The sequence below is a fragment of the Hydractinia symbiolongicarpus genome, chromosome 15, assembly GCF_029227915.1.
Source record: "Hydractinia symbiolongicarpus strain clone_291-10 chromosome 15, HSymV2.1, whole genome shotgun sequence".
In the NCBI taxonomy this organism is placed as follows: Eukaryota; Metazoa; Cnidaria; class Hydrozoa; order Anthoathecata; family Hydractiniidae; genus Hydractinia; species Hydractinia symbiolongicarpus.
This window is the reverse complement of record NC_079889.1, coordinates 4364308-4471334: the sequence shown is the minus strand read 5'-3', so window position 1 is coordinate 4471334 and position 107027 is coordinate 4364308. Positions and strand designations below refer to the sequence as shown.

Here is a 107027-nt window from a genome sequence, read left to right as displayed (position 1 = left end):
TTTATATCATTATCATGATTCTCCTGCTTCTCGGCCCTCTGCTTCTTGAGATCTTCTAAATTGACTTCCATCCTTGTAACCTCACTGTTGTATCAGGATATATTGGCCTTATGTAGCTCCCTCATCGTTTGAATTCTTTTGTCAAGACCTTTTCCTTTACGATCCGAAAGCCATCTTAGGTCGGACCCTCCCCCCCCTCCGGCAAACGATTCTGAATGATTTCCGCCGTCTCATCTATAATTGTTTCGGACTTACCTAGCGATTCCATCTGGATATACTCTGCCTCATCCTCCATACGATCCATTCCTAATTTCATTGTATAATTTGTCGACCTTCTGATTTACCAACTCCTTGGCCGTAGCCGTGGTATCTGCATGTTGTTGCTGCCCCGATGTTGATGGAAGTGCCTACCAATATCCTCTTCAGGTGTAAATACCGGATTATACATTTATTTACTACATTTTCCCCATATAATAAACAATGAATACATATGGAAGTCTGATGGACCCCTACCAGGAGACCAAGCAGCTCCTAGGCATGAAAGGACGCCGTCAGCGGGTACAAATATCACATACCCCATCAACCATTAACCAGAACGAGGACCTGTACATTGACATACCCAACATGCCACAAAATGATGTCATCTTTCCGGGTAGTCTGAAGCTCTTATTTGACCTGACGCTGACGGGAACCAATGCAACAAGAACCATCGTGTTGAACATTGGGAAAAGTCTGGTGAAAAGCCTACGTATTACTCTAAATGGCAAGGAGGTGCAGAACATAAGCGACTACGGCATCCTGCCGGTCTATAGGGACCTATGACTGCTAAAATTTGATAGGGACAACAACATCATTCTGCAAGGCATTAATCCAAACGACGGACCATTAGGGCCCTACAGGTAAGTGCTAGTGGCCATTTGGGGACGGATGAAAAAAGGCCATTGTTGCGGCCTTTGTGAACACCTTTTTACACACCCTTGGGAAAAATGTTCGAACTAACTCGTGATCTGCCATTCTACCCGGAAGGCCTCTATGACCGCCTCTAATTCGTTGTAAATTTCGCGCCTTACGGTGACGTCATCAAAGATGCAGGGACGGCAGCCTCAGGGTCTACGGCAGCCAAGCCGGCTGATAGCATATATAAAATTAGCAATATCAGGCTCGAATTCGCTAAGAAGATCACCCATGAAGGCTTGGCAAGTGGTATTATGTCACGATATGCAAGACTCGTTTTGCCCTTTGAACGAATTTTGAGGATGAATGTTGTCACCATGAAGAAAGCAGATACCAGTTACAACCTCCAGATTGATGCCCCCGCTAAGTCCTTCCAAAGTGTATTACTAATCTTTATAGACCCTGGGACAGTGAAGGCTTACGCCGGCGTTAACGAGGTGTTCTATAACCCTGAGATTGAAAAGATCAGCGTCACTGTTGACGGGAACCTAATGAGTTGTACTCACACGCCATGCTCCCAAAGGATCATCTGGAGCAGATCGTAAACATATTTGGTTTCCATGACTGCAGCGTGACCATAGGGCAGTTCTTCAATGAACGGTACGCGCTCTTCATCGATATCAGAGCATCCCCTGATAATGCATTGCATGGTAGTGGAAGACCCCTACAACATCTAAGCGATGGCATCACCCTGCACATTACAAAGAAAGCTGACGGAACCGGTGAGTTCAAATGTTATGTATACCTGTTACGGGACGCGCAAATGAATATCCTGGATGGTAGGCTCGATCGTGTGGAGTACTGAAATAAAGAAAGACATGGCGAAAATAGATGTGATAGTGGCTGGGGCGGCCATAAACGCCCTTGCATTCAGCGGAACCAACTTCCTATTTAGCAAACTCTCACGACACGGAGAAGCCGAGAGAAAACGGCACGATGAGGCCGTTGAAAAGCTTAATGCGGCTCAGACAGAGTCGATCAGAAAGAGGCAGGCCAAGCTCGATTGGTTCGGTGAACAGCGGGAGATGCAGATCAAGGCGGGCAAAAGTCTTAGAGAACTGGACAACGACATGTATCAATTTTATATTGCCTCGGATAAAAAGGTCCGGCAATTGAAGGACTTTTATACCCCTCAAAAACCCAATAAGAAGGGGAACTCACGTTCGTACTTGGCTCCTTATGCCTCCCATTTACTATATCCCGGAACATCTGTGGGTCGGACGCAGAGCCGTCAAATTACTAGCGAAAGAGAGTGGCCTCTCCAAAAAGAAGGCTACTCATTGGCTGAATAGGTAACCGCTCTGGCAACGACACATCAGGGGCCCAAAACATATCGACTATCCGCATTTTACCATTACGACACCGAATGACATGTACCAATTCAACCTGCTCTATATGCCTCATAACAAGGTATATGGGAACACCTACAAATACATCCTGACAGGTATTGATGTAGCCTCACGTTACAAAGTAGCGAGACCCCTAAGAACGAAGAGAGCTGGCGAAGTCGCGGATATGTTGAAGGACATCTACAAAGCAGGACCTTTACACCACCCTAAGATTTTTCAATGTGATAACGGTAGTGACTTTAAATCGGATGTGACAAAGCTACTAGAAGGCAAAGGGGTTGAAATTATACGGGCTACCACTAAATATCACCACACGTTCACGGCCTTCGTCGAATCGTACAAAACGGTCCTTGCAGAAAGACTCTTTAAGCCTCAAGATGCACAGGAGCTGGCTTCTGATGAGACAAGTACCATTTGGGTGAAGCATCTGTATACTATAGGAAAGGGTCCCAACAATAACAAGACTGCTATGATAAACAAAAAACCTAACAAGGCCATTAAGATGGATGAGGTACCACTCGCAAAAGGCGAGGAATACCCCGAAGAGAAACCTCTACCCGAGGATGGTTTATACTTGTATCTGCTACAACCAGGGGAGGAACATGGAGATTAAAAAAAACGCGTTACTAACGCCTTTTGGAGCAAGAAGACCTATAGGTTGGACCATATTGTAGCAGGCAGCCGTGCTTTATACTATTTTAAGGATGGTCCTAAAAGGAGCTTCGTCTCGGAAGAACTCATGCTAATCCCTTCCAATGTCGAAGTGCCCCCAGAACATGTGAAGGATTGGTAATATTTTATGTGGTTTATCAAGGTGGATGGGATGGCACCCCACCCACTTTTGCATACAATTTTCATTACCCTCTGGTAGTAATAATCGTGCCTATTCCGCGAGTTCTAGTAGGCGTTCATGTGTATAGTGCTTACCGAGCCTAAAACGTCTGACCCTCTCAGGATTGACTTCAATACATCCACGTTCTCTAACCCAATTGTAATGGACGATAGCATTAGGGGTCTCTGTCATTACCACGATCTCACCCTTGTGGTAATCAACGAGTTTATTCCGAATCTTCTGTGCCATATACCCCTTTTGGCCACAGATGGCAAGGTATTGGAAAGGATCGCTATTATTCTTTTGGATGATGACTATGATATTATCCTTTCTGTGATCTTCAAGGTGTGGCACAGCATGTTACTGTAGCTCCTCAATTTCATTCCCCAACATCATGATCTGACTATCCCTGTCCTCAATTTCATCATTGAGTAAGGCAAGGGCCCCATCCCTATCTTCCAGGGCTTGACGCTGCTCCTTACTTACATCTTGTAGTTTATGGACGCCTTCCCTGGCCAACCATTTAATGACCCCAACAGCTTGTGGGTTTTTTTTATCTACGCACAATTTCCAAGGCGCCCTCGAGTGTGACAAAGACGTCATGCCCATTTATCCCTCCTCCTCGCATACATGATCGGGGGCCCATGGGAGATGCGCCCTTGGACCCCACTATTTCTGACCTGGTGGAAAGGAACGCTAAAGGTAGTGTCATATTTTTAACCTTTTCAATACCCAGAAACCGTCCCAGGTCGGCGCGTTTAAACATAGGTTGATCTTGGTTGTTGGATAGTATCTCAATGGCTCCTGCGTTGAACATAGCTTGCGTTGACATCTTTTTAATTTATCAACGTAAGCCAGAGGTTTTCAATGTGCTCACTCGAGAACCTTTCAAGTCCTATGGTGCTCGAGCCTTACGAAAAGATATGTATACTTAGATTTTTTTATTTCGGCCTTAATATCATCTCAGTCCGTAATCAAATTCGTTTCCTCGTCAATTAGCAAATGTCTGACCGTTCATGTGGATACCATAAAAACAGGGCCTTCTTCTGCCCCCTCAGATTCTTGAGCAAAGCCGTATATGACTGCGTTAATAGCCACAACCTCTGCCTTCTGTTCCTTCCCGAAATAGCAAGCTTAAGCAAGGACTGCCTTTTTTATCGAGGTCCTTGTTAGCAATACAGTCGTCGACAACGAAAAGACTGTCCTCAGCCGCGAATAGCGACGACAATTTCTGAATCCATTCAAACAGCTCATTTCCTGAGTCTATCAGGAACACGTAGTCGTCGCGCCATGGCAATACCCTTTCCAATTAAGAAGCATTCCACCGTATACTCGGGCACAGGATCACGATATTGTTGAAGTGCTTCTTATACTCCTGCTCGAGGAGGTCTAGAACACGTTGTGTCTCGCCACAGCTTGTCGGGCCTGTGTAATAGTTCGACCACTTTCGATTGTGAACTTTGCAGTTTACTGCGGCACAGTCCAAGCATATTAAAACACCTCCATGCTTGTTTTCCAGGGATCCCCGACAGGCATGGCAGAGCTTAGTCCCCCGAGCCTTGTATTCCATGGGTAGCGGGGCGTATATTAATTTACCTTGTAGACACTGCAATGCCCTACGGTACATCTCGATGAACCTTGCCTTCTCTAGACTATCCCCGATAAGTTCGATGTACTGGCGACAACAACCAATATCCATTTTATTGTTTGTGGTGGCTATTCAGAAACATTTCGGTTACCCTTGGCTATATTTTCCCTTCACCATACCAATACGCAACCCATGTGGGCATAGGTTGCGTATTGGTATGGTGCAGCCTACTGACAACATCGCCAAGCGATGGGGCATCTCCATTTTCCTTATATTTAAGCGGGATTTTATGATCAATGTGCCACTCCCCATGGTTGTCCCAGGTCATCCCATCAGAGAACCGGGCTTCGATATGGCCCGCAGCGTAGCGATATCGCAATCTAAGTACTCCTGAGAGCTGAGTTCCTTGTTTCCCTTTAGAGCGTAGCGGGTTTGGTTTCTTACGACACCAGCCAGATGCCCGGAAAGGTCACAAATGGCACAATATCGCCTTAGCTTTTCATGGTGGCAAAACTGACTTCCCTTACAGTCTTTGTAATAGGCCCTCTGTCTCTCATGTTTACAAATCTCACTCCCTTTACAGTCCTTACATTCGGCCCTCACCATTTCATGCCAGCATATTTGACTGCCCTTGCGCTCCTTGCAATATGCCCTCTGTCTTTCATGACGGCAAATCTGACTCCCCTTACAGTCTTTGCACTGTGATCTTCGCCTTTGATATTTGCACCTATTGCGTTCCTGCGACGCCTTGAGCGCATTCAAGCATTTGATGCACATTTTTGTCAGTTGACCATTACGCTTGATCCTAAAATTGTCCAAAGAAAGATAGTGCTTACAACTCGAGCAGATCTTGGCCTCCATATTGACTCGTTTTTGTCCTTGGGACAAACACGAGTTTTTACCGGACACTTATTTTGGTTTAGGCACAAAACTTGCCGGCAACCACCCTTTTTTCACCGCGACTTCCTCTCCCTGCTGCAAAATAGGCCACCATCTTGAGAACGTCATTTGTATCCATTTTTGTAGATGGCCTTGATATATCAAAAAACTTCTTACCTGTTATTGCATTGGCAAAGGTGAAACCAAGGTCTACCACTGTCTTGTACAACATATCCAATATCTCCTTTTCCTTCGGTGTTAGGTTGCTTGCACTCATTTATTATTACTACTGCATTTTAAAAATATCGATATTTGGCAGGACTTTGCCTTGTTTGCCCTGCTGGGGCTCTGGATGGACCGCTGGCTTGTTGGGCTCATTCCCACTCCCGACAAATTTATACCAGATGCCTACCCTTATGGCAAGCACGGCTAAAGCTCCGACCCCATAGATGTGACACTGTCCATCGACTTGCTAGGGGTTGCGACAGGTTCCTTATCATCCTGTGAAGAACCTTTGCCCACGTTCTTCTTTAAGTCTACCTTGTTCTTTCTATTCCATTTGGCAAGTCTCTTGCCAGCTGCTACACGACCCTTATTCTTCGGTGGTTTTGTTATAACCCTCTCCTCTTGTTGTTTCGGAACTTCTTCACTCGTTTTATTCTTATAGAACAGTCTCCGCCTCCTCCACCTCATTCTCCGCATCCTGTTTCTTTTTACCCATATGCCTTGCAGTATGACCCGCTACAAGTATTGGGGCTAAACACCTCCCAATAGTGCAGTACACGAGGATGCCTAGATCCGTCATACTGTCCCTGATAATAGAGTCTTCCTCGATATCTCGACGTAGCTCGTTGACAGAGTCAGTATTGACAAAATTCCCAATCATACTAGCATAGAGGCTAATAACATTGGTAGAAAGTGCCCTAGCTGTTTTCTCCCCCTTCTCTTGCAATTCACGTTGTACATACTCGGTATGGACCTTGTCGATTGCCTCGTCAGGAGCCTTATCGACAAACCCCTCATTACACTTCCTTGGTAAAAGGTGCCCTTACCTTTACGGAGGGTTTCCTTTAAAATTTGGCGCTTATTAGTGGGTTTCTCTATATTTTCAAATTCCACAGAGGTGGCTTCATCGAATACTCGTGAGATATCAGACATCTTTATTAGTAGTCCTTTTTAACGAAAAAGTACATAGGCAATCAGAGCATAGGGCAGGAGTATAGCAATACACAAACACACCTCCTTTTTATTCCCGGGTAGACGTTAGGCGGTAATGGCCTCTGGCAAGCGTCGTAATTTGATCGGGCTGCACTATCCGTTTGTCATCTGCCCTATTGAGTGCCAACTTCGATACTTCTTGGGTATATACCTTATGGCCCTTATTTTGAATCAAGACCTGGCTCTTGTAAACATCAACGCCCTCCTCCACACACCGTTGATAGTCATCGAAGGTTTTCGACTTGTTCGTAACGCACCTCTTTACGCCCTTGGCTTTGCGATCACCGCCTTCTTTGGTAATGCTCTTGTAAGCATATAGCTTGGCCCTGAGGGTGATGAATTCGGTCATGATTTTACCGCCTAATTCGTCCTTCATCAAGCCTACCACCTTTTTGTTCTTGCGTATGGGGAGGGGCCTATTATCATCCGGATTATAGGCACTTGTATCAAAGCGTGCTTCAACATCCTGCGCGATATCCTTGTAAAAGTCCTCTGTTCGTATATGGTACACGAAGCAGTCTGTATCCATGTAGCAGAGTTGTATTTTAGAACCATATTTGTCCTGCATATAGTCAATGTGGAATTTGTACTTGATTAGCTTTGACATATCCAATATAGCCTGGCCAATGTATACGGGCTTATTCATCTTGACCTCGGTCTTGCCCATCTCTACACCTACCAGGTTTTTGCTAAACCTGCTTCCACCCTTGAATTTTGGTTTTATGACGAGCCTCGTATACTTGTCTTCGTTTGTGACCAGCTGGATGTTGCGATAGTTCCTAATGTTCTCAATCGTTTTGCCGACGCTCAAATTCATCAGCTTATAAAAATCTTTTTCGAACTCGTACTTCGCGTTTGTTCTCAACTCTGCCTCCCCTGATACCCTTCTCAAACATCAGGAGCATGTCGGGGTCCGTGAGAAGCTCTAGCTTAATTCCAGTAAATTTTAGTGATGCCTTCCATGCCAAGCTAGGTGTGCTGTAAAAGTGTGCCGGATCAATACTGTAATTGTTCAAGCAGACGCCTTGAAACGTCTCGAAGACGTCGGCTAATAGCAGGACGCCTATGGTCAGGTAGATATCATGGTAGTCACCCATAGTAACGTTAACACCCTCTGGGGTAATGACATTCCATACCTCTTTTGCGTATGCATAGTCCCTGTCGCTGATGCCCTTCATATTCGGCTTGCTATAGAACGCCTTCTTGGGAGGTAGCTCCAACTCCTCGAATCGCTGCCATCCATGTACTCATAGGGGTACACACCTTTTCGAAGCATCACCCTGAAGGTATCATCTTTGTCGATAAACTTTGCCATGGATGGTACGTTTGCCTTTACCTGATCCCGATTAAGCTGCTTTGTGGTACTCGAGTCGCAATTTTTGCACCAAAAACTTGCCACGTCTGTGCCTTGGAATTCAAGGCAGGTATCTACACACTGCTTACATTTCATACCTGCGGCGTTTGTACCAATGAGGTTGCTTGCCAATTTGTCCAGACTTGATGCCATGAATCGACAGGAGTCGATAAACCTGATTTCGATTGTCTTATACGTCTCGTCATCACCGTATCCCATACCTACAAGTGGTACCTTGTATTTTGACATTGAAACCGATATAATTCTCCGTATTTTGCCATGGATGGTACGTTTGCCTTTACCTGATCCCGATTAAGCTGCTTTGTCCTGGGTATCAAATTTTTCACCCAATTTCCGGAGAAACAGGTGGGCATCATACCTTGAAAGGTTATGGAATATGACAGGGATGTGGCCAGGTATCCTATACTTCAAATTACAGCTGTTATGCGCCGCACCCCTACACTGCCCGGTATAGTGACAATGGTCCCTGACTTTACGGTTATTCTTGCTGTCATCGAAGGGTTTCAAGCATATATGACATTTCGATGCCTCGTCATGACGCCTTCGTTCCGCCTCTGTTAGGGGCAGCATGTCCTTCTGCGGGTAGGTATTATATAACCTCTTTGCTTTATCCTTTAGGTGGTTGACAAAGCGGGTTACACAGGCCTCTCCCCTGTATACTTTAAGAGGATCTGGTACGTCTCAGTAGGCAAAGGTACTATACCACCAGCCGGACGGTATGTGCTTACTCAGCTTCTTGGTCTTTTTATCTCTTGCATCCTCTACCGGGACTAGTAGACTCTCAAAGTCTGCATAGATGGCAAAGGGTACCTTGAATTGCTGTTGTCCATCCCTATAGTATAGCCATTTTTTGGCCTCTGTTGACATTGTGATATTGACCGCCTCGTGGTCCTTGCAATAGCCATGGTGCTTATCTCTCGATTCAAATGTGGGGAAGGCCTGCAAACAATTCAGGCAAAAGTGCACTTTTGCCGTATTTTTTGAGGTCTCAATACCCAGGAGTCGCGATATAGTGATTTGATGGCTGTGTAGTGGTTCTTCTTGCCATCAGTGATGTACAGTATTTTTACCTGCTTGCCACGCCTGGTATGATGTGATCGCCTCAGGATATTGATCTTCCTTCCCGTCACATACAGGACGTTTACCGCAATGTCCTTGTTATTATCCTCGAACTTGTATATACTCTTGATACTTGTAGGGAACTCTATACCCTGCCAATTATAGTGGTCTACGTAAGGTCTCAGCTTGGTGATTATTTGTGGATCTCTTTCAATCTCCGTATGATGTAGACCAGCGATAATGCCCCATTTGAAACACTTCTCATCATCATTTTTTGGGTTAGTATTGGCCTTCTTGGAGGCTATCCACTTAGGTGCTTGTATATATGATGAACCCCTTGTTAGCCTCAATTTGTGAAAATATACATCGAGGTGTAGGATTTGAGATATCGTAAAGCCACTCTGGGGAAGTGCTGGTTTTTCAACATGAGTTTTAACCAGAGTAAACATCCTATCCAGCACGTCATCCACGTCGTTGCCCTGGAAGATTGACGTCATGTTGCTGGTAAAAACCTTCTCTACCTCAATATACTCATCGTTGGCCTCCTCCAGGTTCGTCTTCTTCTTCTTCCACATAATCCGTAGGAATATCCGTACCTTCGCCGACCCCATATCTTCTACCTGCCCCTTTGGGTCTTACCATCCCTATATACCTGCCAACGTCAGCCCCACCGATGCCAGGAATTCGGAAACTTCGATACGTCCTATTATGAGCATGCTTATGTTCCTGTGGTGTAAAATCTTTCCCCAGGCGTTCATATAGATAGTCTTCCCTGGCCTCCTAATAGCATCTGACAGCACAACGATATTTTTAATTTTTCATCATCCATTTGATGAATTCTTGTTCACTTTTTTTCTACGACAATTCCGTATAAATCTGAAAACAATGGCAAGAATTTTTACCACTACTTTCCAGCGATGTTTGTTGGGATCGATAATTTACCACTACAGGTTACAAGCATCAACAGTGTAAGCAAAACTTTTTTTTGGTTGAGCCTACAATGTTTTCGTACGTAAGCTTATCGTTTCACAGTAATCCGCTTCTCATAGTAAATAATTTGAGGAGAACACAGTCAAAGCAGCTTTTTGACTGTTTATGTAACACCACATTCATGACTGTAACATATTGTCTCGAGAGACCCAAAGTATCATCTAGCAATCGTACATCGCTAAACACCGACCAAGGCAGGAAAGTTCTCTAAATGAGTTGGCAATTATCCGTAAAAATTGAACCGTTAAATCCATACTTCACTTTATGTTGTGTTGTTGAAGCAATGTCATCTTTCAATGTTTTTTTATCTTTCCAGGTATAACGCCTACGTCCATTTAGAGTTTTGCAAAAAATTATTTAGCTATACCTTTATTGTTACATTGCAAAAAGTTCCCTAAATATAAAGAAAATGATTGTTGCTTGTTGCTCATTCTTGCAACGCAACATAAAAGGGACTGGCACTAAATGCCTCGCCTTAACAATTAATAAAAAGTAATAAAAAGGCTCAAGTAAGAACAACCAGTATTACATTTAAAGCTGATATAAAAACAGACAGTCTAAATTAGGCTCAAAATGAAAAGGATAAGTTCCATATAAAAACAGCCGAAGATGAATTGAATTGACGTAAAAACCGCCAGCACTAAATTGAATTCAACGTGAAAACAGCCGGTGTTATATTAGGGTCGACGTTAAAGCGGCCCGAAGATGATATTATATGTGTTATACGTTTTCTACTTCGGTCTTTACTGATCTATCATTGGTAGCCATTATGAATAATTAGAGATGCCAGGTAGTCGAGGGATGGAAAAAAACCTTATATCACCATGCCCTGCTAGTAATCCTTTTCTATTTGATACAATCTAGATAAAAAACTTTGCCCACGGAACACTCTTGTGTGAGACTTTTAAAGGCGTTTATAAAAGTTCAGTTGTATGCCTTCTTTAAAGCATCAGGAGAAAATTATTCAGTTAAATTAAATAAAGGCCTCGGAATAGGACCCTGATGAGGGCAAACAGGTTCCGAATTGTTTCGGAAGAGACAAAATGGCTTGGAAACAAGCCAGTTCGATGGGAACCAGATGCGTATTTGATATATTATCTATTTTTTGTTTATCATTTTTACATTTAATTATTTATTCTACCTCCATCATTAAGACAGAATAAAAAATAAGCAAATATACAACCAAATATTCCATATAAAAAAGAGACAAAATGGCTTGGAAACAAGCCAGTTCGATGGGAACCAGATGCGTCTTTGATATATTATCTATTTTTTGTTTATCATTTTTACATTTAATTATTTATTCTACCTCCATCATTAAGACAGAATAAAAAATAAGCAAATATACAATCAAATATTCCATATAAAAAAAGTTCAAACCAGTCGCGACATAAATAAATAAAACTGTTTGAAGATCCTCCGATCTTCAAACAGTTTTTTTTATTAATTTATTTATTTATTCATTTCACTATCATCTATGTTATAATACCCGTATACGTCTGTCCGTCCGTCCATCCGTCTCGCAAAATGGTAGCTTATCTGCGCAGGTAGCGAGACGCACGTAATGCGGTATAAAAAGGACGGGCGAACCCGTGGATTTTTCCATGGGCTAACGACTAGTTGTGCAAGAACGCAAATAGAAATCGTACTGGGGGGCCTACGAAACGTTCATATTATTATATTGATATATTTGAAGTTTTAACTACAACATTAGATAGAATAAATATATTATATGAATAAATCACAAATATGAAATAATATTGAAATATGATATTGACGAGTATAAAATACGATATATAACGAGCATAAACGAGTTATCTTAAATTGGAAGTGAATTGTACAACGTAATATGACCAACATGGTTCGAATGTGTTTACACATGGCCTTTTTATTCCTAATACTGGCTTTTTATATTGATTCTTCCAAGGTACGTACTACGATTTTTTGCATAAAAGCGTACACTACAGTGTCATAAATGAAATAAGGTTAGTGTCGTATATTCGTTCAAAGCACAGACGTAGAAAGACTGAAAGCTGCTGCCTCTTTACTGATAACCGTGGGTATATATTAGGCCAATAAGTCTTCAACATACTGTTAATACATACATACTGTTAATTCTGTTAATTCTGTTCTGTTAATACTGTTAATTCAATAGCTACAAAAAAATTAACCAGGGAAAATATCGATCAAATAGCAAGATTTTTGTAGCAATATTGAATGATAAAATTGATATCCATAATGCTTCAAATAGAAACCCCCTTTTGCTGGACAACCCTCGCAACCTCGTATACAGGACTCTTTCTTTTCTGACAATCTGGTCCAAAAATAAAGTTTTTAACAGTTTTAATTCTAGTTTGTTCCAATTGTTTATTTTCATGTTTCCGCCATTTTTATTTAGTAATATTTAGTAATATTACGGCTGGCGGACTAAAGTAGTAAATTTGATACTCAATCAAATTGCGATGATGACCGTTCGGTGTTAGGGCTGTTTCTTCTTGCCGTCTGAGATTATCAAGGAGAAAAAGAGCCCTGGGTACGAGGTTGACCCCTTCGTTTAACCAACCCCGCCTTTTGTAAATCAACGTTAATGGACGACCTCGCTAATAGATAGCCCATTTAAAGGGCCGTTTATTCAAAGAACAATGCACATATCGATCTTCACCAATCAGAATCTTTGTAAAAACCCATGAAATATCGAAAGTAGATTTGCAACATTTTTAACGTGTAAAGAACGACCCGTTTTTGGAAAGACTCCTTTTTCAGTCAAAAAATACTCAGCTTCCAACAACATGAACCGCAATTGGTAGACGAGGACAGAAATTAGATAATGCTTTTTGGGTACCGTTGGGTAGCCTAATTCAGTCTATTCCTAAAAATACTTTTCACGATAACCTACTTCTTGGGCATTATGGGGGCGATATTAATGATGTGAAAAATATAAATTCCATTGACAAGAATAAAGAGAAAACACAAAAGTATAGCAATCAACTCCTCCCATTCAACCACACATTAACTTTACTGTTTAGTGTTGTCCTGATTGTGAAGGATTCACGTGCGCAGGAAACTCTGACTGTGGCGGTAACTCCGGCTGGTGTTTCTCAAGTACAATCAATGGGTGCGGCGTGGCTCATTGTGAAATAGGGACTTGTGTTGTTGATGAAATTATGAGTGATCCATTTGGAGCAGGAGGACCGTCTGTTCCTATTGGTTGAACTGCGAGGATAAACTTTGTAACTTATAAATAAATAAATAAATTGACTGTTTTTTCTCTGTCTGTTGTACATATAATTTGTAAGTCCCTTATTTTAACCTTCATCGCGCCTAAGAAGCGTCACGGACAAAATGTGTTAAAATATTTTTTCTAAGAAAATTTTGATACAATCAAGGCGTATTTTGTTAAACGTCTTCCAAAACATCACCTTTTACTGTCATATACAATGCACATTTTTTATGCGCAACATGAAAATCCAAATATTTAAGCAACAGCTTATCCTTAAGTAAATAAAAAAAGTAGGGAAAAAAACCGGGTCTAGAAAAACGGCAATTGTTCTCGTGGCCTTCCTTGTTCTAAAATAATATACATCAACGTAATTAAAAAACAAAGTATATTCTTCGATAGTACCGGTGCATCAGAGAGAAAACAAACGCAAGAATATGGTTTTCCCAGATAGATATGTCAATGGTTTTCCCAGATAGATATGTCAATGGTTTTGCCAGGTAGATATGTCAATGGTTTTCCCAGGTAGATATGTCAATACGCAACTAATAAGCAACAGTTGCAAACTTAAGCAACTTTAAATCTCAGCTAAAATTTTGTTTTTACTGCTTATAAAGAAAAAAACTGTAAAGCAGATAAAATTCTTATAACTCCTCATATAATCCTTATAGTAAAAGATCTACCGTACATCTTCACATATGATATTCTCGTGAATACTTATCATCGCTTGTCTTTTCAGTAACCTTTTCAAATATCATTCGAAACGTTTTATTTTATAAAAATACATAAAAGTTTTCAAACCACTATATAGTGGACACCTCTACGTAACGAAGCGTTTTTGTCATGAAATTTTCGCAGCATTATTAAATTGAAAATAAAATTGAAAAATCAAGAAAAAAATCTTAACAACCGATTTAAAATGCCAATTTTAAATCGGTTTTATTTGTTAAGATTAACCATATAGCATAACAGAGTTATAATCGATGTGATACATATAAGTGTTCATGGAAAGTTAAAACTTTGGTTAATTCTTGGTTTTTCTATGGGCTACGTGATTGTTAGCCCAGTAAGACTCAAATGTCTTGTTTATTTCGTTATGGCTGGATTAATATGGTTAAACGAGGCATCATGATTTCTATATCTTATTTTACATTACAATTGGAGGTGGGAAAAAAGAAACATTGTAACCAAATTGTCGCTTTTAAAATTGAAATAGTTCGAACTGCTTTCATTGGTAATGGGTCGTAAAGCATAATTATTAAGATTTCCGTAAATGTGTAAGAAAACATATTAGGAAACAAAAGGCTTGAGAGAAGTGTTGCGGAGCAGGGCTTCCTTCCTCCTCCATTGCTATGTTTTTGTCGTGGAAGGGTTAATGTCGAAAATATAAAAAAGGCAAATTTTAAAAAAGAAATAATAGAAAATCATTTTTTATGCATGGTAATGTATTACTGTTTATTATCCACATCAAACAAAACCACAATTTCGGATATATTGATCTCTTTTTTATCTCCCTTTTTTTGAGCTATGTACCCGAATATATCATGCATACTAACCAATAGAAAATCAGTTTTTGTTACGTCTAACTCGGTTGTCTTGTTTATTACACTTTTTGTGTTTTAGTATGATGAGAATGTTATCAACTATTGAGCAGGTCGACCATTTTAAAAATTCTGATATTTGTTTTTTTTTAAATGGGAAACAGCCGCCATCATTAATAGTGTCTAACTCCAACCCACACAACACCAAATACAAACCTCCTCCCCATCTTCACGCCTTTGATATCCCTAGAAGGGTTGAGCAAATATGCCAACAGAAATAAATCACAAAAAAATCTGTAGGCTATATTCCTAAGGACTAGTTTGTCATAAAATGCGTCTTCTATTTTTGAAAAAGAGTATAAATAGGCTACCCAACGGTACGAAACATGAACCGTGTTCTTGTCATTAGTCACCAATCGCAGCCGACGTATTGTGAAGCTAATTATTTTTTAACTGAAATAAGTTCTTCTTTTTTGTTTGATTAAAAGGCCAAATATTCAACTCGGTCGAATTGGTTATCAACCTCGTGTCGTCAAATATCATAAGCTTGACCAAATGTATTGCTTTATTATTTTAGTAAAAGGGCAGCATCGATATTTTCAAAAATCGCGGAATGTGATTGGTTAGAACTTACGTCATAGCGGGCAATTGACCGCTACCATAGCAACCGTGTTTAAAGTTTAAATAAGGTGGCCTTCAATGGAAATAAACACGGAAAAGATAAAATAAAACGCGAAACAAAAATGAAACTTACTTTTATCTTTTAAAGAATTCTATGTTGTAGCTACAATAAAAACCTGTTATGTTTACACGATGTTCGATTTTTCAAAAAAAAAAAAAAAAAAAAATTTTGTTCGAATGTGTACGTTCCATATGGCAATAGTTTCTATAAAGACATGGTTTCTACATTCTGCTTATAATGTTATATTTTTCTTCTCGTAAAATTCAGTACCCGGATAATAATCCATATAATAACTGTTTATTTCGGGCAATACCTTCGAATAGTGACCTCTGTCGCGTGATCAATAATAATAGAATAATAACCGATTACCCCGGGCTGTACCGCAAAATATCGCCAAGTGCCGACTGAGCTTGCGAGGTCGGTGAAATGACTGAGGGCCTTAGATACTGGCTCTTACTCAAAACGGAAAATCAATCAATTTTTTTCTATTTCACACGAAAATCAGGAAGTTTCGGATTTGTGCGTCATTTGTCATGTACTGCCCTCACAAGCTCGGGCAATACTTTGACGTCGGTCAATATTCTCCGGTATTGACCTCATAAACAGTTATTAAAAGATTAATATCCGACTTTACTCACCGAATATCGCTTTATATTTTTATACATATCTAACGACATCAACGGCGGCAAATAAATATTGGACCTTACTCAAATACTTATAAAACACAAACTTCAAACAAGTTTTTTCAAGTTTACCTTCCAGTTTCAAACAGAGTAAACATATCAACATGACTCGAGGGTATTTTTACATGGTTGTACTCTTAATGGCAGCTTATTCTCATTTCTCCAAGGTATGATGAGGAGTGTATATGACGTGATGTGTCGACCTTTGGTTAAGGTGGTGGGTAAAGGGGCTGGGAGGACATTTTAGTCTATTTTGAACAAAATTGTGAATATCTATGAAAAGCGATAAACGAAATGTTATTAAGAAACAAAAATACGACGTAGTTAAAATAGTACCATTTTTGTGTTTTGTTTAAATATTGCATGGAAGTTTAAGATTCAATCCATGATTTCAACGGTACAGTTAACACCAACGAGTTTACTTATATCACGTTGTGTGGTTGATTAACCCTAAACGGAAATGTAGCGTAGATGTAAGGTATATAATGAGTCATTCCGGTAGACATTCTCCAATGAGAATGCTTATTTAAGAGTACTCACATATTGTTTGTTTTATTGTTTGTTTGTTTGTTTGTTTACATGTTGATTAATTTTTAGGCTTGCCTAAATTGTGAAATGCATCCTTGTGTCGTGGCATCTGATTGTGGGGATGGCTCTGGCACATGCCAATACCCATTTTCAACAATATGTGGTATAGTTAAGTGTCGAATGGGAACGTGTATAGTCGAAGAGGATCCAGGTGCCCCAGTTGGTCAAAGAGAAGTTCCTTTTTTCAATACAGATGAAAAAAATAAAAAACTTTTACAATGAATGTATATTTCATGTATTGTTTTTTTGTTTATGTAAATTTAAAGATGACATTTCATGTTAGCCTTAAAATATTTTTAATGCTTGTTAGCCTGGGGATGTTTTTAGCATCATCATTCGAGAAAGTATAAATTAGTGTTGATATGCAAGCTTCACATTAATGGTGATACAACTGTACATAATTACCATTTTACGAAGTTAAAGCATCAAGCCGCAAATTTTCCGCAGTCAATACTTTTGCAGACGCATAGGTTAGGTAAAATTTGTAAATCGTACATTCTAACACATCTGACTGACGTACCAGAAAATTCTTTTCAGAGCCCACAGACAAGACCAAGAATTCTTTTCAGAGCCCACAGACAGGACCAGAAAATTTTTATAGCCCACAGACTGGGCCAAAAATTCTTTTCAAAGCCCACAGACAAGACCCGAAATTGATTAAAAAAAAAGTCATGCTGACATCAGCAAGAATTAGTGCACTTTGGAGTTTTGATCTAAACCTAATATTCTACGTGTTAAATTCGTCAACATAATATAGAATTATCCTATATAATTACTTGTGGCATCGAACTTCACCTTGTCTCACTATTTTAGTTTTAGCTTGTGTAGTCCGGGCATGTCGTAGTCCGGGCATGTCATATAGCAAACACTTTACCATAGTGAGCATTTTTTTAGATTTTGTGTAATACTATGGACTTACCAAAACCTCTGAGTGAGACTCGCTATATATATGTAATTGTTTTCCTTGTAGGTTCTGATAATGTCAAAAAATTAAAAATATAATAAGACCTAAAAATGCAATCATATACTTCAGTTCTCCTAAATTTTTATTTTATCTTTTGTCAACCCTTGTTGGTCTAATTTCTGGGTTTTTTTAAATACCAGCAAATTTAATCTCGTTTAAGAGTGAGGTCAGTCTGTAGTGTTCGATCCCAGACTTCGCAAACATAGGAACAACGGACGTCACATGATAAAAGCGCTGATCTTGTAAGCCAATTGTAAATAACAAAAGAAGACTTTTTCACGCGATATATAAACGAACATAAGAATTCTGTCTTTGTAGAGTTGTAAGCTTATGGTTTCCACTAACGTCCGTAACACTTTTTATGTTAAGCTCAAATACTGCACCGCTTTGAAGTTTTTTTATACACGTTTCAAGTAAACTGGTGTTCAGGCGAGATTAATTTAGGCGCATATTTAAATTCCCTCACAATAATAAGAAAAAAATTTGGCTAAAAGGTTGTTATAGATAAAATGTAGATAAATAAAATATGATAAATAAGTGCATTAATTCTCGCACAACAAATTTTAAGCGTTATTTTTGTACTAAATATAGCGCAATAACGAATTTTTCTGAACGAACTCGCGAAAATTAGTACGTGCAAAATTGGTGCGAGTAGGATATAATGCAACCTCGTCCCCAGGGTATTGTGGCCCCTGCGCCGTTACTGTCCACTTCAGCAACAAGGCAAATGCCCTGGGAACGAGGTTGAGTGAATGCTGTCTGAACTTTTGCCACAGTCCAACTAAAAATGTAGAGAGCCAGTATGTTAGCAAGCAAGCTTTATAACTTTCGGTTTAATTCTGGGTCTACATTTTTAAGCAGCTGGGTTCTAGACTTGTTAATCGAAAGTATTAGACATTTAATCGGAAATATTTTTTTTGTCATGATATTGTCTGATCTTTGATAAATGGAAGGACTATGGACATGGCGCCCAAAAGAGTTTTAAAAAGCTACACGTTTGTTTTATCAGAACACTCAACTTAAAGGAAACCTTCAAATGTTTTTAACTTTTTACTCTTTACCTATTTTTTGAAGCTAAGAACATTTCAGAACTTTTTATAATTGACATAACCTTAAAATATTTATATTTTAAGCTTTTGAAGCGGTATGTTCTTGCATAATTTTTTTTGATAAAAAAAACATGCAATCATATTTTGGCCAAAAAGGGTCGTTACAAAATATGGCTGAGGCTCCAAGGGCTGCATTTTATCTTATAATAGCCAATATTTTTTTCTCATCTAGTTTAAGTTTTGTTATTCTCCATGTTTTATTAACCAAAAACATATTTTCAAACCCTTTGATTATTTTCACGAAAATTTCTTCCCTTAAGGTCGGTGAGAAGAGAAACGATCACCAGCAATAATCGAAGAGGGAGAAAATTCACATTCTGAACGGCTCTTAATGTTTGGTAAACTTCAAGACTGCTCTTATTTTTTGCTTTAGGCCTTTGTGTTGGTAATAAAAATATTGAGATATTTCCCATAATCAAAAGTCTGCATCCATTACTGTTTCAAGAAATTGGGACTGAGAAATCACTGACTGAGAAAAGAAGAAGACATCAAATTGCTTGCTAATTTAAAATTTTCCAAAGGCATAAACATTTGCGAAAATGACCAAAGAACGCGAAAAACCTGAAAGTTTCCGCTTGCGCAAGTTTCTACTCTTAAATTACGTAGGTGTTTGTAGACGTCACGTCACGTCAATGAATATCCAGTCGTCAAATGATGTGTCGACCTTGCGGTTTACGTCAAAAAGATTTATTCCAGTTTTTCTATTTGGCAAAAACTTCTGCCTGACATAACTATTGATCTTTTGGTAATGTGTTGAAAGACAGAATGAAAGGAAAACGTGTCACTTGTCAAATTAAAATCAAATTCAATTAAAAGTTGGTATGTACAAAACAATATATTGTCTAACAAGAAAAATATCTGATAAATATTGAACTAATAAACAAAAAAAAAAGAAAAATTATAAAATTATAATTATAATAAGATATAAAGTATCAAGTATATTGCATGATTATACAACTTCATTCCCAGGACTTGTAGATTTTTTTAATATCAAAAAACACTACAGGCCTTGTTATTTGATACTCAAAATAACAATTGAGAAATTTGAGAGTATTAGTAACAATTTTGAAAAAATAAGTCAAGGGGTGAATTGGATCTTTTTTGACAATCAAAAAAAATACATTTTATATTGTCTGCACTTATTTTTGCGAATTTCGCGTGTTTCCAAATTCGCTATCCTACTGACGAAATGTGTAAGCTAGAGTAAATGAAATAATAATAAAATAAGAAGAAAAAGAAAACTTGTAAAGAACTGGTAAATATACCAGAAAACAATTCCTTGAAAATTCTCATTTGATTTTTATGTTGTTGTTTTTATGCTGTTGACAAAAAAATATGCTTGCAAATATCTCATTAACCAATCACATTTCCTTATCACCTTTGTCAACCAATCAAATTCCATTTATTTCAATTCCACCCAATCATCTTCTACAATAATTCCAGTGATTTTATTATTTGCACCATCTTTTGCAATCTTTAGATAACAGTGACTAATAGATTTTAAAGGATCACGTTTAGCTGCATGCAGATCGGCTTGCAAGAGGTTACCATCGTCTGTACTTAGGTAATACATCAGAATATCGCCTTTTGTTTCTGGATGGTCTCGAAGTAAGTTGTAGAATACGTAACCTGTAATAAAAAAAGAAGAAATTGTGACCACAATTTTTTATTTATTTTAGGGTCACCGTGGGATAAAATTTTGTAGTTACGTGGGTTTTACGTAAAACCGCAAAATTAAATTCCCACAAATCAGGGTTTGGCTCATAATTTAATTCTGAAGATATCCACATTTTAACGAAATGGTATTTTTTGTCTTTATTGGTTCTGTTGAGGTTTTTATTAACAGAAACCATTTACTTTCACATGTATATTTTACATAAACAATTTTTGTGAATTTTAGTTTATTTTTTTTTTATTAACAACAAAACTTAGATGCGCGAAATCGCAAAGATTTAAACATCGTGAAATGATGCAGTTCTTTTCATTTCAAAAACTGAAAACTGGAATTTTTAATTTTTTTTTAACGGGTTGATAAACTTATTGTAAAAACATGCTGCGAATTACTTTTTTTTTGGCGAAATAAACCGATTTTCGAATTCTTTTAAACCTTAAAGCAACAATCAACAAAAATTCGTACAACACAAATAGAGAAATCTAAATCTATACCTTTATCAGATTTAATTTTAGGTGCCACACCCTTTTTCTCCCATTTATTCAAGTCTAAATCACCACCAATGCTAAGATCTAAATAAAAGAGAAGTAAGTAAGTAACAGGAGTTCCTTGTTCACATCTTTCAATTAAAACTTGGTTACATCTTTAACTTGTTTGCCTCGCACTAGCTAGTTGGCGGTATTTAACTAGAGAGGAGATTTAAACCTAAAACCTAATGATTATAATCCCAACACTGTATCACCACACTATATCCAGGACGTGTTTCTTGCTAACACCGAATGTACGATATAAGACTGTAAAACGTTGGTAGTTCTTGGATTTAGATCGTTAACTGCATTACAGGATTTATAAGACAATAAAAACATATAATTTTATAGCTTTGATAATAAAATACACAAAAAAACATGGTCACTCGAATTTTAAGATCTCAAAGGCTGATATAGTCCTAAACCTTTCATTTCCAGCGTCTACCTAACTGTGTAAGGGGGTGATGGCTTGCACCGCGATTCTACGTATGTTGAGACACTGCTTGAAGTGAAAGAGCGAAAGAATATTTTTTTTAACGGTCATTGAAACAACAGTGTAAAGTTTAGGAATTTTCTCGCAAATTTTGAAAATCCTCAGATATGGAAGGAGTTAAATTGGGAACTATTTGGTTCCAGTATCCCGTTTTCTTGTTTACTTACTGTTTTGGTAATCATAATCAACCTTTTGAAAGGGAGACAGAGTAATGATCTTTTACTCACCGACTTCGTTAACTTCTTTTTTAACTGGCTCTGGTACGTGTATAGTGTCCAAAAAACTTTGTTTCATTTCTACCCAGTCATCTTCTACTATGATTCCAATAATAACATGCGAATCTTTTATTTCCTTTACTTTCATATAACAATGACCTATCGATTTCAATGGGTCTCTAGAAGCTCCGTATAAAACGCCCTGGCATGGTACACCGGCATCCGACGAGAGGTAATATTTCATACAATCGTCTTTTTCGTCTGATGGTGCGCGACGGAAGATGTTGTACGACGCATATCCGGCTAAAAAAGATAACGTTTGCAAATTGACAACAAGACGTATGATATACGCAAACAACCTCGCGAATAAAGTTTACAAAAAGCTGTCTATCAAATTGGGATTTTTGTTACGAAGTTAGACACGACATATTTTACTATTCAGATACGCAATAATATTTGTTACACACTTATTTTTCAAAATTGATTTGTGAGATGGGTCCGTCTTGGGTGAACCGACTGACAGGAAGAAGAAAGACCACAAACCCACAAACCCCAAAATTTGCGAAATTCATTAATTCAGTTAATTCTGCCTACATTCACTTTTAAAAGGTTTGGTGGAAACACCTTTCTTTACTAGTTAGTTAAACAAGTGTTTTGAACACTTGTCTTATCTTTTTAAAAAAGAAAAAAGAAAAAAAAAGTAAAAATAGTTACCAAGATGAGATTCGAACACACGACGACTCCCGTGTCGGTGCTCAGAGAGGCAAAAATTTCCATTCTTGTAGGACACATTTGCGTTTTAATACAAGCTCACGAGCTTGTAATAATTATTCCTACTGGATGACAAGGCGTGTCATGGGAGGATATCTTTTCTTACTTTCTATTGAAGTTCAATTGCAAAAGCTTATGTTTACGGAATGCAGAAATATCGCAATATTCTCCTTCGTAAAAGTTTCTGTTTGGAACAGTTTCTCCCTCTAAAATATACACTTTTTTGGCGGGTAAAAACATTCGACTTACTACTAGTTAAGGTTTTTCTATCTTCAGATGGTATTCCTTTGTTTTCCCAACTGTTTTTACATAGATCGCTCATCAAATCCATTCTATAAAAATAAACGTTTTATTTTATACCATAATTCAGTGTATGATATGTTTTCCACAATATGAAATATTGTAGTATTGCGAATAAAATTTCATAGATAAAATTAAGTAAAGTTTTATTTAAAAACAATGGAAAATAACAAAGTTAAATTCTGCAGCTAAGAGATTCTAAACTAAATTTTACATATAAGAACTACATTGCCTTTTCTTAATTCCGGAAGTTGCTTCTCTCTTTTATAAAACTAAGGCACCTTCCTTCCTCCAAGCACTTCCTGCAATTTTTCCACATTTTCTCATATAAATTATACTTAAAATAAGCACTTCTCATTTGTTTGGTAAATTTAATAAAGGGCCTACGAAATGACTGTTGGTTTTCGACTTTAGTGACTTCCACGAAAGTCGAGCAAATGGCGGTGGAAAGTTAATCATTTAGAACAAAAACACCAACTTAAACTTCTTAAATAACATATTGGGCATCTTAATGTAACTGAAAATGACAGAAAACTTCCGTACATATTTGGATATCCATGATTTATTCGATATAAGTACTTGCCTTCCTTTTAACTCAAGCATTCTAATAACATAACGGAGATTGAGCTTTTTAAATCGTTTCGTAACCCTTTCAAGTATCGCATTGACGCATGAGGAAGCCACTAACTCAACAGTCAGCAAAAATTTTAGGCAGCACATTGACTGTGATATTTGTCATGGAAAGCAATACAAGTTTTTTGTAGTGTGATTGTAATAAGATTAGGTGATATGACGATTAGAACATGTCTGTGGACAGCTTATCAATTCTTAGACACGCCTACATCTTTCAACAGCGTCGATACAACTCCGCCTTCGGATTTTGTGAAAATGTTGTATATAAAGTGTCTGTCGTACAAAATTAGAAGATGCTACACTGTAAGAATATTTAACGGGATTAAATTTGGTTCTCATGGTTTTTATTGTTATTTTGTCACTGGGTCTTATAAGTAAGGATTTTATTTTACGAAAATGGATGCATGAAAAGAATGTAAAGGGATGAAACTGGATGCATAAAAAGAGTGTGAAAGGATGGACGTGGAATGTGAAGGGTTAGAAGTGAAAGCATAGAAGAAATGTGAATGGATGAGAGTGGGTGTATAAAAAGAATGTGAAGGGATGAAAGTGGAGACACGAAAAAGATATAAAGGGATGAAGGGGTAAGTGTAAGAAAAGAATGTGAAGGGATGAAAGTGGTTACATGAAAAGCATTCAAAGGTGTAGAGGAGGATGCATGAAAAGAATGTGAAGGGATGGAACTGAATATATGAAAAGTATTCAAAGAGATCGAAGTGGATGTGTAAAAGAATGTGATGGGTTAGAAGTGTGTGTATGAAAAGAAAGTTAAGGTATGGAGGTGGAGGTGAATGTATGAAAATTATTTAAAGAGATGGAAGTGGATGGGTGAAAAGAATAGTTTGTAGTTTTATTTTTAAAATATTTTGTACGTCTCGTGTTTGTTTTTGACGTTGATATGATGATTGGAAATAGCGGAATGTGATCGTCAACACCAAAGCCACCGCAAGAAGAAGTATTTGTTGCCCGTTTTTGAATTTTTATTTTAGTCTGCTTCATAACTTCAAAAGCCTTCTCAATCTTTATATATTTTACTAATTAGTCTTTTGTTTCTTCTAATTATGTTTCTATAAATAGCTAAAACAAACGTAAAACAAACGTAAAACCCCATCCCCAGGACTCTTTACACTTATGGTATCAGTTTCAGCATGATATGGTTTTAGCAAACCGTAAGTTTAAACTCCCGAGGACAAAGTTAAGTGGTGTACATGGCGTTTTATCTGTCAAAATAAATTTTGATAATGGAGCAAATAAGTACATTTTGGTAGCAAAAATAAAAAAACGTAACGAAATGGAGTCGTGGATGAAGAGGTTAGAGTGCAAAGCTTTTAAGTTGAATCAGCTTCCGTATTACTAAGTATTTTCCTGTGCAGGCGGTGAGTCGTGGTAATCTCTTAAGAAAGACATAAGACTTAATAAACTAGAGAAGAAACTTGTTTTCATACTAAAAGTCGATTTCTATAGTACTTGGGTTAATTGAAAGGAGCGTTTTTAAACAGGCACTAATTAGCCATATTGGTTCTTTTTGGTTACTTTTATGGCTCATAAAATAAAATGAAGTGAAGCCTGCATGACTTGTTGCATTTACGCATGACAATGCATAATTTTAATAATAATTTTAATTTTAACCTGAAGGATTTACTTTACTTATAATATATGGCATTATTTTTCCAGATAAATTGTTAAATTTATGCTCAATTCATAAAAAAAAATATAAATGATAAAATTCATAATAATGAAATAAAGAAGTGTATTAGTGTAACAAACTAGTCCTTGCTATTTCAAATAATCTTTTAAACCGTACAATAACTTAGACTCGCGGTTCTTTTAATATCCAAAGACAACTCCCACACTCTTCTAATCCTTGAAGAGCTCGAAATATATACAAACAAAAATTACATACCTGTTAATAGAAATCCACTCGAGAACTCCTCTTTATTATATCTTCAATTTGTAAACACTTGAAGGCTACTGATATCTTCTAATAAATATTTTTGCTTTTTCTATAATGAAGTAATTACCACATTAAACTCCTTCACACTGTCTATCATAAAATCTCGTAAAGGAAACATCAGCTTCTTAACTACGTACAAAGAAGAGCATATAATTATTTCACTTGTGTGACAAGATCTTAATGAATCTACTTAAAGTTTTGTATACGTCTAACGAAAGATGCAAGATCGAATGTTTCTGTTGTATTGAAGTTTAAGAAATATGTAATATTTATTAATTAACTTGAATTGTGTGTCATAGTATATTATTCAATGAAAAAAAAGTAGCTTCCTCTATGATTGTGTCTTTAATAAGAGGACTGGAAACAAAGATCGTAACAGCTGTAAAAAAAACACGAGCTCGCCTGTCCTTTCTGTCCCAACATCGCTATCTCGTGCATCCTTAGCATAAAGTAGCGATTCGGCTGCCATATTGATGCGGATATTATTATAAGAGACTAGTTGTTAGTCCGTACTCTTGTTCAAAACGTTTTATGTTAATGGAAATCGACCTTTAGCTCGTGAATATATAAGTTCTATGTAAAAATATTGGAGGCTAAGGACTGCGATGGCAGCGAGTACATGCTTGGACTTAATAGAAAATTGAAAATCCCACAAATTACTTGCTGGCAATGAAAATGTGATTGTTTCTTTATGACACGAAATCATACATTGTAACTATGCCAATTATGCAAACATAACTGTCCCCTTTCGCATATATTATTGACAGAGAAAATTATGTTAATTAAATAATTATGTGTTTTAATCACGCAATTTTAACTGTACGTTTTTAATTAATTAGTGTCATTTGGACAGTACAACTTTGATACTTAAATTGAAGTGAAGTAGACGGAGATACTAAAATGTTTAAGCCATCTAAGATATTCTTGTCCCTGTGAAGTATCACATCTTTATACAAATGAACGTACAATCTCTGCCGAGTCCAACTTAATCTTTATCCGTTTTTAGCGAATCAATCTTTCCGAAATAAAAGTGCATCCATAGAATTCCACACAGCTGTCTTCACAAACTCACTTCAAGGTTAAAGTTTACTTCAGATTGTTTTTATAACACGTACAACCATATGGATGTAACAACTTAGAATTTACTCCGTTTACTTGCATTCTGTAGAACCTAGCGAAATTTCAGTTCGGTCAAGAAGACTGGAGTGAAAAATGCTAACAGATTTATTTTCGATAAAAAAAATTTAATAAACAAGTTTATTCGAAACACTTGATATTAAACCCGCCTCTCCTTATCATCATGTAAGCTTTCAAAATCTGACGTACGTCAAGATAACGTCATAAAATCGACAACCTCTCCAAGATTACCTTACAGTCTGCGGCTTATCGTTGATAGGCGATCAACATCACATAATGTTTCTACCGCCATAAGTTCCCCGTTGTATCTGAAACCTATAGTTCTGCTAAGTTTCCATAACATATTATGTAGGCGATTTCTATAATAGATTCACATAATTTAAACTTGTCAACATTCGCTTTATAATGGCTAGAGCCTTAGGACTTAGGTTTTAAAATTTGTTAATATTTGCTGCTATAGCCTAGGAGGTATGACCAATTCCCTGAATTGCGGGACATTTGTAAGCTTCGATGGGGATTATTTCGTTGTGCGGGCGTGCTAGAAAGCGAGACTAGCACATTTTAACCGGTTTCCACCTGGCATAAGCATGTGGAAAGGTAGTGATTGTGCAGTTGGTCATTCGACACTTTCGTCTACATTAAAAAAGTCAAGACACTGCCTTTGTCTCAGCAAATCTCTGATAAGGTTGTTTCCCTTTTACTTTATGTTAACTTTATGTTTCTGGTGGTAGAACTACTCCGTGACTGATGCGTCGTGAGAAGATCTTAGTGTATCCAAGTATTAACATACCTCCAGTAACGGTTGCTAACAAGACAATTTTTCTACAAGATGCGTACTAATATTTGAATATTAAAACCGTAATTCGATCCAAGCGTGAACAATGATAGGGTTTATTTTATAAAAGAGAGTTGAGCTCAAGTTTAATCACGTAGTCATTTACTGTTAAAGGGATTCCAGCGAGAAAGTCTTAAAAAAATGCTGACGTTACATTTCGTATTTACGAGCCCATTTTTTAGATTAAACTATAAAACCTCGCATATGTAGAGGTATCTCCAGAATATAAGAATAAAAAAATTGATATTATCTTGAAGATATTATGTAAGGTTGAAAAACATTTCAAGTATTATTCTATCCGCCTAACTTCAACATCAATGATGATTTTAAACCAAAATGTTTAGAATGAAAAAAGGTTTTTAACATACTCAAAAGGATTGATAAACAATTTTATCCTCTATACCATACAAAAAATTCTGAAATTACACTGGCTCTTTGTGTTTCCTAACTCCAACTTATCGACCGTAACTTATTGTAAACCAAATCCAGTTGCTGCGTGTTGCTTATGACCTGTGTTACTTATCCTGTTAGCTCACGAATCTACAATTCCCGTATGCAATATATACTCCTTTTTGTAAGAATAGCGTTTTGTCATTGCAGCACAAATATTCTTAACTTTTGGGCAAACATTATCTCCTAGTATATTCTTAGCATATTCTTAGCACAGTTATAATTAAAAGATGTGAGAATGCAAACTAGTGTAAAAACGTACAGACAACTAGATTTTGTGGGAAACACTACTTGAAATGAAACCTGAGAAATGACATTTTACATTAGGGACATAATACAAGTGTGTATGAGTTATCTAAGAGTAAGAAAACAAACGTTCATAATCATGCAAGCAAAATTTCAATATAAAATTATTCTTAGGGTATTCCTAAGTTCTTTTTCATCTTGAATATTCTTATAGAGTATATCTTTATAACAAAAAGTCAAATTCGCAGCTAATATACTTACACGTATCCATCTGTCAATCTTGACAAATTCAACTTTATCTTTTGACTGCAGTATGTATGTAGTTTGCTTGACTGTAGCAACATCAAAACACTCATTGCAAACAAAACTTGTAAGGGATTTCAAGTATCACAAAATTAGTGATGAATTTTTGTTGCCGTGACAACTATAAGTCTATTATAGTTCAAAGGAACAATGATCCCTCTTGTTCAATTTATATACTTGTTAATTGTATGTTAAGAATTTCAGCCTGTTCTGCAAATTTTTAAAGTTTTAACTCAGTTTATGTATATGTGCTGTGTGTAAGAGGTACGGTGGTCCATATCTGTCACTATTGTTAAGCAGAAGAATAGATCACCACTGCGCAGTAAAAACAACTTTACTGCGCAGTAGTCGTAGTTCTACTGCGCAGTAGTTGTAGTTTTACTGCGCAGTAGTCGTAAATTTATTGCGCAGTAGTCGTAAATCTACTGCGCAGTAGAATTCGGTCCACTACGCAGTAGAAATTCAACTATTGCGCAGTATAATATGGAGTTTTGAGTTATGTTTTTTAGACAATTTTCCGGCCTTTTGAAATGCGAGTGTACATCAAGAAGAATATAAGAATATTTAAATCGAAAGTTTGAGATTCGATTTATCCAATCCATTTTTAAAATATCGTCATAAGGCAAGCCATGATAAAAATAACAGGAAATGTCTCTTTCAATATCCATCTATGAAATGAAAGAACACGACGAATTAAATTATGATATATTATAAACGGAAGCACACCCCATACTTTTGATTTCAAATATTCTTATATTCTTCTTGATGTACACTCGCGTTCCAAAAAAACATAACTTAAAGCACATATTATACTGCGCAACAGTTGTAGTAGTAGACATTATTGCGCAGTAAAAATACCACTACTGCGCAGTAAAACATTTTCTACTGCGCAGTGGACTAACTAATCTATTGTTCTTTAATGCTCATTACAGGTAAACAGAGTTTTACTGCGCAGTAGAACGTTGACTACTGTGCAGTGAAAACTCGTCTACTGCGCAGTAGTCACAGTTTTACTGCGCAGTAGAAATGTGACCATTGATTTTTAAATTCATGAAGATGCTTTCTGTTCAAATCAAATATCCAGCAAAATACATACTATTTATTTCCCAAGAATATTACAAGCGAATCATCTGCACTAACTTGCCCGTGTACATATTACACGTTGTAAAGTTGACTAGATTCTTGTTGTTTTTTCTTTCATATCGAAATATCGGACATTGTTAACGTCCATTGTGTAATATATTCGGACATTATTTCAACATGTTATTTTTTACTTTTCATTATAAATCTTTTTTATTGTGTTTGAATATTTTTTTAATAGATCTAAGTTATTTGTGTATATTCGACTTCCAAATTCAAGCCAAAAAACAACAACAATAACAACAACGAAAACGACAACAACAACAACAATAACGACAACAACAACGACAACAACAATAACAACGACAACAACAACAACAAAAACATCGACAATAACAATAGCAATAACAACGACGGCGACTATAAATTGGGAAAACGATTACTGCAATAACAATAACAAAATTAACATAAATTAAAACAACAACAACAACAACAACAACAACAACAACACTGTCTACTGTAACAAAGTAAAATCATAAACACATGTACCAACGCAATAAAAAAGCTCTATAAAAAACGCCATAAAAATATGCTATAATATGGGCGTCGACTCTTACTTTCATCTCTTCATACTCTAATCTGTTCAATCTCTTTTCATTCTTAAGCTCTCACCACGGGCAATTTATAATATTAATATCTCTGTTAACAACTTTTTAAAAATGAAATTCTATCTCTCTTGAAAGATTATTAATAACAGCACTGTTACTTCTCTGTCCGCCATTAATCCTTTGCAAATAAATAAACACATAAGGAACGTATCATCAAGCATGTTTATACACTTTCTCAAGGTTAAAATTTTTTTTATGAAACTTTTGTATTTTCATAGTTTTATTAAAATGAATTATGGTCTTCAACTGATAACAATTTGTCTTCCTAGCAGCATTATTGTATGTAAATATTTGTTATTAAAACCATGTTTTCAGCTTAAAGCAGGCTAACTAGTCAAACAATAAAGTCTGAACAATAGAGAGTTTGTTAAGTTTTTAAGACGATATTTATTAGAATGAAAACTGATAATATAAAAAACATATTTTTTTTTGAATAAAAAATTGATAGACGATAGCAAACATTTATTAAACAAACATTATAATACCATATTTGGGCATATATAAATATTGTTATACCATATTTGGACATTAAAAATACATTTTTATTTTGTATTGTAGGAAGATAAACAAAACACTTGACTTATGAAGGTTTGTTTACTTACTGTGGTATTTTATAAGGTTGTTATGAAAAACTATAATATTAAGGCAGCTGGTTAAATCCAACTTGGGTCCTAGACTCCTTTGTAACTAAGATTGCAATTGTTTGTCAGGAAAAATAAAATGCTTAGTTACGTGAAGTTTTACCGTCCTTGGGAATTCCATCCTAACGGCTGGCTGTTCCTCCCCTCCGACTATAACTAACTTAAATTACCCCAGAGGTTCAAATAGCATTGTTCTTTACCCGCTACACAAGCCGGTTAGCAATCAGTAGATGGACCAAATGGACTGACAACACCACATTTAAAGTGTGCCGGAGGGAGGACTCGAACCTTCAACCTTATTACAAGCCAAATGCGCCACCACTGCACCATATTCGCCTATGAATGCTAAGGTTTTCTTTGCTGAGGTTTTTTTTTCGTATCAGGTTCACATTTTAGGTAAGTAGCAAAGGTTACATAGAACCTAAAATAAAGTTTTAAGCTGCAATAATATTTTTTTTATATCTGGGTTGTACAAAATGTACATGCACAATAGCTTTGTGTACATGCGCGATAGTTCTGTGTATATGCGCGATAGTTTTGTGTACATGCGCGATATTTTTGTGTACATGCGCAATAGTTTTGTGCACATGCGCGATATTTTTGTGCACATGCGCGATAGTTCTGTGTATATGTGCGATAGTTTTGTGCACATGCGCAATAGTTTTGTGCACATGCGCAATAGTTTTGTGCAGATACACGATAGTTTTAACTACATAAGATAAATTGGATCCAACATTGGCAACGAAGTTATTAACTTTTTCTAAATTCTTGACAGTCGAAAGCTTTATTTTCTAATACGTTTTTTCTTCTACCAAAAAAATGGGCGCGTATCTCGAGTTACGTTAAATAGAGTAACGATAAAACAATCTCAAAGAGCTCTAAGGACAAGAATGACGATGGAACTAATGTGCATGGAACGGCATCACATCATGTAAGATTGTTTTTCCATCACATTTGTTGTAACTTGTTGCTCAAACAAAAAATCAGCCAGAGTTCTATATGTGCGCCCGTACACACATCTTAATGCGAAGATGAACCTTTAGGGCGAGATTGATTTAAGTCCTGTTAATAAAACTTGTTCCTAGAGCGTTTCGTTCTGAAAACAAAGATTCCCTTTAATGGAAATAACTTAGCTAAAAACGCTTTATTGAAAGGATTGCCAGGGTAAGAGTTGCACACTATATTCGATACAAATTCCCATATTCACATATTTATGCAACTTTTTTTTAGGGCTCCTTTACACTTATGATATTTCTACCAGTCATAAAAGAGGCCTGAAAACGAGGTTGACCATTGTGTAGTTGAACAATGTTAATGCTTCACATTTCTGCTATGTCTGGATAACTTGAACGTTAAGAAAGCTTTCAAAAAATCAAGAGTTTAAGATATTGAACAATGATTGGCTTAGTTACTTAGTGGGGGCGCCCAAACGTTTAAAATCCCGAGAGTGCATGTGTGTATACAGTAACTGAAAAGTAAAGCTTAATATTATCAAAACAGATTAATTAATATACACATGTGAAAGTACAAAAAATCATGCCCTTCATCGCTTCTCGATTATTTCCACCCTCGTCCCCAGGGTATTTTGCCTTATTTGATATAAGGGATGACGGCAAAAATTTCCCCCGCCTTTTTTCATATCAGGAAGGCAAAAAACCCTGGGGAAGAGGATGGATTATTTCTTCATAGTACGGTTTAACTTATCCTTCCATGTTTAACATAGTAACTGAAGGGGCTAGCCTTGTGTCGTATCACATTCGCCCTTGCACCCAACATTAATACAAACATAGCTTAAACTTTTATTAACATGTTATGAGTAAGTGAGATATATTTAAAATATTTTGCGCTTTTTTTTGACAGACACTATTACTTGTGACTTCCGTCATTTAAGTATAGATAAATATTTTTGATTGACAAAAGTCACTCTCCATCTTTATTAGCACCCACTCTAGCTTGAAAAGGGTAAGTCTGTGTTTGAGAAGGGCATGTCTGTGACCTTGTTTAATAATGCTTATGTAGCAAAGTTGTTTTGTGTTAATTTGTAAAGCGCCGCAGAAGATTTTTATTTAGCAAAAGACGATTTGGTTTAATATTATTTACAATGTTTTGAACAATCTGTACGTGAAACCTTCCTTTCAATGCATTCAATCCTTTTTTTTTTCAAAGAATTTTTCCTGCAAAATATCTTTGGAAGATGCGTTCTTACGATCGTCTGCTTATCTGAGAATGAAAACATGTTAATAGGTTTGAAACTTTTTCTTAGGAATCGACGTGCATAAAATAAGTTTGTAAGTTGAATCTACTGTAATCAAAATATAAGCAAATACACAACTAACTAATAACACTAGTGGAACATTCAAAACAATTTAAGTTTACAACAAATCAACTTCTAGCCTAGGGCAAAGATTCTGCTATCATCGTAGGAACTAAAAACAAAGCTGGAAACGAATTAAAATAAATTCTATAACACACTTACCTTTTCTGTCTCGTGTAAACACCGTCGAGTAAAAATTAACGTAGTATAATTTTATGTAGAAAAATATTTCGTTACATCAACTGATGTTTTCATGTAACGTCAACAACTTATTTTGTTTACATTTATAAAACAGAAAAACAACTACTGTTTCACACCTTGAACTTCCTGCCCAGTTTTAATTAACATTGACTTCGACTCCAAGCCTCCTTTAGTTTCTCCAGATGTGAAATACCTACAAGACCTGGGGGTTACCATAATTATCACAGAGAACACTTTGTGGGAAAGTGGGAAGAAGTAATCATTTCATTCTTAAAACCTTTAGACAAAAATAAAACAAAACAGAAACAACCTTTCCAGTTTTCAATACGATACTACCTCCCTTAGCATCAAAAGAAAATGGGACGAAGTATTAAAATACCTTAAGAAATTTACTTTGCGCAAAGTTAACAAACTTGATATTTCTTAAGAGTAAAATTTTGCGACTTTTGTGATAAATGGAATTTTTTTAACACTTTTTTTTTAGTATTGTTTGTGTTTTGTTCTTTTTTGCTGGAGGGAGGGAAGAGGGGTGGGAGTGTAATATATCTATTATAAATTGCTGGATAAATGAGAAACGTTAGCGTAAGCCCTTTTTTAAAAATTAGTAACCTGTAGGTAAGATACATCGTAATAAAACGTAGCAACAATAACGTAGGACTTTGCAGTCTCGTTACCAGATCCTTCAACCTGGGAATTCGTTAGCCTGATCCAAAGATATCCCTCTTTAGACACTAATTTCTTTAAGAATGTTTAATCTTAGATATCATAACTTTCTTCTCAATATGCATGCTGTGTTTACCGTTTACCATTCACCGATTTAATCCTGTTTTTGAAAGACATCACTATGATCGGATCACATCGCGTAATTCAGAGCATGAAAAGTTTCATCCTATTAGTCACAATATGTGAGGTCGAAAAAAATCTCCAGAAAGAAAATCGACTTTTTTTCTTCTTAAATAAACGCAAGAAACAATTCAATTGAACCAGATAATCGTCTCTTTATAGTATTGGTATCTTCCAAGGCACCATTGTCAGCATACCCTCTCAGTACTGTGTACTATTATCAGGGTTCGTAACAGTTCTGTGACCATTAGCAGGATTCCTCACATTTTTCCTCACATTTGCTATTATCAGTATCCCTCACAGTACTATTATCAGTATCCCTCACAGTACTATTATCAGTATCCCTCACAGTACTATTATCAGTATTACTCAAAGTACTATGAACTATAACTAACAAGAAATTTTGTTCTAAACTCTTTTTAATGTTATCCTAGATTTTCCTGTACTAGTAGAAGCCTTGTCTTATTACAGCCAATTAATTATATGTAATCGAAAACTTTTTATCCCAAAAGAGGCTTCCAAGTAAAATCAAAAGCCCAATATTTTATATGAAATTTTCTCAAAAATATATTAAATATATTCAAAACTGTATTTACAGTATATATTAAATAGTAATGTACAAACACACAAATTAATCACTAAATAAAATTATTTATTTCTGTTTGTTTTGTCACGGCTTCCACATAATGGACTTCTCAGCGATCTGTGCCGCTTTTCTAACAGCTTGACTATCATGATCATGTTTTAACATCGAAATCTTCGATAGGGATTCCAATAATTCACTCCTCCCTTGTGGTGTTTCTGACAACGTGGTGATCAGTTTAAGTGTATTGAGTCTCACTTCAACGCATTCGTCTTTTAAAAGCTTTATTAAAGTCGGGATAACACCGCATTCCATTGTAAGAAGTTTTCCACGTGTAGTGATAGTAATCCTGCAAAAAATAATACGAAAAATAATTTACAGAGAATGAAAAAGGATCTTTTTTCGCGACTTTCGCGAATTTTATTCTATTGGCGAATATCTATTTGTGCTAAATTTTTGAAAAGGTCAATTTTGCGAAAAACTTTGCGAATTTACTAAAAATTCGTAGAAATTAATCTTCGCAATTATTTTGAAAAACAAACGATTTTTTTTCTGTCGGTGCCAAAAGTATCATAGATAGTGTCTACTCAGAGGGTGGGTTCTTACGAAAAGCTAGCAACAACTGGCCTGGTTAGTTATCCCTTGTTTGATCATTTTTAAAAATTGTATAAATTCACTTACACCATAAGTGCAGCACAAGCTTGTGAACGAACCGAAGTATCTTCGTCGTTGAGTAACCCGACCAATAACTCTACAGCTCCTTCATCGCATGCCTTGTTCTTCCCGTCAGTTGGGTAACTAAAAGACGAACAGGAGATAAGGAGGTCGTATAATCAGTAGAACCCTTCTATTCATGCACGGATACTGACCAGATTTAATATTGTATTGTCAAAAACATAATAGAACAAGCATTTCGAATGTTCGAATATTTAACTTCATCTTTCGATTATTAAAACTGAAAGAGAGTTCGAATACTTGTTTTGATTTTTAAAAGCAATTACGTTAGTCAAAAAATAGTAATCTTAGTAATTTTCTTATTCTTTTTAATGTTGTTTTTGAATATATTCAATAGCACAGGTTATAATCTATGCACTACCTCTGTATTATTGGAAAAATATATATATATATATCGTCAGGATTATGTTATTGCAATAATTTTGACGTCGGCCAATATTCTTACTCTCGGGTGCTTAATACAGGGGAGGGGCGCGCTTATTAATTTTCAGATTTTTTTTCCACCCACCCACACCTTATTAAGATTCCCCCCCCTTCCCCGCTTATTAATTCCATCCAATGAATAAGCTCCTGATGGTCAAAATGTTTTTGGAAATAATTTTTGTTTTGAACGTTCATACATTCTGCGTGTTTGCTGGTATTTACTTACCATTATTGACGCAAGCTAGCACTACGTTTATTGATTGTTACGCACTGCATTTGTACCTACTTTGTATCACATATTGTATCACACATGTATCTCTTCTCTTAGTAAAAATTCTGACCCACCCGTTTAATACCCCCACCCCCCCCCCCCCTGCTTATTGGTTCTCAAAAAAATTCCGTTCCCTCCAGCTATTAGGACCCCCATTGTATTAAGCACCTGAGAGTAGCATCTCATGAGAAGTTTGTACACGCCAATAGAAAACACACCTTAGCTCTTTGATATCCATTGCTGCTTTCGATCTGATCTCCTCCATAGAGTGTTTTAACAAGGAAGTATAAACAGCCATGCCATTACTGGCAAGAGCTTGTGTTGAATTAATTCTCATGCAACGATGAAGAGAATCGAGTATCAGTAACTACGAAGCAAAAAACATTATTTAGACTAGTACGTAAGAACGATGTATAAAATGGTAATTCATTCTCTTTATAGACTGGCTATACTCGTCAACTACCTTGTGTAAAATCGCCATTTTGATCATTAATTTCTTTTTTCGCCTGTATATTACGTTAAAGTACAAATCACTGACTTATATATACATATGTGTGTTTCCCAACAATTTTTTATGTCATCCTAAGGTCTCAGATCGTCTAACATTCTATCCTATATGGATGTTCGATCGTTCGATTATTCTTGTTTACATTCGATTTAGAATTTAAAAACAGGCTGTTCTAAATCACAACATCTTAAACTTCGTGTTTAGCAACAAATGCCATAATTCATTAAAATATTGAGAATAATTAGTTATGATCCTCACCTTAATCTCATCTTCTTCTGTTGGTACTTTTTTAATTAAAATTGGTATCAAATCACAGTTAACTAAGCCATCTGCTCCTGAAGGGAACATACAAATTTAAAAGTTATTATCTCTTATTTTGCTAGACAAAATTATGTACATACAACCAAAATGTACGTTTTCTTTGTAAGTATCTGTAAATTTCTCAGGCTACACGCTTTTTACAGGAACATAGTTTGCAGGAATATCAGGCTGGGTTACACGGTTAAACAAAAGATCTATTGTTCAGAACAATAAAAAGATAAGAATAATAACTAGCCTGGTTAGAATTTGGGTAATCTTATAAAAAAAATCGTGTAGCTTTTTTATTTTCCAAAATTAGAAGCCAATATGATACGTAATGGCGCCATGTATCCTCTTTTCTCCGCCGGTTTATACCGAAAAACGACATAGTGGCTTTTTGTAGACTAATTTTTTGAATATCTGTCCAGTTTATAAATTATAAAATTTAATGCAAAGGAATTTAAAAAATTCTCCTTTTTATAACAATCTTAACAAAACATTTAAACTAAAAATTATCTAATACACAACTCCTATTTTATTGGTCACTAATAAAAAGTCAGTAAAAGATTTTGTCACTTCAAAAAGTACCTTGGGTCAAAATTTGGTCACTTTTTACCGACAAGGCATTCGTTTTATAAAACTAAATATATTTTTACTGGTATCAATGTCGTGGCCTGTTGTCATTTCCCCCCTTCCATTAAGAAGAAAAAAGAGATGTTCGATTTTGAATAATTTTTAAATTTAAAACAATAAAAAAATAAAAATAAATACGAGAAGTTTGATGATGACATTTTTTATTTTATGTCATCATTAACTTCTCGTATTTATTATTACTGTGAAGTTATATGCCCGAGTTAATATTTAAAAAAATTATGTAAGAACAAAACAAACCAGAAGGCGCTGAAGAGATCATCTCAACAGTGCGATGTGTATTCAATCTCACGTCGTAACAATCGTCATCGAACTAAAACAAAAAATCATGAATATAAAGTCGAAAAATAAAACATAAAAATGTTTTGGACCGAAAAAGATATTTGGTTAAGAACTTCGATTTTAAAAATGGGTGAAGCCTGATTTTTTTTAAGAAGCCGTGAATTAGCATTATTATATTAATTTACTCTGCTTTACTTCTTTATTGCATGAAAGATCCATGTTGTGAAAAAAATCTTTTTCGACTCATCCTTGAAACTGATATTTTCCCTGTTTGATATTTAGGGTTTTCAATGAGATTTTTGAATCTGGCTTGAATTTCAAAGTTTTCTATCTTCTTTATCTTACCAACTTAGCTAATGGTGGAATAACAGCTTCATCGATTAACACCTGTCTTCCAATGGCATGCCCTAAAATGAAAGTCGAAAGAATTACTTTATCAAACTTCAATAGGATTAATGTTATCGAATTTACTTAAATAAGCTCTCATTTAACTTTCAGACTAATGTGTGATCATTCAAGGGAGGCGCATATTAAAGATTAGCAAATGATTGCAAGACTTTCACACGCTTTTTTTCTATAAGAATATGGATTTAAGGTTAAAAATAATAGATCTATTGTTTAGAATAATGAAGAAATAAGAATAATGACCAGCTTGGTTAGAATTCTAGTATCCCTATAATTAAACGTGTGAAAGAGGAAAAGGGAAGCATTTCCAAAAATATTTTCATTTACATTGTTTTTTTAAAAACTCATGTAGCGCACCACGATTTATAAAAAATTTTTACGTTATTTCCAAAAAAATTATTCTTTTTTGCGGTAGTTTCTGTGCACGAACTGGAATATCTTTTTTGCAAACGTCCGAAACAAGAACAATAGAGTGAGTGAACACTGAATGTCGAGTGAGTACTAAGCGCTGGTTAAAGTCAGATATATTAAGTAATCGGGGTGTATGAGTGTCAGGCAGTGGCAGAATCATTGACAGCATACACAAACGTATTAATGGACATACGAGAAAGTATAAGTAGAGCTTCTGTAGATTTCATTCTCACGACAGCATCATTGTCTCGCAGTAACGCTTTCAAACTTTCAACAATCGCTATAACAAAAACAAATTCTATACACAATGTAAGTTTTCACAGACATTTACAAAACAACAACATTTTTCATTTCGTCACTTTATTTTTCCATTAATTTATTCATACACTAAAATTTTAAAATCCTTAACCTTGCTTTCCCAAGAGTAGGCTTAGCTTTAAAAGGGTTCCAATCGTATTATGCCTATGAAAACAGCGTACATAAATTTCGGGAGTAGGTTAGACAAAAGTATCCAGGTTTTTGCAAACATGATTGCATAAATCAATTTTAGCAATTACGAAAGGACATCAAAGCTAAAAGAAGAACAAAACAGTGTTAAATAAGAACTTAGCGATCAGCACGAGAATAGGATTGATATCTTAAGCGATTGTCTAGTTGAGCGATATTCTGCCTAGACTGCTTTCATAGCTTAAATAAGACCTTCAAATACACTGGGACCCCTTTTGCAGGTACCTCGTTGATAGCAATAATATACAGTAATAAGTCTATAGTAATACAACTGCTACACTGTTAATTAAAGAAATGGGAACAAAGGATAGATACTTTACATGCACTTACAGCATTGAATGGATCGCTTCACATATTCTGGGTTATGTAGTACATCACATAACGCCATCAAAGCTTTCTGTCGTGTTATCAACTCAACACTGTTAAGTTCTTCATTCTGAAGAAAAAAAATCAAGTTTAAATGAACAGATTTTGAGTAGAGAAATAATTTATGTTAAGTCCTTCAACATTTAGTAGGCTAAGCCACAAAAAATATTTTTCTTACTTAGGATTGCAGTTAGCCAACTAAAAAATACATAGCACATCTTAATTTTAACATGCACTTTAAGTTATAACAAGTTTGAACTTTAACAAAACTCATGACTTCAGTAAACTTGAAATTTCATTAAATATATTATTACTATTATTCACCTCTTTAATTCCTATTGGTATTGTTATCAATAAGGGTCCTGCAAAGGGGGTCCCAGCACATTTAAAGCTCCCTTTTAAGCTCCCGATGCCGTGCCAGTACAACAACCGGTTAAGTAGACAACCGGCTAAGATATTAATTCTATTCTCGTAGTGAACGCTAAGCAGAAAGGATGGATTCACAGTTCTATACTCTCTGGTACAACTTGGAATCCACAACCTTCAGCACTAAAAGCGAACGCTCTACCACAAGGCCACCATTCGGTAAAGCTGTAAACTTAGTCTTTATCAGTCCCTTATAAACCACATATAAACAACATAATGCAAAAATTTTAAAAAATAAACATTATCACGTCAAATGCAACAAATCACACTGTTACACTTTTACTTACCAGTTTTGGTAATGCTCGATCTCCAAACGCTAACTGGACTTTTGTTGGATCAATATCGGGAGGAAGATGTGCTGATATAACAGTATGTGCCATAATTTTATAGTGTCGTACTGCAAAGAGAAATAAGAACAGGTTATTAAAAAACACTAACAAGGGTTGCCACTGTTCTTAGATTCAAAATTCAAATCGGTTGAGTCCTTTTGAGGTTCACTTTTCAACCATTATGACTATTTTCCTTATAAAATTGAAAAGATTTTGGTAAACTCTAAAAAGAAATTTAAGAAAATTATAGAAAATATAACATTGCATGCACCTAACATACCTAATTTTGAAATGTATTGTGAATTAGCAAATTTGAGAAGATTTGAGGGGAAAGTTCTAAATAATGCTACTTAAGGTGACTTTTCTTTAATTTTTCTATCTTATATCTATCTTTTTTTCATATAACAAAAGTTTTTGTATACAGATGCGCTTGCTATACATATCTGGAAACAGAAGAAAATACCAAAGCAAAAAGATCTTTACATCCAGAAACCTACAAAATTTTTACTGTTAAAATCAACTATTCTGTGACCAAATACAATTTCGCTTATTTTTTTCTGCTTTTTTAGTGAATGATAACATTAACAATGCTTGCGTATGCTTTAGATAATGATATGTTTTCATCTAGATACCAGTTCATAGCAACTTTTACTTTATAGACAAACTATTAGAAAGACTTACGTAAGGGTATTCCGACTGTCTATTTAAAAAATAATCAGTGTATAAATAATTAGCAATTCGCTACAAAAAAAAAATTTCTTTGAAGTGAAATTATCTTAGGGATGCTGATGTTAGCTGACAAAGACAAATTTGGATTGTAATACATTGCACATTGAAAATACCTACTGCAAAAAAGCAAACATAAAAAAAGAAGAAACAGAATTTTTTATTTATTTTTTTGTGCTGTTAAGTAAATAAGAAAATCTTACAAAATAATAAAACAAATAAACACAATATAAAAATTTAAATTTATAATACATGATGTCTTGGAGCATAGTTTTTAATTTGAGGTTTCACGTAACAATGAAAGCATTAGCTGCATGCATTTTTCTATGCCAAACACAAATTCATACTACAAAAAATTAATTTCTAAGTGGTTGCAATCATATCTAAATACATTTCTTAATTGTAGCTATACTTTGTCTGTCACATGACTTCATGTTAAGAATGCACAAAATATTTTTAGCTGCCATAACAAATGCAATATATTTTTGACAATTCAAATGGATTTTTTGCAGACAAACAACTAGTTAACTACATAAAACATCAAAAAACTACAAAAAATTAAAACTTCCATAAAGGCAACTTTTAAATGTCAAAATAAGTTGTTTTTTTTGCTGACAAATTTTCAAACAAGTTGTGTAGTGCAGATAAAATGCAAATTATATCTCCTAAATAAACCTTTCTTAAGAATAATACAATCCACCTGCAATACAGCAGTCCATTACGTGTGTAAAGATACAAGTTTGATGAAATTTAACCATTGATGTTTACCATATAACAGCAGATTAAAAAAAATTATTATATTTTGGCTTGTCTGGTAATTCAGTTATTCTAAGTTTATATTTTTCTTTCTTTCTGGTAATGCACATCCCTGTAGTACATTCGTGTAGACGTAAACGTAATATACAACAAACGAAGTCATTAGCAACAATATTTTTTCCTTTTCAGTTTCAGTGCAAGTCATCCATGGATCATTGTTAATTCATCAATGGCCTAAACAAAAGAATATTGTAGCATGTGTTGAATCATTTCTACTGATTTACTGAGAGGAAAAGAAATCAGGGAAAAGCAATATAACTTAATAGAAGAAATTTAAACTGATTTGAGGGAATTGGCAGTTTATACAACCCACCAACTTAAATTTCTGCCAAAATTTTATTTTTCAGTCTCCACTAAAGATTGTAGACATTCAATTTTCGTGTGTTTCTACATAAGATTTATTATATATGCATTTAATTTTACCTCATGGAATAAATTTTCACAAGCATTAATTTTTGCGAGAATTTAATTTTGCAATTTTGTGAGAATTTATTTTTGCAAATAAATAAATACTATAACATAATTCGTATGATTAATGTTTTTATTCCAGCACAAGTTTACGACTACACAGCAAATAGACAAATAAAGGCTTTTCGTCCTTCATCAATGGCAAAGTCATAATGACGAAAAATCGTTAAAACATATTTTTGACAGTAGCAATTAAAACATTTCGCGAAATAACTAAACATTTTTATAATTAAGAAATTTAATTCTCGCCATTCCATTAAAGTAGCATTGATTACAAGCAACTTCAGTAAGTTGATGGTTTTTATTGTAACAAACTAATGTTGTTACCTTACCAAAAAGAACAAGCTTGAGAATTTTATGAATAAAGTATTTTTTATCATCAGGTAAATATACAGTTTAGCTCAACGCCAAATAAAACTGATGCAGAATTTTTTTGCTATCTGGCAAATTAATCACTACCTATTCCACCAAATTTGTTTCCATCAAAATGTCTTTCCTTAAAGTATATTATTAAACAGGTTCAGATAGCAAATTTCCGGCATTCTACATAAGATTTGACTTACTTTGTTCGAACTTTCATATGAATAACCAAGAAGATAAATCCAAAGATGAGACAAAAGCAACCAACAATAATATATGCGATACCAAGGAAGGAATTTTTCCCTCCTATCCATGAAGATGTTGTTAAAATAAATCTTTTTTTACCACCAAAGCTTTCGACAGGGTAATCTATAACCTAGTTAAGGAGAGTTATAGTATTTGTGCTTAACAAATTCAAATGCCGATATGATCCTTGTAATTTTATTTTTAACATTAATGCCCTTATTAAAATAAGAAACACAAGTGTTTGTACTTGCCAACATTAAATGCTGAATTGTGATAAGTTTCAACAATAAATGTTCTACTTGATAATTTTTCCACCTAAAAATGAATTATTGTTTTCTTTATCAACTTGCAAATCCACAAGCTCATAATCAATTCTATTTTTTATTTGTCTGATAAAATCTATCATCATAATAACTTTTAAAAACATCTATAATAGATCTATGATTCTATTCCGAAGCCTTGACTAGATGCTTAAAAAATGTTTCTGTGGGTTCAAGCAAAGACTTTATTCTAATTTTTAAAATTTCAAACTGTCTGAAAGATTGTTAAATTTTAAATGTGTAGTGTATGTACTGAAATTTTCCAAATCTTAAATGATTTAAGAATTACTGTTTCTTTAACTTTAAACATTTTTCTTGCCAGCTTAAATTTTACTTCCTTTTGACAAATTTAACTTTTAAAAATTGACTAAATTTCCTGCCTGAGGGAACACTAACCTAATGACCACAAAATAAATTAATAATTGTATGAAAGGATACTGTAATAAATCCTTAATTGGTATTTTCCATTTGACAAACCATTCCTAAATTTACTTTTAGAACGATCCAATTTTCTGTACAATTTACGAAAGGTCGGAAATGCTGCAACTCTCATCCAAACAATGAAATCTTGATTAACAAAACCATTATTAGCATCATTCTTTGTTTCTGTATCCAGCTCAGTCACACTCTTTGTCCAATACTTTGGCTTGAGAAAATTTTTGAATTCAGATAAAGAGGAGGGATTCTTAAACTTTGTCTCCCTGTCACTTTTCCAAGCAATGTCTTTGTGAATCAAAGGTACACTTTCGCCCATATCCATTTTTGTTATTTCAAATCGATCTGCAAACAAAAAATTGCATACAAAGAACTCAATTTTTTAGTAAAGGAAAGGGACATTTAAATTTTAACGAATAGGTAAAACAAAAAAAATAAAAAGAGGCAAATAAGGCCAAGGAAAGTTGATTATCCTACGCAGTTGGAAAACAAATGGTGAAAAACAAACCTTAAAACTGAAATAGTTTTTTAACAAAATGAAAGACTGCAATAAAAGAAGGTAACAAGTCAGTCATGGAAAACTGGAGCATTTAATCTGTAAACATTAACACTGCAGATGGAACTGAAAGTAATAGTTGTTGTTTTCATGAATTTTATTTTCTAAAATAGACTATTCCAGGTTAGAGCCAAATGAGAATACTACTGTTACTACTATACTATTACTCACATATGACTATCAACAAGCACATTATATATATGCTTAAAATGTTTTGATAAATAGATGCTGGATACCTGTAAACATACTGTTCGCAACTGCGCCACATGGCGCATATGCAAATCCAGATGAGTTTTTGTCGAATGGTTCACAGTTGGAGTTGACTGTTTTTTTTAGGTCGCCATGTAGCTGATTGTCATCTCTGGAACGCACATAACGTCGGTGGTTCTATACATAAAACAGCTTGAAATTAAAATATCTATATAATAATACGCCAGTTCCGTGTGTCTGTCTGTCACTTTTGCAAAGTCGATAAAATTTCTTTGATAAAATCTATAAAACATTGCCTATAAATTTGTTCTGTACATTACCAAACTTTGACGTTAAGCAATATTGACGTCAAAGGAGAGTATATTAAGATTAGTGAAGCCATTGCAATGCACTTTTAAATTTAAGGCTAAATAACTTGGAAACGGGTGGAAATAATTGACGTCATCTTCTGCGTGGGTAACTAGGGACCACTTGGGACCAATTTGGTAAGTTTCCCAAATCTATTTCCTCAAATCCGTTCCGGTATGACCAGGTTGATGACGTCAACAAAAAAACTTTTGAACCTCAATATTTTCGTAACTGTTGTCAAAAGTACATGGTTCTATACATTTTCTGTTTCAAGGTCTTTACGATGAAGGCAACAGGTATACAAATTTCTAAAAAAATATTTTTAGGTTTTTACGGACCATTGCTGACGTCAGCATAATTTTTAAACCTTTATATCTTCGTAACCATTGGTCAATAGCACATGATACTATACATTTTTCTCATCAGCGTTTTAAGCTCTGCAAATTACAGGAAACGGCTAAACAAATTTCGCCAACTTTTTTTTTTCATGCACTGGTTGATGTTAGCAAAAAACCTAAAACAGCCTATTTTTATATTATTCTTCTGCCTAAGTGGATTTTTCAACAGGCCTTATCGACTAGTCTATATAATAATACGCCAGTTCGTCTGTCTGTCTGTGACTTTTGCAAAGTGGATATTATCTTTACTACTTTCTTTAATAAAGTCTGTAAAACATCGCCCATAAAACGGTTCTGTAATTTATCAAACTTTAACGTTAGAATAGTATTGACGTCAAAGGAAAGTTAATTAAGATTACTGAAGCCATTACAGTGCACTTAAAACCTTGAGGCCAAATAACTTGGAAATGAGGTGGTGACGTCAATGTTTTTTCACCGCGTGGGTACCTAGGGCCACCTGGGACCAATTTGGGTAAGTTTTCCAAACCTGGGTCCCAAAATCGTTTCAGAATGGACGGGTTGATGACATCATCAAAAAATCTTCAAACCCAAATATCTCTGCAAACATTTGTCAAAAGTAAATGATTCTATACATTTTCTTGATCATCGTTTCAAGATCTATACGATGAAGCAACAGGTATACAAATTTCTAAAAAAAAATTGGTGGGTTTTGACGGACCATTGCTTCCGTCAGCAAACATTTTAAACCCTTATATCTCATTAATTGCTTATCAAAACCACATGATCATATACGTGTTCTTGATCAGCTCTACACAATAGAGGCAACGTCAAAACAAGGTTCTATATTTTTTTTGCGGATGGGTTGCTGACGTCATCAAAATTTAAATGACGCTTCTTTTTCATTTTCATCCTGCCTTAGTGGATTTTTCCACTGGCCCTATCGACTAGTTTTTTTATATATTTTTAATTTTTAATGATTTATAATAAGATGTGAAAAGTCTTTTTCTTACTTTATTCGGAGAAACTTTCGTGAGTCCAAAAACTAATTTTCACGAATCTACAAATTGGAAAATTTTCGCAAGATAAACTTTCGCAAAATCTGAAATTGGAAAGTTTTGGCGACATAGACTTTCGCGATTTGTGATTTTAAACTTATTTTTTATGTTCTTATAAAAAAGTGGCCTATATTTCTTATGATAGAAAAAGAAAAGAAGTGGTTTTTAACAATGTAATTTTCTTTCTTATGGTATGTAAAAACGTCTTTTTATAAATTGGGTTTATTGTCAAAATCACAAAACAGATCAAACACATTTTTTAGCCTCGTCTTCTTCTGGCTCCCACGCATTGTCATCATCGTCTTCTTCGCCAATAGCTTGGTTCTAAGCATTCCGCTCCTTTTCATCAATTCTGCAAATCTCATCCAGATCCTTGATTCATTTTTTTTTCAAATAGATACGATATCGCTTTTGTTTATTTCTTATTTTATTCCAACCTCGTTCCCAGTGCCAGTTGTCTCTTTTTTATATTGGGAGGGCGAGCCAAGTAAAGGCGAGTCCAGAAATAACTTTTAAAACCAGCAAATTTTTTAAAAATTTTAGTGGATAAACTTTCGCGAATCGACAATTTAGAATGTTTGTACTGAATAAAATTCCTAATACTAAACTTACCACCACTGTTTCAAATTTATGGATTACACCCTGCATGCATATTGTTCATACAAATTGAAAATTTGCTAGATGTGAAATGTTTTTGTCACCGTTATTTGAAACAATTTTGATTATGCTGCATTTTACTTGGATATTTTTTTTTTTTGTAAAAAAAATTGTTACTTGTTATAAATCCTTTAAGAACTTTGTTTTATTGATTGGTTGTAGTGTAGCACAAAAAAGAGGTTATATATAAATGGAGAAACAATTTATATACCAAGCATACATCCAATCATGACCCTGTAATAGCATTGCTTTTGTTTCATATACTATACGCCTCGGAAGTTTCTATAGGAACTGTTATCAACGTGTGTCCTGTGAAGGGGATCCTAGTGAATTTAAAGCTATGGAAGGTGTACAAGCACAACAGCCGCTCAACTAGGCAACCGCCTAAGATATCAATCCTAGAAAAGATCAATTCACACTTTTATAGTCTCTGGCATAACTCGGTCGGGTTTACACCCAAGACCTTCCCCACTGGACGCAAACGCTCTACCACAAGGCCACCAACAAAAACTAATATGAGTGGAGCAGTCAATTCACAACCACTAAGTAAAAGCAAACACTTCTATATATACATAACAGGAAGACGGGGAATAAGGTAAAAAGCTAAATGTTTTTGCAAAATATCCATGTATCCACAACATATTGCGTATCTATTCTAAGCTTTCAAATGATAATGATAGATGGCCTTAAAAAAGGATAACTCACTTGGTAAAAATTCGACAAACCATAATAAAAGTAAACATCACCCTCCCACTTGGTGTCCAAGTCAAAATCTATGGTACAATTACAATTTATTGGAATTCCATTTTTGAAATTCGAAAGACCGTCCTTTTCCAATTCATCGCGGCAATCCTTGCAGTTTTCATGGGTGGAGTACTCAATTACCATTTCCTTCACCTAACAATAATAAAATTTTATTAGCAAATCATCCATATATATTTTGATACTCATTTTTATTAAGCATAATTTGTACTTTGTTATCTTCAAAAAGTCATGATTTATTTTTCAGAGTTAGCAGTTAAAAGTAGATTCTACAAAATCAAGTTTCCACTAATTACTTAAAAACATTAAATTTAGAAATTTTAATTTATTCAATTACTTCTTTTTATTTTTTACTCTTGATCATTTCTTACTAACTCTCACATGAATCCCAAATCTTTGGGCAACACATTCATAGAGAAACTTCATCGCACATATGGAGATTTCTTCTTGTTTTTATTCCACATTTTTTTGACTTTAAGGTAGGCATAAAACTGAGATTAGGGGTAACATTAGAAATGTCAAAACAAACCAAATATTCAAAAACATTTTTAATCTCTACACATATCTTATGAAAAAATGAATACAGAAAAAAAGATTGGAGTAATAAAGAATATTGTAAACAATCTCACTATCTTTGATTCTGGAATCTCAATAAAAATGTGTGTATTCGCAATTATTTATTACAGTTTCGCACATATTCTGTAATTATTTCTTCTGCAACACCTTCTTTCTTTATTAAGATAACAGTAAATCCCTAGAACAATCTATGCAGACTGTCTGTCATAGATATTTGGTTCATCACTATTTTGTGCACCCTACGCACAAAGTAGCGATTTGGAAGTCATTTGAGGAAAATATGATTGTGACATATTTTTATATTATATATTAGTTTGGTTTAAAAATTATATCGAAAAGTTCTATATTTTATATTTTATTTAACTTCACATATACAAATTTACAACCAAAATCAAATGTGATAAAAAGACCCAACTTACGTTATTTGAAGAAACAAGCAGAGCAATTCCAACTGGTAGAAAGACAATACCAATAAGGAAAAACACAGGCAGAACTGTAGAAGCAGTTAGAATTGGTTGCCATGCTGGAAGCTTCTGTTGCTTAAATTTTGAATCTAAAATAATAAAAAAATCATAATGAGAATAAGAATAGCTTGTATAGATCCTTTCTCACAAAATGTTATTGCAGACCGACATGTAAGTTCCAATGTTTTGGGTAATAAGCAAAAATACAAGAGTTCTCATGCAAGTAAATCAGTGCATCTTGATACATTTTTTACATCGAATTAATGCTCCAGGGTTCAAATTAAATATTAAAATTGATGTGAAAAATTGAACAAAAAGTTTCGGTTAAACAAAATACAACGTTGTTTAAGTTTCATATGATTATATTTTGTTGATTTTAGAACAAAATAAAGCATTGTTCAGGCTTCACACGATCGTGTTTTATTGGTTTCAGAACAAAATAAGGCGTTGTATATGATCACGTTTTGATGTAGCAAAAAAAACTTTGTTGCCATTATTTTTTAATGAAGATCATAATTTAATAAAATATATATTATGTTTCAATCAGTGGATTTTATGTTTAGTATGTTTAGTAGGTAAATATGATATGTGAATCTGTTAATTTTAATACTGTGCTATAATACCTAAATTTTCAATTCCTAAAAAAAGGACTTTATATAATTTATAGGCAATATATTTAAATATCTTACATGAAAATATCTTGAGAACAAAAACAGTGTTTTAAAAAAAAAACTTATTAAACAACCTTTAAAGCTATTCAAAGCCATTCATAACTCAAAGCCCAAATTTAACTCCCAGCTTTACCCAATATCTAAGCTTTGCAAGATTATTGTTTTCATGACATTTTTGCAATTGCCTGAAACCTTCTTGGACAGGCTGAATTCTCTTGAGGCACATCTGAAATATATACATTTACCTCCACAAAGAAAATCTGATGAATGGAATTAAAACTTTCATTTATAAATTTTAGCACAAGGGTAGGTAAAAGTTAAACCTTGATAAAAAAATCTTTGAAATATAAAGTCACTGGAAATAAGTTGTAAGGAAACCATGACAAGTGATCTGTAGTTTTCCGAAACAACTGCTGTAGTAAAGAGGTTTACTTTGTTACAGTGAGGAAAACTTTGTGATTTAAATTCAAGCCCTGGGTTTAAAATTGAACCCAAGACTTGTTTAGAAAATAACTGCATTTATAGGAACCAGCAGCAAGTGGGTGTTTCATATAAAAATAAAATATAAATATTTTCATTTTTATTTCAATCAATACTTTCATTTTTATTTTAATCGTGTGGATTTAGAATAAAAATTATTTACATAATTAATGTTTTATTCCCCTGGTGACATAAAAACAAAAATTTTGTAAACACTTTATTAATTGACATCTTGGATACCATAAATAATTAATGCAAAAAATGTTTTTAAGGATTTAACTTGCATTTGATAAATATAAGAAACATTAAATGACCATGAAATTGATATTCTATTTTATTAAATTTTATTTGCAATCTCACCATCTTAAAAGTAACCAATACACTATACCCAGGGGTCGAAATAACAGTCAGTCATCGGGCATGACAGACCAGATTTGGCATATAACTTGGCATAATTTATCCTTGTGTCCGGCCACTATTTTCGGTCATGTTACTATCTTTATTAGTGATAATAATTTTTGTAAAGTGTCTTTTTTCTCTTTAAAATCTTTCTGTCACCGATTTAAAATAGTCATTTTAATGCATTTCAATATGTTTATACTCTACTACCCAACAACATCTGCCAGATTTTTTTCCAAATGAAAAGTTGGTATAGGGGAGGTCAATTACAGCTACGAAAATAAACGGCATGAATCTATTTGTACATTATATAATAACAGCACAAAAATCTATAAGCACAAATTTTAGCAAAAATGATAGATGCATTATGAATTGGTTTTTTACTGAGCTCTGACAGAATTATTAAGTTTTTTGTATGTACAATTGTTTATACACATGCAGTTAATCTATATATACCTTGGTTTGATGGTGGTTATGTTACTTACTTAGGCATTCATCATCTAAATTCCGCTTTAACATTTTGCTACGGCAGACATGTCTTTGATTTGCATCCTTTTTTAGTTTTAAAATGAGTCTGTTAGTCAGTTCCGAATTAAGGTTAAAAAGGACAATTTTTGAGGGTCTTTTACACATGCTTATGTTGTTCCCCAAAAAATCAATGTTTTCGTTTTGAATTATTCCATGACACAAGGGGTAAAAACTAGTTTCCAGTACAATGACACTGTTTTGCTATGAAAATATTTTGTTCTGGATTTTATAAGGAGAAATCAATATACACAAGGAGTAACACCAGATATGTCTGGAGTTGGCAATGAAGGTTGGGGTTTCTAAGATGGCCCCAATGGCTCACTTATTTTCTTAATAAAAAAGACTTGAAATGATTTTTTCTATATTTGAACGTTCTGTGAAGGAAGCAAAGCAAGGATTTCTGGAAACGGTCTATAGGAATTATTTTCCCTAACTGTTCTAAGGCTACATTTCACAACAGGGCCTGTAAGCAAGGAAAAATAGAGTTAGCAAAATATATAATGAGCCAGATTTTGAAGGAAAAGGACAGATTAACAGGATAAAGAGTGCCTGAAAGGACTTACTACTGGGCCTCCTAGTTTCTTCCTCATCACTTGATTTTTTTTTACCAAAGCAAAGCATTCTAGATGTTGGGTTTTAGATAGATATGGTAATCAAATGTAATTCGTTTATTACTATTGCTTTTTGTGTTGATCTTCTTTCGTTATTCTCCACTACTCTAGTTTTCAGTATCCATCAAGCATATTTGTTTTGATCCCTCTTTCCTTATCGACCAAACTGGGATAGCCATTCACGCTGGAAATATTTTACGTGTTCACTCTTCTACACGGAGTTTTCGGCGCATTAGCTATTTTTTTTAAAGTTGATATGTTTGTGGAGGAGTGCTCTAATTTTTAGTGAACATTGCCAACTCGGGTAAACTGCACGTCAACAACATTCGATTTCAGAGCGAGAGATCAGAAATTCAGCAGAAAGAAATACTTTTAGCAATTTTTCTCTTCTCAAACAAATTGTTTGTGCTCGTGTTAACGAAGAAGGATGACTTCAATCACTGAGCAGCCCTGCTACACGCTGGTTAGCTATCCGATAGAAAATGAATCAGTTACAGAAGCCAAGCTTAAGGAAGATCTAGGTATGAAAAGAAATATTTAGCTAGCTAGCTATATCTTTTACAATTGAACAGAAAAAGATAGATAGATAGATAGATGTGCATATTTTACATGGCTAGCCTCACAAATATCGAGGGATATACCCTGTCTATTATTTCCAGGAGGGGCCATGGCGTAGATGGAGAGTCCTAGAGTATTTAATGCTCATTTTGAGCTACGCAGACCCAATTAGAGCCCGCGCTCTACTAGACAACTCCCGGCAACATCCAACGGCCCACACAGTGTGCCATCTTCCCAATTTCCCTCACATGGCTTGGGTTAACCCGGGGCTATGGTAACATTCACTCGCCCATGTTGAATCGCCGTCAAGAGGAATCGAACCCCGGTCTCCCGCACAGAGTACAAGAGCTATAACCACTAATCTACGGCGCCACTAAAAAAGTCTTGCAGTACCGTATTATTGAAACTTCTATAAAGAAAAACTTTCTGTGTGTTTGTCACTTGCGAACGGACAGTTTAAACTCTTCTTAATATCAGCAGGCCAGGCCACTAGCTAGCTCAAAACGAAAGTAAGGGGCCTTCGGAATTTTTTTTGGGCTTTGTAGTGGGATATTGGCGCTAAGGGGGGAAGGGAGTCTGACATTTGAAAAAAAATCCGCTAAGGATTAGTAAATTTCAAAAATTTGTTTGTGGCCTGAAAATTCTTTGTCGTTCGTGAGCATGGTTGCTCTTGTCATCAATTATGAAAACTTTTATCTACAAAACACGCCCCTGAGCCTTCCAAGATTTATCCGAAAGTGTGTATTTCACAGACGGAAATCCACTAAGAGAAAGGGGGAAGGGGGTCTGAATCTTAGCAGCGATATCCTGCTAACGGTGCCCCAAAAAATTTTTCGAAGGCCCCTAACTTCCTAATCAAGCAATACTTCCTGATTTGGAAGTTTTTTATTTGCCTTATCTGGAAGTAACTTATCCATTGGGAGCCATCGAACAGCCAGTGTGCATTTGATGTTAACATTGTGCAATATATTTTCTCAATAAGTAAGCGATCATCTCCATGATCATTTCAAAATTAATCATTTCAATTCGTATAATTTTTTTCCTATACGAATTTAAAACAATTTGCCAAAAAAATCTTTTAAAATCGTTTCAAAATAGTCATTTTGTTGAAATAAAAATCGTTTCACAATTGTTTCCGATTCGTTTCATAATTGTCTCACAATATCAACATTAGTTTGCTTCAACAGTTTGTTAAATTCGTTTCAGTTCAAATCGTTTCGAAATTGCTTTAAATTTAGCACCATTATTACTATTATGTTTATCACATGCACTGATTTCTAAAGAATTTTTATTATCAAATTATTTAAAACAACTATATACCCCAATCTACGGCGATGTTTTAGCTTCGTATGATCCTGTTTTTATAATTTGTAAATAATCCACGGCAATTTTTTAGCTTCGTACGATCGTGTTTCAATGGTTTTTAAAAGATCCTTATTAACCCATAATCAAGTTGCATTTTAGATTGTAAAAGGTATAAGGGATCAACAGCTTGTAAAGGTATTCTACAAAGTGATAAAATTCAAAATTGCATTAGCAAAATAAAATACACATGATGCATAGTACAAGAGATTTCTGGAACAGGTTCTGAACACTCCAAAAAAGTATGAATACTTTTGCCTCTGTGTAGACATAATGTTGTTCTGCAAGGTTATGAAACTTGCATACATGTAAAGTTACTTTCAAGTAGTATATACTGTATATATATTTAATGTTAAACATTGTTGTATTAGATGGATACCAGTGATGGAAATAGCGTTCTGACACCTGACATGACCAACTGTTTTCAAGAGCATAGGTCAAAAAAAATTAACAAAGCTAATGTCTGATGATTTTTTTCAAAAACTTTGATATTTTTTTAATACTTTTTTCAAATTAATAAAAATAATGTAAAAGAAGTCGAATACAATTACAGCGGAGGAGGGTATTACGACAAGCTTTTTTTAAATTATTAAAATTAAAACTAGCTGTCAAAGGTGAAAAGATAAAAATACTTGCATACTCAAAAAATTTGTTTTTAAAATAATAAAAAAAACTGTTTCTTGCAGAGCCTTTAGGAAAATCTAAATCTAAGTGCAAGATCTTTTTACAGACTATATATTTAAATATCAAGACTGAAGAGGGTGTTACAACAAGCCTGTTCTACCTTTTTTATTATTTTGTATGGATGGTATTGACTAAAAGTGTGTTCAAACATATAATAATCATAAGGAAGAAGGGTGTTACAACAATAATCTGTCTTTTTTTCACTACTATTATAACTATTTTAGCAAGTAACTAATTTTTGTTTTAAATCACATAAAAATTTAAACAAAATTGACATCTAAAATTTTTCCCTATAACCCTTTAATTTTATTTGAAATACTGTATAATATATGAAAATAATGAATAATGAATACATCACACGTTTTAGTTTCATCACCACAAATTACCTTTTACAAAGAATCAACTGCAAGTGGACTAATGACATTTGAGCGCTGATTATTTTTTTTCTGTCAACTCTTTTGTGGCTAATATTGAGCTAGTTATTTGTGTGAAATGTCATTTTCCAAGCGTCTGGAAACACTAAAATGCAATATTTCAGAAGACTCTTATTTCAGAAATTTGTCCAGACAAGTGTAATTTCCTTATTTCCATCACTGGATACTAATCGATTTTGTTTTTCTACTGTGAAATACAAAGCCCGAGGTTTAAAGTACCAAGCTTGCTATCTCACATAGCTTGTATGTGATGAACCTGCAGAGTTCGTTAAACCATATCTTCATAAATGTTTTTAGAACGTGGTGATGTCTCTGTTAAAATATCAGCTCTGAAGAAGGTTATGTATCAACTTCTTAATGGAGAAAAGATGCCATCCATCTTAATGACCATCATTAGATTTGTTCTTCCTTCTCAAGATCATATGATCAAAAAGTTACTGTTAATATTTTGGGAAATTGTTCCAAAAACAGGACAGGATGGAAAGCTGTTGCATGAGATGATTCTTGTGTGTGATGCCTACAGGAAAGATTTGGAACACCCTAATGAATTTATTCGTGGTTCTACACTGAGATTTTTATGCAAACTTAAGGTAACTTAATTTCCATCTCAAAACCACTGCAACAATTAGGGCCATGAGGCCCAATAGAAATTTTCTTGGCAGTCTTCCAGAGGATAGACAATACATGTGTACAGAGGAAGAAACAACTCTTATACTAATTCCTTGTAGCATTGATCCAAAATTTCAAATCATTAAATTAGAATCCATGCTTCAAAGTAAAAAATGGAAATGCTATGCAATGACTGAATTTCCGCTGGTTAGTTTTTGAGAAATGAATACATGAGCTATATATAGGTAACAGAGCAAAATTAATAAAGTTGTTAAACAAATAGATATCTGTTTGCTAAAGTCAACAAGTATTTTTAATTGGGAATTGGCCATCTAACAGACAAATTAAAAGCTAAATAATACCCTAGAAAAGGAGCTCTTTTTTCAGGTCTTCACATAGTTGAATCTTCCCAACCAGTCATCGTTTTCACTTGAGAAATAGTAAAGACAGTTATCAGGCAAATCAAGCTTGCAGCAGTAATAATATGCTAATTCACATATGCAAATTAACATTTTCTTATGTCTGCAAAAGCTTTCACAAATTATTGAAATTACAAAATTGCAAAATGTGAAGTCAGAGAACGATTTAAGAAGACTTTGCAACCCTTCATTGTGTCTTAAATTTAATCAGTTTGTTTTTATTAAATGTTGTTTAAAAATATATGATATTTATTTTTCATTCAGTAGCATTTTTGTGTTGTTTTATTCACCTTCTGATGATTTTATGAGAAAGTCAGGTTAAGGCTTTGTGTTCTTTATTTTGAGGGTTTATAAAAACATACTATAATAATTTAATCTTTATATGATTTGCTTGAGAATTAAACTTAAAAAATAACTAATATAAAAATAAGTAAATCATAAAAAATTCTTGACAATATCGGAAATAATTTAGTGTGGTAAATACAAAGCATTAAATATCCTTATTAGCCGCCATCCAACTTTCCATAATTTAATTTACATTTATATTCTAGTTGTCCCACCAGTAGTTACAAAATTTAATTAATGCTTCATCTAAGACTTGTTCATATACATAACTCATCTTTAAGCAAATGAACTTGATTTGAAAAATTATCAAGTCACTTTAGTTTTATACAATTGTGAGTAAGCAACCTTTAAATTAAAAAAATGAAAACAAGAATAACTAAAACTTGATTAACTATACCTTCTTCCATGCATCACTTAATGAACAAGATTTTAATATTACAATGAGTAGTATATGTAGTTCATATTAACTGTAATGTTACACAATATTTAGAATTTGATTATGTATTTATGCATTATATTCAAAACTGTGATTTTTTTTTTGTATTTTCCCTTTTCTATGCAACATTAGATCTAGATATTAGCCAAAAAACAAGCAACATAAAATGTGACAAAATTTCTATGTTGCTTATAAAAAAATTGTGTAATGGGTTAAAATTTCCATCCATGAATTGGGCTGGAACTTGCACTCTGGATTTTACCCAGGAAAACAGGCTTGTTTTGCTAATATTTTTACCTCAAATTTAAGATCTGCACACAAAAAATTGTTACCTAAACTCTTATTTGTTGAAACTTCAGATATTGAGAATTTACAAATGCTAAAAGATTATCCAACTTGGGTATAAGTTTTGGCTTGAAAATTTGCATATTTAATATTTTAAAAATAATTTATGTTACTGGATGGATTAAAAAAAAATATTTAGAACCAGACCACACATTTTTGACACAGCTCTGTATTTGTAAATTAATTTTAGATAGCAAAATTAATTTTTACAAGCTCGTGAGCTTGTATTAAAACGCAAATGTGTCCTACAAGAATGGAAATTTTTGCCTCTCTGAGCACCGACACGGGAGTAGTCGTGTGTTCGAATCTCATCTTGGTAACTATTTATACTTTTTTTTTTCTTTTTACTATCTCGCCCGCGAGGACGTGTTTACAGACTGACCTAACGAAAATTGAAATTTCGAGAAATTTTCTATCAATATTATTGCCTATCCGAATAGCAAAATATGTCGTGTCTAACTTCAGCTTTTTATACACTTTTTTGGCGAGGTTGTTTGCGTATATCATACGTCTTGTTTAATTTTTATAACTCAAATTCTACTTCTTTTCCTTCTCAAATCTACACCTAATCCTGTCTTTATTCTTCTGCAGAAATAAACTTATGTTGCATTTTCAGGAAGCAGAGTTGCTTGAGCCATTGATGCCAGCAATAAGAGCATGTTTGGAACATCGTCATTCTTATGTAAGAAGAAATGCTGTATTTGCCATATACACAATTTACAGGTATGCCTTTTTCATATTAAAATATGAACAAAAAAATATATGTTTTTAATGTTTAATGTCTAAACTATCCATATATCGGTTTTACAAAAGCATATATGATCCTATTTTAATCAGTGTTACAAACTCTGCAACAAAAGGGAAAAATTAAAAATTTGTGAAAACATTTTTTAGTATTGACAGGTGATTGATAAGTAGAAAGTTATGGGGGAATTTTCTTTGTTTGTATTAGGGCAACTCATTGATGTGTCATTAAAATAATATGAACTCTTCGTCTATCCAATAAGCTGGATTTTTTTTAGGCCATTCAACTGATATATTGTTTTACTCTGCCATAAATTTCTCATTTTTTTAGGAATTTTGAGTACTTGATCCCAGATGCACCAGAACTTGTCTTTGATTTCCTGGAAAAAGAACAAGATGCTTCATGCAAACGAAATGCATTTATGATGTTGATACATGTTGATCAGGTGAGATTTTAAATATCATTCAAAATTGCTTGGTTAAGCGTTTCGAAGTTTAAACTTGGTCAGTTGAACCCACAGTCCAAATTTTGAGACCAAATATTAATGTAGATTAGCAGCAAACTGTAGACATGATTGGTAATTTTCCTATATATACTTTAGACTTTATACAGTTTTTTAATTTAATCTTAATTCCAAGGATTTTTCTGACAAGGTGAAAATTTCTTAACAAACTGTACTAAATGAATGTGTGTAATTTGAACCTTCATAATGTTAACACCTTTAGACTTTTTTAGAGCATATACTAACCTATTGCTCAGCCTTTTTCTCCACTGAACATTGTGTGAGCATATTCTCTTAGTGTGATTGTGTTCTCCACATAAGTATATTCCAGCCTGATTTCGAATTTTCACTTGCTTGTAAAAAGCTAGATTGACCACACTGATCAAAGTTTATATTTACTTTCTATATTTAGAAGAAATGTTTTGTTCTGCTAAGCATTCGAATTGTAGAGAGTAATGTACTTGTGATTTTAAATAAGAGGGTAGTTACATCAACATTTAGCAACTTTATGATTATACCCTATGATTTACAAGTCCAAATTGCTAAAAGTTTTTGCCTGAAATCTCAGGTTGGAAAAGTTAATTTTGACTAAGAAAACATCATTTTCCAGCTTTTTATGCAATGACTGACATGCTAATGTTAATATATTAGATGTAAATGTTGAAAATTTGTACTTTACATTGTATTATTGTTCATGTTATATTTAGGAAAGGGCATTGGATTATCTTAGTTCTTGCATTGATCAAGTCCACTCGTTTAATGAAATCCTGCAACTTGTGATTGTTGAACTAATTTACAAAGTTTGTATTGCCAATCCACAAGAAAGAGCTCGATTCATCAAGTGCATATACAACTTACTGAATTCGTCATCCAATGCTGTTCGATATGAAGCGGCAGGAACTTTAGTAACATTATCATCAGCACCTACTGCTATAAAGGTTGGCATTGTATTTTGTTGGTAGAATAATGTTGTATCAGAATTGAACTTGGGAATAGTCATAATACAGGGAATTCCATGAATTGCGTGCGAACGCGATTAAATTAAATTATTTTAACAACATTAATTAAATGCCGTGTTTTTTCTTCCCATATTAAATGTGTGTTGAACATTTTATTTTAAAATTCTTAACTGTATAAAAGAACATGCTCTTGCTATATAAAAAATGACCCCTGGTTTTACCATCGTTATGGATAAATGATAACCTACAGAGAAAATATAACCCTGGGGACAAGTTTGGGAGTAAATAGCACTACAAACAAAATGGCAGACAATCGCAGTGAGACAACGTGGTACGAGTTAGCATCTTTTCGTTCACTGTTTAAATTTAATTATATGGTATTTACTTATTATAAATTACTTCCTACAACGAACCAAGGTGTTTATATCTTTAGCACTTTTACACCACTTACGGAACAAGTACGGGAAAATAGTCAAATCTGTTCTTTTACAAATGTCATGCCTTTTTAATAGCATTTATATAGACAAAAAAAATCTTTCCAGCTACAATTTTATTGTAGCTAGGAAGATTTTGTATTTAAAAGTTTATTTCGCTTCAACCAACATGGTTGTTAAATTGTTGTTGTTTTTTAGGCTGCTGCCACCAATTATATTGAGTTGATTTTAAAGGAGAGTGACAACAATGTCAAATTAATTGTGCTTGATAAACTCATCAAGTTGAAAGAAAGTCCAGCCCATGAAAAAGTGTTACAGGTAACTTGTTAGGTTCATTTTACTTCATATTGAAAAATAATTTAATGGTAATGGTACAAAAGTATGATGCTAAATTTACAGTGATATATCCAGTGATACTGTGTGTACACAGATTTAGATTCCTAAAAAACATTGTTGTATTCCACTAGTCAATAAAGCCTATGGAAAAATTCACTTAGGTATAAGGGTAATATAAAAATAGGTTGTTTAGGTTTTTGCTGAAGTCAGCAGCGCATTAACAAAAAAAATTGTTTGTCTGTTTCCTTTAATGTGCAGAGCTTGCAACGCTGATAAGAAAAACGTATATTATCATGTGTTATTAACAAAAGGTTAAGAAGATATAAAGGTTTGAAAATTTTGCTGACATCAGCAAAGTCCCTACCAACGCTACAAAAAATGTTTATTTATTAAGAGAAACAAATGAAAAGTCCTGCCATTTGAATTTTGATACCATTAACAAATATTTCAGTATATGGAATCTGCCTTTTAACAAAAAAAATAATCTGAAAATGCAAAAAAAAGAACGTTTGCAATGAGTAAGTCCCGTTTAACTAAAAAGTTCTTAAAATCTTACACAAAATGTAAAATCGCATGAAATCTGCCCAACAAAAATCCAGAAGAAATATAAAGAAAATGGATAGATACCTAGCTAGATAGCTATGAAGCTTGAAGGTAACATAAGCTAAGACAGATATCCAGTTAATTATAGTTAAACTGGGAAGACGCATATTCTACTCGAATGCCGTCCTGTTAAAAAGTATATATTTGAGCAAATCATACTACTTATTTTCCATCACATAGCTTCTAACGGTTGCAAAACAAATGTAAACAAAACAAAAAAACTCGACAAACTCGTGCATTCGGTAAAAAACGGTGTGGTAAAAAACATTGTCTTTGTAACAGTCACAGACAGATAGATAATGTCTACTGTTTTTAAAAAGAAGAAAAAAGGCATAAGAAACTTATAAATAAACTAAATATTGGACCAATAAGAAGTAGTTTTGCAATACTGTAAAGTGCTAAAATAGCAGGCCTTGTGTTACACAGGATATCTTGCTGTTTCTGCTTTAGCAGAAAACTTGGATAAGTCACTTGTGACCACTAAGTAATTCCTTGTTAGTTTCACTTGAATTGTCAGAAACAACTAAACATTTAAGTTCAAGCTTATAATTTTATTCCAGCTTTTTTGTACACCTGTTGTAATTGTAGGAGCTTGTTATGGACATCTTGCGAGTATTGTCAAGTCCCGACTTGGAAGTGAGAAAAAAGACATTGGATCTTGTCTTGGATTTAGTTACATTAAGAAACATTGAAGAGGTAAAACCAGCTTCAATGTGTATTAAAACATGATGACCTTTTTTTATTTTATTGTGACATTAAACATACTGTGAAACTTCTTTGCAAACAACTATCTGACAGACCGGGTTGTGTATTTAAGGTTGTCATGGTATTGAAAAAGGAGATTACGAAAACGCACACAGAAGGAGAGCAAGATGAGTCTGGAAATTACCGTCAGCTTTTAGTCCGAACACTTCATTCTTGTTGTGTGAAATATCCAGATGTTGCACCAACTGTTGTGCCCATGCTTGCTGAGTTCTTAGGTGACACCAATGAGCAAGCTGCTTTGGATGTACTGTTGTTTATTCGTGAAGCTGTTTTGAAGTTTACTTCGTTGAAAAGTGTCATTCTGGAGAAGTTATTGGAGAACTTTAACTCCATTCGAAATGTAAAAATCCATCGCCATGCTTTGTGGATTTTAGGAGAGCATTGCACAGAAACCAATGACATTTTGACTGTTATTAAAGAGATCAAGGAGGGTTTAGGGGAAATGCCAATTGTTGATGACGAAATGCGCCGTATGGCTGGTAACAAGGACGAAGAGGAAGAAGAAGTTGATGTAAAGAGCAGTAATTCGAGAATGGTTACAGCAGATGGAACATACGCCACCCAAAGTGCACTTGTTTCAAAAACAACCAACAGTGCTAATGAAGAGACAAGACCGGCTCTTCGTACATATTTAATGAAAGGAGACTTCTTCATTGGCAGTGCCATTGGAAGTACATTAACAAAATTAGCCTTACGTTTTATAGAGTTGGATTCCAATAAATCTCACCAAAATAAAATTTGTGCTGAGGCTATGTTGATCATGGCCAGTATTATTCACTATGGTCAATCTGGACTTCCAGAGAAACCAATCACAGAAGATGATGTTGATCGATTAGCCGTTTGCATCAAAGTTTTGGGCGAAAGAAATGGATTTTTGAATCAAATATTTAATGTTGAATGTAGAAACGCTATTACCAGTATGTTGGAAGGAAGCAGGGATGTGACTGAATATGGACAAGGTTTGTACCTTTATCTTTTGCAGCCTTACTAATTTATATCACCGCTTTGCAATTGATGATGTGAACAACGACTTGTTGAGAAAGTAGGTATACAGAAAACATATCTCGTCATAAACAAATTTAAATTAGAAAAACTGTCTTAAAAGTTACTAAAAGAAATAAGACATTATTTGGTCATTTATGACTTTAGGTGTTCCCAAAAACAGCATTAAACAGTAATCTGACAGAAAAGCTACTTAGACATGTTTCACGTCGTCATAGGTGTTTTCTGGCTAAGTGAGTATTTGAACAGAGTATTTTTTCATAACATACCATAGGGATAAGTGGATTTATATCTACTGACTAAACATTTAAGTGGTTATCCAGTATTAATATTCTAATATGATAATATCATAAGTAAAAATCACATTAATAAATGTGGCTGGCATCACATAGGATTTTTTTGTCACTATGGTTTATTAAGCCCTTCGAAATTACTTAGTTATTTCTTGTTTATTTCAGGTGACAATAACAAACAAGTTGTGAAGGCACAGGCTGATGAATCTATTGCTTTCTTGCAACTGTTCACCAAAGCTGACCAATCTGTAGCAGAAAATCAGTTCGAAATATCTTTGTTACAAGCCATTGGAAACCCTATCAATAAAAAAGATGAGGAAAACATCAGCTCAAAACTCAGCAAGGTATTATTGCTATTCCGAGAATATGGGTTGTGGTTGATAAGAACGACTTGTGACTGAAAAGTGTGCTGTAAATGATCAATTTAATGTCTTATACTCAAAGTGTTCCTTGGCAAATAAACACAAATTTTTTGAAATAAAATCTTAATACATAAGGTTCCAAAGCTTATTCAGATCTATTCAGATGAACAACCCTCTGTTAACTAGACACAAAAGAGGCTATTGAATATACACAAGCACTATCCTGTCCTAATAAGTACTCACCCAAAGGTTAAAAATTCAAAGAAATGTCTAAGGAGTGTTTTTCAGATAATAATGCAACAGGTATTGTTATTCTGCGAAACGTTCCTTTCTTTTGATAAAAAAAATTGTGGTTTTTGCAGAAAAAGTTGAAATGATTCCAAATTTCTTCAAGATAGTAACAAAAAGGTTGGGGTGTAGAAAAGAGTTTTATATTTTCTAAAGTTCTTATATTATTGAAATTTATCCCCTTGACAAAACTTGCTAATCTCCTGCGTTTGCTTTGCTTTGCTTTAGCAACAAAAAAAAAATGTTCCAAAATTAGCTGAAAAGAAGATAATGAAATTGTGTTTTAAGAAGGGGATGTTTAAAAGGGGGATGTTAACTCATTTTAAACTATTCCGTACATGTGGCAACTATTACGCTGAAATTCATTTGATAGTTTTGTGTATGTTTTCATCTAATTTGTAAAAAACTGTTTTTAGGTGGCACAACTTACTGGTTTCTCTGATCCTATTTACGCTGAAGCCTACGTGAACGTGAATCAGTATGATATTGTATTAGATGTTTTGATTGTAAATCAAACATCCGATACTTTGCAGAATGTCACTTTGGAACTAGCAACTTTAGGTAAGTGGGGATTGAAGTTTACTAGGAAAAATATGTAGTAAGAGAACTTAGTAATTGACAATGTCAAATGTCTAGCAAAAAGGCACATAAAAGATTTTAGGCTTGCTCTAAAATTTCAGCAATGGTTGAGATTTGGCACGTTTTACCATGCATATTTTTGGGGTGTTAAATTCCTGAATCAAAATAAAAAATGTCTAATTTTACTGAATATCAAAGTGATAGAATATGGTCTGTAATTAGTTTCAGTATAAACTAAATGGCTGAACTGAGTGTGTAATGTACTTCAAACTTTTAAGATATAATTCAAGAAGCATCAAAAATTTAGAAAATAATATTAAGCAATTGAATATAGTTGTGGACATAATTTATACTTTTGTTATCTAGGTGATTTGAAATTGGTTGAAAAACCTTCACCAGTTATGCTGGGTGCTCATGACTTTTCAAATATAAAGGTAAGTACGTAATCAGTAATGCTGGTTTTTTTAATTTCACACTCTTACAGTTCCAGTCCCATAACGGATCGGATAACATGTAAAACTTCAACATTAGTGAGATTTTCGTAAGTTTTGGCAAAGCATTTTCAACAAGCTAAGATCTGGTCTGTGGAATATTTATCTCCTCCATACGGCCCCTTCGTAGTCCTAAAGAAATTTGTGTTGGCTTATTGCGCTAGTGACTTCGATTTACGTAGGGTTATAAGTCAATGGTATTACATACCTTCTGGTGGATTCAAGTTTTTTGTTTTAAAAAATTATAGAAAGTAACCATATCGTTTCCATGCACTTTCAAAACCGATTTGTTGCACAGGTTTTTTTTAAAATATTTTCAGCAATCTAGAGTTGCTGATTTTCGAAATCTCTCCTTAGACGAAACCATGGTTTGCCCTTGCTAACATTGACACTAAATTTAAGCCCCACAAAACAATTTTTCCCTACGGCACTGATTTAAATGCTCAAGAACTTCATTCTTTAACATTTTACAGGCGAGCGTCAAAGTAGCATCAACTGAAAATGGTATTATATTCGGTAACATAGTTTACGATGTGAGCGGCGGATCTGGTGATCGTAATTGCGTCGTACTAAACGATATTCATATTGACATCATGGATTACATCATGCCTGCGTCGTGCACTGATTCTGAATTCAGAACAATGTGGGCAGAATTTGAATGGGAAAATAAGGTAAGATTATATTGCTAATTAATAAACGTCTATTCCCAATGATTGTATATAAATATCTATTCCTAATTATGGTGTAAAACACCCCTTCAGTATGATAGTAAATGAGTTAATACCTGAAGTATTAGTTAGAGCCTGCGCTAAATTTCTTTCAAAATGTTAAATTATGTTCACCTGTGAGTGGATGTTTATTTGCGGACATCCTTTAAATGTAGGGTAGTATTTGGTTGTTACGATATTTCAAGGTGGTGCATTCTAGAAGTATGGTATGGGGTTAACATAAGCTTTGTTTTGTAACACTTAGCTACGTAATTTGTGCACAGCCAATGCAGTAAATCTGGCTCAATTGTTAAAATTTGTTCTGTAAAATTCAATATTTTTCGTGTTTGAAATTGTATCATACCCATATCCAAAATTGTTTAACCTTATTTGTGATTTCACTATAGATATCGGGATTGCGAAAAATGATTTTATATATTCTAAACAATTTTTGAACATGTTTTTATTCCCAAGTCAAGACAGTTTCCATTGACGTGGTACTTGATGTTCATCTTTGAAAAACCCTGAAATATTCTCTCGCTTTTCGTTTTGTTTTGTTTCTGTCTGTTAGACACTCACAAAAACCTCACCATGTCGCTAAAGAAATATTGACTTCATTTAGTAGATTTTATTAGGATGTTTTCAATATGTCTAGACGTAGTTCTTGGATGAAATAAAGGTTAACAGAATATGCTTAAAAATCTAATTATAAAGGAGCTCTTTTGCTATTTGTGAGTTAGCATATTAATAATAAACAATTCTTTTTCTAGGTTTCTGTAAATACCAATATAACTGACACTCGAGAATATTTGGATCATATTATCAAATGTACCAATATGAAATGTTTAACACCGGAAAAGGTAGATACAGTTAACAACTCTGACCTAGCCTCGTTTTTATTCCATTTTATCGAAATCTGTTGCGTACATTATCGGAAAAACAAAAGTCGTCAAAAGTGATCAAAATGACAATACTTTTTGCCGCCCAAATTTCTTTTTTACTGAACCCCGTTTTTTCCCTTTTTTTACCCTTTTTTTTTTAATCTATTATCTATGAGGTCATAACATATGAGACGAGAAGACGTTGAGGACCAAAGCAGAGAAGATATTTAAATGAGACAAAAATTTTTATTGTCTTTCTGATGTTGTTTTTATTGAAAGAAAGAAAGCACTATAAAACTTTTTCAATTTAGAAATTAGTCAGCAAAAAGTGACTAAATTATGTCAACTTATGTTTCAGGCGATCTCTGGGACTTGTGGTTTTATGGCTGCGAACCTATATGCGAAAAGTATATTTGGTGAAGATGCGCTGGCTAATTTGAGTATAGAGAAACCCTTGGAAGGGGGTGCTGATGCCTTAGTTATTGGACATATTCGTATTCGTGCAAAAAGTCAGGTATGACGGGTTTATTTGTTTGTTTGTTTGTTTGAAATTAAACCAAACCTTAATAAATATGCAGCGTTATTTTCCTCTTTAAATTATTCACGATTTTTTTAATTATGTTATGTTTGCTAAATTATTTATTTCATTTTCGATTATTTTATTTTCTTGCACGAAAAATTCTACTTTTGGTCATGGTTTTTTAAACAGCTGCTTGAGAAATGAATGTGGGCGGGGCTGATTAAATTTTATTTTCAGCGAAATGACTGTCTTTGGAAGCCTGATAAAATCAAGGTTCACTCTTTCTTTAACAACCTGACGAGATTTAAAAACTCTTTTTTTCTTGTGATATTAAATATAAATCTTATCAATATTTTCGTGCTAACTTTTCTTTCGAGTTCTGTCTGTGCATAAAACTTGACTTCAAACGATCGGCTTCCTACTGGAGCCTACCCTTCTCCAAAAACAATCTCCTACTAAATTCAATATTTTCAAGCCAAATATCTCACAGTTAAAATAATATATTGATGCACTGCAGGTGAACTGTAAACTTAGTGGATAGGCTAAATTCTCATTACCTGAAACTAGCGTGAAATAAAATAAATAAAAAAATATTGCTCCCTTGAAAAGTACATATGTTTTAATATCGATAATTTTTTTCCATAAGCATGAGGATATTATAATATTATATTTTTTATAATATTTTAATATTATTATAATTTAAATTAAATACAGGTACTAAGTTGTTTTGACCATTGTTTATAGCCTAGTTTTCTGTCTCTTCGGATGAGTGCATGAATTATTTGTTCTATTTCAACGTAGTTATATGTACAATAACTTTTTATTGTTTCAGGGTATGGCTTTAAGTTTGGGTGATAAAATCAATCTATCTCAAAAGAAAACAGTGAAAAACTAAACGATTTGATTCCTGCAATAACCAAAGACTACATACTGGATACCGTGCCAGCTTTACAAATTTTACGGTTTTTTTTGTTTGTTATTTCTGATATATAAATGCTACATAAATTTGTATTTTTTAGCTAATCAATGTTCTTCTGTGTCAATACACATCGGTATTTTGAATTTTGAAATTTTTCCTTTCTTCAGAATATTTTTTCAGACTGACTTTATTTATATTATTTGTTTCTGAAAAAGGGCGGTGTGTTCAGTGGCGTTTATTTGGAACAGGGCGCTTATTTATACGGAGGTGTATCTGACTACAAAGCTTTTTAATGGTCGCGGTTTTCTCGAATTCTAAGGTACTTTTGTGAATTTCAAAGTTCATTCGTCAATATTATTTTCCCGATGGATTCACAGTACTTTTGGCATAAACGATAGGGAAGGTCGCATACAAAAACAGCTTCAATGCATACAAGTATTTTCGTGTTCAACACTATTTGCTATAATTTAAGATTTCTCTCGCTTGGTTTTTTCTCAATGTACTCTTTACTTGGTATTTCTTTCACGTGAAGGTGGATTTTTTTTAATTTTGTGTGAAATAAGATTGTACTTTAAGGTAGCTTAGAATCAAAGATAAAATTATTACTAAAGTGCTTGCTGTTTTGCCATTTTGTAAACTTCACCTACAGAAACAGCAGGTAGAACGGCTGGTATAGCCACACTTGCTACCTAACACACCAAATCATGTGAAATCGCCCGTACATCATCTAATTCTGGTAAAGTCAGGAATTTCATGGATGGTTTTCCTGAGATCTTGTGTTACTTTCAACCATAAACTGTCTCCACTTTTTACTTGGTTAAAATGTAAACAATATCAAATTTAGCAATTTTACAAAATTTATTGTACCGACAGTTCTAGGAAACCCTGGGTTTCTGCTTTTGTATGGAGGTGATATTATTCGTGTAGGAAGGAGGAGGGGCAGTAAATATTTCACATAACTGAATAAGTAAAAAATCAACAGCATCCAAAAAACTAACTTATTCTGGAATTACTAAAAACGCCCATTAGGAACTTTAAAAGAATAAAAACAATGTGAACTAACTTCATCATCCACCAAATATAACAATACGAAAGTTTTTCTCTAGGCCATTTAAACTTTTTATAGTTTCCATAGTAACCCAATTAAAATGGTAACTTGTTAAATGTTTGCCATAATAAGTGTTTGTTTTTTATATTTATTTATGTATGTAAAAATTAAATGCATAAAAGAATGTTCATGTGTTTTCAATCTTTTCAAAAGATTTTTTTTTTTTATATAACGCGGATAGTTAGAATTTTAAGTGAAGAAAGGTGGATTACACAGCAGTTACGAATAAAGATTTCGTTCAATTATACAGGTTATTGGTTCTTAGTTTTATTGCAGTAAGAAATACATTTCATATAAATTTTATTAAGTTCTTTGATTGTTAATACTGTGAGGATCTGAGAATCAATATTGCATAGCATTCTCTCCTCTACATGCTCAAATGTTGCATATTTGTTTGTGTAGTTAAGCTAGCGCGCCACTCGAAATAAATTTAGCTTTAATTCTGTTTTTCGATGGAACTTACATAACCTGTAGTATAAGATATGTCTTGAAAACTATGGCTTTTACGGTGCTTACTTTTGTCATAATTTCGAATGCATCTATGCTAAAGCATTGTTCACACTGATGGTGTTAAGGGGCTTACCAGCGTTAATGTAGGCGCTAAACGCGGTAATGAATGTGTGGTGTAAATGGTCGGTGTTAACAGTGTTAATACTATTAACGCGTTCGGTCCTCAATAACGCTAATAACTCCCTTTAGTGACAACGTATTAAGACATTTCGAACGTTTTTACAAAATCATAAATGTGCCTATTTTACATCTATTGTTTCAGGAGAGGCCATGGCTTAGATGGGGAATACTAGATCCAATTACGGTCTGCGCTCTACCAGACCTAAGTGAAACATCTAGATGCGATCTCCCCAATTTCCCTCACAACATGACTTGGGTTAACCCGGGGCTATGGTAACTTTCACTCACCCATACTGTATCCCCGCCTAGGGAAATCGGACCCAGGTCTCCTGCATAAAGTGCAAGAGTTATAACCACTAAGCTACGGCGCCATGCGGATAAGAAGAAAAAACTCTTTATCTTTTTAGCTTTAAAGTTAGCAAATGTATAAACAAAACCACAAACATAAAGTAAATTTCTCTGTCCATCAAACGCATTTCTTGTACAAAATTGTGAAAGATTAGAAGAAGTAATTAGCTTGCTGGTGCTTTCTTCTCGCAATCAAAACTCTAATTACATTAACGGTGTTACATCTTTGGCGTAGTGTGAATAAAATTCCTTAACACCTTAACACTACAACGCCATTCTAACCACTGCAAAATAATTTTTAAGCGTTTCTTAAGTTTGGGTGGTCTGGTCTAGTATATGTTCAAAATAAAGATGTTAACAAACAAAGAAAATCTCCTCTCGGAAATTCTGGGTTTTTTGTTTGTCTTATCTTCCGACGCTCTTCTTTTCGTGCTCATTCTACAGGTTCAGTTCCGCATTGAAAAACAAACTGACCTTTTTTAATAAATAAATCAACAAAAAACACACTTAATGTTGATAGCTCGTCTAAAAATAATGTTTTTAATCCCTATGACCTCAGCTTGAATCTAAAATTCTCTTCATTGAAGCTGTTTCCAAGACCGTTTCTTAAATATTTTAAAGCCTCTAAATAACAAACACATGTTATTTTTGTTTGAATTACTTATTTTAATATCAAATCACTTATTTGGCTTACCACCGTAGACTTATTTTAAAAAGCCACATAACGTCTTTACTGAAATTTTCCTATGAAATCCGAAGATGGAGTATTTATGTCTATAGCGTGGGCAGGGTAGTGTTAGCTACTCGTTGTAATATAATTACCGCGAAAATTCATTCTTTTACCCTAAGCTCTTTGAGATGGATTTGTTCACAGGGCTATTTGAGGTTTATTTCAAAAAAAAACTCCTGAGAGAAGAAAGGCGAAACTTCGGGTCCTGCGCAATAATTGATCCATTGTCGTGTCATATATTTTAGAAGGGAAACTTTTGTCAGAACTTCGCCCATAAAACGGTAGGTCACGAAAATATAAAACCTGATTAAAAAATCGGAATCCTTCACCAATCTGACCTCTTTTAAAACTAGACAAAGAAAAATCGAAGGAAAGTTTAAATCATGTGAAAATTACTATTCTCTTTAAAACATATGCAGACAAATAACAAGACTTTGGAATGTCTTTTAACACAATTGCACCCACATTTTGTGTGTCAACCAAGATATCATTTATCATAATTATTGAAACTATTTAACCAGGATAGCGTCTTCAGTTCCTATTGGTACTGCTATTAACGAGGGTCCTGCGAAGGGGGTTCTAGTGCATTTAAAGCTCCCATTGAGCTACAAAAGTCGTGCAAGCACAGTAATCGCTCAACTAGACAACCGCCTAAGATAACAATTCTATTCTCATGCTGAGCGCTAAGCAGAAAGGAAAGATTCACACTTTTATAGTCTCTGGCATGACTTGGCCGGGGTTTGAACCCAAGACCTCCCGCACTGTGAGCGAACTCTTAACTTAAAAATACTTAGTTAGGTTAAAGGATTTGAACTACTTTTTATCAACATCTTAAGCAATAAATCGACCTAAGTTTTGCTGAAAAAGAAAGTAAGAAAGATGCTGAGCTTAAAATTAGAGAATCTGTCAGCAGGTTAAACGACGGTCTTTCCACAAGGACTTTCTTCACAATATCAATTTCAGAAGCTCTTATTTGGCTTGCTTACAAAACCAAGCATAAAGTCAACTATTAAAAGTGTCTTAAATTCTGAATTCATTTTACTAGAAAAGGTTTCTTAACTAACAATAATTTTTTAATTTTTCGCATTTTACTCATCATCTAAAATAATGTCAGTTCCGTTAAAATGGTGAATTTTTAGGTAGTAGCTATTTCGATTTAGCAAGATCCAACCTACTCGATATTCGCCCCTTGTTATATCAGATAGTAATACCTGATTACAATTCGAACGCCAATGATTGATGGTAGGGAGGCATGTGTGAAAAAAGTTCCTTACTTAAACATTTTACATTTATACGTGTAGAAATAAGTATGTCTAAAATTTAGAGGCCTATTAAAAAATATTGGTACGCAGCCTCCAGCCTAAAACTTTTGTTGTTGCGCAGATGACCCTATATCAAAAAATGAGAAAATAGTTCCCGGGAACAAAGTCTAGAAACGTTTTGCTTAACAGTAATGTGACGGCAATTGATCACTTAACAGACACAAACAAATATCCACCATGGTTCGTGATTATGTGTTTAACAAATATTTTAACGTCGGTTATGAAATTATGCTTTACATAGCTGTGAAAGGGGCCGAATAATAGAATATTTGTTCTTTTCCTATAAGATTAAATAATAACATAGTTAGATGAAAATAAATAAAAAAATCTCTAAGTTTATTTTTTTGATAACAAAGCTGGTTGAAGATAGAATATGGCAACGATGGAAGGTTTGAGTGTGAATTTTTTTGTTTATGTACTATCAGCTACACGTGGTTAACTTTCTTTTTGGTATATCAACCAAAATGTTCTTTTTTTTTCAAAAAAAGATACAAGCTCTTTTTTTATAAGCAACTCAAAATTTTGACTGAAGCTCAACGTTTCTCACGTTTCTCTCGTTCCCAGGCTCAACTGTTGGTTATTGCTTACTTTAGGCTAATGTCAACCACGTCCCCAGGGCTCTTTTCCTCTTTCTATATAGAGGCTAGTCTGTCAATAAGAGTTCAACTTTTTGCGTATAACATTTTTAGACAAAGGCATGTTCGGGAAATTGTTTCAGTTTTTGTAATGATTTGACCCAGACTTTGCATCTTATTCGTGTGAACGTTATTTAACTAGGTACAAAAAATAATTTTGTTACGTGCTTCTGTCTTATTCTTCTCTCTTTAATGTAAACAAGACAGGTCGGAACGTCTCCAAAGCCGGAGCGAAATCTATCTGTAAAGCTTGAATAAGGTTCAAAAAATTTTTAATCTTTAGAACTGATTGTGTTTCCTCAAAGGATTTTATTTTTTTTGTACGATCCCTCACGAACATATTGAGACAATTGCACTTTTTGGCTATGTTACGAAGTTACAGCATCAACTCGCGAATTCTCCACAGCCAGTAGGCTGTCTATACGCTAGACAGACAGACTGCCAGTAGGCTGTCTATAGGTAAGACAGGGTGTGGAGAATTCGCGTTAGTTGCACTTTCAAATACGTCTGTTTTATGGAATAATCCATGTCAGGATCAACAGAGGCTCCAAAATTTGCAAGAAATGGCCATGCTGACGTCAGCAACAATAAGCACATTTTAAGATACGGGATCTAACCAAATAACATCTAAAAACATAAACATTTGAAAATTAAAGTTGACAAGTTTAAATTGTGTGAAAAAATATGGCCTACTTGTGGGAACGCATTTTGAAATTTTTTAACTTGGCTTTTAATATATTTTGTGAGTGATTGTCGTTTTAGCCTTAATTGGACAAAATTGTGTATTTTGTAGTTTTTTATATTTTATGGAGATAACAGCCTTATAGTGTGTCCACTTTCTGGAGATAATTGCGTCAGAACGTCTGCTGTCAACCTCGTCCCTAGGACTATTTACTTCTCAACAGCGCTGCACTTTTTGATAGTTTTAGTGAAATAGCCACCGCAGTAAAAGGTGCTGAGGTCGAGCTTGACCTGCTGTATAAAACCATTTTCAATTCATGCTTAAAGACGTTGATATTATGTGTAGTGTTGATGTTTGAGTTTGTAGTTATCACACCTAATCTACAAGACATTATATCTTGCAAAAGTGAGTTAAATTCCAAATCAATTACAAAAACTAATTAATGGATTTAAACTCTTAATGCTTAATTTTGCTGATGTCAGCATGCCCAGTTATTTTTGATTTTGTTGGGGGATGTGTTAATTGTTTCTTCGTTGGTAGTTATCTAAAATTTGTGTACAAAAATTTAGTATGATTTTTTTTAATGGAAAAATGTCTCCTTAGTGACCGCCAATTAGTCATGACTGCAGGGCTGACAAATTGATCTTGCAAATAAAAGACAAATAGAGCCCTCTAGATTGGCTAAAATGCTATTCAAAGAATGGAAAAAATTGTTTTCTTGAAGCTACCTAAGAGCAAATTTAAAACATCTGGGAAAAAAGGGATTGACATAGCCCTCCTCCAACGTCAACCCTGGAATGTGCATGAAAATACCTATATCTGTAAACTCTCTTAAGCGGAGTTTAGTAATTATAAACAAAAACAATGAAATAAAATATAATTAGTTATCCCCAAACTAATTGATTAAGCTTTACTTGATGAGGACTGTTTCTTTCTAACACATAACAAGCTTAGAAATGAATCACTTTAGTTAACGATATTAAAATTTTCAAATTGGGTATTTGAATTCCTGACAAAACTAAGTTAAACTGTTCCATTGTTCCAGTAGTTTTTCTTTGACAACTAATAATAAACGACGATGAAAAATATTAGATGCTTAGTTTAACTCCCAGTATGATACCAGTTTACTTATGATAACAATTTCCGCTCCAAACGGTGAGAGTTTGATGCATTGTATAAGCATGGTATGTTTCTACTCATGGTTTTTACTTGGCGTAAGTTTAATTTGTCATGTGTTTTTTCAGCTTCATGGACTCGTAAAGTTTTGTGGTATTACTCATTCTTCTATTATTTGCACCAGTTCCAAGCATTAATCGTTATTGTTGCTGTTATTGTTATTGTTGTTGTCGTTGTCGCAGTAGTACGAGTTGTTCTTGTTGTTGTTGTTGTTATTATTATTGTTGTTGTTAGTATTATTATTGCTGTTGTTGTTATTATTGTTGTTGTATATTGTTGTTGTTGTTGCTTGTTGTATGCAATATTTTTATTTTTAGACAGATTTCTCTAGGGTTGATTTAGAAGTTTGATGTTGCGTTCAAGTTTTCGTTTGATTCTTGACAAACATAATGAATTAATCCCATTCTTTTTAAGCTATTACATTTAGTTTAATGTCGATTCTTTACGAATAACAAAACAAATTAGTGAGTAAAACCAAAGTCTTGCAACTACAAGAAAACTATTTTTTTACATCGGAATGTATTAGCAGGGCGATATATAACTTGGTAACTGCAATAACTAAAGACGCGTTATATCGCTGTTGGCTTTATTTGAATTGTAAAATAATCTGGAAACCACTTTCTTTTTCTCTCTTGTACATACCCTATCGGACAAAATAATGTTGGAAAATAAAATGAAGTTTTTTGAGGGCGACGGAAATTTTGTCTTTAACGAAACATTTGTCCGACGAGAACTTTGTCTGACGAATTATGTATTAGAATACTAGTGACGACGATTCTGTCTGTAAAGTAATTTTTGAGTAAACAAAAGTACAAGTTAACAAGAATTGAGCAATCAATCCATTTGAACTGCATGGATTAAAACCCTCTCGTCCCAATCCCTCATGACAAATTATTTTAGAAGTCCTGGAAACGAGCTTGTTTTACAAAGGCAGTGCTTTTCATGCCTGTTTCAATTATTACGCTAAACCCTCAATAAAATTCGTGTAAGCTATTAAATTGTAACTTAAACAGTTGTTTCGTAGTCCTTAACAATAATATGCAATATTTTTTAGTTAACAAGTGTCCAGCCTTAAAAGCAATTTCATCAAAATCGATTTTGCACGAGCAAATTTAACCTCGTCCCCAGGGCTTCTTAGGAGGTTTTTTACAAAAAAAAAACAGCTGGGATAAGTTGGAATCAATTTATACAGAAATAAAGGGTGATACATATATCAACATAAATGAAAAAGATTAATACCATTTCTTGATACACGGAAAAATTAAAATTCATTTATTTTTTCATTTCCTGTTTGTTGTTTTGGGTTTTTTTTGTTGTTTTGTTATTTTTGATTGTTTGTTTGTTTGTTTGTTTTTTTTCCTAAAAAATCGAGCATGTGACTAAATCAGCCTGGAAACAAGTTTGTCTATACCAAACTGGATATAAATAATTCATTTCGACAGTTTTTAGATTATATAAATATATACAGATGTAGAATGTACAACTTCAAACTTAGACTTCAATATATACACTATACAATCAATATATAAAAGGTTTGCTGACGAAATTGAAATTTTTGCTTTTTACGTGTGAAAACCCACAAGAGAGGTGGCAAGGTAGCACTTGCTCGAGCTAAATTTCACGCCCCCAAAAATATACAGAATCAACAAAAAATTATTCAACAGAGATTCAAAAACAACACAGTTCACATACAAAAAGGAATGTTAAACTTCAACTTGTCTTGCAGCCATTTTTGTAGTGAAATATATTGAAAATATTGATATCTGTGATCCAGCGACTTTATATATATTTTAAATACTTTAGTATTGGTTATTGTCTGTCGGAGAATGATAAAATGTAAGGATGGTATACCAATCGCACTTATTTGGAAAAAAGAATTCGTCCACATATACGGATTAGTGTTGTTTTATACTTTCAGAACTTTTCTTTTTTTTTTATAATTTTCAATATTTTACAGTAAGTATTTTTGTTAGTTTTAGATTTAAAAAGTATATTTTAATGTGATTTAGAAACTATACGTGTATTTAGTAAATCCGGTTTATAACATTCTCGACCCCAGAGCTTTTTAATGCATATCCCGAAAGTACTATTTTCGAGGTTTTAATCTCAAACAGCCTAGGGGACTAGAATAGGTTTATGAGTATATCTAGTCATAAAAAGCAATCAGAATGTAGACATGTTTTCAGTCTAAGTGAAAGCGTTAGACGGTTTCTATGTTTATACTGCGATTGTAAGCTGTTTTGGCTCCAGCATCTTCTTGAAACACAAAAAGATTCAGATACGATGTGAAGTTTTTTACTTTTTTTTTATTTTTCCAAATATAAAGAAATCGTTAGGTCTTTAAATGAATATAGATGAATCAGAAGGTATCCAACTACACTTGAACATAGTGTTAACAATGTTTTCATGCGAAGAAATCTGCTGGAAAATAACTTCTCTTCGACGAGCTATGGCATATATTTGACTGCCGTGCAGATGTTAGAGCCAAATAGGCTCACCCCTGAAAACATGAACTCTCAAATATAAAAAATAAGTTCTTGCAAACTGTAAGGATAAGCAAGCGAAGACTTCATTTTGGCTAAAATTTAAGAACATGCTAACAGAAGTTTTACAAGTCAAGGCTGACTTGTAAAACAACTAAACCTTATTTACACCAAGACATTTTTTAACTTCACAATGCACCTATTAAGCCTGATTTCCACTGAAGGCGATGGACTCACTGTCTTCAACAGATCAAAGGTCACCGCTTTTCTGGTCGCCTTAGTTCATTGCTTAGCAGTTCTCACCAAAAGATACTTCTTGTCGCCTTTACGTGATTGAATCCATTTTGACATGAGAAATAATCAGCAACTTGATTTATCACTTTGATGTTATTGGAAAATAGAAAAAAAATATTTGCCAGAAGTTTACCTTTTTACTACAGAAATTGAGTTTACCTCCAAGTTTAAGTTATTTGTAACACTTTAAAGCCAAAACAACCAAAAAAGCGGTGACCTTTGATCTCTTGAAAGCGACAAGCTCATCGCCTTCGGTGGGAATCAAACTTTATGGAAGAGCGAAGGTAAGGGAGACAGCAAGATTTTTGCCTCATTTACTCCAGTTATATATAGGAAGATTTACAGCGGAGTGATCACCATGAGCTTAATATCAAAAAGAATATTCCTAGTTGTTAACGACTATAAAGTTTAGACAGGGCAAGAAATAAGTTCTTTATAAAAGAACTAATTTCTTACAAAAAAAAACTTTTGTTACTCGTCTAGAAGCTGTGTTTCGTGCGTCGAAGTAAAACATGTGTAACAGCTGCTTCATCCTAAAAAGCTGTTTTTCGTTTCATGATACATGTTTACCGAAGGAAAAAATAATTTCGTTTTAGCTGGAACGCTTTTTTATTCTTTTTTTTCTGGAAAGAGTTTGCATACGATTTTTTTGCCGTATTTCACGACAATATGACAATAATTGAGGAGACTGTTTCCTAATAACGAAATGATATGGTAGTTGCAGGTACAATGTAGCTGTTAATGTCGGTTTTTGTCCGTTTGAAGCGAATGACCGATCACGGGGAGGGGCTTGTGTGCAAGCAAGTGCTCACTCACATATTAATATGACGGATGACGGTTTACGTTGCTGAATTACCGCGATTGCTGTGAAGTAATTTCGGTAATTAAATTATTTATATTTTTGTAAAGGCTTTTATGTAAAGGCGTCTTTCCATTCTCGTCCCCAGAGCTCTTTAAGATTAAAACATCAAGTATCTCAAAGAGATCTGGGGTCGAGAATGGGCATTTTTCCATTAACTACATTTAACTACGTTTTTGAAGAAGGGAGCGACAAGTATAATAACTGGCATGCTATATGCGAGTTACATATCTATGCACGCATACGTAAGCATATCATATGTATGCACGCACACGTAAGCACATCATATGTATGTATCCTATATACGTACTAAGTATATACGCGAACGGCTGAACGAAAATTGTACAATCTTATATGCTATATGCGGATTATGCTTTGCGACCAACAAAAACGGGCTTCCGCCATTGCAGTTGTACACATCTAGAGCTTCGTTAGCTGTGGTGATGTACTTATATTTCAAATAAATGAAATATTTATTTTTCTATTTGTCGGTTCCTTTTTAGTTTATCTTCACTATAAATTCAAATCGGGAATACATTGCGTAACATTTGGTTCATGATTTTATTGGCTGAATTCGGATTGTTTTTTAAACTATATGTACATACATGCATAATTGATTTCGATAAATCTATTTCAAATTTGCTCTTCTGATTTCACTGCGCAAGATTTTACTTTATCACTCCAGAACTATTTTTTTAACTATTTGAAACGTGTAAGTAACTTTGTTTGTTTGTGTTGTTTATTTATTTGATTGGTTGATTGATTTATTGATTGATTGATTGATTGATTCATTTTGGGTCGTTATTGAACGTTTTATTTCCTCGTATTGCACTGTCTTTTTTCGGTTTGGTCTTATCAAACGAAGCAGATTCACCGATAGAGCCCCACCTCTTTCCCTTTCATGGTGAGTACATGAATTGGGATTACTAAGGTTGGTAACGTTCTGCTTTGATGACAAGATTGTCACATTTCAAAGGTCCTTAATTTGCGTCCTTAATTTCAAAATGGTACCAAGTAAGACAATTACCTGTTGCCACGCAACATATTGCACTATGATGCAAAAAGATGCATCAAAAACTTTTACGAACGTACCTCAATCCTAAGTTTTTTTTCTCTTTATGATGTGGGGACGGGAGATAAAAAAGAGACAAAGAGCCCTGGGATCGAGGTTGCTTACGAAAAGAGTTTTTTTTAATTAATTATAATAAAACCATATGAAGAGGCTGTCCCATTGTAAAAAAGAATAGAACGAGTTAAGATTTTACAGTACGCTGAAGTTGCATAGTTACTGATAAAACATTAGTTCTTGAGAAACCAACCAATAGGGTTTTTTTCCTTTTTGATGTTGGGATGGCGATCAAGTTCTTTCTTAATTTGGACTGGTAAAGAGTTTTGCAAAATGGACTGTTTGAATAATCTGAAAACAATTCAGTTTATGTGATATGAAACCTTTTTGTTTTAAAAATTATTTTGTCAGAGAAGACAATCTCTCTCTGAACCTTTCGTTGTTACAACCTGATGCCTATTTAGAGACCTTTTTTTTTCAAGACCTATTTTAGTTAACAAACCTATTGTAACTAAAATTGTAGTGGAATTTAAGGAATATTTAAAGCGAGACCCTTCGTCAAGTTTCTCTTAAAAATGTGTCCTAAGCCCGCAAGTTTTTCAATCTTAAATTAAATATCCTCTGCGATGAAGAACAATATTCGATCATTTCTTGAAATGTCTGTTTTTGAAAAATACCGATTTGTTTGTATGTTTGTTGAATTGTTTTCGCAGGATTTGTAAATAAATCAATAAAAACATAATAAGATTATTTATTTTTATTTTGAATTTTAAAATGTTTCTGTGTCTTATGTTTCAAATAAAATTTCTTTAAATTTTCATATTTTTATTTTGTTGAGCGATAATCTGCAATTAGTGAGTAAACCTTTTGAATGAAAATATTCTTCTTCTTCTTCTTCTTCTTCTTCTTCTTCTTCTTCTTCTTCTTCTTCTTCTTCTTCTTCTTCTTCTTCTTCTTCTTCTTCTTCTTCTTCTTCTTCTTCTTCTTCTTCTTCTTCTTCTTCTTCTTCTTCTTCTTCTTCTTCTTCTTCTTCTTCTTCTTCTTCTTCTTCTTCTTCTTCTTCTTCTTCTTCTTCTTCTTCTTCTTCTTCTTCTTCTTCTTCTTCTTCTTCTTCTTCTTCTTCTTCTTCTTCTTCTTCTTCTTCTTCTTCTTCTTCTTCTTCTTCTTCTTCTTCTTCTTTTCCTGTACTGTCTGTATTTTTTAACTTTTTTTTTCTGTGCATTAACATTTCATTTTGTTCTCACAGAAAACACACATAAAATATATATGAAGCGGACAAAACGAGTAAACAAGTGCATTACATACTAACCACAAAGCGAAAAAGAAAAACTCACAAAAACAAAAGTAAACAGAGAAAAACTACGCAAAGAAAAGCACAATCAAGACTCAGAAACAACTACTAACATGCAGTCGTTGGTAACAAATTTTTATAGTTCTTTAGTTATAATATTACTCATATTAAAGACAACTAACTGTTTAAAAAATATAAAACTCGGTGTACCTATGCCTTGGTCTGGAAAGAGTTGGGCAGCAGCTCCACGTTTTGCAGCTGGTATCACGGTAGCTATAGACAAAATAAACAACGATCCTTACCTACTGCGAGATTATAATGTATCCTTCATATGGGGTGATAGCAAATGTGAGGAAAAAGCTACTTTAGAAGTTATCGTGGACATGTACACGAAGGAAAAAGTACCGGTAAATGCTCTCATAGGTCCTGCATGTAGCGATGGGTGCAAAGTTGGTGCAATGTTAGCATCACACTGGAACATACCCATGGTTTCTTACGGATGCGCTGCAAGTTTTTTAAGCGAGTTAACAACATATCCAAATTTCGCTCGAACTGTGGGTGTTTATAGTAAATCTGGCAAAGTTATTGTGAACTTAATGCAACAATTTCATTGGAAGAAAATAGCGATTATAACTCCCACGGATGGGACGTGGTCATCAATTATGAACAGAGTAAGAATTGATGTCGAGTTAACAAAAGATCTCGACGTATCGTACTTTCAAAATTTTAACAGTGATAACGTGAAAGGTAATTTCTTAAGAAGAATTTTACAGGAAGCTGTCAAAAAAGCTCACAGTAAGTGTCATATTTTAGCCTGATTTCTGCAACCTTGGTTCCAGGGTTTTCTACGCACGTGGGTGGGTGTGCTGTAGTAGTTTGGTTTCAACTTTAAACCTGGGGTCTGTATCGAAAGATTTTATCCTAATATCGAGGTTGGTATTCCAAGAGATGTAAACTTTACACACACGATATGTATTTTTCATCATTATGCTATATAAAATCTTTAAAATTTTACAAGCACTAAACATATAGTTTAAAGCGACACGATGAAATTTTTAGGCGCATGTAACGAGACCATTGCATGTTCCTGCTGCAACAAGGAAAATTCTGAGAACAACACAAAGAGCTAAGAAATAATAATTGTGTTCTTATTAGACGGACCTAAGGGAGAGGGAAATAAATTTGGTATCATCTTTTTGTTTTTATTTTTGTTACAGCGATTCTTCAAATGTCACATCTTTTAATTTTTCCGATAATCTTCAGTCAACCATGATCTTGTTTTTGTACTTCCAAGTAAAACATTGGAAATCACGTGCATAATTTTCATTGATCAACAGAAATATGCTTTGATATATTATATACTGCAACACAGTTCATAAATGAATCTATTTTATCCCCATGCAATGTGTCCTGTTTTTATAAGCGTTTCTGCAACCTCGTCCAAGGGCTATTTGCTTTGCGGAACTTTCGTGTTGCCTGTCACATGAAACTGACCGGGCATGGTGAACGCATGGGTTTGTTTTGTTTCATGATTAGGAGAAATTTTAATTTTAGCTATAACTAGCTAATGTGATTCTGTTTTTATTTAGTTTTTCTACTTGGTGGCTATAGAAAGACAATACATTCTGTAATGCGTGAAGCAAAAAAGCTTGGCTTAACATCGGCTGGATATGCTTTCCTAACATATGAATTACTACTTGACTCGTGTTTACCAGAAAATATAACGCCAGAGACATCTGAATCGTGCAGTGCTATAGATGGAATTCTTGATATTAGTTTATTTGTGCCACAAAGTGAGTCTTACAGTAACTTTTCAAAGCTGGTAAGACGAAAGATGGAAGAACAACCCTTCAATAGAGTCATGCCTTCCTCAGAAGTGGTAGAGCTAATTATTTTTTTCTTCTGTAGCTGATTAGTTGTTTTCATGGTGTATTCAAAAATACAAAATGAGAATTTCAAAGCAATATGATGTTTTTAGCTGAAACCTTTCTTAAAGCATTTTTTTATGGCTATATATATATTTTAAGTTACTTGTTTTTTCAATAAATGTATTGACTTTTTATAAGGGTATCCTTCAGGCCCTTTTTTAATTTTTAAAAATTTACATAGTTACTTTTGGTAGCATTTATGTGAACCTGAAAGAAGATTTACCCACAATGATATTTCTAACTGCAATGAAATATTGTTGTGTTTACATAAAGTTATATCAGAGTTTTGAAAACTGCATATGTGCTTATTTCATATGCTTGTACACATGTACAATAATTTCTTTTGGGGTATAACATGATTGCATGAATATTTTAAGGGTGGAATGGTATTAACACCGAAATAAGTTTCATTTCCCTGGAAATCATGTAAACATTTATAAAAATTAGACCGAAGACTGAAATTAAATTCTCATTTCAACTCTGAAATAAAACTTTATGTAAAGCCTGCCTTACAAGGTGAATTATTTGGTCTTTTATGTACAAATTTGTATTCTTTGGATAAAAATATGATTAGGCAAAAGATGTCAGTCCTAAATATATCAGGCCTTTGTAAATTAAAATTTGATGCAAACAAATTTTTATATGTACTACATGAGTAGATGAAACAATGATATAGATTATTTTAATGCTGTTAAACTCATCAGTATAAATCGGCTTTTATGGCTAAAAGTCTAAAGAAAAAGCTCAAAAGGTGAAAAAAATGTTTTAAATCTGCTGCTAAAGTAAACCATTTGTAAAAAAATGTTGTCTCATATATGAATGAAAATTTTCACAGCAAAAAAACTCACTTCTTCAACATTGATTTTATTAACATTTGTGTTATATATTATTTGATATTATATATTTATTAGGTTGAACCTTATGCTGCGTTTTTACATGATGCTGCTTTGTTATATGCACATGCATTAAATAAAACCTTAAACATGAATGGTAGCATTGATAATGGCAGACTTATCATACAAAACATGTTGAACATGACTTTTGAAGGTATATAATTATTTTTTTATTTTTCTCGCAACTTCAAAATTTATCTTGAATAGTTAAATTTATTGGTTATTGTCGAAGTTGTTACAAAAATTAATGAAGTAATAATAGTAAGTGACTTTAAAGTATTCTTTAGCCCAGTACACTGTATTTAGACGTGAGAAAATCAGAAAAGATGGATTTGTTTTAAGTTTACAATTATCAGTTTACAATTTGCAATGTGAAAACTGAAACACAGTTTTGTTAGTTCTAAATCCTTTTTTAACAATTGCATGTGTTACTGGTTTTAGTTGTTGTAATAAAATTACCAATAACAAGAAAACAATGGCACAGCTGCAAGGGGATTTTCTTTCCCACAGTCAGCAAGCATTTATGTGCCGACTTTATATTACTAATTTGAACCTAGCGTATTAAAACCCTTGCTGAAAAATGCTCAGCAAGTATCTAACAAGATATCAGAAGGAAAAAAACATAAACAGGATACAAATACATGTTGATTTAATACAACTCTGTTCTTCACAACAAAAGCACTTTTAAAACTTTCAATTCAATTTCTATGCTGTAAGAACCTACTCACCATGTTACTTAATAGAAATATTGAATAATGCATTCTTGCACTCGCTCTATGAAAAAGTATAGTAATCTGACATAAGAGATAATTGAAAAGGCAGAAATATTTTTTAAATCAGAGTCAAAAAGACCATGATGGTATAAGTATTATATTATAAGTAATATTCTTTGTCAGGATTTATGTTAGATAAACATTAAGACAAAAACAAAAATGTGTTTTATATATAAGCCTTGATCGCAATATTTAGAAAATCTTTAAATTTAAAAAAGACATCAACAATTTCCTGAAAATAATACAATGTTGTTGATGATATATAGGGTAACCCCACCTTTTAAATAGTAACTTTTTGTTATCACGTCTTTTGTTACAAGAAAATTGAGCAATATTTTTATCTTACAACTGGACGACTAAGTTATTTTTACACAATTATTGCAGTCTGAAATGAATTCTTTGATCTCTTCATTTGAACTCTTCGTTTCTTTGATCTTGAAACAGGGAAAGGATTAATTAGGGGTAACTTCATTTCCTTCTAACATTTTAGCAAAATCTCCTAAAATACGGATTGTTTTTCATATATTTTATTTGTTTTCCAGGTTTTTCTCCAAAAATTTGACCTAAAAGCCTCCTAAATCTTACTAAAATCTCCTGAAATTATAAAGTTTTGCATCTGTGGCCACCCTATTACAGTCTTATTGAGGAGAGATTTCTCTTTAAAAACAAAACAAAATTTTTCATTTGCAAAATATAATTATAAACATCAGGTGTTAAGTACTAAAATTGTTGTTGTCAGCGTAGTGTGACATCATTAGTTAATGCTCATTAACTGTGGAAGGATGCCGAGTGAAAACTCTCTCACCTGTGAGATGTGATACATCAAATGTTCACAGAAAATTACCCTCAAGCACTGTATAGTTTTACTGAATAAGTGGCGTTGCAGCCGCTACACAAAAATTTGTATATGACACCCAAAAGCAAAAACCTGTAAAGTTTATTTTTGAACTAAAACGTTGCAGAAAATCTTAAAGAAGACTTAAAAATCATCTGTAATGAACAACAAGTTGCTGCTTATGAAACAGTTTTCCTAAGATGTGTCTTTGCCTGTAGTAAAACCGGACCTAAATAAGGCAAGAACCTTTTTCTTAGGAACATTAAGATTAGAAGAGGCAACATAAGATGAACTTTATCTAGGCTGTTAAAATTTTTGCAGTTTTGCATTAAATGATGCTGCTGCCTATACCACAGCTTAAAGAGCATTCATTTACAGCAGTCTGATGATGTTTATGGTCAACTTAAGTTTGCTATTAATAATCATGGTGTGTCTTGTTGTTAGTCAAGTAGGGTCCTTAATAAAAATCATATCACATATCTGAATGTAAGTTAAAGCTTGCTGCATGCTTCTGAATCTTTTAAATCCTGGGTCTTATGGCTTTAAACGAAAAAAAATATGCTGAAGTCGGATATGTTTCTAAATATAAATTAAAATAATGATCAAAAGAAAGGTTGTGAAATCAATTTTAAAAGTTTATTTTACAAATGAATTTTAAAACAACAAGTTTATATAAACAAGCAAAGAACCGAAAAACAGCAAACATATATAGCTATAGTATTTTTTATAACACAAAAAACTTTGCATGAGAGTTTTTAAAATATTTCAGCGCTAATAAAAACAAAACCAACGAATAAGATATATACTTCATGCTTTTTCCCATTACAGTATTATTTGCAATATAGTAAATCAATCAGACGGAAAAGCTTGCTGCAAAGTATTGTTCAAAGGGAAAACAACACTAAAAACCTTGCTGCAGTTGTTTTCATTAAAACAAAAGTAACCATTCTCTCTGTGTTGTCATGTTTTAGGTAAACATATACCAGATGATAATATTAGAACAAGCTGTTACAATGCAGCGTATCATGGGATTAAAAATGTCACTGGAGTTTAGGATCAATTGAAAATCGAAAGCTAAATTTGCTGATAACTCAGGGTCGTTTAAATTAAAAAAACTTGTATAGAATTTTGAAGCATGCGTAAATTAAGATACACAAAAAAAAATAATAAAGAATATACTAAGCCATATTTATGTGACAAAGGTGTGAATCTGGTAAAATTAGTGTATTGTAAAATTAGTGAATTAGTGCATTAAGTAACGCCGGACCAACAATAAAGACCTTACTGCATTGTAACAATTTATTTAAAAGGTGAATCCGGAAGAGTTGTCATTGATATGGTTGGTGACAGAGCATCAGCACTTCAAGTTCGAAATGTCAAAGACTCAAAATATTACAGAGTAGCTAACTTTTTTGTTGATTCTTCAAAACTGGAAGTGTTGAACACAACTGTCAATTGGCCCGGAAAAACAACAGTGATTCCCTTGGGAAGACCAGCATGTGGGTTTAATAGTGAATTCTGTCCTCCCCCGAAAAGTACAGGTAGATATTTTTGCACTATATTTTTTAAAACGGATGCATTATTGGAGTGCAGAATTTCTTCTGTTGTTGTTCATCACTAAAAAAAAATTCAAACTTCCATTTTATAAACTTAATGATTATCAGGCCTGGAATTACATTCCAATTATTTATAAACTTTTTCCATCTACAAAGCTAAATTTTATTAAAGTTTTATTTCAGGCATTCCATGGATGAAGTACTTTTATAAGTATCACTTAATATAAAGCTTTTTATAAATTTATTTCTTTGTCAAAGCATAATTATTTTTATTTTAGAACCATGGGTATATGCTTTGGCTGGCGTACTTTCATTTGTAGTTCTGTTACTTGCAGTTGCATATGTTGTTATCCATTACAGGTAAACTATATAAAGCCAATTATCGTAATTTTTATTATCTGCAAATGTAAATCTTTGTTAATGTGGCCTGTATTTAATTAACTTAACTATTAGTCCTAACTAAGCAACTTGTTTTTAATTTTAGGCGGAAAGCATTTGAGAATGCCTTAATGTCTCAACATTGGAGAGTTAATTTTAATGATATTCATTTCAATAGAAGAGTTATGAGGTCTATGAGTCACGGCGGAAGTAAAGTTATGGTAGGCATTTTAAAGTGAACTGTCTTGATTATGTTTCTTTGTGTGTGGTTTTCATGCTGTTTTTGCCTTCTTTGGTTGTAAGAAAAAGCAGGTGATGGTTACCTTCAAATTTAGTTAGTCTTTTCGTAGCAAATCACATGCTCAAAATTGTTTTTACAGTGTCTAACAGCCGTATAATTTTTAATATTTCAATTAGTCTCTTAACAGAAAATAACTTTCATGCATGACATTGGTTTTACACATTCAATTGAGACTCAAAAGCAGAAACATTAATGGTGAAAGTTAAGCAAATTGGTTTTGTACTTTCGTACTTTTTTTGGACACTTTGAATAAGCTTTAGTGTCCTATAATTGGTAGGCATTGTTACAGGTACATTGCTGTATTACCATGTTAATGTATACTTTAGGGAGTATCTCAAGGCAGTAACCAGTCAATAGATAGTCAAATTGGCAGTGATGTACATGGACAAGTATTTACTAGGATTGGATTGTTTCAGGTAATAGATATTGTAAAAATGCATTGTCAGAGATTTTTTTTTAAAAGAAAACGATCCTGCTCTTAAAACGTATTTACTATCAGTCACAGTTTATCCACTACTTTTATGTTTAAATGTCTTTTGTTATGCTTTTTAAAGGGCTTAAAAAAATAATGTGGAAGATATTTATTTTATATTTGTTCACAAAAAATTGTGTAACTGTGATTACTTGAATATTGTAGTGAACTCTTTAATGATTACCATTACTAGGAGATTTACACCATCCTGTATTTAGATACTAACAAACCAAATAAAACTTTGTAACATTTATGTGTCAATTAATTTTGTAGTCTGAGGTATTATTGTTAAGATTTCAAGATATAAAATTGATATATAGACATTGTGTTGACAATTTTTGTATCCTTTAGGGAAACTATGTTGCAATCAAGGAACTGCGCAAAAACTCAGTGACACTTACAAGAGATATTTTGCTAGAGTTTAAAGACATCTCTGAAGTACAACACCAAAATATAAATGCATTTGTTGGAGCTTGCATTGATAATCCAAACATCTGCCTCCTGACACAGTATTGCAACAAGGGTAGTTTGCAGGTATGGTAAAATAACAATTTAATCTTGACCTTTGTACGAAATGTTTTTGTGTTTGTTTGGTTTAGTGTCAGGCTTTTTCAAGAGAGGTATTCAGAGACACTTGTAAAATGTTAAACTTTTTAAAAAGTTAGCCAATGCCTAAAAAACCTATTGTACTTGAGGTGCTCTTTTTGCCTCACACATGTCAAAATATTCCTAAAAGTTTGCGTTGTATTTAAGTCTTCTTCAGCGTCCATTTACATAAATTAAAGATTGTGTTGTACTATTTTTACAGGATGTACTGTATAACGAGGATATCAAATTAGACTGGATGTTTCAAATATCTATTGCATCTGACTTAGCACGAGTAAGTAATTCAGTAATCACCTAGGTGTTTATGTATTCTCTATATATTTATCATCTGTCTTGGTTCATAAAAAGATGCTACTCCTTCCTTGGTATATGGCAAATCACTTTTTTATCAATACAAAAGTGAACAGGAAATTAACCCAAATCTTAAGAAATGACGTTATTCTTACAGATAATTCAATTAAGACTTTTAATATCTTTTGCTTTACTAGAACTCTCTCATCATTATTTGTTCTTACTTGTTTATGTAGAATAAGCGCAACAAAAAGTAACAAAACAGGAACCGTTGAAGAACACAAACTTTCTATACATGTTTCCTAATTCTTGAATTGGCTAACCTGTGAAAATATTTGTTTTAAGTGATTATATGATTGAATCAAAGAATAAATAGACGAAAAAGTAAAAGAATAAAGGAATGAATACCTCACTTAGTTAATAACTGAGTCCAAAATTTGCGCAGAGAAATGACTGTCTATGTTAATTTAATAATTTGTTACTTTTCTTCGACAGTATTGTTTAAAACATGCTAAGTGTTTTTCAAGATCTGTCATTGCGTAAACGTACACATACATCTAATGTTTTTTGCACAGATTTTAAACAGAATGGAGCCTGAATTATTATTGTTATGTTATAAAGTTATTATTTTTTTCCTATTCTCAGGGTATGAACTACCTACATTACAATACACCTATTGGTGTCCATGGTAACCTGAAATCAACAAATTGCGTTATCGACAGTCGTTTCGTTTGCAAGATCACTGATATAGGTTTGTTTAAATTCAAGGAAGGTCAACTAAAAGACGTAGAAGCTGGAGAAGATCACTATTTAGATTGTAAGTAATGTTTGGAACTAGTCGTTAGCCCATAGAAAAATCTATACTTTCCCTGTTATTTATTTATTTATATTCTGGTCATCCGGTCTGATTTTCACCCATCATATAATACATACAATTTGGTAACCATTTTCACAAATCACTACTATTATTATAGAGAAAATGCTGCCATGTTTGGGTATCTGTGTAATACTGATGTAAACATATGTAACACTAGTGATTTACTCACACCTTGTTACTAAATCTACAATCCTCCACAAAATACAAGACAATTTGTCAAATTTTAATGTTCTTCCCCATAAGTAGTTTGTATAGGTCATTTCTTTGCTAGATTCACACAATTTAAACTTCTTAAAGTTCACTTGTCAATGTTCATGGTAAACAGAGGACTTATCTATTTAATTAGATCTCACGTCCAAAATGTGTCAATTGTTACTTACGTCAGTGTGACCATTTTTCTTAAATGTCAAAATCTCGTTTAATATTTTGATTATTATTATGACTTATTAACATTACGGTGAGGCACACCCATTTATGAATCCTGATATTATTATTATGTGGTAACACACGCTGAGACAGTACATGACCAGCTTGTGCATACCACTCTTATAATTATAGTCATAGTCATAATTAATAGTCATAATTATTTGATAACACATGTTTATTATGTGTGGAGAAATGCTTTATGTGATTATCTGTTTATAGTGAAGTGAAATCGTACTTTCGTGATTGAAGAGGACAGAGAATAAACATATTTTATGCATGAGATAAAATAATAAAATAATTAAATAGATAGTAAATAAATAAATAACATAAATTAGTAACAGATAAATAAATAAATTAGAAATGAAAGTTAACCTCAAGTAAAAAAATTGAAAAAACGAGAATAAAGTTCATTCATGAAGAGATTTGGGTCATGCCATGAAAACCACTCACAATATATGATCCAGAAAGACATTGCACGTTTTAGTTGCCATTCACAATAGGTGAATGGCAACTAAAACGTGCATACTCTGTAGTAAATACCCTCTTTGCCTTGGACAAGCATTTTGGTGTAATTACAATGTTATGAGTATTAGCAGCATACGTTATCTGTCATGTCTTACATCAATTTACTTTTCTTACCCAGCATCTCGACCTATTCACCCAAAATTTACAAATTGCATTACATGCGAATCATGTTGTATATTTATACACAAGTTATTTCATAATACAATATTTCTATTAATATGTGTGTTTTTACTGAGGAAGCAAGACAAATGATCAGCATAATTATTAACTACTTCCTTGCATCAAACCGTGTTAAACAATTATTCAAAAAACTTGAAAGCGAACATATGAAAAACACATATATCCCTTCTTCCTATGTTTTTTGTTAGTTATAACGTGACCACTTCCCTCCCCTCAGGCCCACACACTTTTTAAATGTCCTGATATTAGTTTGTTAGAATTAACACCAGTAGCAGTATGCTACCCTAACATTTCATCTTAATTTTCCGTTTAAACCAAAACTGTTTTCAATGAATTTCTAATTTGTAATTTCATGTTTTTCTCATATAAAATCTTCGAAAATCTGTTTCGATGTAAAGAAAACGCTCTTTAATTAGATTTATTCTGCATTTTAGCTCTGTTATGGGTTGCACCAGAACATCTCGACAACTTCAGATTTCCTCGGTCGAAAGAAGGGGATGTGTACAGTTATGGAATCATTCTACAAGAAATTATTACGAGAGGTTATCCGTACTGTATGTTTGAAATGATGAGTGCTAAAGGTATTGTTATTTTTTTTTTTTAGGAAGCTGACTTGAGGCTTAAACATATGTTTATCGTATAAAACTTACATGAAATTCAGCAAAAATATGTGTCAATAAAAATAATTGTTCTTACAATCCTGGCTTATGTCTTTATAATTTCCTCACTTTAGGTTGGACTTGATATATAATAAAATTTTATATATACCTGTAAAATGTAAGGCATTCGTCAAGTCTTTCTATAGATATTCACAGAATTTCATTGTGAAGCAAAATTTTAAAAGTTTTTGTTTTTTCTTTGAGCATACATATAAAATTTAACTGTAAATTCTCAACTCCACTTTAGAAATTATAAGCCAAGTAAAAAAGTCATTGTCTCCACCGTTTCGACCAAAAATGTCTGAAGAGGTCGGCCACCCAGATTACCATGTTTTGATGAGACAATGCTGGGAAGAACTGCCGTCACATCGACCACGATTTGACGAAATTATGAAAACACTGAAAAAGTTGAATGGCGGCAAGTAAGAGATTTTTTATTGATGTAATCTGTCTGTATGTTTGCACCCATGACCTCTTTCAACCACCTGTCATTACATTTTCACACTATATGTTTTTTTGGTCAGGACTGTCCTGTTTATGTTTAATCAAAAATTAAAGTGTGTGTTAAAGAGGAAAAAAACTTCTACAAACGACCTGGAAAAAGATCTTATGTCTTATCCCATCCATCTTCAAAGCTTGATGGAAATATTCAACATCAAATTTGAAGGCACTCACATTATAAAATATTATTATTATATATGTGAGGCCATGATCAGTGCTCTCATTTTGTCATTCAAAAAAGCTCTTTTTGTACTTAAACACACCTGGAAATGGTGTTTTCATACATAGCCATTATTATGGTTTCTTTTACTAACTATGTACACCTCTGTTTAGGAACATAAACATTGTGGACAACATGATAAATATGATGGAGAAATACACGGATCATTTAGAAGAACTTGTTGCAGACCGAACGAAGCAATTGGAAGAGGAGAAAGCTAAGACTGACGAACTGTTATACAGGATGTTACCAAGGTAACAGAATTTTTAACCAGGCCTTGTAAAAATATTTGTTAAAAGAAAAACGAGGTTGATATCAACACAACTTTTTAAAATATTAAAACAGGCTGAAAAAGTAAATTTATAGATTCACTGCATTTTAAGCGTATAAAACAGGGTTAGAAATTTCTACAAAACTCTTCTACAAAACTCTACTAAAGTTAAGAAACATCCAGCCTGAACGTAAGAGTTTGTTTCTTATAAAAACATCTATTGAGTGCTTGGTAAGACATTGTTGTTTTAGCAAAGGTTTGCTTATTCAATATTTTTTTCATTTGTAAAAAACCGTGGCTTGCACATTATGAAATATCCAAAAAATGATTTTCATCATAAAAATTCGTGTGTTAAAATAGTTTGTTAGTCTGTTATTACCCCACCCCGAACAACAACTTCGTGCAGATGTACAAGTCACGTGTCTTTTTTGTGTCTATTTTAGGACAGTAGCAGAACAGTTAAAACAAGGCGATACTGTGCGAGCTGAATCGTTTGATATTGTGACCATATTTTTCAGCGATATTGTAGGGTTTACAAAGTTAGCTGCCGAAAGTACACCTTTAGAGGTAATCAGTCTTCATTAAAAACAATTCTTGACAAATTACTGTACAGTATTATGAAAATGCAAGTAAAATGTTTGAGAAATTTGGGAAGTTCTGATTAAATTCTTTTGAAAATCATTTTATAATTCACCTGATTTATCATAATACATATATTTCTCGTCCCACCCCAGCTCGTTTCTTGTGTGTGAAATCGTTGGTTTATTCTTTTTTTGATTCGTAAAGTTTATCTTCACGACTCCTCTCGGCTTATATCGCAGCCGCCATTTTTAGGTAATCTAGTTTATGATTCTCTCTTTACTATTTATATTTTTAGGTTGTCGATTTATTAAACGACTTGTATACATGTTTCGATCAGATAGTAGACCAACATCACGTTTATAAAGTAAGTTAATTAGTGCTTAGTTTACTCCCTCCCTCCCTCTCTTGCTCAACCGCTCCCTCCTTTCCTCCCTTGCTCACTTGCTCAACCACTCCCTCCTCCCTTTTTAAGGGCAAATTGATAGAAGTGAACATGTTTTATGAGAAGGGGTTAATGGTAATCATCGATCTTTATTTCTATCTGAACCGTTACGGGTAATTAATAATTAGCTAATTTGCGTCAAGTTCTTTATTTTCTTTTGTGTAAAACTCTCTTCAAAGGGACTGAATTTCTCCGCCATAAGAGCTAATGATAAATTCTAAAGATTTGCCAAAATTCTAAATCGAAAATCGTTTGGTTTTGCGTTAAGAAAAAATAAGAATTTAAACATTCGAACGTTCGAAGATTGGAATTCTAGCAAAAAATAACTGAAAAAAATTAAAAGAGTTATGTAAAGAATAAAGGTTTAAAAAAGTTTTTTGACTTACCAAAACATTTGAGTTCTCCGGAGTTTTCTTGCCTAAAAAATGGTATAAGCGCAATGGGGATATGTGAAAAATTAAGTTAGCGAGTAACGTGTTTCAGTCACTTTGTTGCTAGCAAATGTATTATTTATAATAACGTCTTTTGGATTGTTGTCTTGTTTAGGTTGAAACAATAGGAGATGCTTACATGGTAGTGTCAGGTTTACCTGAAAGAAACGGTAACAGACACGCTGGCGAAATTGCGAGAATGTCGTTAGATTTATTGAGCGCAACAACAACTTTTACCGTGCGTCACAAACCAGAAGCTAAACTACAACTACGGATCGGTATCCATTCGGGTAAGTGTGAACAAGGATTTTAGTAGGATTTTGCTACATTAAATAATTGGTGAACATTTTGGTGTGGACATAAATTCGTGTAAGTGTGATTTTTTACCACGAAAATCAACTTATTAACGTATCAATAAAATAAATAGTAAGATGGTTTAAATGAAAATAACTTTGGAATAGAACTAAGAACAAGAACAGAACTGTACATTTGTAACCGTGATTCTTTTAGTGAGATTTAATAGAATAAATTAACTCGAATGAAGCAAGTATTTCTGTGATAACAACAGACTTGCAATTTTACTATTTTTAAATTAATTTATGTACCTTATTTTAGTGCTTAATTTTTTTTAATAACAACTGTTTGTTTTAGGACCTTGCGTTGCTGGTGTTGTGGGTCTAAAAATGCCACGCTATTGTCTTTTTGGAGATACAGTGAACTACGCATCACGCATGGAATCCAGTGGGCTAGGTAAATAAATTAAATCACATGTCATACCCTGGCGTGTGAACATTCGTTTCTTCTCATGTATTCACATTTACATCATGAGTAAATAAAAGGGTGCATATTTAGCTAGAGAGAGGAATATTCCAAAAACGTTGATCACATTGACTAAAATTTGATTTTATGAGAAAAGCAATTTTAACAACTATTTTAATATGTGATGTACTTTATTATCAATGAAAACATTTTACCTTTTTTATTCACTTTTTGCCTGGTGTTCAAGCAGGGGATGTACCTGCATCACTAAAACAGCTGTAAAGCGAGGTTGCAAAGCTTAATAAGAAATCTTCGACCTTCCAGTAGGGTAATAAAATAAGATATGATGAAGAAAGGTGTGAGGAGAAGTGATTGTTTTGAGTTTAATTCTTCATGGAAAGTTACGGTTAGTCTACGTACCATCAGTTAATTCTTCCTTCTTTTTTTAAGGGGGTGGGGGGGAGGAGGGGCTAATGAAGGAAAATAACAATGAAAACAAAAGCTAATAACGCGTATACATAAATGTAGCGTGTGTTTGATCTACTTCTAGCTCTTCGCATACATGTCAGTCCAGAATGTAAGGAGGTGTTATGTGAACTTGGTGGATATCATTTAGTGGAGAGAGGACCTGTCACAATGAAGGTATGTTTTTACTGGATCTTGAAAATTGTTTTTGCTATCACGGTCAGAAAATCCTGGAAAGCTGAGCAATTATCCGTAAGTCTTTAAATAGCCTGGACAACGCCTGAACAAGTTAAGGTTTTTTCGTAACAAGAATTATAACGAAACCAATAGTAAAAGATAAAGTCAGCAGACTACTTAATTCAAAGTAGACCAAAAAGACGGTCAGGGGAAGATTTAGTTTGAGATTTTACCCGAATACAGTTTATTTCGTCAAATTTAATTCTAATTCTATTTTGTACAACTATTTTATAAAAACATGAATATATCTCAAACAAAAACGCAAACACGAACATCTCTGTTAAGATTTTATACAAACACAAATATCTCCCTTAAAACTGCATACAAGCACGGATAGTTCTGTCAAAATTCTGCACGTTATAAGTTATACTGTCAAGCTTGTTTTCATTGTTTTATTCAGACTAGTCACGAAAAAGATTGGTAAATAGGTGTATTTGTATTAAGTTTTATTGCAAACATTACGCACCTAGCTCTCAGTCCTCTTCCATTCTGGCGTAATATAAACAAGTAACTAGTTATCTGCTTGCATAACAGAATCATTATTTTGTATTTACTTCAGGGTAAAGGCACAATTGTTACGTTTTTTCTCGCCGGCTACGATGGTTTTACGAAAGCGTTACCTGACTTAAAAGAAGCAGTTGGTTTGGAGGAGCATTCATTCAAATAACAAAGTTTGATCGAGTGTGTTTAATCTTAACATCTTGGTCGCTTGAAGTCGCAAGCGAAAAAGTTCAACGACAAAAAGCAAGCCATTTTTATCACCGCTAACTCGGGTTATTCCAAGGAATGTTAATTAGCATATGCGATCCCAATACTGAATCGAGCTTCATATAGAACGTCAAATAGATAAATTATTATTTTTGTAAGAGCTGTATAAAAATCAAGTTTATTTAAACGCGTGACTTTTAGTCATCTATTTACAAATTGTGACATTGTTTAGTTTTATCACGTGTTATTAGGTATAGAAATAAAACTTGGACGCGAGACTGTATTAACGAGATGCGAGGCTGTTTTAACTGGGCACAAAATAACAAGAAAGATATTCGAACGAAATGTGCCTTTAAGTTGTTGCTTTTTTCAGATTTGTTGTTAATTTTTTTACTATTTTTTTATTTATGCTTTTATATTTTAAATCCACCCACGCTACCCAAATTTTCACACACTACGGCTATATTTTATTTTTTCTTTAGAACATTTATCTTCTTTCGTACCGTATTTGCGTTCTTATTTTTGTTAATATGAAATCTTGCTAAACATAGACTGTTGCATGTTGGAAATTATCTCCCTTTTGTGCCTAGACGATATTTGAAACACGGAAATGGTTAACGAAAGCCTGATAAACTTGTGCTGAAACCTCAGTTCAGCTTCTGATCAATCGTTGCAATTTTTACTGCATCTTTGGTAACAGTTTAAGAGTTCGACTTGTTAGGTGTTGTCTTACAAAAGAACCTTTTCCCAATTCCTTTATCATCTCTTTAAGCGTTAGTACTCATGGCATGGTTGCTTCCTTGTCGAGTACACAATTAGTTTCTTACGTTATTTAACGCAATACTGAATTTTCTTACATAAGTTTCACCTATAAAAATATATTAAAAATCAAACTACAGATTGTATATATTTAAATATAAATATGTGTATATGTCGTATGTTGTTTTGTTTCATCATCGCATGCGGTAGATTCTCACCCTCGTTCCTAGGAATTTTTGTATCAAAAAAGTTTGCCGGAGTTAGATGGAAATGTTGCTTAGAATGTGCAAGCGTTGTATTTTTATTGGTCATTTATGCTTTTGATTTCAAATTGGCTATAAAATCTTCTTTCAATTGAAAACAGATGTTGATATTTGACTGCGTGAATGAGTGGTAGAGGGCATCAGAAAAATGTATCTGGATTTGAGTATTGCTCCATTGCGCAATAAATCAGACGAGGTTTCTTAACATAGTGTGTTTTGAAAGTGTTTCTTATAGAGGCTGTCGATTTTTTTATTTTATGCATTTTATTTGTTTGATCTTCGCCAAAGTAGTAATTGCACACGGGGGGGGGGGGGGGGGGGGAATGATTATCCTTTTAAAAGCCCTTGTGGTGCTTACTTTTGCAATTTTAGACCCTATGTATTAGATAGATTAACTTCTAAGTAACTAACGGAATTAAGTTCACTCTAAGTTCACGCGCACATGGCCTACGAATTTTTTTATCGAAAATCGTGAAAATGAATTCCGCAACAAATTTTATGTTTTTCTTTTGCAAGACAACACTCTTATAATTACCCGAACCTTCCAATTTTGTATTATATACTTTATGTTCTCTAAAATAGGGTCATTTTTCTTCAAAAATTTTAAAAACAAAAAATTTCGCATTTTGCATTAAAAATCTGCTGATCGCGTTTCGCAAAACTTGTTTCAGTCTCTAAACGCACAGAAATTTCCCTTAAATGTTCTAGCCTTGTGTATACATTTTTTTTGCTGAAAAAAAAATGAGCAGAAAAAACCATGTTTGTTTTCATTCCCTGGCCGCACATACTACAATTGGAAGCTTGGCATTATTTATATATAGAGAATATATGCCGTTCGGCCAGTGAATAATGGTAGAACACCACAGCCGCGGCGCGAGTTTTCTCGAACGATTCGTTTTGTTTATATCAAGGAAAATTTATAGTTACAATTTCATATGTTGATGTCAGTGCTGCATGATAACGGAAAACGGAATTGATAAGTATAAATTTATTGTATGGAAATACGGTAATATATATGATAGCTAAAATTTCACTTTCCAAAGCTCAGCTATAGCTAGCTACAATCTTTGCCGAAAGTGTTAGGACACTTTAAAATTCTAATTACTCACACACTTTCACCCCCACACTCCCAAGGTAATGTTTTTTGAAGACAGAAGTTTGCTGCCATGACTCTCCAACATTGTGTAAAGGGGGAGGGAATAAAAAGAATCGTAATTCTATATTTATTGCCTTTTCTGCCACTAATTGTCAGTTTTTCCATTTGTCTTCAGATTAGGCTGATAATTTATTTTTTAGGTGATTAGCCTTACTGTTCTGCCCAGATTGCGAAAACGGCCTGTTTACAACCGAGACAGCCGGATTATGTACACATGATCCGATTATGTTTTTTTTGCACTGGTTATGTAGTGGTGACCGGATTATGAACGCTGATATAATGGCTGGCCAGGCAGGCTGTGATTGGCATTTTCTTCGAACTTTTGTGAATTAAACATTCTCTGGAAGTTAGAACACCCCTAAAAACTAGACATGGCGGAAGAAAAAAGTCTCGACGTAATTCTTAGTATAAACTAATCTTGTAGTAAATACATTTCAGCATAATATACTTTGAAGTAACTAAATTTCACGGAACCTAAATTATTCTTTTTGCGGGAATTAAGTTTGAAAAGTTATTAAACTTGCGAATCCCAAAATTTAGTATTTGCCGCGAAATTTCGTTTCATTTGAGAGCAACAACAACTTTGCCACCAGGGCTATTCGCTTGTCAGAAGTGATGACGAATGATATAAAAGCGGTCGGCCCCGATTATATTTGTTCTATAAGTCTGGAATAATATTTGACTGTCATCCATAAGCCGGCCTTCCCCGATTATGTGCGTTCTATAATAAGTGAGAAATAATAGAAAAATGCCATACATAAGCCGGTCGGCCCCGATTACGTTCGTTCTATAAGTTTCGAATAATATTTGACTGTGTCATACTTAAGTCGGCCTGCCCCAATTATGTTCGTTCTATAATAAATGAGAAATAATATTGCACTGTCGTATATATAACTGGCCTGCCCTGATTATATGTCCCTTTTATAAGTGCCAAATAATATTTTTTGAGTAATAAGCCGGCCTGTCCTGATTATGTTGCCCTGATTATGTATTTTCTGCCCTGTTCTTAACCGGTGCAAGCTGCCGTACTTAATCAGGCCGATGTTCATTATCCGGGCAGAACATTACTAAGGCAGATATCACAAATATTTGTTAGAGTGTTTCCCCTCCTGTTGGGCGACTTTTTGAATGAAATTCTCGTTTTTCGACTCATAACTCCCAAACTGTTCACTCAGTCGAATTATTAACAGTGCTTTCTATTTTGTTGGATTAGTCACAAACAAATACAATCCTTGAAGTGTCACTGAATTGAGTGACTTTATCAAATGTATTGTATAAAATTGTAAATGAAGCCTTTTTAAAATATCTATGCCGATGAACTTTCAGCAAAGTTTGTTTGGGTTACCATCACAGCTATAGCTAGCTATTTGTCATACTATATTTGTCAAAGTTGTGTGCAGAAGTTTTGGATACAAGGTGCAATGCCCTACTAGTAATGAACTGTAAATGAACACTAGGAAAAGCATATTTAGTCCATGCAATTCCTGTTGGTAGACAAAGTAATGCTGACATAACTCAGTGCTTTAACATAAAATAACGGTGCTTTACTACAAACAAATGTATTTTTTAAAAATTTCTAGAATTATTGCAGGCTTTTTCAGGTGAAAATTAAAACGCCAGGTAAAACAAAAAAAATATTTTATGCTTGTTGCCTCCCCACAGCTGTTATTTGCTATAGAGTCAATGTATGATCTTGAAAAAATTAGCTGCATTGAAAATGCAATTATTTGTGGCCTACTTTAATCAACATTTTTTGTTATTTGCAACATTATTTTTGTTGCCAGTAACAAGATATATACAAAATCAAATCGCTTTGATTTTGTATCTTGTTACCGGCAACAAAAAATGTTGTATGTTACCACAAAACGGTACCAGCAACAAAAAATAGGTTACGCATATGAATATTCCTTGTCTTGCCACTTGCTGTAACAAAATTAAATTTGTTACCATCGCCTGAAAAAATTGTCTTTTGTTCCCATGGCTTCATTCAGCAAGGTCCAATACTTTGTCAGAAGAAGCAGAGCTTTCCATAATTACATTGATATAATATCAATCAACGCAACAACACAAGTCGGTGCAGTTTAAACTGTGCAATTTGCAAAAACAAATTCTTGTTTTGCAACTATTTTTTTACAGTCACTAGATATTAGTTGCAGACTCCCTCAGGTGCTGGTGGGTGAATCATCCATTTAATCACTATTCTGAAGGATCAAACCATAACTGTTCGCATTAGGAATTGGTGCAGTGGCATCAATAGATCTTTTTATTCTCAAACTTTAAAATCAAACTTTGTCCATATTATCACACTTCATACCGTATTATCGCACTTTAAACTGTATTATTGCACTTCAAACGGTACAAATGGCACACACTTTTTTGCAGCATTGGAAAGAGTGATGCATCAAATGTGAAGGAATTACCCAGCAACTGAAAGGTTGTTTAGTAATCTTTGATATTTTTGAGTAGTTCTGTGGAAAGCGCTGGTGCAGTCCTGTAAAACAATGGATAGTAGGGAGTGCCAGGCAACAATCCTTCCCAATCGGCTCTGCAAAGGTAAAATATCTAGCACTCGTTTTCTTCCATCTACTCTGATCTTTAAAAAAAAACAGAACGCTTCCTCTTGTTCTGTAAATAGCGATGTTTCTTCATTGTAGTTACCTGAATTGTTCAAAGTAATTACATTCCACAAACATGATTGAAATTCTTGAGACATACAATAAATGGGTGAACTTACCTGACCACATTCTTGACATTGTAACTTGTGAAGGAATGATTCAATGTTGACAAAATGACTTCTTTGTGACAGTAACTCTGTGAAATTCCAGGAATCCTTCCAATCATCATCATTCTTGGCTTAACGTCTGTTTTCGATGCTAGCATGGGTTGGACGGGGCATATTAATGACCCTCTTCCAATCTGATCTAGGCTGTGTTAGATCTAAACTCAACTTTCTCCGTGTCAAGTCTGTCCTTATAATCTCCTGCCAAGTCTTTCTCGGTCTGCCTCTGGGCTTTGCCCCAGGAACTATCAAGTCTCTACACTTTCTTACCCAACTATCCTCCTCCATTCTTTTCAAGTGCCCCAGCCAATTCAATCTTTCTTATCTTGCCAAAAATCTAACCAACTCTAATTCATTGCTTCCATCTCGAATATATTTAAACCACTGTTTCGACCTTAATTTTCCTCTTCTTTCAATTTTAATGCATACAATTCCTTTATTTTCTCTTGTTTTCTTTCGTAAGATTTTATTGACTCTGTTTTATATTGATCTATAACAAAGTACACAAACGACAAACAAAGCATTATTTGTTCGAGAATAAATTCAGACACATATCATAAAGGAAGTCAGCCTGAAATTTTTGATCTGCTGCAACAACATCATCCCATCGAATATATGTGCTGCATCTGCACCTTTTGAGAACCTTCACCGGATCTGTGTAAAACTGCATCGTTTCTGCCCAGTATAATGTGAGAAATCTTGAATAATTTTTCATATGCACCCGGGTATCTTTCTCTGGGTAACCCCCATATGTAATTCTCAATGCCCAAGTTTTTATTGATTGTTGGAATGCAAACAGGATATCAAGCCTCTCAATAAACCATAACTAAAATGCGACAGTTGGTCCAGATTTCTCAACATATGTGTTTTAATCTTTCAACTAACTCTGCGAACAGTGAATTAAGATGTTCTGCTGCTGCCTAAACTAAAAATTCTTTGTAAATTTTATGTAAAACGAAGTTGTAAACAACATTAATTTTACTTTAGCTTAGCCTTTTCCCTACGCATGACCCGTAGTACGGCTTTTAAAATTTGACGGCTTGTAAAATTTCACCCACTTTGAACCGTTTGTGAAAATCTTCAGCCCCGAGTTTACACCCAGACAAATGCTTTAAGATTTATCACAGAAAACTTGACATTTCAAAATGATTTTATGAATATTGAATCATTTACTGCCATTTTATTATGTTGATATTGACTTTTTACAAGATAACCGCCTACCAGTTATTATTTCCTTATTTTTAAGCCAACCTAAGTTTCTCAGACTCAGAAGATTTTTGTTTGAATTTTTTGTTGTTGTGTTAAAATATAGTTTGTGTATTTCATATAACAAAATGAGAAAGAAAAGTAATTGCTTTAATATTTATTTTTTTCTTTAAACTCAAAATTTCGGATTCAGTTTTTCGGTCACATGACTTCTAATTAAAATTTTTTTAATTTTAATTTTCTATTCTTTGAAACCTTATTGTATTATATTATTATATCTTCAGCAGGTAAATTTCTATTACAGTTTAAATAAAGCAGGTCAGAAATCGATTTTTTTGACTTCGTCATAACATGGATTTAATTGTCGTAACCCCAAAAGGGTTAATTGTTCAGCTCTAAGTCGACTCATTGCATTGTAGAGATAAGTCTGTATAGTGTGATTGAAATGTTTTTTAGAATTATCTAAACCAGGTAAATCTTGAGCACATATAATAAACAGCCTATCTATAAGATATAAAGTTACTAAGTAAAAGTCAGCTTCAACTATCCAATCACAAATCCCTGCATCAGCAAATCGTTTTTCAATCAATGCAATAGATGTGCATGAAGTATGAAATCGGCCCATTCCCTAAAAAATAAACCTTTTTACGGTACATTTTACGGACTGACATAAACAATGAATTTTGATTCAATGATATATATATAAACACAACAGAAAATTAGAGTTGCCTTAGAGTAGATAGCTTGATCAAGCACAATGTCAATGCCAAGCGTCTCCGCCTCACACTTTGATTGTAGTTTATTATTCCATGACCAAAACGATCAATCCATTTTATCATGTTTTTAGAACTCGTTTTACATCTAGTACATAAGGATAACACATATTCTGTACAACGATGCCGTCCATTTGTCACGTAATAGATTATATCTTGACATATGGAATTTATTATCGTTTTTTTTTCTTTTTCCTGTCCACGATAAACTCTGCAAACTAGATCAGATCTAAGTTAGTAAATTTTGAAGCAATGGTGGTATAACAGTTTTCGTTGTGATGAGGTTGTCCTCATCAGGTGGCCTTAGTTCGAATGACTGAGGCATTGATAAAATCTCTAACTAAGTTGAAATGGCTAAAAAACCTGTACACACCTAAATTATCAGATACCCTAAACAGCATTTGATCATCCTCTTAATGATACACCTGCTTTTAGTTTTTTACTTGATCACTAAACTTAGCTTTGACCCAAAGAGAATGGATTGGAAATGTATGCGATTGTCTGATACATTTCCAATCACTTCTCTTTGTGACATTTATCCTTGCATGTTTTGCTTCTTATAAAAAATATTTAATAACTAACACCAACTTTTTATACTTGACAACAACACTTTGTTTTTTAGATTTTGGATGCAAATTATATTCCAATACAATAGTTTTTTTTAAAAGTAGCAACCTTTGCCTCAGAACACTAAAATGAAATATTAATAAGAACAAACAAACTTTAAACTAATCTTGTGATCAGTAAACATTGGCATGCTTTGTTTAAAATAACTTTTTCAGGATTATTTTTGAAGAAATGATGGTTTCTTTACCTTGTGTTTTTCTTTTCAAATGATAAAACAACTCGTTTCCGTGAGATATGACACACACATGCTAAAACCGAGGGTAAAAGGGTATTATTTTTAATCATTATGGCCCCATGTGGCTTTAACATAAATAGAAAATAAACCCCTGTTTGTGACTTTTTTTAATTTAGTAAATTTTGTGTAATGCCATGCCTTAGGAGAGCAAATAATGCATGAGCTGTAAAAAAGTGAATGTTATTTTTGTGCCATATACAATCATACTCACACACTCACACAAGGGATTTAATATCTAAGATACAAAGACTTCTCAGGCTAAAGGAAGTGGTACCTCCGTTTACTGTTGCCTGCATCCCAGGATTACCTGGAAAGAAATTTAATTATTATTTTCTGCACCTTAACTTAGGGGTGCCTCCCATTGCTATGTAAAATGGTTTTAGAGGTTTTTTTAGAATTCCACAATAGTACATTAAAATATCAAGGAAAGTGCACCTGAATGTTTTTGTTTTGTTTTTAAATCAATACTGGATGAGGTCTATACCAATTTTTTATAACAAATACTTTAACTATTTTGTAACCAAAAACTGGTCTAAAAATTAAGGATTGACCACACAAAATTTTCTAGGTATGCACAACATTTGAGGTGAAAAAAACACAACCTGGGAAGTAGTTTTTTAAATTTGCATGTTTTAATGCTTCTTTCTGTGTTATTTGTTTGGGTAAACTTCATTTTAAAATTTTATGCTTATGATGAAATATGACCAGCATTTTAATAATGCATCATTCTTACTTTTTATGGTTACTTTGTGTATCCCCTGTCTCAGCACAAATAATCAATGCAATATAAGAATAAGTAAAATATACGAATAAATAAAATAGCTGCAGACCATTATAATTTTGGAGAGCAAGAAAAATAGTTAATGCATGGACATTAAAAGGTTACCAAGTAGAAACAGCTGGTAGTACTTAATGTTTTTAATTAATAATCTAATATAAGAATGATAAGGCTTATTATTAGCTATTTATTTGAATGATTGCGTCTTCTCTAATCATATAAAATATTATTAACAATAGCAATATAAGTATACTGTAAGATTATTATATTATTTTCAAACACAATCTTTTCTTTATATGTATTTGTATTATTTATTTGTTTATAATGATTGTTTTATGTTGTCAGTATTTGTGTTGTGTGTTGATTTTTATCACAATGTTATTTAACAAAGTTGTGATGGTGACATGATAGTTGCTGTGACTTTGCTTATATGATGGATTAATTACAGAGATGGAATAACATTGTTAAGTTTTTTTTTTCTTTTTGTCTGTTTTAAAATTTAGATCATATTTTGATTATGTTATTTTTGTTTTGGCTTAATTTGATGTTAGAGACTTTCTTTATTTTAAAGTATTGGTTGGAGTTTTAGCAAAGCTGGTGTGCTATTATCTTTATGGTTTGGAAATATTTTTCTTATCCCATGTTGTGGCAGAAAAAAAATTGTCAGCTTATTTCTTAATTTCATCACTTTATTAAGGGACTTAGCATATTACACAGGTCATATATCACATTTCAGCTGTACTTAATACTTGTTTTTCTCTTCTTCAAATTGTTGTTGCTCTTGGATCACCTAATGTGCAAAATTATTTTATGAAACAGCCCTTAAAATTAGAATTATTCAACATTGGCAATAAAACTGCCAACGTGAGATACATTTCAACTGTTTGTGAGCGGTAGTAAAACTGGCTTTCTATGTTTCGAGATGAACTCATTAGGAAGTACATTGTGCACAATTTATGAACTGAACGTCAGACATCATTAAGTTGTATATTCCAGAAGTTGCCGCTTCGAAAACGCTTCGAAAATGCTTGTCATGGGCACAGTTCAGCATGAAGCAGAACTGTACAGGAATTGAATCTTCACAGAACATCTCTCCTCACAAAACCGAGGGAAGGGCTGACTTATTGCCTGCTGTGTCGTGTGGGAGAGAGAACTTCTGGACTTCTTTTTAATACGATATAAAATGGTAGTAGAAACCAGGTTATAATACGTCAACAGGTATGATAGAAATATACATAAGCACATGTTTTTAAAAATCTGACACTTTTTCTTCTTTTATGTTGAAAATGCCTTGTTCTTTACAAATTTAACAACAGAATTACGTCGATGCAACTACGGTATCTTCGTATTTTAAGTCAGCAGTGCGAATACTGACACAAATTCTAAGCGCTGTAAGGTAATGTGCACAAGACTGAATACATTTTAATGCACCAACTTTTAAAGAAATAAAATATCCGAATAAAAACATAGTTGATAATAGAGGGGACCATATGAGATAAATACTTTTTACAGTAAAAGTGACATAGAAATTTGTCAAATACCTTCGTTTTCGGTGCTGTTGCTAAATCGCGCAATTATGTTTTTGCAATTTGTACTTGTGTTGACAATGTTACCGTCCCTCCTAAAGCTGATTTTAAACATTACATTCACGAGAAAATAATTTTAAAGTTGCTAGGTATGTTATTATCCAGTTACCTCAAAAATCTTAAAATTTTATATTTTTAAAAACCTAATATTATAATTATAGACCAAAGCACAACTTACACCACATGCTACATTGTCTCCTTGTGTCTGCATTTTTAATTCAATTTATTCCATGCCTGCAAAAAATGCCAACATGACATGCTGTTTGCGTGTTTCAAATCAGCAATTTAGATTTTGTTTTGCAAACGTACTCTCCCATGCACTAACAACAGTTAAATGAAGAAGGAAAATGAGAGCAAAACCTTTGTAAGTTCGATTCGCATCCAACTTAAAGGAGAAGTAATGATAATAACAAGTTGTGCTTAAAATGTATAGTGTGAATATGAATTATGTGTTTTTTTATATTAGTGAACTTTGGTTCTGTAAATATCTATAGTGTCAAAGTAGTACTAGGGTCGCTGCCATGACAATGTTGGCAAGAACTTTGTGTTCTTGAAATTACAAACTTGTGTGACTGCAATGATATGAACAAATGCATTCTGAATGATCGAAGTAAGGAAATGCTACGTAATTTTGAAAGTAATTTTATTCATCATATTTCGAAATAAATATCTTTCTCAGACAAAAATATTGTTTCACTGTCATAAATAAAGTTTTAGACATAAGTTATCTCTAAAAAAACGTATTACATTTATTAGAATTTATTATGAAATATTTCTTTTGTTATTTTTGTTATTAATTTGCTAGTTTTAAACCAAAACTTCAAAATGATTATGTGCAATAAAGTGTAGTGGAAGTGATTTTATGAAAGCAAAACAAAACAAAAACAGTCTCATATATTTCTTTATCCACTTTTGCATGTTGTTAAATTCTTGGGGCGTTTATGCTATGTACACTGTGTGACGTCACAAATCAACAAAAAGTACGAACGAAGTTGTCTTTTGTTTGATAATAGCGGTGACCTTAATGTAATTATCAATTTTTATGGCATGTTTTTTGGCATGTTATCTTGATATGTAAGAATTATCACAAAAATATATACGAAAATTTTTTCGTTAGTTCTCCTTTAAAGAAAAACCATGTTAACAAAAATTTATTGACAAGACAATGGATATGTTTATGATGCAAGGATTCTGTTTTAATCTGTTAGATGAAAAGAGATCTTTTTTACCTGGAAATTTGTGCTTACAAGAAAGTGCTAACCAATATTTGCGGCCTGCGAAACAAAACTTTCAAATATTAAAAAAACATTTTTGTAGAATTCTGCCAGGTTGTTTGGCAATACTATTTATGCATTTTTATCTGCATTTCTGTCTTTTCTAAATATTTGTTGGCAAAGCTGTATAACATAAGGCCTCTTATTTTTCTTAACCCTAACCCTAACCCTTAAGCATATCTTTTGATAAATTATTCAAACACTACAATAATAATGGTGAATAATTTATTAGATAGATTAGTTAAGTGAGCATTGAGTGGTGTTTAAACGTTTGTGCAATATGTTGCTATGTTTTTATACAATTCGGAATGTTTTAGATGTAGAAGAAATATTCACATTAATAATACAAAAACGTTTTTGTAAGAAGGTTAATATTGTAGGTTGTGCTTTAAAAACTTATGCTATGCGTCATCAAGAGCATGTCTAATTGTATTATACTGGATGAAAGGTACATATGTAAAATTTTGATATATATCTATATTAAAATATTTGCTGTCTGTCTGTGAGCCAAAAATGGT

General features: G+C 33.7%; 5 protein-coding genes across 7 annotated transcripts; 2 read left to right on the top strand and 3 right to left on the bottom strand.

Annotated features, from left to right (window-relative positions):
• Positions 1–19813: 19813 nt before the first annotated feature.
• On the bottom strand, positions 19814–28763 carry LOC130628945 (uncharacterized). Its single transcript, XM_057442011.1, has 6 exons — positions 28523–28763; positions 25543–25642; positions 22956–23038; positions 21948–22238; positions 21195–21272; positions 19814–20657 (listed from the first exon to the last, which is right to left on the bottom strand). The coding sequence occupies exons 3-6, from the start codon at positions 23035–23037 to the stop codon at positions 20431–20433; spliced, it is 678 nt and encodes a 225-aa protein (XP_057297994.1). The 5' UTR covers position 23038; positions 25543–25642; positions 28523–28763; the 3' UTR covers positions 19814–20430.
• A 6090-nt stretch (positions 28764–34853) lies between these two features.
• On the bottom strand, positions 34854–40576 carry LOC130628943 (radial spoke head 14 homolog). 2 transcript variants are annotated; one of them, XM_057442009.1, is made up of 9 exons: positions 40467–40576; positions 39718–39823; positions 39074–39160; positions 38410–38471; positions 38023–38095; positions 37090–37166; positions 36542–36690; positions 35576–35692; positions 34854–35243 (listed from the first exon to the last, which is right to left on the bottom strand). In XM_057442009.1, the coding sequence occupies exons 1-9, from the start codon at positions 40557–40559 to the stop codon at positions 34982–34984; spliced, it is 1026 nt and encodes a 341-aa protein (XP_057297992.1). In that variant the 5' UTR covers positions 40560–40576; the 3' UTR covers positions 34854–34981. The 2 variants fall into 2 exon arrangements, with proteins under 2 accessions (XP_057297992.1, XP_057297993.1); XM_057442010.1 differs by lacking the exon at positions 40467–40576 and adding an exon at positions 39290–39342.
• Positions 40577–41382: 806 nt separating this feature from the next.
• Positions 41383–51734, bottom strand: LOC130628942 (cell cycle control protein 50A-like). Its single transcript, XM_057442008.1, has 7 exons — positions 51508–51734; positions 48822–48955; positions 47770–47961; positions 44672–44822; positions 43883–44224; positions 43082–43247; positions 41383–42224 (listed from the first exon to the last, which is right to left on the bottom strand). Exons 1-7 carry the CDS (start codon positions 51563–51565, stop codon positions 42209–42211), a joined length of 1059 nt encoding a protein of 352 aa, XP_057297991.1. The 5' UTR covers positions 51566–51734; the 3' UTR covers positions 41383–42208.
• A 124-nt stretch (positions 51735–51858) lies between these two features.
• Positions 51859–67276, top strand: LOC130628941 (coatomer subunit beta-like). Its single transcript, XM_057442007.1, has 15 exons — positions 51859–52076; positions 54891–55183; positions 57364–57470; positions 57823–57937; positions 58702–58932; positions 59586–59705; positions 60915–61022; positions 61144–62050; positions 62552–62730; positions 63453–63597; positions 63982–64049; positions 64580–64777; positions 65584–65673; positions 66053–66208; positions 67047–67276. The coding sequence occupies exons 1-15, from the start codon at positions 51983–51985 to the stop codon at positions 67107–67109; spliced, it is 2874 nt and encodes a 957-aa protein (XP_057297990.1). The 5' UTR covers positions 51859–51982; the 3' UTR covers positions 67110–67276.
• A 12224-nt stretch (positions 67277–79500) lies between these two features.
• Positions 79501–96011, top strand: LOC130628940 (atrial natriuretic peptide receptor 1-like). 2 transcript variants are annotated; one of them, XM_057442005.1, is made up of 19 exons: positions 79501–80552; positions 81347–81636; positions 82597–82732; positions 85497–85727; positions 86021–86102; positions 86227–86341; positions 86748–86837; positions 87245–87427; positions 87702–87773; positions 88436–88607; positions 90233–90379; positions 90705–90879; positions 91292–91432; positions 91893–92016; positions 92327–92395; positions 93020–93194; positions 93556–93654; positions 94214–94305; positions 94925–96011. In XM_057442005.1, the coding sequence occupies exons 1-19, from the start codon at positions 79871–79873 to the stop codon at positions 95030–95032; spliced, it is 3183 nt and encodes a 1060-aa protein (XP_057297988.1). In that variant the 5' UTR covers positions 79501–79870; the 3' UTR covers positions 95033–96011. The 2 variants fall into 2 exon arrangements, with proteins under 2 accessions (XP_057297988.1, XP_057297989.1); XM_057442006.1 differs by lacking the exon at positions 79501–80552 and adding an exon at positions 81199–81271.
• The last annotated feature ends 11016 nt before the right edge of the window (positions 96012–107027 follow it).

What these genes read in the sequence shown, in the direction of transcription:
- LOC130628945 (XM_057442011.1), bottom strand. Translation starts at nt 23,037, where the DNA reads ATGGATTTGATGAGCGATCTATGTAAAAACAGTTGGGAAAACAAAGGA. An exon ending in TAGAAAAACCTTAACTAGTA is followed by an intron (nt 22,239 to 22,955) that starts GTAAGTCGAATG and finishes TATCTTTTTTAG; the next exon opens with CCGGATATGCGTCGTACAAC. An exon ending in TAAAATTAAATCTGATAAAG is followed by an intron (nt 20,658 to 21,194) that starts GTATAGATTTAG and finishes TTTTTATTACAG; the next exon opens with GTTACGTATTCTACAACTTA.
- LOC130628943 (XM_057442009.1), bottom strand. Translation starts at nt 40,559, where the DNA reads ATGGCACATACTGTTATATCAGCACATCTTCCTCCCGATATTGATCCA. An exon ending in ATCGAGCATTACCAAAACTG is followed by an intron (nt 39,824 to 40,466) that starts GTAAGTAAAAGT and finishes TTTTTTCTTCAG; the next exon opens with AATGAAGAACTTAACAGTGT. An exon ending in ATGGATATCAAAGAGCTAAG is followed by an intron (nt 35,693 to 36,541) that starts GTGTGTTTTCTA and finishes TTCGTCTTTTAG; the next exon opens with TTACCCAACTGACGGGAAGA.
- LOC130628940 (XM_057442005.1), top strand. Translation starts at nt 79,871, where the DNA reads ATGCAGTCGTTGGTAACAAATTTTTATAGTTCTTTAGTTATAATATTA. An exon ending in TTATACAGGATGTTACCAAG is followed by an intron (nt 91,433 to 91,892) that starts GTAACAGAATTT and finishes TGTCTATTTTAG; the next exon opens with GACAGTAGCAGAACAGTTAA. An exon ending in CATGGAATCCAGTGGGCTAG is followed by an intron (nt 93,655 to 94,213) that starts GTAAATAAATTA and finishes ATCTACTTCTAG; the next exon opens with CTCTTCGCATACATGTCAGT.
- LOC130628942 (XM_057442008.1), bottom strand. Translation starts at nt 51,565, where the DNA reads ATGCTTTGCTTTGGTAAAAAAAAATCAAGTGATGAGGAAGAAACTAGG. An exon ending in AGAAACTAGGAGGCCCAGTA is followed by an intron (nt 48,956 to 51,507) that starts GTAAGTCCTTTC and finishes TTATTATTTTAG; the next exon opens with ATTCAAAATTTAAGCAACAG. An exon ending in GTTTGTCGAATTTTTACCAA is followed by an intron (nt 44,823 to 47,769) that starts GTGAGTTATCCT and finishes TTTTATGTATAG; the next exon opens with AACCACCGACGTTATGTGCG.
- LOC130628941 (XM_057442007.1), top strand. Translation starts at nt 51,983, where the DNA reads ATGACTTCAATCACTGAGCAGCCCTGCTACACGCTGGTTAGCTATCCG. An exon ending in CAAGCTTAAGGAAGATCTAG is followed by an intron (nt 52,077 to 54,890) that starts GTATGAAAAGAA and finishes AAATGTTTTTAG; the next exon opens with AACGTGGTGATGTCTCTGTT. An exon ending in TGTGACTGAATATGGACAAG is followed by an intron (nt 62,051 to 62,551) that starts GTTTGTACCTTT and finishes TGTTTATTTCAG; the next exon opens with GTGACAATAACAAACAAGTT.